Below are 144,179 nucleotides of genomic sequence, written 5' to 3' on the forward strand. Positions count from 1 at the left end.
AACGAGCCAAGAGCCAATTTCAAGTCAAGAGCCAATTTCTAAGTGTACTTTACTAATCCCCTTTGAACATACAGAAAAAGCAGTTCCTCTCCCATGGTACAGCTGAATCAATACCAGCATCATGAGCAATGGCCCTCCATAGCAGCAGCGCCTGTCAAGCAGCCCATAAAAATGCAGAAGTACTCTTTCCTCGGGAGGAATAGCGCCTCTGTACGAGGGCTCCAGACAAATGTCTCTCCTTGTGAAATATGCTGTTTTGGGCTTGGCATGCGTTTCTGATGGATGCCTGGACTTCACCTTGGTGTTTATTCAGCAGCAGGAGACCGGTATCCTGAGAAAACATTCTGTCCCTCTGACATTATCATTTAATTAACATTTCTTTTTGTTCCAGCCCTTCATGCACATGCCTCAGCATTAGTTCAGCATATCTACCTTTTAGTCTGGTACTGACTGCTTAATGCTTGGTGTTTAATTAAAGCTTGAGTTGCTTTGTTAATTAGTTACAAATACAATAATATTTCATTTTCATTTAAATTAACTTCTAATCATAAATTAAAAACATTTGCAGACTAGCTTCCTTATTTGTTGGATATGGTAAATTGTTTTTCATATACGCTCTGCCATTTATCATTCATATCTGAACTGTGACATCCACACTCCTCAAAACGGAAAGTTGACTTCACCATTAATTTTTTCACCCCAACAAAAACAAATGAAAGCATCTTCTCTGTGCTGGCTAGATGTGACATTAGTTGCTTTTGTTTCCCTCCTGTGCTACCGTGACTCAAGCTCTCCTTACCCACAGACTGATCCCCAACAGGCCTCTCAGGAGCACCTTTTTCTTTCTGCTTCAGTGGCAGAGATGTGCTTGCTCTCTAAGAGGCACCCTAAGAAAGTTCTCTGCACATTTAGACTAATAACTGTTCACTCTTGCTGAGTTTAAAATGTTAGAAATTAGAAAATATTGTTTATAAATCCTCTGCATTACTGGATGCATTTGGGCATTCTGTGATTGCAAATGCACAGTGCTGCCCCAGAGGATGAACAACCCAAGTGTGGAAACATTTACGCTTAGTTTCATTACTGCAATGAGTTTCATTGCTGTCAGTTACACTACTAAGTTTTTAAACAAATCACGTGGGGCATAATATTGTTGTTTGGTCTTATCTTTTTATATAGGAAGGTGACAACTTCCTCATGAAGTAGGCCTAAAACATGTACATGTACAACAATGACCCGTACTGGCTTTTTTTTACCATTCTCAGAGCTTTAGGTTCTGCCAGCAGAATTTTCGAGGCTGGTGGATTAGGAAACCTTACAGCATGGTTGAAAAAAACAGAGCAGAGTAACTAACATTTTTGGTTCACTCTCAAAAAGTTTGTTTAAGAAGATTTGGGTTTCAAGTGATATCACAATATTTAAAAGAAAATGGATTAAAAATAAAAGTTAGTCTAACCTGAAATTATTTAAAATATGTGTAAGTGAAATATGTTGATCTAAAATAAATAAATAAATAAATAAATAAATAAAAGACAAACCAACAGACTTTTAAATTAATATATATTGACAAAATGTACTGGAATACCCAAATCCATATTTTTTGCTGAAAGATATTTCCTTTAAGAGTTCTACTGAGTTCTAATCTTTGCTTTACAATTAAAAAAGCAAAGCAACATATGTAAGTCAGCAGAAACTATGAGAATATGACCAAAGTCATTCAGAATAAAGACACATACCTATAACAAGTAAAAAATAGTTACACACAGTACAGAACACAGCCTTCCTTTTTTTTTTTTCTTTGAATCCTTCAAAAATTAGGCCCCAAATGCATTGTAAAAGTGAGAAAATAGATTAATTACAGCCCAGCTTGTACAGTGTACTGATGCTATTTTCAGACTGATAGCTCTATTTTCCTGAGACAAAGGAAATGTTTTATCCTTATACAGTTCTCCTTGTGTTGAGACAAAGTGCGACTTGAATGGTTTTGACAACATTATGGATAACACTGGTGTCCTGTGGTAAGGGAGTTTATTAATTGCTGCATACTTGAAAGCACAGGCATATCGTTGTTATAATAAATAACCATCAGCCTATTAACTCTCAAGGTTGGCCTGTTTAATTTGCTCTTTGTCATCCAGGAGATCATTCATTTCATGCTGAAAATCACAAAAAAACACCTTTGGAAGGAGAGACTTCCTTTCGAAGATAAATACTTTTTTATAATGTGGCTCTAGATTGAAATTCACTCAGGTAATAACCCCAGCCTTCCACAGAACTCTTTGCAAGCTGTTCATATGATTGGACTCTTTGAAGTCCAGGGATCCACTTGTGTGGATCCATTTCAAGATGGGTCCCGAGCCCAGCATACTAGCAAAAAACTTATTTCAGTAAACAGAAGAATGTGTCTGAATAGCGTCCCATATGAAAAAAGCTGATTAGGTTTGCCAGTAATTGAATCTGGTTATTACATCTGTTCTTACAATTTGTTGCACATTCATTCCTTAGAAGAAAGACAGAATTTGGCAAACTACCTTGTTTTTTGAAGGGACAGTAAAAGCCCATCATCAGCTTCTCAACCTCCCATAAAACAGAAAATGCCTTTAGTTCTGATGTTTCATTGTGTTAGAATGACTAAAATTTGATGATTGTTGAAACATAAGTTGTTGGTTTTTTTTTTTTTTTTTTTTTTTTTTTTTTCATATTAATTAACTGGAATTGGAGACAGAAGTCAGTGATAGCAAATCCATAATAAGAAGAAAATTGGGTCTATGGATGCATGTAATGAATCTGCATGTAATGAATCCTTTGGGTCACCGAAGTATGATGCCAAATTAAGAGTCATTGCACCTTAAAGTGTTATTTTAACCTCTTACAAAGTGTCCAGGTCCTGCCTCTAACATTCAGAGTTGGAATAATGCAAGAGCTGGGATAATCTCAGTAGGTTTGATCAGGGCCCGACTCACACAGGCATGCTGCTCCTCTGTATGGAGGCAACTCAGCCACCTCCAAACTCTCGCCTCCATCTCGTCATGGCAGCGTGTAGAAAAAAGCAGTGTGCAAATCATCTCCTTGTGCTGTGGCTGTGAGACGCAAAATGTCCTTACTTTAAGGGGCAAGGCACCCTCAGGACAGAAGTAAGAGCCATATCACAGATAATTTGCTGTCAAACTATTTTGAGTTAAGTCTTTTGAAACAGGTGGCATAAAGAAATATGCTACAGATAAAATCAGGATGAAACACTTGTAAAGAACTATAAGGAAATGGGACTGCTTTTACATTGGGATGTAATTACTTTTTCTGAATTTTTTTTATTTTTAAATAAGAACTCATTAATTAAATTTTCTTTATAAATTCATCTGTTTTCCAATTGGAAAATGGTATTCTGAGAACCTGTGCTTTAATCTCTTTGATCCCAAGGGCTTTGATCTGCCATGTGATGACATGACTGAGATCAGGCATTTACTTCCACAGTGTGTAGAAAATGTGAAATTATTGATTCCTATAATCCAGCAGAGCAGGAAAAGGTCTGTGCTTTTTTTAGCTCAGAAACTGATAGTTTTCTTTCCTTATTGTTGCTCAGAACAGCTGGAAATGCAAGGCCTGAATGCTTCTTAAAGACATCATTATTCTTCTCGCATCCTTATCTTCACTGGTACTAGCCTGAGCCCTTCTCCCTTGCTGAATGGCATCTAACTGAAATCCTCAGCTTCTAAAACAATAGAGCATGATACCACTAGCCACCGCTTTGTACCTTCAGGGTCATGTAATTTTCAAAATGAGAAATACAGGCTATCACAACAGAATTCAGATGATACAAATCCCAGCAAAGGCTGGGATTATTCTAATCTTTGGGATTATTCCTAAAAGACTTCAGGTTGCCTTCTCAAATTCACTGCAGTGACTCAACCTAAAGCTTTAAACCAACTGCTGAAGGAAGCCAGGAGGCTCGATTTACTCTCATGCACTGTAAACATCTGCAAGTCAATATAAAAATGGAGAAAACTGTGTTTAATGCAATAAGGTGCTTTCCGGAGCAACAAGTTTTCAAAGTTATAATACGTTTGCAGGTCCCTTCAGAGGTGCAACCAGCTACTTAACAGGGTGAACACAAACAACTGAAACACAATGAATTTATGAAGAATCATTATATGTGTGTATTACATAGAAACAGAGATAACAGGAGTATTATGGGAACAAAGATAGACTAAATACACCCTGCTACAGTGCCAGTGTAAGAAACGCTTGTTGGAAAGTATCTAGGTCAGGGATCTTTGATAATATCTACACAGAGGAAGAGAAAATCAGAAAAAGATAGGCCTTTTCTGTTTTCCTCACCACCTCCTATCTCGCTGATGGTCAGAATTAAAACAAACCCAAACCACGTTTTCTAGCTGCCTTAGCAAACAACAAACAAACCTACAATAGCAACAACTAAACCCTCCCTTAGTGTTTAAGGAGGAATTAATTTCTGACTTTAATTCTGCAGGAAGTTACTTTGACAAAGACATGCTGATCACACAACCTGATAGCAATAAACCTGGCTCGTTTCTAACACTAATAGGCTGCTCATCAGTTGAAGTATGTCAATGACCAACAATTAGCACCCTTCTCATTTAGCTACTGTGATTACACCCATCCTTGTATTAGCACTGCATTAATTGCGGTTTATACCATCTTGATTTGTGGTGTGTGGTGATTAAATGTAGCAGCAGGGGGTAAGGACTTCTCTGACTCCCTCGACACCAGAAAAGCTGGGGAAAACCAGAGCAAAGCAGGGGCTGATTCAGCTCCCTGGCTACTGGCTTGCCCTGTGCTGTAGGCCTCCCATTCTGCTTCCCTACAGCTCTTCTCTCGCATCAGTGAAACTCTTGAGAGTATTTGAAGCTCTATCTCAAGCTTAACCATTAATTTGTTCTTACACAATAAGGAATTAATCACAAGGTGAGTTCTGTATGGTCATCTGCGTCTCTTCTAGTGCCTCAACAGAAGATCTTGATCTTTGTGAAATCCGTGTGTCCTTAGGCTACCAAGAGGTAGAGAAATTCTGTGATTCTGTGAAATCCCCTGTCTGAACGTGGTGGAGCCCTCAGGGATTTGTAGTTTCACATCTATGTAAAAAAGCCGTTACAGCCAAGCACAGTGAACCAAGACATGCAGACAAGTTTGCTGTCTTCCTGGCTGTCCCCATGTGAGAACAGAATCAGTCTTGCCTCTGAAACTGAGTCCTTCAGAAGTCGAACCAAAGCCTTTCACAGATGCTCTGTATTAACATGCTGTTTGGGGGTGCCTGAGGTTGGCATTCGGTTACAGGATTGGTTATGCATTCAATTAATGAGATAAAAATCTAAACATATTAATGTCAGAAATCCCTGAACAAGCCCCTATAACAAGCATTTCAAATGACTGAGACTTGTGAATTTTGCATCAGTGCCTCCATTGTCCATCAGTGTACACGCCTTATTAACGATGCTACTCCTGTAATTATGCCTACTGCAAGTTTTCTGGCTTGCAGGAACGTTGGGGAGATCAGTTCACTGGTGGTGGTTCTTGGGTGGTTGGATGTGACGGAAAAGGAAATTAATTATCTTTCTCCAGACCACATTTTGAATCATGGGCAGTAGATAAGGCTCCAGGGCATGTACTTCAATAATGAAGAGAAAACAAAATATCAAAGTATCAGCTCTTCTGTGCTCCTGAGTAGGGCAGGGGTTCTTTGGACAGGCCTATGTCCGTATACCAGCACCACCTGAACAGGTAAGTAAAAGCTAAATAAAGTCATACATGGGGAAAAAAAAAAAAAAAAAAAAAAAAAAAAAGCATGTTAATTCTGCCCAAATAGCCTGATTTGGGTAATTTGTACTTTTTCTATATTTTTTTTATTCCTAAATTTTAAGCATATTTGTGTTTGAACTTGTCTGTACGTTTTATAACAGCCTGTCCTCGGGCAAGCTGTTACTGGTTTATTTCGATGTTTGCATGACTAAACAGGGGGGTTTGGGAGGGTGGGGGAAGAACTAAGTTCTGTGTTTCCTCCCCAACCAATTAACCTCCTCACAAAACAGTATTTCCCTCTCCAGTGCAGGGATCATCCAGACTGGAAGCCATCCTCCACGTAAGCCCAGCCGAATTGCTGCAGTGTATCTGATTCCTTCAAACTGTCAAGACAGCTAAGCCTTTGCAGAGGCCCCTTTGTACTTCCAACTGTGTGTAACCTGATGGCCAAAGGCACAGCATCGGTCGTCCCTGATGACTTTTATTCTACTGTAGGTGCTCCAGTCGCGTGGCGCAATGCCCGTGTCCCGCAAGGACCACAGAGCCTTGTGGCACGTTTTGGGCATGAGGTGAGCTGGCAGATGTTTCAAGCTACAGCTAATTAGAAGCAGCCTCCCTAGTGAATAGTGAAGTTCAGAAGGAGAGGACTGTGAGTTATTCTAGCTGGGTGAGAAATAAGCCACACACAATATTTTCTCAGTCTGGTGCCCTCTCCTGGCAGTGCAATGTGCTTTGGGTTGTCCCTGTTTAATCTCTGAAGACTGAACAGTTTACCTATGTTCTTAGACAATCATTTTGCCTGCAGTTTGTATTCACAAAGACAGAAAGGATAGCTGGGAGGAGGGAAAGGAGGTGAAGATCAGTTCAATGTGGAGACAGAGCTTTGGACACCTGCTTTTCAATATCAGATATACGAGCTGTTGGTTCATTAATCAAAAACCAAATACTCATGCATTACAAGAAGGTTAGTTTCAGCAGTTTGCCAAGTAAATCTGTCCATTTGACTGCATTATTAAACTCAGTATCTAATATCCATTTATAATGGTGTAACTAAAATGCAATTAACGTAATTTATTATTGATGTAAGCTAGCACACTGGAGATTTGCTCTGTTATTAGGAAAAAGAGTAACACTAAGAGATGAAGAGTAAATGACAAATAGTAACAAAATACAACCACATAATGTATATGAACACATAATCAGCTTTAATCAATAGCCAAGTATATATTTGGGTCACCAGCCTGAACTAGAAGGCTTGCCTGATCCTTACCTGCTCATGCCCCACGTGTACAAAGCTAAGCAAGGCCCAAGCCTGCCCTTGGATACTTACTTATTTTATTTTTTCATTCAAATATGGAAAAAGTTAAAAACATATTGCTTGTCAAATCATTACAGTCCCTTCTGAAAGAAAAGTAGATTTATCTGGTTGAAAAGATAACTTTTGCCCCTTAGAAAGCTAAACAGTTTTTTTTCAAACCTTAGTCTGAACTGTACCAACCCAGTAGCAGCGGAATAGACTGCAGTCTGCAGCAGGACTCAGGACAGTATTGCGAAATGCCAAAGTAGCAAAAACTACTGCAAATGCAATCAAATGTGAATTCCAGTGAATTCCAGGTCATATATCTACTTCTCAGATATGCTTATTTCACAGATCTGGATCAATTTATACCAACAGATGCAATTTAAATATAACAATTCACTGGACTTGCAGTGTACAAAGATAAGTACATGCATAAATCTGCTGGGGGGCAGAGCGCCTGTAGTTATAATGATGCAATTTCTTGAAGAATTTGGGAAGTCGATAAAATAGTTCCTTTACAGATGGTTATTGCACGAAAGGAATATCTTGAGCTCTGTTGAATTGCTTTTAATTAAATTATGTCATTTACAAGAAGATCTAGGATTAAGGAAAGGGCACTGTTAAGAGACTGAGATATTGCTTAATATTTGAATTATGAAGCAAATGTTGTTATTTTTTGCAAATATAGTACTTGCACATGCACATAGTCCCGCAATATAACCAATCTATTTAGTTCACCATGAGACAAAACTCAGGCATAAATTGGTAGGAAAAAAATGGTTATGGAGCCTTCAGTGTAATTTTTTTCAGTAGATTAGCATTACAGTCATTAAAGCTAAGCAGATGCGGAATCACATATGAAAGAAAACTCCGTGAAGGTCAAACAAGATGTGTTCTGAACTCAGTAAAACTAAGTCCAGCATTTTACAAAGCTACGTAAATGTGTTTTTTTTTATTTGATTTTTAAATTTAAAAAAATGAGAGCTGTTCATTATTTATACAGAAAAATCTCATTTGTCTTCTGCTTTTCGCCAAGTGCTTTTCAATTTGAAAGGATCATTTCATTGTAATTTAGTGAAATGTGAGTGAATAATTTACTACTTTTCTCTGCCCTCCTGTCCTACTAATTAGTCAGAGCCCAAAAGTTCATACTTTCAAATAATAACAAATCTTTATTCAAATAATTGGCAATAATCAGAGACTCAAAGCCATTACAACAGTCAGTTTTGAACAAAGAAGGTTCTCTTTGTGAAAATGAAAACTAATAAAGGAAAAATATTTTTTTCTTCTACTTATGCATCTCTAAAAACCTATGGCTTCCTGTAACATACTGCTGGGAATCCATATGTGATTTCATTTGACAAACATGGAGCTAAAATTGGCATCCCTGTAACTAATTTACAATGCTATTGCATAAAAATATGGAGAGAAAATTTCACAAAGAGAAACCGCAAGCTGCAGAGTTGCTTTAAAACTTTTTTCCTCTATGAATTATGCCAGATACCTAGTTTTATAAGACAGCATGGCACTTCTGGGGCTCTTATCTGAGACACTCAAAGGATTTTTACAAATTTGAGGTAGAATACCACAATAGTAAAAGAAGTTAATATTCATATGTTTCACTCAAGGTGTTCCATGCCTTTTACATTAGGAATAAGAACGACATTGTTCCACAGTTACTAAAATGAGCCACAATTTAAAAATTGCGTGGAAACCTGTTGCTAAACACTTCTCTGGGGTCTGGGCTGTAATCACTGCTGCAAACGGCTGTCTGGCATTTCCACTGCAGAAAAATTTAAAAACTGCAGCATCAACCTGGAGCAGATTTCATCTTATAAAAACACCTTGTCTTGTAGCATTACTGTTGCTTATACTGTAGCTAACCTTGGCACTAACCTTAGAATGTGTAATGCTAATAAATAAGTTAATCTTCCTGTCTCATTATCACCTGATTAGTATGCTTGTTATGCAGACAGCTGATCTGAGGCAGCGAGAACTTGTTCAAAAGGAACCAAAACCAATAAGAAAAGGAAACGGGGGAAAACGGAGAATACAAATGTGTCACTGGAACCCCGAGAGGAAACGTTTATAAAGAACATAAACGGTGTCACCAAGGTGCCAGCTATTTAGGAGAAATAAAATGGAAGAGTGCTGATGTGCTCAGGGTGTTCATAAAGGAATAAAAGCTGACTGGCGACATTTGGTAAAAAGCAGATCACTTCTTGAAAAGGCAACAGAAGTCTGTTCAAGAGAGTATCACCAAATGGCACTGAGCTTGATAATCCAAAGCAAAGGAAGGCAAACTTTCTGCCAACGTTACCCAGCTTGTTGTAACAGTGGGCTTCCAGATTCTTGCATCAGAAACAAGAGACTTGAAGATGGATTCAGGGATTATTGAGACGTGGCCCTATTTTACCTAGTCTCAGGTGAGATGGAATGACCCTGCCTTATTGTGAAATTTAAAGTAAAACTGGAACTGATACTTTTCTACTGTGTTGTGGGGTTTTATGCTTTTTTATTATTATTTTATTTTATTTTATTTTGTATTAAAACAACTTATTTAGATTTTGTCTGCTTCTGAGCATTGAGAAGAATTTTTGAATTGTGCTGGCTGCTCTTTTTCCCTTTGGAGTTAGTGATAAGTTAGAAGAGGGCCATGCACACAAGCAGTTCAGATTTTTCATTCTAATGTGCACTAGCATACATTTGTCAATGTCTGATTGTCATCAACCATTATGCCACCAATTTGTCTAGTTCTGTTTCCATGAAGCTCATCACAGCTTCCTCTTATAAAGACTTATGCTAAATAATTTTGTCATCTGCAAATCCTGCTGACCTCATTTTTTTGTACTACCCCTCATTTCTGCCTTTCCAGATAATTAATGAATATATTAAGTACTAACTACAGCACAGATCCTTGGGACATACTAATATTAACCTCCTGCTGAATTGAAAACTGACAGCCTAATGAATTAAATTCTCCACATAAGAGCAGTGTTGACAGTAGAAATCAGGATGACTTGTGCTTCATTCCTAATCTGGAAAAAAAATCATAAAAAAGAAACTAACTTCTGCAAGTACAAGCACCTGCAATTTCTACAGCCTTTTATGGGACTTCTGAAAAAACAGGCTACTGAGCACACAGAGTTTTAGGGAATTCAATCTAACTGCTATTGCCTAGGCTTAAAGAAGCTGAAAATATCTCAAGTAAAGACTTACATTAAAAAAAAAAAAAAAAAAAAGTCTGATCTCTGTATACCAGCTTCACGTGGCTGTTTGAAGAATCATGAAGCTATTGAACAGTACCTTAAGCTTTTGTCACCTGTAAAATAGTTAAAAGAGCATTGGCATGACTATCCTTGCAACTCCAAAGCTTGCTTGGGTATTTCACGGAATGATGCAATCATAGTTCCGGAGACGACGACCTATAGAATTTAGAGTAGTTTGAACCAGATGGTGCAGTCAGACTTTGAAATCGGATCTGCATAGCAGATTTTAATGTGTACATGATGTATTATATTCTGTTGTATATTCCAACAGCTCATGCTTTTTCTTTTATCATTCCACGGCAATAACTTAAATCTCCTTTGGAAGGACTCGCCATCCAATAACAGAAATTTTTAGGTTTCTTCAAGGTCAGCAAGATGTCCTTATTTTTTGTACTTACATGATATTAGAATGGAAAATAAAATTTGTAATTGCGTTACAAATTGTAATTTGTAAAAACTTGAAATGTATTTTATGTACTGCTTGTAGGTATGGGGAAATACAGAAGTATGCTGCTGCATGGGTAAAGGGGACCTGCTGTGGTCTGGCCTCACCCCAAACCTGTGTGCAGCTGTGGGCTCTACCACATGGAAAGGCTGTGAAGGAACCTGAAAGCGACTGGAGCAAGAGCGGGAGGAAAGGAGGGCTGAGGTGTGTACTGCAAGGGAAGGCTGGGGCAGAACAGGCCGAGAGGCGGCTGGGCTGTGCCCTGCAGCTCCCTGAGGAGGGGAAGGGAGCGGGAGGTGCCAGGGGGGCTCAAGCCTGTCATGGAGAAATGTTTCTTCACCCCCAGGGTGGGCAAGCACTGGGACAGGCCTCTGGGAGGGTGCAGGTGCCCAAGGGGCACAGGACAGTGCCCTCATTTCCAGCACAGAGGAAAGGCAAAACTGTTTTGCAGGAGGAGAACGGGGAAATTGGAAAGATTCTGCGGTACAGCAACCGGTCTCATGCTGATGTTTAAAGCACAGAAAATAGCAAACCAATTCAGAGCAGTGTTAACATTTAAAAAGACTCAGAATTACTGTACCTGAATGCCTATTTAAAATTTCTGAGGTGTACATACCGGATTTGAAAGCAAGTAACCTTGAAAAGTTCATATTTCATTCTCCTTAGTACTATTACCTAAGTCATTAAACATATTCACTTGCCTATTTATACATTATATTAATTATTTTCAAGATTTAAGACCTCTGTGCTTTCCTAAATTTCCCTGATGTATTTAAGGGGAAACAAAGGTTGGCATTTTTGTTTGTTTGTCTCGTCTCTTTCTTGTGAATTCTCATCACTCACGCATTCATTCAGTTGTTCAGTGAATACCTCATTAATATGATTTCTATCTCTGTATAAAGGCACACGGCAAAAACACTATTATGTAACACTTTGAAAAGAGCTATAAATAGCCTACTTTAATAACCATGAATTTACATTAGAAAGGTAGAGAAACTCTGAAGTGAAAAACATTTATTTTTATCTGATGTTACTGTTTCATAATCTCAGTGTTATCAGACACATCCTGAATAATTTAGTAAGGTCTTGGGGTTTTATACCATCTGGGAAAGTCTTGCATATCAAATGGGTTTGTACAACAGGAAAAGAGGTTTTGAAAGAACTACATTTTTCTTTTGGGACTTGATCATGCTTACCTGGTACACGTAGAAAAACTACCAGTGACATCCATGGCAGATTAGAGAATGCAAAGAATGGCAGGTTTGGCTCTTAGTTTACGTTTTTGTCCTTGTTCTTTTTCTAAACACAAGTGGTTCTTTCTAAATAATTTGAAATAAATCAACTTTACTGGAACTTAAAATTTGCTTTCCTTACTACCGTTATCTGGCTGCCTTAATTATAGAAATTTACTGAATTTATGCCTTCGTTCGGCCAAACATCTTCTTGTGATGCATCTTGGAAGGAAAATACTGGCAAGCATAACCAAAGTGTTCGGTTTTATAGTTGTTATAAATCCATCATTGACTCTGTAGAGAATAGTTGTAAGGCTGAGGGGATGTTCTCATAAAATCTTCAATAGGCGTATGAAGACACAGAAAGTCTAATACAGTAAATTGAACATGATAACTCTACTAGCAAAGAAAGTGATAAAGAAATAATTGAAAAACGAATGTTGTTTTATATACTGTGTCTATGATACCTATTCTGAAGTAATGAAATGTAATGCCCGCTCTTGCAATTCAGTCTCTGCAGGCAGACAGGAGCAGCTGAACACAGACATAATGCAGAGGCAGCTACCTCCTGTCAGCAGGACCAATGCCAAGTCAATGCAATTTTTGCCAGTCAAGCTTTGCTGCGTGCATTTGTCCATAGGTAAGATAATCCATATAATTTTTAAGTAATGGCTGGTTATAACCAAACGCTCAAATACAAGGAACAGCTAATTCCCACCACCGTTTCCATATTAATGAGGGATCCCAGTTGTAGTATCTTATTCCTCTGTTGACTGTTTAAGTACATTCTTGCATGTAGGACTACTTTCCATACTTCTTCGACTGATGTTTTCTGATGGAGATAGTTTCCAGGGCGCTGCAGCTGTGCGGAGGGAAGCTGACAGCAAACTAAGCACAGCAATGAAAGTCATGGAGCTTGGGAAGGAGCTCCATGGCCAGGAAATACACGGAAATACTTTGAGAACACAGATGAGTAAACAGACACAGTGGGGGCAGCTCAAGTATCATCAGATGAGGCCTGATAAGGAGGAGAGAAACTGACCATTGTTCCCAGCTACTTCACAGGACAGAGTCTTACACTTCAACTTAAACAGTGAGAGCACCAGGAAAAAAGTCCCATCTCCATTATTCTTGCCTGAATTTACTATTAGTTGTCTTTCCCCAAGCCTGTTAGCTGCCCTTTTTGTTTCCTACTCAGTTTGCTGTAAGCTTCTTGGATTCCCAGCCAGAGCTTCATCCTTAACCGAACGGTCCTTTTGTTAGGTGTGCTACTATTACCTCTCTCTTTAGACTCTAAATCGCGGTAATTGATTTGGAATGTCCATGAGGGCAGCAGCAGAGAACATTTTGGTTGCTGCACTGCGTGAGCCCCGACTCCCCACGTGTAACTGGAGTGCCTGCACGGTTTGATGGCGTGTGGCGTGTTCACCTGTGCACAGGGGGTACGGGTTGAGTAGCTATAGAAAGTGTAGCTTATATTGTGTGTAACTACGATATGCAGCTTATATTGTGTGTAACTACGATATGCAGCAGTTATAGGGCATCTGTGTGTGGTGCGCTTCAGAATAACCTTCCCATTGCCCTGTCATTTTGCTGGCGTTTTTCCTCTCGATGTGCACTCGTTTGGCGTTGGTTTTGTTCGCTTGTTTTGCTGAGGGCAAAAGACTTCATTTCTGAAGACTTCACGTTATCGGGGCGTTTAACAACAGCGAGAGCCCGAAAATCCAGCCAGGTGCTCGGCGGCCACTTTCGCTTTCCGAGGGCGCCCTGGCAGCCCGGGCTCGCTGCGTGCCCAAACTTCGGCACAGCCGCGTGCGGGGCGCCCTCACCTCGCGGCTCCCTGCGGCCGGGGCAGGCCCGGCCCTTCCCCAGGGGCCCGACCCGACCCCGCGGGGCCCGGCCCGGCCCCTCCGCCCCCGGCCCTGCCCCGGCGCTGACGTCCCTCCGCCCGCGGCTCCCGGCCGCCCTTTCCCGCTCCCCGCCGGCGGCGGCGGCTCCCCGCGGCGGAGCATGGCCCCCCCCGCGCCCCGGGCGCTGCCGCTCCCAATGCTGCTGCTGCTGCTCGTCCTCCAGCGCCTCGCCGCCTCCCCCAGGCTCAACATCCCCAAGGTGCTGCTGCCCTTCACGCGCGGCACTCACGTCAACTTCACGCTGGAGGCCAGCGAGGGCTGCTACCGCTGGTGAGTGCGGGGCGGCGGGCAGGGAGCCCCCCGGGGGGCGGCCCCTTTCGGCGCGCCCGCTGCAGGGGGGCTGCGAGTGAAGGATGGGGCCGAAGGGGACCCTCAACACCCGCTAGCCCCGTACGTGCCCCCCCCGGCGGTCCTGCAGCCCTCAGTGCTGTGGCACCCTGCTGGGGTCCGGGCTGAGGGGCAGCAGGTGCCCGGCTGCAGCGCAAGGCTGAGGTGGGGCGGAGAGCCCGCTGCTGAGGCCCTGTGTCAGCTGGGCAGAGCGAGGTTGGGTGCCCCTGGCTCCTGGGGGCCTCCAGCACAGCACCCAGCGCCCTGGCGGGGAGGCCCACGTGGGAGCCGAACCTGGGTTGGGTCACGCACCCGGGGTTGGCGGCAAACGCCTCTGTGTGCACAGGTGTAGAAACCGTGTCACGGCCTGCACGTTAAGTGCACGTTACCTGCTCCGTACCCTTCCTTTAATGCGCCAGGATTGTAATTTGGATCAGTAATAGGCAGCAGGTCCCCGCCTGAAAAAGCTCTAGCAGTCAGGAGATGTTTGGGATGATGCTTCTGTACGTGCCAGATGCTGGTAACGCTTTTTAGTTGTTATTTTGTGGCTGTCAGTTACTAAAATAGGTTTTCTAGGGCTATTTGTTTGTGTGAGTTTTTTTGGCGGGCCTATGCTTCTCGTCCCTGAGCTAGTTACAGGCCTTTGATCTGTGCAACTTATGCATGTGAGGATGTTCCCGTGTACGAGAGCGGTAAGAAGAGCTGTGCCAAAGTTGACTGGGAGCAAGTTACTCAATAGAGCTGCATGTTGTCATGTAGTTTAATTTTATGGACCGTTTTAGCAACAAACTCATAAGTACAAGGCTTTTCTTACTGCAATCTGTAAAAACTGAGTCCTTTAAAGACTTTCCTGTGTGTAGTAAGGTACATTCTAGAAGGGTAGGAAACTTGCCAAAATGCTAGTAAAATCTGCAAGGTGTAGATCGTCATCCCCGTTATGCCAGTGCCCTGCTGGGGGATGGCTGCAGCCACTCATGCATGTGCCAGATGCTGTCTGTCAGAAGTCTGCAGGTGTTTGTAAATCTCCGGGACCTACAGATGAAAAGAGGTAGGAATGTGCTCCAGGGAAATGCCAGATTTGGTCCGCACACATCTCCGCTGAGGGTGTTTGTAGGCACTTCAGAGCATGGCACACTGGTGCTGTGTACCAGCTACAGGTCACAGCCCTTGTGCAGATGCTCTCCAGTCCGCTTTTCTATCCTCTCTTCTGTATGCCTTCAGAGATTCATTTTAGTTGAGAATTAAGGAAACTACACTGACTTCATACAGTGTGCCATTGTTTTCTCTACTGGGGTTGTAAATGTGTATTTCTTCACTTCTGCTTTGCAGGGGCTGGCAGGATGTGGGTGGTAGAACTCAACATGTGCTTACAGAATGAGCAGAGGAAGCAGTAGCTGGGGAGGGTTGAGCAGAAGCAGAAACACTGCAGTGCTCTGAGCACCTTTGTTAGGCTGCATCTGTGGCTCGTTCCCTCTCTATCCATGCCCTTGAAGGCCTTGAACTGTGGGGTATTGAGAAGAACCATACTTTGGAGGGGCAGGCTGCTCTGTATTGACTGGCTGACAAGTTTCCTGTACCTCCCTGAAAAAGTCGTTGGCGGTAGCTATTACTGGAAGAAGGCCGTTGAACTGAGCAAGTCCAGAAGTAGCAAGCGTAATGACTTCAGAAGTAGTGGCTGTGTCTGTAAGATGGGGGGTGGGCTCGCATACTTGAAATCAGGAATTCAGAGCGGAAATGATCAGACTGGGGCTGTGTCTGAGGAAGGGACTGAGGTGCTGCTGTAGTGTAACAGCTTTATATGCTGCCTCCTACCCCCCAACCACCCACGTCACACAACCTATCTGCAAATGGTGTCCCTTGAGTTTGTGAAGAACTGCATCAGTCATCCCAAGCATTCCGAATTCATACCTAATTTCTTGAAAAATCAGCCTATAACATGTTGTGACTTAGTTGCTTTCCAGTTTTCTCGTTGCTCTGGTACTTCAAGAGAAACCAAAACCTACATGCAGTGCTGATGTTGCAGTACTTGGCTGGCAAAGGGCATTTGCTAGCTCCTTATCTTGTGTTTCTGATACTGGTTTGTAGATAGGTCTTATCAGTCCATGGGATATACATGATGGCTTACAGTACCCCAAAAAAATATGTTACAGTTGCTGACCAAGGTCTGTAACTTGGCTTTGAGGCTGGCAATCTAATCTCTGATACTCTGTTTTTTTGTTGTTTTTCTCTGGGTGCCTGTTTTACCAGAGGCCTAAAAATCCATGTTCTCTGATTCTGACTGAAGAATGCCTAGTGTGAGGTACTGGCTGTCATTTACCATGTTACGAGGTGACTTGTTTTCCTGTGATTGTTAGCTCCTGCTAGCCTTGCTCCGTTCTTTGGTTCCCAGCTGTGCTGCATTTCCTCCTTTCAGGGCCGTGGCAGCAGGTAGCAAAACGCTCCCTTGTCTCGAGGAGGTGCCTGATTTCCCAATGCGTTTTCAAGCTCCTGCAGACAGCAGCAGGAGCTCAGACTCAGGCTGAGGTACCTGTGTTGGCTAAGTGACACAGGTCCTGCTGCTGTCCACATCACCTGCAGCTGGCTCCTGAGGATGTTGGCTTGAAACTGGAATGGGTGGCGTGAGTGCCTGGCATAGATCTTCTGCCAGAGCTGAAGAGGCACAAGAAATAGTTGTGGTTTTTCTCTTAACAAATGTGTCACCCTACAGCGTAGGTTTACTGCTGAGGAAACAACTTCTGAATCTGAGCATATCCTGCCTGGTAAGGAGGACGGGCACAGCAGGGACTCTTGTTTCTTAGTTTGGCAGCTTTTGCTGCTGAACACCTATGAAATGCTTTTTAGACTTTTGCTCTCTTCAGTCGTGGGTCTCATCTCAGTGGCCTAAGCATTAAGGGTGACTACATACACTGAGGTTTAAACAGACGGGATTATTTGAAATAATGCAAAAATGTGACATCTGTATTTTGGCATTAAACTGCCATTTTCCAGTTTATTTTCTAATTTAAAATCAGGCTAAGCTAATGTCAGGGCAACTTGTGCAGACCGACCTTTGTTTATTGTGTTCTCTTAGTTGCGTGTGTGTGTTTTTAAAACACGATGCTGAGTAGCAGCGGGGCAGCGCAGCCTGCTGCTTTCCTTCAGGCAGCTAGGCAAGGGACAGAGAGAAGCACTTACAGCGAAACGCCTTCGGCCACCTGTTGGCTTGACAAAGCATGCAAGTTGCAGCTGGGCTGGACTGCAAAAACTATCACTGCTGGCTTAATCTGCTTCCCCTGAAGCTAGCAGGCATGTCAGTTGATCACCATTACAAAATCTCACAAGTGCTTCATCCTTGGTTCGTTTTGTGGTGTGTGATGTTTCCATGTGCCTTTAAAGAAGAACCAAATTGAGGATTTATTTTTTTTTTTGCCGCTTTTTGTTTTCCTATTACAACGTGAGACATCCTGGGAGAGGACTGAGTGAACAACAGAGATAATCTCCCGCTGGGTAGTTGAAAATCCTTAAGATTTGAGGGAACTCTGCCAGGCTCCCTCTGTGCTGCTTTTGGAATGGATTCAGTTCCCATCCTTGCTTCTCTGGGAATCTACTTTTTATCATACGACTACAGTTGCTTTTAGTCTGAAGATCTGAAGAAGCAATGCTATGTGATGAAGCAATAAAAATTAGCAGAGTATTGCTACATCTAAGGAAAAATATTTGCCGAATTTTTAACCAGATGATAAACAAATTAAATATACTCCTTGAAGTATTCCTTCAAGGTGATATTGCAGAACAGTCCATGAAAAGTACAGGAATAGGGCCAGGTATATCTGTAAATTATAACCTTGGCATGCCGTTCTGTGTCCAAGGGAGGAAAACTCATGAATGAAACTGAAATCAGCAAGAGGGCTGGCTGTCTTTATTGCAAGTTTCGTCAATTCCTCTGCAAGTAGGATTTTATCCAGAAGGAAATAAATACTGGGGCTTCTCTTAGCCCCCCCTCTCCACCACCTCGCTCTTCTTTCTAGCTCCTCTTCCACTGCCCTGCTCTTTCTTCTATATGCTGGTATGGGATTGAGAGCTAGTGCCAGAAATGCTTCCCGTTGCTTGCTTCTCAGGATCTAATTTTGACCTCTGACAAGCTTAGCTTTCACTATCACACACTGACGTGTTGCTGAAGACCTGCTGTAAGTGGGAGATGATGCAAACTGCTGTCTTTGCTGTCATTTTAAAGCAGAAGTTTCTTGTCCATCTAGAGCACGGTAGTGATCCCTTCGTGTATGACAGCAGAGTAATGCCGCTGCAATACGCAGCCTTTTTGATTTATGCCGCATCCTTTGCGTATTTGGCCCTGGATTAGACATTGTTTGAAAACAGAATGTGTGTTTTTTTAATGTTGCTGAGTGGTATCGAGGGGTCATCAAATAGGTTACAGTGTTTAAAGAAAGAAAGAAAGACAGAAAGACCATTGCACAGACCATTTCATGAAATAAATCACAACAGGCCCCGCTTCACGTAACAAGTTCAGGCAGTTGCCTAAGATAAACAGACATCCTATTGGTAATAAAATTAAAAATGTATTTGTATTAGGGAAAAAAGAGTTATAAAATCAGCTGATATTCTACCGCTACCATGTAGCCCAAATAGTATCTAATCACTCCAGTGTCAACTGAGAGTTAACCCATAGCCGGCTGTAAAAGCTTAGAATTGGCTTTATAATTGGAGCATGTGTAAGTTTACAGCTAAAATTTCGTACAAACTTCTAGTTTTTCTTTGTTCCTGCCTTTTTCTAATCTGAAAAATATCCTGTAATTAGGTTTAGTTTCACAACAGTGCTGTTGGTGCTTACTGTAGTGGCTGTGTGCTGCGTTACATGATGATGTATTAAAAGAACAACCACAAAACACGGTGAAACCCCTGTTGCGTACTAAACACAATTTCAGAGTACAGAAAAGCAAAATATCAAGTTAGTTAATAAATCTCATAGCAGAGATTGTTCAACAACATGAAGAACTAAATAATAATAAAAGCCAATCCCATACATATATGCTTGTTTAAAAAAAAAAGCCTGCCTGCTTATGAAGGGAGATCTGCACCCTCAGCTTAAAAAGCCTACAAACCAAGTACAAAAAAAAACTGGCATGCTTGTGAATACCCATGTTGTTTAAAGAAACTTGCTAAATGTTGGGAAACTGCTTCATGCTTGCCTAGGTAGCCACAGAATAACAGGAAAATAACTAATTGGTCATTCTTTAATTAATCACTGTGTAGGAAATTCAAATGTACTAATAATACAGAAAGTCATTATTTTAGGAACAACGTAACCGGTATAAAAATGCTCATGTTTGTGTGCGTTGCTTTTAAGTAACTAGAATAGAACAAACAATTTTGAGGTTTAAGCTTTTGATTGGGGTTTAAATTGTCCATTGCTTCCTGCTGCGGGTTGTCATTCCCTTGATCAGATGAAATATTTTGAAATTTCTAGGTGAGCAATTGCTGCTGTTGTTACAAAACCCTTTAAAACTTGTCTTTCTGTGAGCAAAACGTTGGAAGCACACCAATGGGATGAATTAATAATTCATTGGAGTAATGGATCTTGCCCAAGATAAAAATATGATAATGCTCCGCAGTGCCTAATGAACCTGTGCGGCTCCATTAGCGTGCACAATTAAAAATGCTCTGACTACGCTGTGCCCTTGGATCACCCGCCTGGGGCCTTGCTGTACGGACGGGTGCGGTGCGATACGATCCAGCCCCACACGCAGGGAAGCAGAGAGGTGGCCACAGCTGATTTGCTTGGGCTGTAAGAAATGCTCTCTTCCTGTCTTAGTGACTGCCTGGAACAAAACGGGGTGGTAGTGTTTGGCTTGACTGGGCTCGAGGACCAAGTCGTGCTTTTTGTTACTTAGACCTGCAGACCCTGGTTTTACCTTACTGCAGGGATTGCAAGCCAAGTTCCTAGACTGCAATTGTTAACTCCAAGAAAACTGAGCGTGTTGTGATACCTTATTTTTTTTGAAATGGGAACATTTTCAGTCAACAAGAAACTTGTCTTCCCTGGGTTGTTCTGGCTGGCTCTGCCAGTAACAGCAGTGGGTACAGCTGGTGCCTGCCGAGAAGGGCCTGCACGCTGCTGCTGCTGCTGGCTCGACGCCCCCCGCCAGCCCCCTGCCAACTTAAAGGCTGTTTCCCGTAGCTCCCAGGTAGGTGGTTTTGAACCTCCTCCAAAGAAAAGCCTGAATCAAAGCAGCTCTACCACCTTTACTGGGTGGGATCCTGGTAAATGGTTTAGATTGCATCTGTCAGATAACTGGATGGCTTCATCAGAGCTGCTGCAGTCAGCTGGGAGAACAGCTCCTGGCTGGCTTTGTCCTCGGGGCGTGCTTCCACTGTTGTAGCCCTTCAAAGGAGCAGCAGTGATGGCTGCCAGGCACCACGATGCTCCTGATGGGTGGCATTTCTGTGACCTGTGTCCCTGTGGCAGCTCCTGCAGGGGCGGCACCAACAGATGGGATCTGCCCTGCTCCTGGGGCATGGGGGTGGCCTCCTGGTGACAGCTGTGGTCACGGCTGCTTTGAATACTGGCCTCAGCTGTACATTGGTACACTCAAATTTAATTTCAAGAAGCTTAGTTTTCTAATATTTACTTTAATTCCTCCCCTCACCCCGAAGTAAGAGCTGGGCTTCGTGTGAGCTTTCCTTGAGTTAATTTCTGGAGCAGTTATCTTCAGAAAAGCCATACAAGTCAGAGCATTAAGCAATAGATACATCAATTTTAGGTCAAAATTCCTTCCGTATGCGCTTAAATTTCACCAAAGATACGACTTTGGATGTTTTACAGCATCACATACTTTAACTAAACAGAGTAAATCAATACTTTTTAATTTCTTAATTAAAATAGTTTTCTCACTTGTTCAGGCACAGCAAGCGTGTGTAATTGTGATGTTCTGCCATCAGGAGCCCCCTGCCCCCCTTTTTTCCAGAAGGCCATCTCAAACACCTGGACACCAGTGACAAGTAGTGAATGGAACTTTTCTTAGGGCTGTTAGCTACAACTGTTTTACCTTCTGCTTCAGTCCTGTGTGCGTGTGGGTTTGCTCGTTGTTCCACACCTACTAAGCTAATAAATAGCCAGGCCAGAGGTTTCGTAACTCTGGAAATAGCTGGAGATGGCTCTTAGGCTGAATTGCATTTAGCGGTGAAGTTGCCACAGTAGAGGGAAATGTGCTTCTGTCTGTCTGGGCTCTGGTGGACCTCTGGTTTGTGCTTTTCCCCCTCTTCTAACCCAGGCTCGCTTCTGCTGAAGCCCCTGATGAGCTGTTGCACTCCATCTCCGGTGAAAGTCAAATTCTTACTATGTAGGACATCTAATGTAAATTATTTAGATGGTTTTTAAACCAGCCCTTTGACTTCTCTCTAGCAGCAGTTTAACTCCTGCTAAAGCAACTACATAATCTTGTAGGTCCTCCACCAGGCCAGAGGTTGCAAGCATAGAGCCAGCAGACCAGGGCGAGCTCCAGTGTTCGCGGAAGGCTGTTGTCCAGGCACGGTCCTCGCAGCCCACACGTCTGACAAGCATCATCTTTGCTGAAGATATAAGTAAGTTCTAACTTTTGTAAGCACATCATGCTTGTTTTTGGGCATCCTGGCATCATCTAGAAACAAAGTAGAGATTTAAAAGTGCATGAAACAACAAGTGTCCATTCAGATGCACAATCATGTTGCGCTTTCCATAGGCTGTTTTTTAAAGTTCTGTTTCTTAAAGGCCTGGAATCAGTATTGATGAAGCATCTAGAGAAGCAGGTAATTTTTTATTTTTTTTTATTTAAAAAAAAAAAAAAAGAAAGAGAAAAGAAAAGACAGTGATTGTGGAGGCTGAAAATACTTTGGCCTTTAGAAAGCTGGAAATTGCCTTTGTGTCTATCATACAATGTCGCTGGTTAGTTCATACAGTGACAGGTATGCAAAAGCAGATGGCTGAGTAAATATCGTGCAGTCACTAAATCAAGCAGGATATAGGGTTTTATGGTCTCTGGGTAGCAGTCATTAAGTTCTCTAGGACACAAGCTGTGTCTGACAGTTGTGCTGTACAAACTCTTAATATGCACTTAAAGTGTCTGTCACTGTTAGCGTAGTTGGAAATCACTTTTTTTTTTTTTTTTTTTAAGATTTATTCTGAAGCTCAGTGAGGAAGGGAACTGTGAGGAAGGGAACTACTTTTCTTGCTTGTTTGGCCACAGTTACCACTTGACCGAGAGTTTCTTAGTCAAGGTCATGACCTTCACTTCCTTCAATGTCAGTGTCTTGTGTCATCAGCTTAAATTTGGGGTGAATTTTGTCTTGCTAGTGCTATTGTTTGGATGCTGAGCACTTCCAGTGCTGCTGATTCATGTGCTCTTTTTAACATCTCTTCAAGCGACTGGACAAGTTCTTCGTTGTGATGCTATAGTTGATATAATTCATGGCATCCAAATTGTGTCCACAACAAGAGAACTTTATCTTGAGGATTCACCACTGAAGCTAAAAATTCAAGCTTTGGATTCTGAAGGTAAGCAATTTACTTGTACTGAAACTCTTCATTGTTTGGTATGTGCTCTGGTTTTATTTGCAATACAATTTGAATGTTAAGCCAAGCAGAGCAATTCAAAGGGAGTTCTCTGGATAATGCATTCAGTGAGCTATTGTTTTCCTTTAGGTATAAAACCTACATACCCAACTACCTGAATAGGAAAATCAAATGCTGCTTGATTTCTAATATCTTTTTCTTGTCTTTTTTCCTTACTTGCCCAGGACAACTAACTCTGGTGCTAAGAGTATTTTAAAAATCAGGTTTTAAAATCATTACAATGAAGATATCAGCTATTAGCAATCCTACCTTCAGGTCAGGAGCAAGAATGTAGTGGAAGAAGACGCAACACTTGTTCTGATGAAATGTCATGTCAGGATTTAACTAGACTGAGGAATATGAAGTCTTTTTTTTTTTTTTTCCTTTTGAGCTGAGATGTTCTAATGAATTTTGTGAAGGGACGTTTTGAGTCCAGTCAAGCATACAACAGGATATTCAGAGATGATATTAAGGACCAACCACCTGTTGGTTGGATCAATATTTTTGATTATTATAGAAGCACTTCTTATTGGGAGGTATAGTTTAGATTTAATCCATATCCAGCACATATGGATCAAATCTGTAGGAGCATAAAGCTTCTGCTTTTGATATTGTCTCTTGCATCAGAAGGAACTACGGTTCTGGTAAGAATTTCATGCTTTGTTTCAACAATCAATTTTTATGCACATGTGAACACTCACATGAACTAAACGATTTTTAGGACAGCTAGTGGAAAGGAAATGATATGGAAAACAGCTATAAAAGCTTGAATTGTTCATTTTGAATAGTTAATGAGCCCATCGTATGTTTGTGTAATTGTAAAACCACAAGTATCAGGTTATGTATGACAATAATGTTAATAATGAAAAGTGATTTTGTTTTCTTACGCTACATGTAAGACCAGATTCTTGGTTTGGTATTTTGACAACCTCTCAAGAATACTCAGTGGACAAATTTGCCTTGGAAGCCATCCAACTTTGAAGTTTGGACACAAGCAGTGGTTTAAACCCCAGGGTGAACTTTTAATCTAAATGATTGAAACAAAATGTTTGTTAAAAGCCTTAGGACTAAACATCCCAACATAAACTTAGGGGATTGGAATACATTTGAAAGCTTTGAAAATCAGTTCCTTTTCATCCAAGTAACTTGGGTGCCTGTGCTTCTGAATTCAAGGTGTGTGTTTTTTTTGTTTGTTTGGTTTTTTGTTTTTATACTTAAGAAATAGGAAAAACTCAAAATAAAATGTTTATTCAGTTCTATGAAAATCTGGAAAAATCCACTAAAATCCACCAGTTTTGCTGAGAACTTGCACACCACACAGAGACTGAGTACGTTGTATTAGTCTGTGTACTATGCAACCTAGGTTAAGAAGTTATGTACCAAGTGTGATGTGTTAGGGACAAATGGTGATCATTGCATCTTATATTGCCAGATTATTGCATCTGGTATGCATTAGATCATTTTATTGATATTGATGCTTCCACTCCTGTGAGTGCTGATATACCTTAAGGAATAGTTTTGTTCCTTACTCTTCTATACATATTTTCCAATTTTTCTTTTTTTCTTTTCTTTTTTTTTTTTTTTAATAAATATTTTTTACTTATAAAAAGACATACATAAAAGTCATAATTTTTTTTTTTACCTGTTGAGCTTTGCTGAAGTTATTTTATTATGAATTAACTAGAGAAGAGTTAAATAAGAGAGAGACTGGTGATTTCATTTTAAGATCTAAATAAGTTTGACGAATTGTCAGAATAAATTTGAGCTCTTCTATTCAGTTTCTTCAGTGGTACTGTCACATCTCCACATCTAGAAAGACTTTCATAAGCAAGAGTAATTTAATTCATGTGAATAAACCATTTTATTTATGGGAACTTAAAAAACCCCAAACCTTCTAGTAATCCTTTTAGGTATTTAGAAAGGGTAGAAATCCCTTAACTTGAACAGAGTTTGTCATGCCATAAGTACACTCATATGACAGACCTTCAGCTTGTTGAAACAGAAGCCTAACAAAATGATGATTGTCCTGAAATTTACAGCCGTGTTTGAAGAACTGCAGCTTTGTATTGCCTGGCTATTGTAACAGTGCATGGAGCTCATACTTTAGGGAGATTGGAATGTTTCCTAGTTTTCTGACTTTCTGCAAATTACATTTTGATTGTATGTCATAGTAAACTTGTAAAAATTATATATTTTTTTGGTTTTACATTTAAAATCTTTGTGTTGTACTTGCCCCAATTCTGTATGATGAACTAGCTGTAAAAAATCAGGTCAAAGGGATTTTCTGGAGTAGGAAAAAAATGTTGCTTTTAGTTGACTATAACACTGTTTTAATGTGAAAAAAACATTTTCTCTATCAATGTAGCTTTTTTTTTTTTTTTTTTTTTTTTTTTTTTTTTTTTTTAAGTATTTCAAGACATCTTCCAAAAGCATAAGATAGTCTGCTAAAATTATTGTGGATATTTTTTCAGTCTGGGAATGACAAGCAAATTTATCATAGGACAGTGATATAAAGGGAACTGAAATTGAATTAAAATGTGAAGTTACTGCTACGTAACTAGAATGCTTTGCAAGCATAATCTTTGTAAAACTGATTAAAGTAGTCTGGCATAGTCTTTGTGAAAGAATTGCTGGGGGCAGTTGGGGATCTGAAGTATAGTCAGTCTTCTGGAGAGATGATACAAAATAATTGTAGTTGTTTGATATTCAACTTGTTCTAAGAGCCCTGTGATACCACCACTAAAGGTCAGTAGGGCTTTTGTCTATGGATATCTGAAAGTCTCAATGGTTTCTCCTTGTTATTCTTACAGGGCTTTGAGGATGTTAGGAATACAAGTTAGTTCACTAAAAGTGCTTGTAATGCCATCTGTGAGGCATCTGGAAATCTACAGTGTTGTGAATTTTTTTCCCCCTCATCCCAATTCTTTCTTATTTGCTTCTAGAGTACCTTACCTAACTGCAGCTTTGACAGTAGTGACCACCTTTTTCTTTTTTTTCCTTTTTTTCTCTGTTCCTCTTCTTTTTCCCCTGTAGTAATAGTTGAACATCAGGTGGCAATTCCCTCCATACCTCTTCAGGAAAAATAAAAACCCTCCACATGTACAGTCCCCAGTTAGAGAGATCTACCCATAACTCTTGAGAGCAAATGGATTTTGAGTGGGTCATCAGCGATTTTCCCTTCATCCAAGGTGTACTTGGTCTTCTGTGACTTAAACTCAAGGAGACCCAGCAGCTCCTGCCTCTCCAACAAGTCTCGAATCTGCACTCGCTGTCTCTGTAACCTGATGACATAGGAAAGCTTTTTTACATCAGTAGTTGTATAAAGGCTGAATTATTTTCAGAGCACAGGTCTCAGCCAGCAGCGCCCTTTGAAGAGCCTGCGAGGGTGATGTGCTGGCTGGCCAGGGCGGCCTGTTTGGTACCCTTGTGATGCTGCAGAGGGGTAGGGACGCACTTGGCACCCATGGCAAGTGTTGTGTTACCTGTCTGCCTCCCTGGTGCTGCCTCTGGCAGGGTTAACCTGTGGCTTGCAGCTGCCATCCATGCTGTGGAGATCGCTGGTCCTGTCTTGAAGGAGTAGGACCCTGCATCACCTGGGGAATGCCCACCACAGGTTGTCTCTGACAACCTGAGTTTGCCTTTGTAGTGGGGGACCCCAACAGGAGCCACGGCATCCAGGCCCAATGAATGGCAAGTCCAAGTCTGTAAGGAAGCGTTTGTGCTTGTGGTACCACTTTGCTGCAGCATTGGCTGTGTCCAGGCATCGCTTCTCCATGGTGCCGTAACTTGCTTTGTGCTCCGCTGGCCCGCTTTATTTTCAATTGGAGCAAGAAAAAAAAGTGTAGTACAGCTTTGCAAAGCTAATGCATGTATCATTAAAGAAAGCTAGACTTGACTGGGTGTTAGATAACACAGTACCAATCAATTTTAATCATATTGCTATGTGCATTTTGAGTTTTTTGTTTGTAGTCCTATTTATTTGAGACTCAGATATTTGCAATAAGTTGTGTACAAGTTGGAAAGAGAACATAGGCTGTAAATTGTGTTGTCCTGTCTTAAAATATTCTTGCATCTTAAAGATGTAATTAACATTAAAGCATAAGAATTTGAGAATAAATTTGCTTTGATTCTTAGTTTTATGTAAACCTGAATGTCAAAGGGAAGAACACGATTGAAAATGTAGTTTAAAACATAGTAAATACTGGGATTTATTTGTCCCAGCTGACACTGCAAGACCCATCTTGAAGATGAGATGTGTGTATTCAGTTTTATTTTTGGAAGATGAAGTGGTATATGGCATTGCAAGCTTGACAGACAAGTGGTTGACAGAATGATACTGAGTTTGCACAGGTCAGTAAAGCAAACTAGATTGTGATTTTTGTAGTTAGATACTGGTAGTTCTCTTAGGGATAAGATAAAATTCCTAGGGAAAAAAAGCTTGTGTTCCAGGAAGACTTCACGGGTTGTTACTTGTTTTTGTTTTAATTTACTTCGTTGTTTCATAGGAAACACCTTCAGCACATTGGCAGGATTAGTCTTTGACTGGACAATAGTAAAAGACACGGATGCTGATGGCTTCTCAGATTCCCACAATGCCTTGCGGTAAGTTCATTTACATTGTCCTCAAAAAAAAAAAAAGCAAATCTCCTGTCCTTTAGGTTTGCAAATATTTCCCCACATCTAGGCAGTTAACTAAGCTGACCTCTAAAATAATACTTGTGTTGATTGTTTTGTGTCTATGTGTATGTCTTTTTGTTTCCTTTTTTTTTTTTTTTTTTTTTGTGCCTACTCAACTTTCTGGACGCTCTCATCCCCGTTTAATTTAAAAACTGATAGAATTAATGAGCAGCCCAGGTAGCTCTAATCCAATAATCCAATGAGTAGAGAACATTTGGTGCAAAGATTTAAAAACAAAACAAAAAAACACAACAGAAGTCAACAGAAAGGGACTTCCATTCCAGAAAGGAGTTCTGTTGGCTCATAGAGCTTCAGGTTTCAGTCAACACCCAGTTCTGGCACTGAAATAGCTTTCAGAGTAGCTAACATTTAAATCCGAATTGGCCAAGTGACTGCTTGCAAGCTAGATATAGCTCACAAGGCTAGATGGAATAATTCAGTGAAAGATATTCAATATAGTTCCTTTCAGACAAGCAATGAACGGAAAGCAGTTGCTTGATAAATAAGCCATGATGGTTGGTTCATTACCAGGTCTGACTCAAAGAATAAATTTACTGGAGTTTAGAAGTGCTGTGTTTTATGGAAACTGCTATCTGAAGACCTTAAAAGTGCTTTTCAACTCATTAATGAGTTCAGTGTTTTCCAGTGCTCTTGTATAACAGTTTCCCTCTGTTTAATGGAGGTGGACTTCTTGCTCAGAAGTCAAGGAGCTCATCTGTGGCAGGGGTAGGAAAAGAATCCAAACTGTACGGTTTTATTTGCTCCTACAGATATGTCACCAGACCATCTCTTGCTGCTGTTTTCTTTCTCTGTTTATTCACTGTCTTCTCTATGTCCTTTTTTTTGGTGTTGATTTTGTTGTTTCTGGTCTTCAGCTTAAAGTAATTGAACTTCAGTGGCTTCAAACAGAAATTTCAGTTTGCATCCTTACTAAACTACTGAAGGCTACTTACCATTATCGTGATGGAATATTTTTCAAGTCATACTCTGAGAGTTTTATCCTTACAGTGACACCAACATACTCAAAGTAAAATAGTCAACAGCACTGGGATCCTATTCTCTAGCAGTGTCGTGCTAGGATTCATTGTATTAAATGCCATACTGAATTTTGACATTGCTCAATGGGGATGTTAGCAAAAATACATCCCTGACACCCGTGAATCTGACCAGACTGCAAACACATGAAACATGGATTTTTCTCACAAAAAAGGTTACAGATGTTTCTCAAGTGCAACATTAATCAAAACTTCTTAACGTACAGTGATCTTGTAATATTAAATATTCAAACTCATTTGGCAGAGGCTTCAGCTACTTCAAAAACAGGTTCCAACAAAACGTAGATAGATTGTAGGGACATAGTAACATAGGAAACTGTCTTCTTTCAAAGAACCTGGCTTTATTCATAGGATGCTTGACTATGATGTAGGGAAATCAGCTCTCTAAGAGAATAAATGAGTATGGGGAAAAAAAAAAAAAAAAAAAAACAAAAACCACAATACCTAGTAAATGCATCCAAGCTTCTTCATATCGATCAAAGTTGTGTTCTGGTTCATTAAGCTGTTACTTTTATAAACATAAGCTGCTGGTCTTTCACATCTGCTGTTCCACAATAATCTAGAGAGCTTTTGCAGTCTACACATAGTGTAAAAACTGGAGGGATCATTGTAGACAACATGTGCAGTTTTCTGATATCATTTTAAGGCTGACAAACAAGCTTCAAACAAACTTTTATCAGTCACACAAATTAACTGCAGATATGTACAGGAATAAGTAAAATTTGGATATCTGGTCCCAGGCAGACATCTTAAATTTGCTTATGACATGGAAATTGGATGTGAATAGATGGCAGTGGTGTTTCTGTGTGTTTTTACAAAGATTGGTTTAAATTTTTCTGCTCATTTCTCATTTCACCTTTCAGTATACTCAAGTTTTCAGAATCCACTTATATTCCACCCTCTTATATACTGGAGATGGAAAAAGTTGCCAAGCAAGGAGATACCATTTTGGTGTCTGGAATGAAAACAGGGAGCTCTAAATTAAAAGCAACAATACAGGAAAACGTCTATAAGGTAAGAAACTTGCATGTGAAGTTCTATTTTTTATTTATTTTTTTAACATTGGACTATAAAACTAAATTATAGGAGTACTATAAGTTTGCCCTGCTGTATTGTTCCTTAAGACATCAGTTGCCACTGGGGATATCAGCGCTGCCTTAGCCTTATTGGATTGACTCTAGAGTCCATATCACAGAAGGTGACAGTATTAATTTTGATCTCCATGGGAGGGTTGGAGTTTGCAGTTGCCCTGATGCAGCTGCCTTACCCAGGACAGTGCATGTCCCAGACATTCTTTCTAAACCTGACTCTCTGACAAAGGCCCTGAAGCAGAAGAGTACGCTTCAAGTGCTTCTGTAAGATTTTATTACTCCTGATAGTCATTCCTATTACATATATAATTAGAATCATGCTGGGTAGTGCGTTGGCCCTTTAGGTTTGTTTGTTTTTAACTGGAACTCTTTAGTTCTTAGAATGAACAAGTAGCCAAAACAAGGATTGTTATCTTGTATATACCTTTATTTCCTGTTATGCTTGAAATAAATGTCATACAAATACTTGGTTAGTTTCTAATTCTACCTTATTAGGTCCTGGTTTCCCAGGAAGGTCTTTGGAATAAAAATGTCAATGCTACAGGAGTGCTAAACTGCAGTATTGGCAGTCTTCCCGGTTGTTATATAGAACTGTTTTTACTTTGTAACTTGAAGTGACTGAGTTTTTCAGTTCTCTCTGTTAACAGTATGGCTTTTTCTGTAATAGCAATTACACACACAACCATCTCAGTTGTTTGTAAATCCTGACTCCAATACTTGGCATTTTTCTAGTATCAGTTCAGTTTCATACCTAAAAAATCTCTTTGTATAAAGCGTGTTTTGTTTTGTTTTGTTTTCTGAGGTTCAGCTCATATCTGCAGTCTGGTTTTGCAGTTTTGTTTTATTACATGTTGTACTTAAGTCTGGCTTAAATAAAAACATTATCTTGGACTGTCAAACCTGCACCTGTAAAAAGTGTTCTGTGGAAATATTCTAAATCAGTGTAATACAGGTAATGTGGCAGAAATGGTAGGACATGTTGAGAAATGTGTTTTTGTTACAGGTTTAGCCCTGATAAATAGTTCAGATGAATATAGTTACTCTAAAATTATACAGTATTAGTCTGACTCAATACTTTTTCTTGAGTGCTTGTAGCTTGGTTGGTTTTCTGTTTTAACGTTTTTCTGAATTAGTTTTGAATGAATACTGTCAGTGCAATTGAAAAGATATTACTGCGTTTGCAGTTTTTTGGCTTGTGATTAATAGTTCATTTAAATCTTTCATTCTGCCAGACAACACATTTTCAGTGAACATCCCTTGAGCAACCACGATATAACTTACACAGTTTAAATTATAAAACTGTATGTTGTCTATTGTATTTCTAATGTAATAGACCAGTGAGTTTGATACAGATTCCTTAATGAAGTTTTAAAGGATCTCTTTTATGGAGCTGCCTTGTTTTACAGTAGGCAAAGAGAATTTCTGTATGTCTAAACAGTCGCCATGCATCTGTCTCAAGTATTCCTATATCATTCAGAAGACTAAACTAAAATGATGTCCAACACAGACATGTTTTTCTTCAGCCTTGCACGATACTACTGAACCATGCATAGATTGGAATTGCTTCTCCATTTTGGTTGCTGGGGAGACTGGCAGTAAAGAGAGAATAAAATCAAAGAAAGTTGTTTCTGGAATGTGTCCAGAAAACTTTCATTTCACTTTTCCTTTTGAACCATGTCCAGATTATTCCTCCTTTGCCTCCGTTTCTCACTTTGAAAATGGGTGGTGATAGTGAGTATTTGAAGTACAAGGCATGCTTCATTAACGTTTATGCTTTGGAGATCCATAGCTTCTAAATGGTACAGGGATCTAAGTCATCGCCAGGCTCCCCGATGCTAAAACAGGACTTAGGAAAAAGAGTGACTAAAGAAAGTTGTGCTTGAAATTGTGACAGTGGATGAACACAGCTAAGCTACTGCTGCGAAAGCAGCTGCATACTGCCATGCAGGATAGGCTTGCACAGCGGTATTAATGCAAGTGCTGGGAAGATACAGGAGCACGTTCAAGAGCAGCATGGCTGGCTTCTGTCAAGCACGTGGTGGGCATCGCTCTGCATGTGCCCGTCTGGGGCTGAAGGAAGATCCCTGGTCCCTTTGAGTGATGGGAAAGCTCTGACAACCTCCTGGCACACAGAGCATAATTTGAACAAGTTTTGTTGTCTCTTTTGGATTAACTTCTTTTTGGAGTTGATGCATAGAGCAGATCTACATACAGCTCATTGTCTTCTGCATTTCCCTGTCTTTGCAAAACTTGAGATGATAACAAAGAGCTACTTACAGGAAGTAATATCTTTCATTATAGATTCTAAGCTATTGCTGCATGTTATGTTTCAAACAAAGAAGTGAACTGCTTTTTCTTTTTTTTTTTTTTTTTTTTTTTTTTCTCAATCAATAGCATGTACATCCTGCAGAAGTCAGATTGCTTATTTTGGAAAACATCCTTTTAAATCCGGCATATGATGTTTATCTTCTGGTAGGAACATCAATTCAGTACAGAGTTCAGAAAATAAGACAAGGGAAGATTACAGGTTTGTCCTCTTATTTGTTTGTTTTTAACAAGTGTGTGAATTTTTCACTGCAGAGAAATTTTTAATTGGGTTTCGATAGGTTTGTTACTATATAACAATCAACAAAACAATGAAGGTTGTTTTTCTAAATCACAATGATACAGCCATTTAGGATTTCTCTCATAAAAATTATGACTATAAAGGATATAATCTCACAAATTTGTTGAGTACATGAAGGTAAAGGTAACTTAGAATAGGAGCGAGTGCTATCATAGAAAGAAGAAACTGTCTGATTTACTAATTAAATTTAGTTTAAGATTTTTTTATAACAGGGAATGTTTTATTGACAAATGGATTTGCTCCATTTCTACAAGTGTTGGTTAGCTGGCTCTACCTCCACTTAAAGCTGTGGAAGTTTGTAATTACATCCCTTGTTTACAAGGAGCCTGTGCTGTTGATAACTTTCCTTAAACAGAATGTAAACAGCTAGATGCAAAATATTTGACTAGGCACATCAGCAGCTTGTAGAGAAGAGTGAAGCAGCAGAAATCATCAGTAACTTGCAGAGAGTAACTTCACCACTTTGGAAGCTGGGAATGAATTGGATGTTAGGTCTGAACAGTGGGATGATACCAGTTGAAAACTGAAGCTTCAAAGAAATGAAAGTTAGGCAAAGTAGCTCATTTTGTGTGCATGTGTACTGAACACAGAAATGCTGTTTCGGTAAGACATTAAAAATACTGATTTAATGCACGCACTAGGCATCAATAAAAATTAATCAGCAATAATTAGCAGCATCCAAACACTGACACACTTGCTTTTATTGTTTCATATGTTGTCTTGTTTTATGTGCAGAATTAATGATGCCGTCTGATCAGTATGAGCTGCAGCTCCAGAACAACGTGCTTGGCCCTGAGGGAGATCTGTCTTGGCCGGTTGCCCAGTTGGACCAGGCAACATCAGTTGTAACTGCAGTGCAGCAGGGACAAACTAATCTCGTACTTGAGCACAAGAGTATCCTTCCTAGGTGATGCTTTTCCACCCAGATCCTTGTGGCAGGAGACAAACTTTCCACCATTGGCAGCGCAAAATGATAAAATTACTTATATTTGTACTGATAGCCTTGAAAATCAGGAGCACCTGATGGAGTATAGAGAGCAGCACTGCTGTGAATTCAGTCTTAAAAGCATTGCCCAATGCCTTGAAATATTCTAAGAAATCAGGTTGGAAAAGATCAGTTAAATCATGTCTGTTTTCCTCAGTCAATGTGGGAATGTGAAAGGGCTTTATTTAATTTTTGTATTCAGATCAGTATTCTCTGTTGGGATGTCTCCAAAATGCTCGGTGTCTTTGAGGATAGCGGGGGTAACATTTATCATTAATATACAATTAGCTCTATATATCTCAAGGGGCACCCCTAGAAACATGCTGATCTTGACTTTTGTCAAAACTTATATGTTCCTTTACTGAAACTTCAGGTATTCGCATGCAAGGGGTTTCCAGGTTACCAAACAGCACTATATATGTTGTAAATCCTGGTTATTTAGGTTGGTACTGGCTTAATTTTCCTGATTGCTTAATAGCGTTTCTTGTCTTTGTTCTTTTGTTGGTGTATTTCTGTGTGTATATATACCCTTTTAGTTCTTGTATGACTTATCTTAGAAAAGTCATTCATAAAGTTAACTCAATGTGAAATGGGTTTAGTAGTGAATAGTTATTTTCTTTCAACTCTTTAATCAGCAACTTAAAACAATTAAGGGACATCTTAAGAGCGTGGCCACCAGAATTCTAATGCTTTTATTCATTACAAAAAGAGGAACTGAACAGTCTGTGCCGTTCAATATTTTCTGTTTTGTAGGTTTTACGATTCATCCAGGTGACAGATGGGTCCTAGAAACAGGCAGACTTTATGAAATTACAATCGAAGTATATGATAAATCGAGCAATAAGGTGTATTTATCTGAGGTAAGTGAAATGTTGATATGCTTCTGAGTGTCTGTCTCCTAAATTCTGTCTGTATTTTAAATTAGTTGAGCGGTTTGTTTATGTAGAGCTATGACTTTCAAAGCTGCATGTTTTCTTTCCCCTGTGCTTTTTTTTTTTTTTTTTTTTTGTGGTAGTTCATGTGAAAGTGCCCCTTAGAGTGTAAATGCTGTAGAAAAACTGGAAGAAGTGTGCTTCACATGTGTAGCATAGGCCCTGCACTAGAAATTGCAATTGTGGAGAGGCAGTACTAATGTTGTACTTCATCCACTCCTCCACCTACCTCCCCCAGTATAATTTTGTTACCTGTAGAGGCAGTCTTTCCTATTGTAAAAGAACAAAGCATAAGATAGGCTTATTATACTCCTGAGAAGCTAGCTGATTCCTTTCAGTTGATTATGGGAAAAGCCTAGATGATTAGCTAGCATTAAAACACTTAATTGTTTGGGTAGTCAAATAAGATGAATTTTAGGTATTAGGTACCAAATATATTGTGTACTCCTTAAAAAAAAAAAAAAAAGATTTAAATAGTTCATTTGCAAGCAGAATAATTTTATTAAATGATTGCTGTTCAGAATATTGAGTTTCTGTGACTATTAATTTATTTGTACCTGCTTCTCGAGATATAGATTTGAGTTTCTGCCAAATCTCAGAAGATATGTGTTACTGTGGCAGTATAATCACATGTTCTTTCACTTTTGTGTTGAAGAATTAAAAAGTAAGAAATTATTGTAAAATCCGAATTTTTAGTGCTATATATATTGCTACTTCTGCACTAAATTACATCTTGTGGTTATCATAAAAAGTACATATTTTCTGTGGAGTTAATGATGTGTCTGAAAAGTATAGTCTTGTTGAAGGATGGAAACTTTCATAGGGTAACAGTTCTTACTCAGTTTCAGATGAGCTTCTTTGAACTTTGTTACTGTAGGATTTTCTCATTGATTTGTTGCTAATGTTTATGGCTGTCTACGGCATTAATGCTAATTATCTCTGGTGATGTTTATGTAACGTTTTGATTTTAGAATATCAGAATTAGTACAAAGTTCTCTGAAGAGTATTTTGAGATCCTGAAGTCGTCTATGAATGGATCATATCATTATGTGAGAGCAATAAAGAAGGGTCAGACCATTATTGATGCTGCACTGACATCAGTAGTAGATCAGGTATGTCTTTACAGAAAACTGTTCTGCTTTTACCATTAGGCTTAAAAATAATTTACTTACACAGTAGTGACTATAGTAGATGGCAGACCTTGTAAAAGGAAAGCTAAGAATTGCATGGATCTAAGCCATCGTTGTTTAAACAGATTAAGAAAGTCCTTACTTCAGGAAAACTGTCAATTAAGTCAACAGAGGATTTGCTTAAATAAAGTCTGTGGGATTTTGCTACTGAGTGTGTGGCAAATACCTATTAAACTAGTGGTGCACAGCACTTATGTTTTTTTTTATGGCAGATACCTTATGTGGGCACATACCATATCCTTGTGCAGGTGCAAAGGTCTCCTCACATTCTGAGTGAATTTTACAATTTATTGTGGTAGGATCATCAGTGTCATACCCTGGCCTTGTTCCGCATTCAGTTACATTTGGAAAGTTTTCTGTCATTTGGTAAGTGTTGTTAAATGCTGGAATGAAAATCTGCCAAACGTATCAGCCTAAAAATTTCCTCAAATTAATATTCATTAACTTTCTGCTAGTTGCGCAGGCTGCTGAACGTATGGCTAACTAGGACACGTGGTGTGAAAGTGATTTGCTTTTGCTTGAAACTTGGAAAGATTCAACACTTGAACCCATTTGCTCTGAAGTCTTTTTAGTTATTCCTTGAATAAGATTTGATAGGTCCTTGTGTATGATACACCATGCTCATTCTTTGTGTCAGAGAGGTATTCTTGAATGAAGTGAGGTCTGGTGAGAGCTGTTGAAGCTTTCTTTAGTAACACTAGCAAGAAACAGTATATTGTGCAGGTGGGTTATGGCATTAAAATTACAGCAAAGTTATAAAGGCCAGTGTTTCAGGATGGACTGAGAAATGGGTCTTTTAGGCAGAGATTCAGTTTTACCTCCTGCAGAGTAGAATGAGCAAGGAGTAAATGCATTCATGGAGTTATCAGATTAGTTCTCCAGATGAGAGTGTATTTCCTATTGCTGTTTGCCTTTAAATAAGCATGGACACTTGTATCTCCATAGTAATATTACTCACATAATTGAATAGCACACATCACTGCCATGAGCTTACTATTTGCTCACAAATAATGCTGTTCATAAGGGACGCTTAATTGCTTTCTTTTCTATATGAGATGTTTTCAACATCTTGTCTATATATGACTAAGCATTATTCGCAGGAAGTGCTATGATGTCACTTATAACACTGTACTGTTAATTTTTGTAGGATGGAGGAGTACACACATTCCCAGTTCCAGTGCGAAACCAGCAAGAAGTTGAAATTTATGTTCCAATAGTTCTTTCACCCAGCATTTTGACGTTTCCCTGGCAGCCAAAAGCAGGAGCCTACCAGTACACCATACAGGTATGCCAAAGATGTATCTAAATGCAGAAAGGATTGCTCAAGCAGATGCAGTGAGGCCTGTAACTACTTCAACTACTTACATAGAATTGACATCGAATAATTCAGGCACAGTGATATCCAAACTTTTATATGGAGGAATTTTGTTTTGGTTATATTTGTAGGAATTAATGTGTAGATAAATAAATAAACAGCCTTTTACTTTTTACTTTTCACCTGCTTCCAATTCCCTCATGAGCCACCTGTATGTGCACACAAAGAGTAGTTTGAAATTAGAGAAAACATCATATATATGAAATTCCGTGCTAATAATTAGAGACTGACACTTTCTGTAAAGGGATGGAAGTATGAAAATGGAGTATCAAGAAACTGCAAAAGGTGTGTCGAGGTGAATGAGCAGCACCCTGCCAACCTTTTCAGTCAGTATCCTTCACTCTTGTCTATCTCATGCTTGTAATAAAAAGTTACAGGAAAGGAAAGATAGTTTCACTGATGGTATTGCCTTTTAAAGGGACCTTGTTACATTTCTTATGCTCTGTTTGCTCCAGTGTTGTCAATCTTTCCCGTAGGTTTTGTAAAGCAAATGATCTGTCTTTTAGTATCTTGTGTATGTTCTACTGGAGAGAAGAACCTCCTGCTTTTTGAGCTGAGACTCTCACCTCAATGCAGTATCCTCAAGATCCTGTGCTCCATGCACAGTTCCTGCCTCTCCTTTTTAGCACGAAGAAGTGCTGAGTTTTGAGTTTATCATCTACTAGAGAGTATACAAAAACAGGCAGCAGGACACATGGTGTTTAAAGTAAATATATCAATCTTGTAAATATAAATTTGCATTCTCTAGTGCAAATGTGAAGTTATTTCCATTGAATTTGAAATTGTCATCTGCATTTTTACCTTTTGTGGGATTAGTTAGAATTCATTCATGCCATACCCAACCACACCAGCAGAGTGTGGTAAAAATTCTTAGTACAAATATGTATTTTCAGTACTTCATCATAATTTCTGCTAGAACCCAGTGAGGGAAAGTAAATGTTTTTTTTTTTTTTTTTTTTTTTTCCTGTTTTCCACCTCCTTTGTAATTCTATTCTTGTCTCGCCTTATTTCATATATATAATCAAATTTCTCATTAGAGAACACTCGTTCGTGTTACTCAAATAATCTGTATCAATTAGCTTCCTTTACTGCGATTTTTTAAAATAAAAAAGATCTTTTTTTGACACCCAATATTTAAATTAGCTTGTATTTACTGAAACTGGGATCACTTTGTCAATGCCCAGTCAACAATACTCATGGTTGTTTAGAGTGACACACAGCTTGACTATTGTTCCTTCTTGCACATTAGTTTTTTCCTTCTACTTGGTAGATCTTGAGTCAGGCTATACTAAATCAGTGAAGAGACCTGAAAATATGATGAAAGAGTTTTTTGGATCTAGCCAGATTCTGCTTATAGTTAAAGTAACTCCCTCCAGATGGTATCAGAACGACTTCTAGGTTTTACTTTCTCAGCTGTCTTTGTTGGTTCCTTTATTCATGTTTGTGCTAATAAGATGGCTTCTGCTGCAAACATTTAGTTAAAAATAAATAAATAGGATGAAGTTATTTCCTTACATGCACTAGAGAAGTGAAATGGCATTTTATGAAGTACATGGATTTCAAGCTAGAGGTTATTTTTTCTAGTGAGGGCGTCACCCTCAGTGGTAACAGTTTGTGAAGTTCAGCTTTGGATAACAACTAGGCTGAAGCAGAAGTTGGCTTATTCTCTCTTAGAGAAAACTGACTGCTTGAAAACAAAAGTATAGGAACACATTTTGTCTGTATGGCAGGGAGATGTGACGCTATAGTATTATCAAGAATTGGGCTATTATTATGTGTTCTGTGTTCTGCTCATTTCCCTGTTTTAATTGAAAATACAATTACAAAATGTTCTGAACATTTACATTCCTTAGCAAAACATTTCTTGCTGTATCTTATGCATCATCTTCTTAACTATTCATCCACTTGTCTTTGTTTGGTTCTCTTTGTGTAATCAGATTGTGAATGTGTTCATAGAAAGGAAAAAGGGAAATTATCCTTTTGATTTTTCTGGTAGAAGCTATTAGGTAAGCCACTGTATAATTTAGATTTATTTTCTATACTGTACTTCTAGTCAAGATTTATCTTGTCCATTTTTACATCAGTTTAATTATGAAACGGGCTAGAGCAAATGCTGAGGAAACTAAAGAAATTAAAAAAAAAAATCATGTTCACCTTTAAAACAAAATGTTCACCTTAGTTTTCACTCTGAGGCAATTTTGATATTTATTTTGGAGTGTGACAGTCACTTTTTTTAAACTTGCTTTAAAAATGCCTTCTCAATATACATTGACACAGTTTTATTAATGGACATTTCATCTAGCTTACAATGTTATCTAAAAGCTATATATTTTACAGCATTGTAATGATTTTCTATAGTAACTAGTGTGTAACTAGTGTTTAACATCAAGGAAGACAATTCTCTGCTTATGCTGGCTAACTGCTTTTTGGCCCTTGACTTTATGGAATACGAACCTGCAGCAGATACAACCCTGTGCTGTTTGCCAAGAGCTGTTTTTCAGTGTGTGTAATCATTTGTCTCTATTGGCATGGACCATAACCCCAAGTAACTAGTTCTTATCCTTCTGTGGAATAATTTTGGGTTTGTTGTTTTTTGTTTGTTTGTTTACATATGTGTTTTTGTGTGTGTGGTAGTGTTGTGCTTTTTTTTTTTTTTTTTCTTTTTTTATGGGAATCTGCATGATAAACCTGAGCTTATAAGTTTGGCAGTAAGTGACTCTTCCCTTGACGCTTTTGTGGGAGTGTAGCCTGTACATCTCGCAGACCCTCACAGTGCTCACCGCAAGCGTGGGCAGTTCCTATGCATATTAGCTGATTGGTTGCTGGATCAGCATGTTTGTCGAATGGCTGCAGGTAGATGTGCTTATTTGCAGCATAAAATCAAAGAAGTAATGCCAAGAAAATTTTTTGTTTGTTTGTTTTTTCTCCCGTTATCCCGTTCCCTCCCTGCCTGCCCTGCTTCTTTTCTTTTCCCTTCAGATAACAATTCTCATTGGCAGAAACTAGTCAGTACAGAGTATCAGGTTAGCAGCTCTGAGATCCAACATCATTAGATCTATGCTTTGGCTATCAGTAACTGAAAAATAGTGGGAGTTTTCAGATGTACAATAATCCCGTGTGCCAACTTGTGAAATCATATGCTGAGTCCAAACACTATCAGTTTCTGGGAGCGTCAGATTCCTGCAGCTGGGAGGTATATTTGGGTTAGTAGCACTGGTGAGTATGTAGGATATGGGCTTGAAGAAACCAGAAAATAAAATGAATGAAGAATGGTAATCTTCTCATTTTGTACTTGACCTTGTTTATTTGATAGTTCTGAGGTGTTATTTTACTTATATCCTCAATAATAGCATTGTTCATCAGTGTGTTCCTGGCTTCTCATGCAAAATCTTCAAAGCCTAATTTTTTTTCTCTGTATTCTAGGCACATGGTGGAAGTGGAAATTTCAGCTGGTCCTATTCTAACCAGGCAGTTGCTACGGTGACAGTCAAAGGAGTAATGACAACTGGAAGCGATATTGGCATCAGTATTATTCGGGCAAATGATGTTCAGAATCCATTGCATTATGGAGAAATGAAGGTAAAACTTGGTTTTCTCTGGCTGCTCTTAAATACAGCTTTTGGAAAATAGTAGAAGTTGAGAATCCCATAGGCCTTCTTCCACTTTCCAAGATTTTCCCAAGAGATTTTCCTGCCTGCCCTGGGGCAGGTTAAGTGATTGTTTTCAGAGTTTATGCTTCTTCAGAATCAATCTGTCTCTTCTGTATTAATTGTAGTCCCTTTTATGCCTCCCTCCTGATTTCCTTGGTAAGTCTCTTTTTTGTTGAAAGCTCTAAGCACAATAAGTGAACAGTTGTTCTCTGCTGGTCTAGCTATCTAAGCAGACAAGCCAAACTAAATATATTTTGCAGGGTAAGAGGTGAAAATTTTCCCTTGATATAAAATGACAGGTATCATCAAGATGTGCAAGGAAATTCCTGCCTGAAGAAGTGACTGGGATGTTATACAGTGCCACTTAACAATCTAGGTACTAAAACTGGACAAGGAAAAAATAATCCTTTAGAAGACTAAAAATGGAAAAACATACCTCCTGAGAGGGGGTGTGCCTTCTCTGTGTATATCATACCCTATTCCTAGCATTTTGTCGGGGTGGTAAGTGTGTGATGAAGAATAAAGAAAATACAGGAACAGTATATGTAATTACGCATAGGGCAGTGTGTGCAAGGATAGGTGAGGAAGCTGCTCTGTTCACTACTTCCTGTAAAACTACAATCTTAAATACTTCAGCATGTTATTGATTGGGAAATATTTTGTTGCATCCTTTGGATGCAAATCATTTTCATTAATGAAACTGTGTCAGTGCTGCCTGTCAAACTGTTTGGAGCTGCCAGACACTTAATGTGGTAGAATAAAAACAAAGTATTACTGTGTTTTGTAATTACTACTGTGAAGCAGTACTAAACTACTTTCACAAATTCAGATGCTTTAATCTATGCTTTAAATCTACACCTCTTGCAAAGACCTAAGCATTGGAATGGAAATGTGACTGAGAAGAGGAATTTTGCTCCTGACCTCTTTAAAACCGAGAGTATACTGAGCATGTGTGACTAACCTGAGAACCAGAAATAATTTGTCTAACTGCATGGTCATAAATGAAATAGGTTTGTTTGTGCCATGCAGATACTATTGAGGCTGGCAATCAACCTCTGTCTGGCCAAGGCTTTAAAATGATGATAGTCCTTGTTTCCGAGGGAGCACAACAATTGATTTAGGAATCATGTCTTGCAAGCCTTGGGGCAGTGCACCTTCCTTCCAGTATACATGCATGTAATTTAGCAGCTGGTGGGGAACAAGCTGATTGCCTTCCAAATACGTAAATTAGCTATACAAAATACCTCATAATTTTAAAGTATTGCCATGTGTAGCACTGCTGTTATTGTTAAATTGCACTTCTGTTTTACCAGAGTCCCACCTGACAAAAGTGTTAAAAAATATATATATAAAAAAAATATATATATGTATATACATGTGTATATACATATATATATATATGTATAAAATATATATGTACAGTTTTTGATCAAGACTCCCAAGTCTGTCCCAGAGTGAAGAGAGAGCTATGTAGGCACACATCTCTTTATTCAGATGTTTGTGTTGGAAAAGATACTTCTAACAAAGCTTCACTTGGAACTACTGCGTCTGCCAGTGTTGCTGCTGTTGGGTGTATCTTGTTGTTGTTTTGTTTGTTTCTTTTGGGGAAATTAGCTTGTGTTTTTTTCTTGCATGTGTGTGTGCTCAAATTGACTATATCAGTTCAACAAGATGGATTTGAGATAGGTACTACACTTCTGCACTTCATGCTTGGTCTTTAAATGTCTTTAGTCTTCATGACTGGTCATTAAAACTAGAGTTTAGTTTATGAACTTGCTCTGAAGTAGCTCCCCGCATGACCAGGTTTCAGCAGTGAAAAACAGTGACAGTTACTAGCAAGAGATGCAAGAATGAGGGCTTTCAGTTAAAACTTCTTATCCCCAAGCATAAGTCAAAGCCTGAAGACAGAAAAACGTACTTCTCTCTATGTGAGCTTTCAGAGCAGTGTATTGCATAATCCAAATTGGTTATTTTTGAATGCCTTTGTTCTTGTGCTAGGAGTTGCATAGAATATCTTTGAAGGATTCTAGTTACTGACCTCAGTGAGCAATAGGAATAGTCAGCTGTGTTCAACAAGGGTTACAATAGTAATTCTACCATATGTTTCAATATTCTGTCTTTCAAGATGTTTGCAGCTGGTTAGGAAACTAAGGTATTGCAAATGAAAAGCTTTGATCATAGTGATTGCTAGGAAATAGGCAGTCAATCTGTGGCAGTTTCTTTAACAGTAACGGGAAAAAATAGCAGCAGATTGCAATAATAAATAATATAGCTAAGGCTTGTTCATCAACATGTTATATACAAGAGCATGCAAGTTCAGTTTCTGCCAGTCTTACTTCAGGAAGTAACCCTTTTAATTTCAAGGTATCTCTCAGATAAGCATTACTTGTGGAAGCAGAAGGTTGTAAGATTAGGCATTAGAAATCTGGTTACTTATTTTAGATTTCTGACATTACTGGGGAGACCTTTGAGCCTTGGATGCCTTTGGAAATGTTTTGCCAATAGAAATGCACAAAAAAAAAAAAAAAGGCAGTCAAATAAGCTCATGTGAGAAAGGGCCATTAGTTCCCCCAGCTTCTGCAGACCTGCTGTGAGAGATCCAGGCTGGAGGCTGGGGATACTTGCTGACTATGTCAGGTCTAGCTCAAATATTTGCCTTGTAGAAGTCAAGCTTGGATGCTTGAGCTGGCCCAGTTGGTTATGGTACCTCCTGAAGATAACATGCACCTTAATCCTCGCTTTATGATTCATGCAGCAGAAGGGAGAGTTGTGCAAGTAGCAGTAGAAGGATCCCCAGGCTAATGAGAACTTGAACTCTTAAAGGACAGGAGCACTAACACAGTAAGAAGCTTTCCATGGCCTTTTTTGATACATTTCTGTGGTAGGTAAACACAAAAGCAAGTTTGAATATGAGAGAGAATACTTTAAGCCATCAAAGGGAATCAGCAACTGAGACATGACTACAAGAGGGCTAATTAAAATAAGGAGAGCATAGTGAAGTCTTCCATTTCACCTGGTGCCTTCCTGCAGATTTGATGCACCTCTGTCTTATGTTTCTTTCCTCCTTCAGGTGTTTGTAACTGAACCTAGTTGGATGGAGTTCACACCATGTCAAGTTGAAGCACGTGTTGGCCAAGTATTGGAGCTGCCCCTGAGAATTAACGGCCTAACCAATGTTGAAACAGGCGAGACAGTCCCACTGAGTGACTGCTCACACTTTGATCTAGTTGTGGAAGTAGAAAACCGTGGCGTGTTCGTGCCATTGCAAGGTGATTTAACCCCACCCCTCCCTATTTTGGAACGTAAATTAAAATGTTACTAGATCATATACCTCCTTTAAATCAGTGTTTCATCTGCTATGTAGAGTATTGCTAGAGATATGCTTTTAACTTAGAAGATGGGGATCAGAGTAGGTATGCAGTTTTATTTTGAGAATGTATTTACTTTTTTATGCAGAACTCCTTTGATATTTTTGATGTTTTATGGGACTCTGAAAGCATTTTGGCAACTAATTTGTTGGAAAAAGTGCAGTATGTCATGTCTCTACTGATACGGTGTTTTTAATATGCTTCTCTAACAAAGATGAATGTGTTTGAGGTAGGGCTGGAGGATTTGTAACACTAAGACTAAGAACTGCTTTGCCCTTCTTGCCCAGCAGTGCTTTCTGTTCTATAAGACGGTGTTTGCTTGCAAGGAACTAAGATGATCAGCTGATAAAATTTTGCCAAAGCTCTGTTGTTCTTAAAATCATTGCTTTAAGAAGTGTAGCAAGAACATGGAATCTGCATGTTATTTTCAGAAATTGCCATTAGTATTGCTTGGCTAAATGGATATTGAGCAGTGTGCTTGTTCCTGAGTCTGCTGAATTTAGTATGTTATTCAGATGTACTATTAATTTTTTCCCAGTTCCTCTTGTATGGAAGCTCTTTCCTGTGCTAGTAAGTCAGTAAAACCAGTCTGCATTGTGCCATCTGTTTGCCTGAGAGGCAGCTATTTTAAATGTCAGTGCATAATTTGCTCTTGTACTGTTTTACTTCCTTGTTGTTGATGTTTTTTCTGCAAAAAGAGGGGTGAGGGTAGATCCCCCAAACTCCAAAATGTTCTGAGTAAGCAGAAAAGTTGCACAAAAATACCTTAACTTCAACTAGAGAAAACAGAAACTGTAGGCAATGCAGCATGTTTGTGCAGGAAGGTTCGTCTGAACCATGCCACTTATTTGTGCTTAGTGATCCAGTTTCATCTTAAAACAGCAAGATCAAATTATTCCATTAAGAGAAAGAAAATCATATTAGTTTGTACCAGAGAAAAGACTCATGACCTGCTTTGGACAGGCTGAAAATAAAGAAGTTTGAGAGACATGAATCGTTCAATTGTTGGGTTTGAGATGAAAGACAGTAGTGAGTGTTCTACTTATTCAGATGGAGGGCGTGTCTGTAATTACTTCTGGTAGAAATGCTTCTGCTGAGAAAAGCTATGTAGAGCTAGCATTAAAGTGTCTAGGCATTTCTCTCCAAATATATATTTATATGTTTTTAATTTGTTTGATAGGAAGGCTTAAGCCAACTGCTGATTTTTGTAGTGGAGTCAAAGTGAAAGCTGAAACTCAAGGATACACTACACTTGTTGTTAGTTATACCCATGGCCATGTCCACCTCAGTGCCAGCATCACCATTGCTGCCTATCTACCATTAAAAGTAAGTGTTCTATTTGTTTGTAAAGCGATCTATACCTTAAAATGCCTTTAAGTGACAAATCACAACTTGATATTATGTAAGTAGTAGGGTTAAAAAAAAAAAGTTGGATGGTTGAATTGCAGGAAAAGTCTTATGCTTTGGTTTGGGTCATTGTGTTTTAATCGTCATCTATGGAGCATATATGTGTATATGTAAATGTTATATTTTTTATTATATATATAAAAATAACGTAGTGGAGTTTGTCTACATAGGTACCGTGTCTGCAACCCAGAAGTTAATTCAGTGGTGAACTAACAGATTCTTTCAACTTCTGAAGGGGAAAGTGAATTTGAAATCCTTGCCCATTTTTCAGATTTTTGGCAGAAGTCACAATTGCTTCATCTGAAGAAATACGCAGGACAGTTAATAGGAATAACCCTCATCTGAGTGAACTGCGGAGGAGTGGATATTTTGAGGGTGGAGGATAGCAAGCTTTATAGCACTGAGTTCCTCTTTCTGGTTAGTTTGCAGTTACCTGACTTCTACAAATTATTTTTCTTCTTTTTTTTTTTTTTTTTTTCTTTTCAATTTATTTTACTTTCATGTTCATCTTTTCATTGGAAGAGTAGTAAGAAATTCAGGGGTAGGGAGCAATACTGCCAGGTAAATTAAATGCATAAATTAAGTTGTTAAATAACCAAATTTGAGTATGTAAAATGCTGAAAAAGAACACTGTAGTACAACATCCAGACAATTCATTCATGAAACTGAATCCTTTAGAAATTGTGTATCTTTTTTTTTTAACAGCCTACTTCAATTAGTAAAATAACTGTTCAGTATACGCTAAATGGATTGAAAATGATGTGAGACTAATCTTTTTTCAACTGATCATTTTAAATAATTAACAATTGGATTAAGAAGGTAATAAGGGTGCAGTTACGATTCTGTGTACATAATAGTAAATAAAAGTAAACGTAGCTTATGATTTCTGCTGTAATAGTATATAAACTTTTTTTTTGCAAGAATGGAAAGCTGACATTCATATATGACAGTGAAAAGGAATGCTTTTTCCCTACAAATGAGAGAAATGTTGGATAGTTTATTAAAAAAACAGTAAGGAAAAAAACCTGAGGACAGGGTCAGTATTTGGAAATATAAAACAGTATACTTGTGCCTTCAGAGGTCAAGCACTGAATCTGCAAAACTGAATTTTAATAATTTGACCATGGCTTTTTTCCAAAATCTGGAATAAAAATTTGTGCAAATCATTCAGACTTGACTGTAATGATGATTTTAATTTTTAAAGATGCTTTTCTGACAAAAATCTTAAATTGCAGAGTATAATTCATTGAAGATGCTGAAACACCCTGAGCAGAGTGTGTAAGCTTTTCTGTTGTTAGCCGTATGAGACAGTCTCTTTAATCAGGATATTTTTCATATGTATGTCATCATTCACGTTTACTAGCAAACCCCTTAGGGCATTGTAACGCCACTTTCATCTATAAAGTAAAACGATTCCAGTGTACTTAACAGAGCCAAAATATACTGACATGGAGAATAGATTAAGTACACTTTTAAAAAATCTTTGCTTACGTATTCTGTGCTTAAAGAATAGAGATAATTTTTAAATCTGTGCTAAAATAAGCTTCACAGAGTGAAAAATTTTGCTTTAAAGTGTAGGATGGTCATTTCCATGTTCGTTTCCCTCCTTTCTATAGATAGAAATATTTATGATGCCCCAAAATGGAGGATGCATGCATTTTTCTGTCAGATGTCTATCATAAAACAATTTATAGTATAAAAAGTGAGGAAAAATAAACAGAAGTCAAAGGGCAGGCAGACACTCAAAACTAGATCTCTTGTTTTTCCCATTGGGCTTTACCTTTTCCCATTACCTTTTATATTACACGTATAACCAAGGAGTAACTGGGAGGAAAGAGGAACATTTATGCCAACTCTTCCCATGCCTTCTCTCTCTTCCTACGCAAAGGCACCTGTGGGAAGAATTGAACCATCTCTTGTTAGCTGTTATTTCTTTCTTACTAAACTCTAAGTCAAATGGGGTTGTGGAACGCACACTACAAATGGTTATTGTGTTTTAATATGTCAGGTTAATTTCTGTGATGATAAACAGCACAGTCTATCCCAGTGATGCACATCAATCTGAAATTTCTTGTAGAGGTTTGAAGTAAAACTTGTGTAAAAAAACAATTATGAGCACAGAACTGTGCTGGAGAGAGCACTGTAAAGTGAAAGGCATTTTGAAGAGTAAAACTGGATATTATTTCATTCATTAAAGTGCTGTAAATTTGAAAAAATGTATCTCTCTGTGCTCAGGAGAGTATATTCAGAGTCATTCTCCTGTGGTAGCTCTTCATGAAAGAGATGCAATTAGAACATAGTTAACTTTTCTCTGCATCCTTGGATTCTACTGAATAGAATCTGACCGGGTGGAATCGCTGTAGGTGATGCTAATCATTTTGGTACAACTCAGTTCTTAAATAATCAGATGTACAAACCACTGTAAGTAAAAAACATAGACCAATCAAAACAACAAATAGGATCTTCTAGGAAGTTTTTTTTGCAAAGAGCAGTCAAAGTATTTGTGAATAGAATCATTAATCCCTAACTGTCATTCATTCCAGACTGTTGATCCTCCATCTGTTGCTTTAGTGACTCTGGGTTCCTCTAAAGATATGTTATTTGAGGGAGGACCTAGACCATGGGTACAAGAGCCTTCCAAGTTCTTCAGGAACATCACTGCTGAGGATGAAGAAAGTATTGGCCTGTCTTTATTTGGACTTCCTACATCTCGGAATAACATCCAGCATTGGGTTAGAGTATCTTGCAAAAGCCTGGGAGAGCAAGTAAGTGCCAGAAGGTGTTTGTATTGTCCTCCATCAAATGCTGAGCTAAGACAATTGAGAACAGGCTTCAGATAGATTTATGATACCATATACCTTTTTAAATAATGAGTAGTTTTTATAATAAACCAGTAAAGAGCTCACATTAAGTACATTGTTTATGCACTTTCTTCATTGTGATGCTGGTACAGGTTTTAGAGAGTTATTTCATAATGTTATGTTATAAAGTGGTTTATGATGGGTTTATTGCAGTATAAAGCCAAGTCACACTAACCTTATGTTGTAGAATGCATTAGAACAGATAGATCCAAATAACTGCAGCTTGCTTCAGTTTACATAAACGGGAATGTAGCAGAAGGTTACTGCACTAGACTGACTCTTCAGTATGACCTGCTCCTCTGAACCAAGTTATCTGCCAGTGTAATTGTGTTTATTCAAACAAATAACAGTCATGTGAATGGCTGTAGTCATGTTCCACCTGGTCTTGTTTTCTCCAAAGTGCAGAAGTGATTTGTCCTGCTTTATCTACCTTGGTCAGTTTATGAAGCATTTAGCTTTGATTTCTTTTTTTTTTTTTTTTTTTTTCCTCCTGTAATTTTGTGAGGCCTAAGTGTTTCAATGTGGCTGCCAAATTGGTTAACTGGTTTTCTCAGCAGACATTGTACAAAGTATAGCTATTTTATACCTGAAGAAGGGCAACAAAGCCAGTGTGGGTCCGGAAAAGAATTTTTAAGAAGAGTTGCCGAAGGTACTGGGCTTGTTTAGCCTGTAGAAAAGGAGGCTCAGGGGAGACCTTATCTCACTCTACAATTACCGTAAAGGACACTATAGTGAGATGGGGGTCATCTCCCATGCACAAACTGATAAGGGGAAATGGCCTTAAGTTGCACCAGGGGAATTTTAGATTGGGTATCAAGAGAAATTTTTTACTGCAAGAGTTGTGCAGCATAGGAATAGGCTGCCCTGGGAAGTGGTTCAGTCACCATCCCTAGAGGTTTTCAAGAAAAGTATAGGTTTAGAACTTAGTAGTGTGGTTTAGTGGTGGACTTTAGTCCTAGGTTACAGGTTGGACTAGATGATCTTTAGTGGTCTTTTCCAACCTGAATGTTTCTGTGATTCTATTTCTGTAACTGGGGGTTGAGAAAGGACAAAATATATTTTTGTTGCCTGTGACTGTGAATGCATTGGCTGACTCTCCTCGTGTTGTCCAGAACAGATAGCATCTGTGCGTCTTTGGCTACATAAGGCAGATAACCAGATCTGCCACAGCCTGCTGGGATAATCTTCTCTGTGTTTATGTCCAACTTGTTTTGTTGAGGGCTTAAGAGGGCATGTAAAATAAAGCTCAAGATGTTTTGAACATCTTCAGCTGGCTATAAATATTGTCTTTGAGCTGTTCTGTTCTCACTCTGACAAGAAAAAAAAATCAGCCTGTTAGCTTTTTAAGTTATGAAAGGTTTGTTTGTGTCAAGCTAGATGGTAGTAAACATGAATACCTAGAAGAAGTTTCCAAGAATAATACTTTGATAATGGCATAGAACTTCTCTTGAAATGCATGTCCTTTTAAATCTTGTGTCTTCAATAGTGTTATAAATCCACAAGAAACATATTTTGCTTGTTTCTTTTGACAGAGGAGTATAACTGAGATGTGTGAAATAGAATGTGCCTGTACTGAATAGTCTTTTACTCTCTCCTCACTTTCCTGTTTTCATAATTTTATAGGCTATTGCCTTAACAGTTGGAAACAATCCCACAGTGACCAACCCTTTTCCAGCAGTTGAGCCTGCTGTGGTGAAGCTTATCTGTGCTGTCCCTTCACGACTCACTTTGACTCCTGTTTATGGAAGTCCTCAGCTTGATCTCTCCTGCCCTTTACTGCAACAAAACAAGCAAGTGGTAAGGCTGAGAAAAGAAACAGAAAAAAGTGTTATTTTAACATATAAATCAGTCTTTGGACCTCTACATAAGAAACAAAACAGTTGATTTGAAGATTGAGAGGGTAGCAGTAACTACAGGATTGTGGGCAGCACTTGTATCGTTAACTGCTTTTGCAGAGAACAGTCTAAATGTGAGTTTCCTGCAGTGGTCGTTTGAATACATTTATAAATAGATGTTATCAGAAAGCAGGAGTATATGCAAAAGCACACATATTGTGTCTTCTCACAAAAGAATCACTGTGAGGGTTCAGTGAACCTGACCTGTCTCAAAACTGGGGCTAAGCAGAAGGGGAGAAGCGAATGAAAGCAAGTTGAATTTTTACAACAGCAAAAAAAAGGCGGGGGGGAGGAGTATATATGTTTCCAGTGGTTGTTTTTAAGGATAATCTTTTTCCCTGTATCATTTCACTCTGATCGAAATACTCTATTGAGTATATATAGAGATATTTTAGTGTGCATTATTATTACAAGTGTACATTTGCATGTGCAGTGTGTATTGTTCAGTGACATCAGGTTTATTCAGTTTTGCAAATATGGGTGGTAGTGCATGAACAAATAAATATGTATAGATTAACAAGCATTAAAACTTTCTTCTGTATCCAAATGAATGCTGTCATACCTTGTCTGCCGAGTAAACTGTTTTGTTGTGTTCATATTGCTTAAGGATATTTGCAGGTCATCCTAGTTTCATAAAACTAAAATACATATGGAGTTGAGGAATCTTTCAATGTTATTTCTTTTACATAACAAGATAAGAAGTTTTTGCATATTATAAGTTATTTTAGACTTCACCTATATTTCTAGCTCTATACATGTATGTGTCAAGAGCTGGACTATGTCAGTGCACTGTTTTTGCTAGCACATTACACGAGATGAACATTACAATCTTGTGCTATATCTTCTGACTAATAGCAACATTTTTTATTTATTCGAATTCCAAATATGATATACTTGAGCAGTGTAGTTTGGTTTTGGTTTAGCGTAATTTACTGGTTTAAAACTAAGCAAAACCAACAGCAAAAACCCCTTGCAGTTGAAGTACACTTAATGACTTTGCATTGATGGCTTATTTTAATGAATATGACTCACGTGATGAATAAGTGTGACAGAACTCAAAATAATTTTTTTTTTTTTCATGATTAAAAATCCCCTTGCATCTTTTCAGTTCAAAATATTCATTCTTTTTCAGGTTCCTGTTTCAAATTATCGCAATCCAGTATTGGATTTGGCTGCTTATGACCAACAGGGAAGTAAATTTGATAACTTCAGTTCCCTGAGTGTTATCTGGGAATCAACAAAAATGTCTTTAGCTAATATTGAGCCTAATATGCCAATGGAACTGATTCTGAAAGAAGATGGAAGCAGTCAAAAGAAAATGCATGGTAAAAATTAGTTTAAATGAGCATTTCATTATTTGAAGAGTCCAGAATTAAATCTATATGGTAGTGTCTGATCTTGATTAAGAAAGTAATGTAATCTGCAGTCATATTTCAGCTTGTCCTAAGCTTGCATTTAAAGCCTGCATTATTAAACAAAAATAAACAAAAAGCCCATTTTTAGTGAGGAAAATCATTGTCGTCTTAGAATGAAAATGGAAGAGGTGAACAGTTTATACTTTGTCTTTTTCTGCCCCATAATCAGATTTATTTTGCTTTTGTTTGGTTCCAGGCTTACAAACTGTTTTAGTTCATCACAAGTCTGGAACAACTGCTATTTCTGCAACTGCAACAGGATACCAACAATCTCATCTCAAGGCAGCTAAAGTAAAAATACCGGTACTCAGAACTCTTTTTTTGTTGTTTTTTTTTTTTATTTTGGGGGGAGAGGCGAGGGGTTGGGTGGGCAGGGCAGGATGTGCAATTATTTCCTTGTGATGCTTAATGTGTAGTATTTCTATATATTTATTTTCCCAGTGCATAGTAACCTAAAAATAAGGCAACTCCATAACCAGTTCTGAAGAAAGATTCATACCACTAGATTTTCTTAATGTTTATGGCTCTTTTTTTTTTTTTTTTGTCTTCATCATTATTTTCTGCTATCCATATCGAATATGTCCTATTCTTTTCCCTTTACATCTTTCATTTAGTTTTCTTTCAATCCAGACTTCTTTAATGAACTGGTGAAGCTCAGCTACTTATCCTTCACCAAACAAACCATGAGTTTAATGCCGTTTTTGCACGGGAAGGCAAATGTATTATTTCCACTTGCAAAACAGGGTAGGGATGTTATAGGTAAGCAAAGCAAAAGCTGGCTGATACTGTCATATGAACTGTATGTAAAATCTGTGCTCCGACTAATGTTCTTGTTCTTTGATCTCCATTGGTCAGGGAGTAGAAGGGAGGGGATACTCATTGATACGGTGCTAGCCATATAAATGAGTTGTAATGACAGAAGTCAATAGCCATTCCTTACAATACTTAAATCTGTAGACATTTAACACATGGAAGAACAGCAGAGTAAAGTAGTGATGATAAGCACAGAAGGCAGATGTAAACAGTAGCTGCTTTTCTGTTGTTGTTGGTGGTGATGTTTTATTTTAACTAAATTTAAGGGCAAATTTCAGCCTGCGGAACACCCTAACATGCATAGTAACTAACTTAAAATATTGTGCTTCTCTAAATTCTGTTTCAATTTTGGTAAACAAGATTTAAGTAGTTCCTTGACTCTGTACAGTTCTGAATCATGTACCATAAATATAGAGTTGAGACAAAGTAAATTACGACGCTAGTGGTTACAGTATTTTTAATTAGTGGGTCACAAGTAGACATTCATAATGTGAAGTATCCTATGTCCCAGTTTTCTGTCAGTCAAATTCTGCCAAATCTTGGACTGACTATTACTTCAAGTTACTAGATTAGAGAGGTGGTTCTGTGCCACCTGAGATACTCGGTTCTGTATCTTTTTCTCTTGAGAAAATTGAGTTGTAATCAGGGTGCCTGGTGTTCTTCAATAATTCTGTAATTTTATGTGCTCTGCTTCATTGCATCAATATTCAATATTCTTTCTCACATCTAGGCATTAGAGTGAATTCTCTAAACTTCCTATCAAGTTGATAGAAGTTCATATTATTTCAGTATGTGATATATACATGCATAATGGTACTGAAGTTCTCATGTAGTCTTTGTGTTTGGGAGAAAGCTTTTCTGCTCAAGTGTAGTTGTAGGCATCACTTCTGCTACAGTTACATGGATTTATGTGTTGCTTGTGTAAATTAGATGATTCGCTTTTTTTTCAAATGCATTAGAAGAAGTCTGCTATATTCTGCTTTCAAAACTGTCCATACTTATTTTTTTCTAACAGACAAATAAAAATCTAATAGATGGTATATTAAGATGTCTTGATCACTGTTCCCTGTTTAAGTGGAACAGTCATTATGTCGTTAGGGAAAGATGACATCCTTTCTACATCAAGGAAATCACTCTACTCATTAGGTGAAATGGGCACATAATACTAACTTCCTCTGAAAACCATTTTCCCTTTTTAAGCTAATGTTGTTATGAATGAATGATTAGAGTTGCATCTGGTCCAGTGTTTATGTACTTACATTTCAGGAAAAATTTCTTTTGGTGGCCTGCTAGGAAGAATCCTAAAAAGACCTTGAAAGAGAAGAAAATCTCTTTCCACTTGCTTGTTCTGTATGAACTTAAAGCAAGTCTCTGAGTTAATATCCTATCTGTATGTCAGACGTGGTTAATTGATCCTGTGAAGTCTTGAGTGAATAGGCCTTTGTTCTTTAGCTTGGACAAAGATGCAGAATATGATAGCATGTCCTGTATCTGACCTTACATGAAGAGGAACACTAGCAGCTGAGAAGAATGCTAGCAGCTGAAACAATTGCTTGATCTTCTGGATGTTCTATTAATGGAAACTTCTCCAGATCTGGCTCTTTGTTCATCTGCTTTAAGAATTCTTTCCTGCATATAAAAGAGACTTGTATCATTTTCTAATGTTTAGTATTTGCTGTCACACCTGGTAAATGGAATTGTTTCTTTTAGTATGAACCTCTTCTACCTGTGTCTGCTGCTATTGAGCTGATTCTAGTGGAAGATGTAAAAGTCAGCCCTACTGATGTCTCCATTTACAATCACCCTGACATACAGGTAATGCATTATTTTGCTGATTATTCTAGAATATCAAGAATTATGACATGGGTAAGGATGCCAGTTTTAGCAAAGTACGAGCAAGATGCAATTTAATTTGGGGTGCTTTTTTGTTTTTGCAGGCAGAACTGTTCATCAAAGAAGGTTCTGGATACTTTTTCATTAATACCAGTGTTGCAAACATTGTCACTGTGAGTCATGAGGAAACTCAAGGTGTTGCTTTGGTGAGTGAAGTAACATAGTTTTATGTCTGTTTGGCAATCTGAATGTTATTGTGTGTGTGTGCGTGTGTGTGTTCCAAGTATTGGAAAGGGATTGGTATTGGATGGGATGACTGTTCTAAATTCAGTCTCATACTTTCAGAGTGTGCAACCTCTACCCCTAACAAAAAGGTTACAAGCATTGTGAACAGGATTACACATCTTCTAGAAAGCTAACAAAGCCTATCTGACACTTGTAGTAATATATTGGTTTCATTCTGTCATATTTACACTATTTTATTTTTATTCTTTTAGTGGAGATGTAAGAAATCCCTTTCACACTTAAGGAGAGAATGCATTATGTGTTTGGTTTTTTTTGTCTCCAATTTTTCTTAAGGGGAAAATATAATTAACTACAGTAAAATACTACAGTGGTGCAGTTGTGTACTCTAGAGCAGAAGGAAGTCTTGGCTAAGAAATGAACTAAAATATGTCCTCACACAATTAGCTTTTATCACAGCAATAAAGCTAGCTATATGATAGCCTTGCTGTGTTTCAGTGCGCTGGCAACCTACATAATCTTTCAAAGCTATTGGTCCAGATCAGCTGTCCTTGCTGCTCTATAAGCATATAAAATAAAGTTTGTGTGTCACACTTGCTTCTCCATTTTGTTTGGATGCATGTTAATGTATGCCCCCAGTGTATGCATCAGTAACCTCCTTGGGAATGGCTGTCATTCTGACAGATGATATTTATTAGGACTTTATTTTAATTTTGAGGCAAAAGTAAGAGCGGTGCCCTCAAAGAACAAAATGCCAACTGTTCCAACTCCTCTTATTGGTTACTCCTGTAGTGCTGCCAAGTAATGCTATGAATTTTATTAAATTCCTTTGAATTGGGAGGCCTGGTTGTCGGTCACCCTTTGTTTCAGAGAATTATTTTCCATGAGTATGTAAGAGTAGGACACCAAACATCTGTGCTGTCTCTGGCCAAAGTGAAGGCCCCTGTGGTGGAGAGAATAGTCAGGATTGTCCCTGGAGTGTGTGTAGCAAGGTCAGGCAAAACTGCAAGAGAACTGCAGAGGTAATGCAGACAAAAGGATGGAAGTGTGACCTTGAGGACATGTATGGAGAGAGGACTTTAGGATGGGTGCCTAGTTGTGAGAGCTTTTGCTTGTGAGCAAAGCTCTGTTTCTTTATCACTTGATTCTTGCTGTATGCTGGTGAGTGTAATGTAAGTTCTTTGTTTAAAAATAAAGAAAAAAATGTATCCAAGAAATACCTGACTAGTCAATTGTTCTCCCACTTGGAAAGATCTTCCACCAGCAATAACTGTAAAGAATCTCCTAGGAAGCAGTATTAATGCTTTACAGGCATAATATCTATCCTTATTTTTTTTTCCTAATAATTTTGTTTTTCTGTCCTCTAAGAAAAGTTTCATTGATACATTTTTGTTGTCTATTGTTATTCTGATGGCAAAAGGAGAATAACAAAATGTCACACTTGCTTCTAGATGAAGATTTTTTAATTCAGTTGCTGCCCAGGGCCATTTGCACTAGCTCAATACTATGATACTGTTTAACTGCATTTTACGGCTTTAATTTTGCTTCAGTGGAAGAATTATCTGTGTCTAAGGCTTGGAGACTTCTGCATCCGACTAATTCTGCCCTAGAAGGGAAACAAATTTTATCCTGTGAATGACAGACAAATGAAAATAAGAAATGCTATAGTAGAATTTTCTTTTGACATTGTAGGTGCATCCTCTGCTTCCAGGATCAGTGACTGTAATGATTCATGACTTGTGTTTGGCTTTCCCTGCACCAGCTAAAGCTGAAATTCATGTATCTGATATACAGGAACTGTACGTCCGAGTTGTTGACAAGGTTAGTAGCTTTGAACCAGTGTTAGTAGATGATCCAGATTGTCCTGATACCTTGTGCTGATTGTAAGCGTACACCTAAGACATGTACAGGGTGGTACTGTGTAGTGGTTAGGGCCCTCTGCTACAGCTCTATCACCGTAGAGAAAGTTTTACCTCCCTGTACCTGTTTCTCCCTCCCAAATTTATGTTAGGTCTTAATCGTTCAGAGTATCAAGTGTCTCCTACTATTCAGTGCAGCAGCAATCTCAACTTTTGTATTTACACATCAATGTTAATTCATAATTTATATGAACACACTAATTTACATTTCCTGTTGTTTGAAGTGCTTGAGAGCGATTCTTTTAGGAGCATGTTTTGCCCCAAGGTCGTTTTCCATATGTTATGCTTTAAAAATGAACACAAAAAATGTCCACCTCACTTTACTTACCAGCTTCAGTAAGTCTTATACAAAATAAGTGTTGATATTCCTAGATGTTTTAATTTCAGCTTGCCAGCTGAAAGACCTGAATTCATTTATTTAATTTGATACTAACTGTAGCTGGCAGGGATTATTCTTTAAAAGCAGTGCTAATCTATGCTTTGGGCCTTATCTCTAATACTCTACAAAAAGTGTAATATAAAATAAAAGAAAACATGTATGTCAATAAATAAGAATTATTTTTAAAATAGTTGAAAAATGACTGGATTTGACTGTATTTCAGGTGGAGATTGGAAAAACAGTTAAGGCTTATGTCAGAGTTTTGGATGACTCTAAGAAACCTTTTCTGGCTAAATACTTTACTGTCATGGATCTAAAACTAAGGGCGGCATCTCAAATTGTTTCACTTGTGTAAGTTCATGGATTTGTTTTTTTATTAATCTGCAAATGTTTATAGGCAGAATAAGAAAAATGAATAAAGATATTTGCTTGGGGGCACAGTGGTATACAATGAATGGTCTTTTGATAATGCATTTACTTCAAAAGTTGTGTTTCTAAAGTAGAGCTTCAAAGTTTTGATTACCTGTTAAATGTCCTCAAAAAGTTGCTTAACTTAACCCTCTAAGTCTCGTTGGCTGATTTATGAAACTTCCCATGTGCTGTAACATTTCATGGGGCCATCAGCATCTCGGAAGGCATGACTTTGCAAATAACATGAGGTGAAAAAATGTATTTGTGGAGACATGCTATCAAGCTCATTGGCTGCTTTTTATAAGCAGGTAGGTTAAATCCTTGTATTGTCTAGAAGCTTCCTATTTTCCAAGCTCTAAACACAATGATTAAAATCAGAGGTAAAAAACTTTCTGGACTGATTTTTATTATTGAAACAATGAATAATAAAAGCATTCGTCTTTGCACGGAGAAGTATGTGCTCGTTTGTGCATGCATCATGCAGTACTCTCTGGCTGTATCTATCCCACTTCATTAATTCGTGTTAAGGTGTGTACTTGAGGCCTGTCCCACAATTGCCTGTACCTGTGAAATTGTTACTGGATTCCCTGGCAGAGTTGTGGCCTGCACCAGCTAGCACTCTTGTTTCTATTTCATTTAAAAATGAAATACAGGCTACAAAGAGCCATTTCATTGTGTTTCATGTTGAGTTGTGGTATTTACGTAGTTACTTAATAGTTCTTATGATGAAACTGATATATACTAAATAAGTCCATTGCAGTTGTTATTCATGTACTTTATTCAATGAACTTACATATTTTACTGTATTTCCTCACTACAGCCCACTTGCTGAAGCTCTCGATGACCATACTGCAGCATTTTTAGTGCATGGGGTGGCCTTAGGTCAGACTAGTCTTATGGCAACTGTTACGGACAGAAGAGGACAAAGAATCAATTCAGCTCCACAACAGATTGAAGTAAATCATTTCAGATTAAATATGTGTGTAAACAAAATCTGTTATGATAACACAGGAATAGTATACTTTTGTTAATTTATAATCTGCCAGAATAATCTGTTTACTTTTTCTGCTCAGAATTTACCCAAATGTTAGTCTGTTTCAGATTTCAGTGTTTTTCAACTGCAAACGATGAGTTTAGTTTCTGCATGTTCAATTTACTGTAATTACACAAATAAAGCCCCAGTTTTACACTTGTACGTAATATATCTTGACATAATTTGTCTGATTAAAATGGCATGAAGACACGTATTCATATTTCCATTTTTAGGTCTTTCCCCCATTTAGACTACTGCCAAGGAAAGTGACCCTGATTATAGGGGCCATGATCCAGGTAAGGCATTTTCTAACATATTTTCTTTGTTTTGTAATTTCTCTTTTAAAATAAATGTGTACAACTTACTTTTAGGAGTAAATTTTCCATGTTAGCTCTGTTCTTACTGAATGTTCTTTCCACCAAGAGAGCAGTTTCATTCTTAAACCACCTTGCGTATGACTGTATTGCTGGATCAAAGGTTTTGTGTTTGTTGGCATTAAAGGGAGCATAAGCTTTTCCAGTGTAAAATACCAGGATAGCATTAATAAATCTGCCACCTGCATGAAGTTAAGCATGGTGAACTAGTTATACAAACAGGAACGCAGAGTTGTACCATGTGTGGTAAAGAGGAAGTGAGGTAATTATTTTTTTCTTGAACTATCTGGCCTAGACCTAGCACCAACTGTCATAGTGTACAAAGCACACAGTATGTTTCTGTGCTAGTTTAATGTACTTCCCAGTCCAGCATCATGGATGGACCAGCATGCAGGCAAAATAAGTTCTGAGACTGTCTGGAAAGGCTCAGACAGCTTTTTCTTACTGATTACATTATGGTGCTGAGCAGGGAAAGGTGTACACTGTGACATTAACAAGAACAAATACCTGATGAACAAATTCAGTTGTTCTGCGTGTTATTAATTACAGATCACTTCAGAAGGAGGCCCTCAACCTCAATCCAACATCATTTTCTCCATCAGCGAGGAAAAGATTGCATCAGTCAACAGCGCTGGACTCATCAGAGGAGTGGCAGTTGGGAATGGGACAGTAACAGGAGTGGTGCAAGCTGTTGATGCAGAGACAGGGAAGGTTGTTGTGGTGTCCCAGGTGATGTATTATGCTACTGTTTGGGGCTGACAGTCTCTAACAACTCATGAATTTGGATCAAATAGTCTTTTTGCATTAATATTGCCATCTTGTGTACTTGACTATTTTGTTTTTTTTTTTAATCTCCTTAAAGAAAGCAGAGGTTTTTCCTCTCTGTGAGCTCACGCGTTTGCTGACAAAGGAGATAACTTCAGTAGATAGCTAAGTGCTAAATCTTGCTGTATCTTAACACTAAGCTCTACTGATAATCCAAGGAGACTTTACGAACAGTCTGTTTGATATCTTTCAACTTGATTTTTAAATCTAGAAAAGCCTGTGTAAAGAAGCCTTTCTAAAACAGCAGAAGGTTAAGGCAACACAAGGAAGAAAAATACGGTTTAGCAGCATCTTATGTCAGTAGATGTCAGAAGGTAACTTGCCTAAGCAATCTGTTGTCTCTTAAGCTATAGGCAGGCCATGGAGAATAACATGGTCTTGTGCTGTGGTTTAAACCAGTCTGTGGAGTTCAAGCAATGAATCTCTGAATTCCACTGAAGTCTGTGTCCATATAACTTGCTACTAGCAGAGTGTGTGGAAGCTGTTGAGCAGGCCTACAGGGAGCACAGGTTCCTGGGACTTGCATGATGCTAAGAGCAGCATGTGCTGTGCCAGAGCTTATGGCTCTTCATTTGAGGTCAAGGGAGGAAGGCTGCAGCATACTACAGAGTTCTGCTGCTTGAAAGATGTCACTACAGTTCAAGAAGAAACTTAAGTAACTTAAAGAAAAAAAAAAGTGTCTGACTATATATATACCTGTACACAGACATCCACTCTGTAATGAGGGAGCAGCATCCTGCCCTGATGTTTGTCAGGAAGCAGAATAAACTTAAAGGTTCTACTGCCCAGTGAGGGCCAGATCGTGGAGGGACATTTCCTCCACGATCTACAATAGAAATAAAAATCTGTCAGGAATATAAGGATATTGTGAAGAGAAGACATCAGAGACATATATCATCCTTTTATTTTTGATTATCACCTTGGGTGTTTACTGTTTTTATTTCCTTTTAAATTATTTCAAAGTGTTTGTTGTTGTTTGTTAACTTTTGGGATTATTCATCTGTCTCCCAGCAAATCCTATGATCTAGTCCCTTGCTTTCTGTCATTTCTCAGCTCCATCATTCATCATGTCAGTAACCATGAGCAGAGTATGTGTGTGTTTTAATTTAGATGGCATCTTTAAATGCCCGTCAATTTACCAAAAAGGTAGTTCTTTTGTAATCTCTTAGTCTAATATTGACTTATATCCATCTGTATTTTTCTGTAGTAAGTCACGTGCAAATCACATGTCATTATCTAATCTCTATTGTCAAAATAGTGAATGGATCCCAAAAGTGAAATACAGTTCACAACAAATGTTTATAATGCCTGACCTTCTTCATTTTTAGGACAAAGTGGAAGTTGAAGTTGTACAGCTGACAGCTGTTAGAATTCACGCACCAATTACACGAATGAAAACCGGTACACAGGTCAGTTGATTTATGATTAGCTTTTATTGCCTTAAATTTTTGACCTGCATATTGTGATCACTCCTACTAGAAAATTTGATAATACCACCCCAGCCCTGAGTGGCCTCCTGTTCTGAGGGTTACCACTGCTGATGCAGGAATTTATGTGCTTTCAATGGCAAAGCTCCAGAGCTGAACGTGTTAAAAAAAATAAAATGGGACAAGTTTACCTTGTACACATGACCGATTTTCAGAAATCCAGGCCCTGCTGAAGAAGCATTATTTAATCAGTTAATCTGAAGAAGGCTTCTTTCATCTTCATTCTAATTGTAGTGGAGGCTTTCTTCCTTTGTATATTAAAAATCTGCAGTATATCTGCTGACATATTGCACAAATACTGTTCAAATTATTTTTAATAAGTTGTACTCAGACTCTGTATTTCTCCTAGAAGTTACTTATCCAAAAATAGCCAGAGATTTTAGGTCATTTTGGTGATTTAAAAAAAAAAAAAAAAAAAAAGTAAATCCCTGTTTTGTGTTTATATGCTATGTTGTCTTAATTTGGGGATATGGAAGAAGGTAATTGTCCTGAGCAAACAGTTAATCAGAGAGAGCATCTAGGCAAAGATGTAGAAAGCATGAGCATATAACTAAGATGAAGTGATTTGATACTACAAATGGAACAAATTAATTAATTAATCTTTTATGTTGGAAAACTGGTACTTGTTATTTTTTGTAGAGCATGTAGCAAATGAGAGAGGATCAAAATGTACTTTCTCACAAGATGGTGTGGTTTGTTGTTTGTTTGTTTGTTTGTTTGTTTTTTGAAGTCTTCTGCGTGGTGCATACTTGCAATGTATACAGCAGCCAAACTGTTTCCTTCATAAGTAGCATCTCTTGATCAATTAATTTTAAGTTTGTTTGCTGTGTGCAGGTTTAGTTATCATCCTTGAATTACCTAAGACAGTGGTTTCTCTCTTTCTAGATGCCAGTTTATGTAATGGGCATCACCAGTAGTCAGACACCTTTTTCGTTTGGCAATGCAGTGCCGGGGTTAACATTCCACTGGTCTGTCACAAAGAGGGATACTCTGGACATAAAGACAAGACACAACGAGGTAACACGTGTGTGTGTGCATGCTTGTATGTATGCGTATCTTGGGAAAAGGAAACTGCCATGTAATGGGAATTAAGAAAATATTGTTGCTTCCACTTGCTCAAAATCAAAGAGCCATTGTCAGTGTTGGGTGTGGCTATTCCTATACTATATCAGTACCAACTTTCCATGAGTAAAACTTTGATTGCTTTCTTCTGTTCAAGGCTTCTTTTCAGCTTCCTGCAAAATACAACTTTGCAATGGATGTTTATGGCAGAGTAAAGGGAAGAACAGGCCTGAAAGTTGTTGTGAAGGTCCTTGATCCTGCAGCTAACCAGTTTTACAACATGGCAAGAGAACTGTCTGATGAAATCCAAATTCAGGTATGATGATGTTGTGTAATTTTCTAATATTTCAGAGCTAAATTTAAGCCTGTATTTGAAGTCGGGAATTTTAAATGCAAAAATGTTGTTCTGACCTTGGCTCATCTTTGAGCCCTTACTGTTGTATAACGTTCCTGTATTTGGAAACCTGCAAGTTCCATCTGTTGGCAGGTTTTTGCACTGAATAGCTACGCACTGGTGTAATGCCTGAATTCAGGAGTTTAGGTTTGGTGTAGACCACCTGAAATTGAGGTGACTTTTACTTTTTGCAGGTAAGCAATGTTAGAGTTGTATGAAAACCTTGGTTCTGTAATATCTCCTTGCATGGAGGTACTTCTGAAGTTTTGAATACTTCTTGTATCTAGTGGTTATCTTGTATGTCTATGCAAGTGTGTCAGCTTGGATCAGGAATTAACTTTTGAAATAAATATCACATTGTTTCCACTTACCATGCTTTGAAGAACAGTTTCAAAGTATGTGAACTGGATTGCTTTATGTGGAACAAAAACTGGAAGATGTGTTTGAGGAATGCACCTCTGTGGATGTTCCATCCATAGGATCACACTAGGGGTTGTCTAAAATAATCTGGGACAACGTGGGGTCTCCAACACTGCTTCACTTGACAAATCTGCTTCTCTGTTCAAACTGCTTGGTAGTGTCAATATAGCCATAGAAATAAATGTTCTTCAGAATAATTTTTAAAAGATAGTGTGTATCACATTCTCAAATATTCATGTTTAATTTTCTGGCGTTTAACTTAAATAACATAAAATGTTATATATAAGATTATGTTTTTTTTGTTTTGTTTTGTTTTGAAGATAAAATAAATGGCTTGCTGTGCACAGCAGTAGGCTAAAGTGCCTTTTATTTTCCAGGTATATGAAAAACTTCATCTAGTCACTCCAGAAGTGGAAACAGAACAGATCTTAATGTCACCAAATTCCTTTATTAAACTTCAGACGAACAGGTTAGAGACTGTTTTTTCATACTCTGATTTGTGTCAACAGTTTATCAAAACTGTATCTTATCTCTACTCTTGGTTTCTTTCAAATCTTGTGTTGGTTAGATAATAGCTTGATAATTTATTTGATATTTGGAACTTTTAGATCCTTATTTTTGAAAGATGTAGAGCCAGTTAAAGCAGTTGCATGCTTCCACCAGAGTTTTTATAGGCAATGAAAGCTCTATAGAAAATAGTTCTCTGCATGTCTCACACAGAGGCTATGGCTAGATTTTGAGATTAAAATGTCCTTCCCAAATGAGATAACATTTTTATAGCCTGTTTGCAGGCTTGTTTTGGGCTTGATATTTGGTTGCTCTTCTAAGCAGTTTATTCTGATTATTTAGTGATTAATTTGCTATATAGCAATTTGTAAACTTTTTTTCCCAGTATCTTCACTATCTACTATTGCAGCCCCTATGTCTGAACTTTACCACCAAAAAAATTGCACTGTTGCCAGAAAAAGAGCTGCTAAAATACAGCTTGAATACGAGGCTTCTTAGAATAAAGTAGGCTATTTCTATCTGGATGGAGAAGCTTAGGAGGAAAAGAAAAACAGTTATAGTGTTTCGGAAGTTGTGGTAAGTGATACTTTAAAAGCAGCTAATGTCTCAGAATGCCAACTAATGAGTTTATGTATTTGCTCACTTGATTAATATGCAAATACCATGGTGAGAGTTACTCCGAAATTTAACCTTGTCTACAAAACCATTTCCTGGAAACTGATGAGATCCACTTAATCATGTCCCTGACTTTGTCTTTAATACCAGCATTGACCCTGGCAGAGTATCTGCCTCTAAATATCATTTACAGAAAATGACTACAGAAGCTGCATGTAGTAGTAGCCTTTCCCATTATTGTTTGGAATCAAGTTTACATCAAGAAATGATAACACTGATTGGCAATGGGCAACAACTAGGTTTTAGTAAATGCATAAACCCAGATGAGACTTTGTCTAAGTAAGCTTGCAACAGAACTGGATCTTTTCTTTTTTAGATTAGAACACATTCTTCTCAGTTTATATTGCAAAGATTTAGAAAAAAGCATACCAGGTTAGGGCTGTTCTATGATTCTGTCTTAGATTTGTATAATATATTGGTATAAATATGGTTTTACTTATTTACATGAGTTCCCTGTTTTTTTTTGTTTTTTTTTTTTTTTTTTTGTGTGTGTGTGTGTGGCTTTATTTGTTTGTTTTTTTCCTTAAGGGACCGAGTGGCTTCCCTGAGTTACCGTGTCCTGGATGGACCAGATAAAGTTCCTGTTGTAAAAATTGATGAAAGAGGTGTCCTTAATTCTGGGTCTTTGATAGGGTTATCAACAATTGAAGTAATTTCACAAGAATCGTTTGGGATTAACCAGACCATTGTAGCTGCTGTTAAGGTAATATTTTTCTCTTTCTCTTTAGTCGGAGTTATAACTGACGTAGTTTTCTGTTAGTAGGATATTTTTATTACTGCATCAGAGTCAGTTAAATGCATGTTATGAATTTCCTTTCTGAAAAATGTATAGGAATTAATAGCTTTGGGCTTTGAAAAAAAAGTTCAGTGTACAAGCTAGATACAGATTAAATCCCACCAAATTCTTAAATATGGTACATCTTACAAAAAGTCTTTGGGTGCACATACCTTTAAAAAAAATCCTAAACATTCTACAGAAGTTCAAATAAATAATAAAAAATATATTACTGTTATAAGCATGCAATAAGTGAAAAAATATATTACTGTTATAAGCATGCAATAAGTGAAAAAAGTAAATGTCATCTGCAGTAATGAACATAAATACCTTACTAGAGATGTTGTGTATGATACCTAGATTTTCTAGATACCAGTAGTAACTGTAGAGCCCCCAGATTTAATTTTCTATGCTGTTTCCTAACCATTTAGCTTTTACATAATGAGAGCCTCTGCATGAGAAGACATAAGCAGAAGCTATAAGCTCCCTGTGTTTGGTGAGCTGGCAAGGAGCACGTCCAAGGATGCTGTGTGCCTAAACTACACTGAAATAGGGATTCTTTAAGGAAATACAAATATGTAGCAAAACTTGACAGTTTGGTTTCAGGCCAACAAAATTTCTTTCTTTCCCCAAATATCATCTGTTAAACTAAATGCTGTTATATGAAGTATAATACATCTTATTGTTAGGGCACTTCATTTCTGTTCAGAAGTCCTTGTCCCAAGAACTTTCTTCATCTGGCAACATGAGCTTTGAGATACCCACTGCTCCACCTCTTCTAATCCTTTTTTACTCTGTCAGCATGTTTCCAGTATGTCCCAGATAAAAGAGAAACATATTTAATTCAAGTACTGACTTTAAATTATTTGTAGGTTTAATTATTGTAATCACTGAAATGGCTTGATTGTGTTTTTTCTTTCTCTCTCTCTCTCTTTTTTTTTTTTTTTTTTTTTTTACCATAACATTCAGTTTTGTCTCCTGGGAAGAGAATGAAAAAAGAGATTGTGGCTTAGTTTCACTAATGCCACTCCTGCTGCGAGGTGGTAGCAAGTAAATTCGTACAGCTCTGTTATAGATGACCTTGTTTCCTCCCTTCACTGCTGGATCTAGCTAGTGAAAGACATCTAATGACTTTGGAGTTGGCTCAAATGACATTTAGTCAGCATATAGTGGTACTGAAGTTAAATTCTCCCTTTGTGCATTCTTTCCGTACACAGTTACAATATCACGGAATTGTGGAGTCAGTGCACTGGTTTTAAGTCTGTGAAAGCTTTGTAGGAGGAACTGTCTCTGTTCAGAATCTCATACCACAGATTTATTTTCCTGTAGTTAATAAAACTATTCTACTTCTATGGAAATAACATTTTTAACTTCACAATAACCCCATGAGTTCAGAGCATACTTTCGTCTTCTGTTTATGCATGAAGGACAGAGAGGACTTGAGTGGTTTTGCTGAAGGTCACATGCAAAAACTTGCAATGGAACAGCGGATGAGCTTTAATCTTGTTGTGTCATTGTAAGGCAGAGTATTCTCCTTCATGCCATCCTTCCTTTCATAAGTTCTTGTTTTGTCTATTTACAACTGTGCACAATTAAAAACCAAGCTGCAGCAGCATCCCTTAATGCTTAGACCTTCAACTTTGCTCAAAAAAGACTATCTTATATAAGTCAAGGAGGACAGTGGAAGTAAGGAGTGATAGCAGTATGCCAAAGCTTAGCATGGAAGCAAACTAAGCATAGCTTAAAATAACAAATACTTTAAAAACTGAGATGCTTTAACAGTAAGTACTATTTTTCTCAATATTAAATTTAGCAGCTGTCCATGTAGGCCAGTTTTAAATGAAATTTTAAACTAAAGCAAGCCTGAAGATCTTTAAAGGAAATGTCATTTTTGCTAACTTGTTGCCTCAGCTAGTTGGACAAAACGTCTGTGCAGTGTATCAGCTTGTGGAGTAGCCAGTTACATGTACTGTTGTTTAGCTACTCTTTTTTTTCCAGATGCACCAAGATGCGATTTGCTTCAGGCCAAATTTGTTCTTTCCTTTTTATGTTTTGACATGTACATTTTCAGATTGCAGAGTTTTACATTTCAGCTGAGTCTCTTAGGTCAGAAAAAAAGGGAATTTCCTACAAGATAAGCTTGAGGGCTTCTTTTAAAATAGTTTTCTATATATGTCTGAAGTTTTTTTGCTTTCTCTACCCTTCCATTATTTATTTTTCAAAAGTTGTAACAGAAAGAGCAGATTTCTCTTTTATTGGGTAATTTTGCTAGTTAACTTAGGTAAGTTAAGCAAGAACAGTAATTTTTATTTTATTTTATTCTTTTTAAGTTGTGAAATCTTTATCTTCAGTCAAACTTCCTTTAGAGAAGTGATAATAGAAAACTTTGGGGGTGTGGACATGTGGACAGTCTGGCAGATTTCTCTAAAGAATTTGGAGCAGAATTTCATAACTTCCCTCTTAGTTGAGGAGGGGCAGTAAGGCAGTGAAATGTAGCCTGCTGACCGCTAAGAGTTGTCAGGTGCCAGACCAGAGCGCTTTTGTCTCTTGCACTTACCTTCTATCAGCCCAAGCCTCGGAGGATGGCCTGGCTGTAGCATCATACAACCAGCAGGGTCAAGGCAAGTGTGCCCAGGTCAGAAAAACCATAGCAGCACAGAACTTCAGGAGGGAAGGTGGTGAGTGGGTGGTATTCTTTGCCACCATGAAGCCCTGTTGTTAGACTGTTGTTAGACCAACGCAGGCCTGTTTGAGGGGCAGCAGTTTGTAGTCTCTGCAATATTATTTTGCAGGGATTACCAGGGAACACCTTTGCAGCTACTGTTCATGTTTCCTTCATTGAGCAAACCTTCTCCCAGAGCTAAGGCTGTTAGAAGCTGCCTGTATCATCTAACCTTTCTCACTTAGTGTAGGGGAGCTAGGGAAACAGCAACCATTTCACCTGCTTACACTCACAGTCATTGCAAGTTACTCCTGATCTGGTAAAGTGGGGAATAAATTGCATATTTCACTTCAGGAATTACTGGGAAGGAAGTCTAGGAAAAACTTCCAGGAAGTGAAAACTTCCTTCCAGGAAGGCTTACCAGTTCTACCTTATATGACAAGAATGTAGCTTCTGAGGCGTGTGATGTGGGTTTCTACATTGCTTCAATTCCCAGTGCTTTAAGAGAAAAATATGAAGAAATATCTGGTGGGAGGGTGGAAAGAAGACAGAGCTAGATTCTTCTCTGGTGGGCAGTGTCGGGGCAAGAGGGAATGCACACAAACTGAAATGTGAAATTCTGTGTGAAGGTAGCAAAGCACTGAGAGGGCTGCTGAGCAATGGTACAGGCTGCCCAGAGAGATTGTCGAGTCTGTCTTGGAGATGCTCAAAACCTGGCTGCACATGGTTCTGGGCGTCTGGTTGTAGGTAGCCCAGCCTGAGCAGGGTGGCTGGCCTGGGCAACATCCAGAGGCCCCTTTCAACCACAGCTGTTCTGTGATTCTGTAAAATACGGATTATCGTACGGATCATAAAAACTCCATGTCTCTGTACTGTTATATAGCTGAACATACAGAAAGTGATTTGTCAAGGAAGCTTTGTATATTTGCATATTAAGACCCCTTTTTAGATGACTGTTATAGAAGCAACAAAAAAGGCTATGTTGAATTTTTCACTCCTGATGTTTTACAGGTGTACCCCATCTCCTACCTCAGGATCTCCATGAGTCCTATTCTGCACACGCAAAACAAAGAGGCATTACTGGCTCTACCTCTGGGTGTGACACTGACGTTTACAGTACATTTTCATGATAACTCTGGAGATGCTTTCCATTCACATAATTCTGTGCTTAGCTTTGCAACAAACAGGTAGGTATCTATCACGGCTGTTAAGTATGGAGACCAAAAAGGCCAAGTACACGTAGGCCAGTTACAGCAAGGAACAAACACTGCCCCAAAGATATCAGTTGAAGATGTAACTTGGACTGGGATTAAAAAGGAGAGGATTTTCTCGGAGTCTGTCAGAGGCACTGTGGCAGAAAAAAGAGTTCCAGTTAGTAATCAATATTCTCTAGCAAATGGGAAGTTGCTCAGATAAGCATGATCCCTAGTGGGGCCTGCTGGGGTACGTTTCTGCTTTACGTGACTCTGAATCATCTGATTGCGTACATCAGTGGCCTATATAAACAATTGATCTTATTAACATTTGCCTTGTCTTGCCTCTCCTTTTCTCCTAGTGCTTTGTTACACTGACTCACTTACATCTTATGTAAGATGGTGAACTTTCAAGATCAGAGGCTGTCTCTTCAGATGTGCATGTATAGCCTTTGTACAGCAGAGCCAAACCTCAAAAGGACTTTTGCTCTCTGGTTCAAAGAATAATAAATATTACAAAACAACCCTCTTTGGTCATTAGTAAACAATCATTAATTCCATTACTTTAGCATAGTGTGTTTTCTGCAGAGCACTTTACAGTTACAACTTACTCATAATGATTAAAATGGGGGGAGGGAGGGACAGAGGGAGGGAAGGAGGTTAAATGCAAGATTTTCTATCTTTCTCCTACTTAAACGATCTACAGAAATTGCTGTAGCATACAGAGGTCCTTGAGATAACGCTACCCTAGCTTCCAGGCTAGACGTGGCATAGCTGCATCAGCATAGGGGTGATAATTAGCCTCAGACACAGAAGCACTGCTCATTAACCTCAGGTGCAGCACTCCACTGCCAGCTCTACCTACCCAGCCCTACTACTGTCAAGACTTTGCTGTCTTTGTGGGGTTGTGGTAGGATGGCAGCCTCTGTGCTGGGTACGCATAACTACTCTTTGTGTTAGTGCACCTGGGAATGCTAAATTTTGGTAACTACCAGAACTTGTAATCAAATGTGATTTAGCTTTGTAAAGTTAGGTCTGGAAAGCTGCATGTTGTTTTAATTTATTCTTAGCTACCAGAGAAGAAGAAAAAAGAAACCAATTATCTAATTTTTAAAATTCTACATTTCTTAAAATTAGGAAATAATTCTCATACCTAATTACGACCTCAGTATTTTTTCAGCATAACCATGTAAAAACTAAAATGTGGCTCAGTAACACCTGAATCATTTTCGTTTTTCCCATTTTATCATTCTTCATTAGAAAATAGCCATCACAGAAAACAAGAAGCCAAACATCTGTAGCCAGAGTTTGTACCTACTATTTATTGTAGAAAGGGAGACATTAGCAAACTTGACTTACTACAAAAGCCTATCTTTTTGTCTGCAGAGATGACTTTGTACAAATTGGGAAAGGACCCACCAACAACACATTTGTTATCCGGACTGTGAATGTAGGCTTGACCTTGCTTAAAGTTTGGGATGCCGAACACGGTGGAATTGCAGACTATGTCCCCCTTCCTGTGCAACATGCCATTTTTCCTGAACTCATAGATGTGGTGGTAGGTGATGTCCTCTGCCTGAGTACTTCACTGATAAACCATGAAGGTAAGCAGCACTTCAGTGACTGTTTATGCAGCCATATAATTTGACATCAGCCTGCCTTTCTCATTCTCAGGAAAACTAAATGCATAATTTATGATGTTTGTTCAGCATCAAATGTCACTGTTCTTGTTAATGATAAAAATAGGTTTGATCAACTCCTCTAATTTTAATTGTACCATGCAATATGTTGCTTGTATGGATTTCATGAGCATCAGACCTCAGACATTCCCATTCTCTTCGCTTGAGAGGGCTGGTTTTTGTTTGGTGGTTGTTGTTTTTGTGGGAATGGTGCAAAGAAATGATCAGGATGGTCTGACTTCACTCCCTGTTTTTAACTCGTAGTATTAATGTGTTTTTGTCAGAGTAACTGCAAGCCAGTTGGTGTGCGTGCATGACAGAAGTAAAACCCTGCTGCCCATTCAATGGGCAAATAAAAAAAGATACCAGTGTGCAAAACGAACTGCCTCAGCTAAATGAATTTGTTGCTCAATGTACAAATGACGTATCTTTACAGGCCTGCCAGGCATATGGAGCTCCTCGTTAAGTAGTGTCCTTCAAGTTGACTCCAAGACTGGTGTAGCTGTGGCAAGGGATTCTGGTGTTGCCACGGTCTATTATGAAATTCCTGGGTTACTTAAAACATACAGAGAGGTGAGGCACTGCTAAATCCTACCAGCACTGCTAAAGTTTGTTTGCTTCAGCAAAAGTATATTCTATGAGATTTTTAGTTAGAAATATTTAGATCCAAGTGTACATATATTTAAATAGTTTATTTATTTACATTAAACATAGATAAATATACAAATGTAAGTATAAGCACAGAAAGATAAATATAAGCACTCCTTTTTAAAGAAGAAACTATTTAAATGTATAAATAAGCATGTTCCTGCCTAATGGTTGGAAAGTGTACAATATGTGTCCAAACATGTCATTTAAAAAAAAAAAATTACTTGTGTTAAAGAGTATAGTTGAGACTAATGGTTTGTGCCTTTAGCCCATATGATTCCTACATTGTACATTTGGTTGCTTGGCTAAGGTGTTCCCAGGTGCTAAGTAATTTCTGAGTAAGGCTGCTTTTATGAATGGAGTTTCACTGTAGGACACAAACTCTTGGGGGTCTTATCTTTTATACATGTAAAGATACATACATGGCAGTCAATTCAATTTGGTTTGGCCTCAGTTTTTGTAAATTTTATGCAGATTTTGGTAACTGTGTACTTCATCCTTTATTTAGATAAGCGTTAATATACCTCAGAGGACTACAGCAATGCATGTGAGTGGAGTGAAAACCAGCTTAGAAGGAGTTGCAGCCTCAAAAGTAATAGTTCTGATTGGAGAAGGAAATAAAAATTTGAAAGGTATGATGAAAAAATTGTTTATGTTATATATTTATTGCTTAATATGTTTGTATATTCACAATAGGTGCTTCTTTGAATGGTCTTTGTAGCCAGTGTAGCAAGGTCTCCATGATCCCCTAATGCCTATTCAGTCCTAGATAACTGAAGTGTTGGTTGTGGTCATATCAAAAAACAGTTAACAGGCAATCAGCTAAACGCTTGTTTCTATACTTAATTGCACTTGCCTTCTCAGTAAGTTAAGCATGCTCAGTAAGAAAAAATATTGAAGTGGTTGCCATCCTTAATTTTTTTTCAGAAACTTTCATCAATTAGAAAGACGTAATACAGAGATAAAACATCATCTTGTGTCTGTTAATTAATAAGCTGTATTTTGCTTGATCATGGTCCCTTTTTGTTATTACCTCAATACTTAACATTTATTGAAATAATATTTTATTGTACCTTATATAAATTATTAGCCGACTAAAAAATTTCCTCCCAGATACTAAAATAAAAATCTAGACTCCCAGGATCATATAGGGTATTCAGCAGACATATCTGAGCTGACAGTTCTTTCTAGTTAATTCTTTTCTGTAAATAAATTATTCCTGTAAAAAAAAAAAAAATCTTTTAGTGTCTCTTTGGCGTTAGATTTGAGATAAGCCTGCTATCTGTTATTCCCAGCTATTTCAAGATTATCATAACCTTATGAAACTATTTTGGAAGGTAGTAGAATAACTTGATATCTTAAGCCGTGGTTTTGTTTTACAGGGGAGCCTTGTAATTCTTTTTTTTTTTTTTTTTTTCCTTCCCCTCAGGAGAGTGCTTGCCTGCTCAGATTGAAGCCATTGCTGAATTACAACCACAGTCCATTATCAGTTGCCATCTAAATTTTAACAGTGATACATTTGACTTCCCAGCACATGATATTTTCATAGCAGAACCTGGATTTGATGCAGTTTCAGGTAAGATTAGAGAAGATGCCGTGATGCTGGCAGACACTTTGAATTCTGCTGTGGTTTAGTCCAAACGCCCAAACAGATTTTCTGCTGAAGCCTCTGAGCTTTGCTGTGTAGGTTCTTAGGCTTCAGTGAGTTGCTAATGTGTACTCTACTTGTTTAAGTCAATCGTTTTCTGCAGTGATGTTTACTTGTTTACGGAGAAACTCAGAAATCAGGGGCAGCCCATTCCATATCTTTCTTCCTGACTTACTATTGTAACTCTGAAAAACTCTGCCCTATACAATACTGAAGTAGCTTCCCCCCCGCTAGGGCGGGGGGAGCAAACTTCAGTATGCTTTTTAATTACAGTGTCCACAAATTAGGTTGTAATTTTGCAAACTACTACACATGTATTTGTAATTACATAGACAGTCCAATGATATCTTTAGACAGAAGTGATGGTATTGCAGAACATAGGCATAATATATGGGTTGACACACTTTACAAAGCTAGCAGCTGTCCAGTTCTTACTCCAACTCAGCAGTTAAAACAAAACAAAAAGAAAAAAGCTACCTCGTGTATGATATGACATGCAAATACAGGGCCTGACATTCTTTTCTTAAACTATGGAACCAAAACATTTCCTTCTTCACCTGCTACAAATGAGCACTTGGGTGACAAATGTTCCAGAACTGGAAACATTTTCAAGAATAAACAGCCAGTAGCTAAACATACTTAGATGTTCTTTGGCTAGATATCAGTGCCTTTGTCATATACTTAAATGCAGTAGAAGTTAAGACTAGGGATAAAAGGAAAGAATTATGAATTTTAACATCTGGATACTAAGGATCGTTAAATTTCACTTAATTATCTGCTGCAGAGTAAAATATTCTTTGTGCTGGATGTTGGCCTTTTAAAAGCCCTGGCACCATAGTTATTGCAGTAAAACTAACCTTTACAAGTAAAATGAGGGAAGTAGCTTAAATGTGAAAGTCCGTAATATATTTGGAATTCTTTGGGTTCTATAATTCAAACATTTCTGGAATTTATCAAACTTCCAAATTTCTCTTTGCAACCTGAGTGCTGTATTTTTTATTTTTTTTTAATGAAAGCTAGAATTCCTACATACTCCCAAAACAACACAAGCTAGGACTTGAAAGGAGGGAAAATTACCAGATACTGAGGAAATTGAAATAAAATTGTGAAAGTTGTCTGCAACGTGTATTAGTGTTTTATAACCATAACATGACTTTAAAAAGAACAAAATACCATGGATTTTATGGAAATAACATGAATCATCTGCTGGGTTAGTCCCTGTACCTACTACGTAAAACTGTTACACCTTGTGTAACAGTGGCTGCCTCTGATACTTTGTTAGGAAAAGGAAGTAAGGGGAAAACATATATGTAGCCAAATTCTGCTTATTACTTATGCTTTGTATCATCCATACTGTAGGAGGGTTTTTTTCCAGCTATATTTATCACTAATTATAGACTAAGAGGTTCCATACAAGACTAGAAACATAGTGAATATCTAACTTTTAATGAAGCTCTTAAAAATAATTAACCATGCTTTCACAGAACTGATGATGGAGATGGTCATTGACCACTGGTCACTTTAACATTAGATGAAAGCATGATATATCATACTAAGTAACAGTAAAACATAAAGCCTTTCTATCAATATTAGCATAAATGAACATTCAAAGTGGAATTGAATCTCACTGCAGTTAGTATTAAATCTCACAGGGACTGAAAATTGTCACTTTATACTTTGTGTTGGATGGGCTTCTTTTTTTTTGGTTGGTTGGTTTTGTTTTTTGTTGTTGTTAATCATGATGCTTAGTTTGGGGCAAGAATTCTTTTGCTTTTGTAATGGGATTGTGATGCTTGAACGAGCTGATGCACCCTGTTCAATTTGTCATTTGCCCACCCACCCCTGAACTAGTTGTTCTGGATTTTAGCTTTTTTTTGGTTCTTCTCTGAAGTTGTCACAGTGATCTCATTCTGCATGGAGGGAAAAACAACAACAGTTAACAGTCAAAATCCTTTTGTTTTTGTAGGACATTACACCTGTTCCATCACAATGCACAGGCTCACTGACAAGCAGCTGAAGCATCTCAGCATGAGTAAAACTGTGCTCAGGGTTACAGCTTCAATCCAAGGCAGCCACATCTCCGCGGAGCAGATTGGCACTGAGGTGCCATTCAATCCCGGGTTTTATGCTGACCAAACAGAAATGCTTTTAAGTAACCATTACACGAGCTCTGATGTGAAAATTTTTGGCGCCACTGAAATACTTGATACCCTTGAGGTAAGTGTATTGCTGGAAAGCATTAAAGCACAGTTAAAAAGCATTTTGAGCTGTTACATGCAACTTCCTAACCAAATGGACTCTGTGCTACCTTTCCCATCTCAAGATTGAGATGGTTTGGAAATGCTTATTTTTAATGTATTACTCCCCAGTTTTTATTCTTGCTTCAAGGTAGAAGAAATGTGTCAGGCTCACCTGTGTGCTAGCTGGGATGTGTAAACTACCACATGTGCGGGAGCAGAAAAATTTGCTAGATCCCTAGTGGTAGGGGTAGGTATTTGCCCACTTATTTGTTTACCCACAGTTCACGTAGCGCAGTGAACTTTCATTTTATTGAAATGAAAAAGCTTTCATTTTATTCCCCTGTATGGGCTTGGCCCAGACCCCCAGAAGTAGTGATTAATAGGGCAACCTGAATAAACAGGGGTGAAGTGCTGAAGGTGTCAGGGTAAATGTACAACCAAGTTCAGCTCTTGCTGAGGGATGAGTTGGTCTAGGTTTGTGTGGAATATTATTTCTGAAGCATGGCCTGGAAGATGGATGTGTGTCTTGCTTTTCAAACAATCTATTTCAGGATTTTTTTTTCTTTTTTTCTTTGGCAGGTGAAATGTGGGTCACCAATGGTGAAGGCATTAGAGAAGGAGAAATCCTATGGGCTGCCTAGTTATGTGGTCTACACTGTCAGTCTGTCTGATCCAAGGGTTTCAAGCCAGGGAACATTATCAACTACTCTAACTGTCTCTAGTCCTATGACTGACCAGTCTATCACTATCCCAGTAACAGTGATTTACTTGACTGACAGAACCAGTGCACCAGTGAGGCGTAAGTTGATCTCTAGACTCTATATGTGCCAGAATAAACCCATTATTTACATTAATGTTTAAAGTTATAAAATTTGACATGTTAAAATCTGAGCTGGCAGTTCCCATTATCACTGACATTTAAGCTACTCACTATGACCAGAAGACTTAAATACTCATAATTGGTTGTAATTGCTTATTATGACTGAAGCTGAACATACATCCCTTTTGGGCCAGCCCAAAATACTCTGCTGAAATATCTAAATATCTCAGTGCTAAAGTGTCCAACAGTCTTTTTTAGCTTTGCTTTTATTTACTCTCTTGTTTTTTACGAAAATTGGTAAGCAGATCTGGGCTGAGGAAAATAAAGAACACTGCATATTAATGTCTTAAGATGCTCGTGGCAAATTTTGAAGATTGCATTGGAAATAGTCATTAGAATTGAAATCACGCTATGTAAGTTGAATAAATGTATTTAGTATAAATACTCAAATAGAAATAGCCAAAAGAAGTTAAAGAACAACTCCTACAGCAAATTGGAGGGATAAGGTGCTCTTTTAACTTAATGTCTCCTTTTAATCGGTTCTACAGATGGAGCAAGTCTATTCCAACACTTCCTTGATTCCTATCAAGTAATGTTCTTCACGCTTTTTGCACTATTAGCGGGGACAGCTGTTATGATCATAGGTAAGAGAGTGAAAGACTGCAGTAATACTTTTTCAATAACTTTATACATACTGTACATTAGTTGTGAGATATAAAGGAATTATTTCCAGGCTGAATGTTTTCTTGTTTTGTTTTTACAATGTCTTTCAGCCTATCATGCAGTGTTCTCACCAAAAGAACAGCACACACATCCAGCATTTACCCCAAGGACAACACCTCAATGCAGCCCTAACAGTAAGCAGCTGTTGCCCAGTTATGAATGAATTAGTCTTGATACTGCAATTTAGGAATGCACCTCCATTAGCCTATACACTGACTTAAATGATTATGAGCATTGTGCCAGTTTCTAGAAAATTTGTTGTGTCTCTCCTCCCCATTCCCCAACTTTATATTTCCACATCACTAGTTCTTTAGAAAATCTTGGCCATCTTCAGCAACACTGGAAATAGGGAGCATGTTAAAAGTCTGTGAATTCACGGAAATCATGAGATACATAGAGAGGAGGGAGAGATTCACAGCTTTGCTCCTACCAAGGACAACTAAAGCAGAAGTCCGTTGCTGATACAATGTGCTTTGCAGCAGCTGTCTGGTTGTTCAATTCACATGACATCAGATTAGCTGCAACATGTGCTGCATTTCTTGTGCAGTCGGCATGCTGTGAGGTACTGGGATCTGGATCTATCATAAGACGGGGAAGGGCAAATGTTAGGGGGACAAAGGACAAATCTGTTGCTAGACTGCTTTGATCCTGCAGTCATGGTTTGCTTTTATTGCTTGGTATGATACTTACTTCCTATTTTAATTTATTTGCAGTGTTGCAGAATCAAACTCTTTTTAAAAGCATGCAAAAAGCACCTATTAATTGTAAGGGTCTGTAATAAACTGTGGCAATTAAAATTCGCATTACTACAGATGTAATCAAGATACTGGTGGGCTTCTCTTCTGTTTGTAAATACATGTCTGATACTTCAGATAAAATAAACTCCACCTGAAAGTTACTTGCTAAGGTGAAATGTAATGTGCCCCCCTCGGAGGATTTAATTTTTTAATTCAAGTCCTTAATGAGAAGACCTATAAAACTTTTATATTTATAGGATGTCTCTTCAACAGGCAATAAGCTAAAGGAAGGTTACTTCACTCTAAATGGATTATTAGACTTGCTTACCAGATGTTCCAACAAATAATCAGGGGCAGTTAATTTTTTCCTTTTACCTCCACCATTCCTGAGTATGATTGTTTTTCTGATTTTCCCTGTGTTTTAGGTTTCCCTGCATCACCTGTGTTTTCCTTCAGTCCTCAGTCCTCAGGCAGGAGAACAAGCCCATCATCCCTACTCTGGAGCACCAGTTATGGTTCACGTTAGAGAAAACAGCACTCATCATCATGCACTAGGACTAAGGAAAAAAAAAAAAAAAAAGCAGTGCCTTTAATGATAAATTTCAGAACTGTTGCACTTTTGATGCAATTCTAGTCATCTCTTGAGTATAATTTCATATTTTTTCTTAATTTTTCATAATGATTTTAATATTTAGAGCTCTTTGCATTTTTTATGTCATTGCTTCAGTTCTCTTAAAACTTATTTTATCTGCTGTTTTATGCTCAGTTGATAAGGTTGAATGGACAAAAAAGTGTTCATGCTAAGCTAGCTTTCTTGCACTTCAAGCAGGTAGAAGTCTGAGTGATAGTGATCAAAGTTTTTATTTACTTTTGGAAAAATTAACTTTCTTTTTAATTAATTTTTTAAAAAAGGGAAATAGAAAAACAGGTGAAATATGAGCCAAAAATATGAAGGATTGTATATTTCAAATTAGTTTTTTATTTTGAGTTAGACTCAGGAATGTACTGCACTGATAAGTATTCTTATGTTTAGCCTTACAATGTGATCAGTGATTCATCAATATAATTTGCTGTTTAAACATTGGGAATGCTGGAACAACTGTGAATAGATGTGAAGGTGGTTTTTTTTTTCATTATTGTTATTTAATTTTTTTAACTAAAAAAAATAAAACTGTTTTAAATTTGGCTTCCTTTGGGTACAACTGCAGTATTCCCTTCTTGTTATTGTGTAAGCACTTTTTTTGGACTGTGAATGTTGAAAGCATGTGCCTTCTAAGAGGATCTTTCTTCTGATAGTAAATATTTTTAATTGAAGGCAGTTGTCTTACCTGTGTTCTGATCATAAATATAATACGTTTTACATACAGAAATACCTCAGTAGGAACTGAGCCTCCTTTTATTACCACTGGGCACATGATGCACTGGAAAGTAAGTGGCTTATTTCATAGTTACAGTGAGTGACTTTTTCAGTTGGTTCAGTGTTGCTAACCTCTGGTGTACTTGTGTACTTACTAATAGAGCCACACCCAGAATTTTGATCTAACCTATACAGTAAGATATTATTGGTATGACCAGACTTTGGAATACTTGTACTGTAATATCCTACTACTAAGTGCTTGTTGATCTGCTGAATACAATGTAGCATTTCACTGCATATGTATTACTGATTTTTTTTGATTGGTTTGTGACAGTTTTGTTTTTTCCCCTGAATAACTATGATACAGATATAAAACGCACAATTCAGAGTACGTTAGAAAGTACTCTGCTAAATCAGGCAGTTGATCACTATGTATACTCAGATGTGTTATGTTTTCTAAAAAAGATGGCAGTGAGGTACGCTGACTTGAACTTCTTTCTAAATAAATTTAATTTAAAACAGTTGGGGGGGAAGACACTGGTTACAATAGTTGGTAATATTCCCTAAGGATGGAAACTGCCAATGGCATATAGTTTGGATTTCATGCAGTAGTGCAAAAAAGCAAAATTGTTACATGTTATTCTAAGTTTTGTATAATTTATTTGCCTGTTTTGGAAAAATGTGTGCCTTACATGCTACTACTAAAAGTTGACAATTCAGGTGTAAATAAATAATCATTTCTACCTGTTTTATTTAATAAAGCTTTATAAAATTCCTTTAGTATACTGTTAATGAACTTTCTTGGGTTTTAGCTATTCACAATTTGGCTTTAGATTTTATTATTTGTACTTCACTTCCTACATTTCACAGGATCACAGAATTGTAGGGGTTGGAAGGGACCTCGAAAGATCTTTGTCTAACTTTTGTGGGTATACCTCACTTTCCACACCACCCCTGCCACAATAAGCCATTTTGTTGTGAAAGCATTCTTGATTCTGACTGTAGTTGGCTGAGTATTAAAATACATTCTTCCTCTCACTCCAGTAGTGCAAAAGCTTTTTAGCTGTGAACTCCAACTGCAAACAGTTGAAAGGGAAATGATGGGGGCAAATTAAGGTAAGGTAGCATAAGGTCTTTTTGCATTAGCCTGGAATCACTAAAAGTGTGTGTTTTAGTGTTGTGTTAATGCACTAATTGTGCTAATTAACACAATAGTAGTATTGTTAATATGCATTATTGTGACTGTCATATAAACAGTAGAAGTAAAATGCTTTCTATAGAACATAGCTGGAGAATGAATGAAGCAAAGCTGTCTTTTTTTAAAATATGATATAATACAATAATATTATAGTAATAATATACATAATATAGTATGGTTATATATAGTGTACTAGACATTTTATATATTAACGTGTGTTTATATATGTAAAATACACTTAGGAAGTGGCTGAGAACATTGTCTGAAGTAGGCATCCATGGTATATCAGATACATCATATCCTTATGCATGTCCTCAGTATTTGCAATCATGATTTTACATTTATTAATAATACAATGATTTTTAAATATTTTGACAAATTTTCATCTACTGTTTGTTGTCAGGAGTTTTTCCCAGTCTTCACTAAGTGTCATCAGCTCCCACTGAAGTCAGTGGTGGCTGAAGAGGCAGATCTTTAGTTTCCAGGTTTGTCCAAGCTTTCAACTTTATTTATTTATTAGGAAAAAATATCATCTTTCTCCACTTCTCTTTTAGAGCGAGATGAATGCATCTCAATGCTACTGTGATAAACGTTTCAGAAACGTTTATCTTCCACAGAAAAGTTTTACTTCTCTCTTTCTTCTATTCAGCCTACCAATCTGTCACTGAATGTCCTTTAATATGAACTGCTCCAAGTGGTGGGAATACTTCGGTAAATGTCCACTGTTCATTTCACCTCTTTAGGCAAGTAGTTGTAGTCTCCTGACATGTGTCTTGATGAATTCTGATTTGCCACAAACGAGTTAGAGGGAAGTTTAAAAAAGTGGGAAAAAAAAGTGTGAAATGGAGAGCTGGAGCCAACACGCTGCAAGAAGTAATGAGGTTTTTGCCTTGAGACCATTCAAGTCAGTCTGTTGGGCAAATCCTGTGGATAGGATTCAGGGATATAAATTTCTCTGACTATAATGAGATTTAGGTGTGTTTGTTTGATTGGGGGGTGGGGGAGGATGTTTTGCATCTAATGATGAGTTTATCCTCTGTTCACTTACTGCCTATTTCCAAGTGTTTGCTTGCCTGACTGGGAGAAGGGCTGCTGGAAATGCGTATACTGTAAGTTAAATGTCTTAGATGAGTTGACTTACTGTCTTGAATTCATCAGTTAACAAAAAATCATGATGCACTCAAACAGAAATTGTGGTCCCTTCCCATCGAGCAGGAGTTCCATGTACACTTTTGGTAGGAGTAGGATTTAGTGCATGCCAGCAATGCCATGCACATGTTTATCCCATGATGTTGGTTCTCAGGCAAAGTATTTCTTCTTAACGGGTTGAATAGAGTTTAATTAATGATGAAAAAAGCAGGTCCAACCTGTGAGCAGTGAGCAAAGCAAATGACTCGGACTGTCCTTGAAGCCTTCCTGTCTTTGCATATCCAGCCCAGAGGGCTCTGTGGCAGACATACCTACTGAAGCTGTGTTAGACTGATACCACAGGGAACAGGTTTTGACTTCACAATTGCAAATATGTACGTTGAAAGTCCCATTCCAAGACATTTATGTCAGAAAATGGAAGCAAACAGTGGTAATGACGATGTGGTCTGCAGTGTTCATGTGGCACAGCCGCTCCTGCTGCAGAGTGCAGGGGCTCAGAGGCCTTGGGCCTGCTGTGGAAGTGGTGCTTTTACTCCACGTGGGGCTGCATTGCTTTACTTTAGTTTATTATTTGCTAATAATTTATAACAAAATTTAGACTTCATCTATGCAAAGGTATTTCTGGTAATGCTATAGATTATACTTGGCCTGCATCTTAAGGGGGCTGGGGCACAGTGACGCAGGGCCCGAGCTCCTGAGGCCTGCATGCTGAGGCTGGTCCTGCCCTGCCTGTGCAGACAGACTTCCAGAGCCGCTGGGAGCCATTTTGCAGCCAGGTGTGTGCCTGTGGTAGGCAGAGTAGCATTAATTGTATAGGAACTCCCTCTCACCCCCATTTCAACTCTTTTCACTTTTTAAAAAAAAGCTCTAATGACGGGAGGAGATGAGGGCTTTCCACATACTTTATTTTTTAAATCCAAACTTGGCATGTTGCAAACTTGAATGAGAAAAGTCATCTAAAAGGTGACACGGCTGTGTCTGGTGATTAACATCCACAAGGATTAGGAAAGGGAGGAGCAAATTTTGATTGAAAGCAATTATCATGAAATCCCAGTCAAGTTGTGGTATCTGCATTGAGGGAATTCATTCCTGAAGGGGAAGAAAATGTCATGCTAACAAAACAGGCACTGTTCACTGAAATACGTTTGGCAGATGTTCAAGTACTCAGGAGGGAAGTGTTAGGAAAACATTCTAAATAATATAAGGATCATACTGAAATGCAGCAACAACAAAAGAATAATAAAGAGTACTCAGAATTAGAGTACAGTTACTGTTTCTGAAATACCTCTCTACTAATCAAAGTTAGCCCCAGGTCTCCTGTGCCTCTCTGAGGCAGAAATGCAGAGTGAAGGCCTACCACTCTAAGGCTTTTTTGTAAAGTGACTTAGATTACTGTCCTAGATACTGTCACCAGATCACAATTACTGGAAGATGTTTGCTTGTGGCAGCAGATATAAAATCCTCATGAAAAAGTGATTGGTACTAAATGATGTAATTACCTATGTGGGAGGGGGGGCCGCACGACACAGTGCAATGGTATCATCCATAAGTGTTTTGTTGAATCAGTCTCCAGAATCAGCAGGAATATGTCTGCATGCATTCTTGTATATAAGCTGAGTACTGCCACAAAACAAGTCAGCAAGGTACCTCAAATGGGTGAGGTATAAAGAGCCTATTTTCAGTTCAAAGTTCATCCAGAAAATTCCTGCCCATTGAACAGCCATGGTGCAAAGAATTGTTCAATTATCACTTTAATTATTATCTCCCCATTTCCCCCCCTTAAGAAGCACAGCCACATAATAAAATGTTGAACCAACCTTTTCTGCTGAAATTCTTCCTGGTAAGGAGCCAGGATTATTGTGTGGAACTTTAGGAGGTTTTTCTAGCAGCATGTTTGCTGACTTTTGTTCTCTATATGGAGTTAATTTTGTACAAGAAGCAAGATGCCTCTTCCTTCCAGTTCCCCCAGTTAGAGATACAGCTGGAGTAGAGCAGGGACCAGCTGGGGCATGTTGTTTAAGCTGTCCTCCCTGACAGAGGGTCTCCTAATGAGAAAGCAGTCAGGTAATATCCCTTGAAACCCCCCTTTAGTGCTCTAGACAGAATCAGTGTGGACCAATATTTTGGAATTTTCCTTAGCCAGCTTTTTTAATATATACGCATATTATTCAGGAAACTGGCCTAACATTGTCTTGTAGCAAGCTGAGCATATATGTTCTTGAACGAATGCAAGGGGAAGTCTTTAGGGGGAAAAATAAAAACACAAAACAAAACAAACAAAAAAATCGTGAAGGTGTTTTCTGTGTGGTTCTGATGAAGCAGTAACCGTACAGGAACACGGGCCCTTCTATTCCACAAATGCAACAGTCAGGTGTTTGTAGCTATTCATAGGTACTTACAACATCTAGGAACTTAATCGTTAGTTGTAACAGTAAGTGCACAGGTTGAACAAATGTATGTTGGTATTAGGTCTTTTGGTGAAGAAGATATTGCTCATGTCCTTACCTAAAAGCCGCTGGCCTATGGGTCTAGACTTAGATCCGCATGAATGTTGTACATAAATACTGCCTGCAGCTTGCACTGCTGGGGGGTACCAGGCAGTTCACTTCTGTGTAAGTAGGAAGAGGTGTGTACCAGAACACATTCCCCTAGTTTTCCTAAACACCCTGGTCTTTCCTTACAGGACATATACAGTGATCCTCTGCCAGCAATACACTTTCTGTATAGCTACCTACTCAAGGGACTTTGAAACTCTGATGTTCGCCGTCATCTTTCCTGGCCTTTTCTGCAACATGCTGCTTGCACCCCCATTGTGCTGCATCTCATCATTTCACTGTAATTGTACTGAAACAACTTAATGTAGCAACTGCAGGTGAAGAAGAAGTCGTAGAGATTGACAGGCAAGGTATGTGAATTCAAATTAATTCTTTTTTTTTTTTTTTTTTTTTTTTTTTTTAAGTGTTTTTCCTGGTAAGGCAACTACCCATTCTATTCGTATTTTTGTATAGCTATGTTAGTCTTTATAGCTATGTTAGTTGGTTTATTACCCCCACTTCAAAAACTTCTGCCTCATTTTTAGTTTGAAACAATCTGAGTTCACTTTTCAGATGTTAGCTTCAATGGGAAAACTGCTTGGTGTAACTGGGCACAAGATTTGGAGATACAGTTTCTAAGGTTCTCCTCATGAAGCTTGCAAAATTAAAACAAGAATGGGAAAGTAATTTTTCTCCTTGATTCATATTTATCATCACTGTATTTGAGCTGTGAATTTACCAACGGTAAGCTTAGTACCATTTTCTGTATTTTTCCTCATGCCACTTGTCCTTTCTATCTTCAGATCTATTTTTATCACAGGTACTGTGTTTACCACTGCAGGTGGCCAGCTCCAGAGCTTTTTGTATTAATAAACCATTTCCTGCAATGTATAATGTCTTCACAATTCAGCACAGCATCTTGTTTCTTTTAGTGTGCTAAACTCTCTCTATTTCAAAGCTTCAGGGTCTGTTTTACCATAATTACTAAACGGATTGCAAGATGCAGTTGTTATTTTCCATTTACAGCCATTGTGTACATGTTTATAATTCACCCAATCATCTGCTTTTGAGTTCCCTTCTTAGTTACTGTGTCGTATTTAAAGTGCTCTTTCCATTTTCCCTAGTCCAAAGGACTATCTTGTACCTCTTGTACCTCTCACTTTTGCATTTATCATCAATAAGTTTATTTGCAAGCTGTTGTGTTTATAGATGTCACTGTTGTGACATTTTATTTTTCTTCCATTTGTCATAAGGGAGTGGTTTCTTACTGAGTAAATATAAGGTAAGGCGAGTAAAAACTAAGATTTGAAGTTGTAGCCACAAACCTGCATCCTTTGTGTTAGAACTCTTGTTATTTCTAGGAGTTATTCTCATTGCTGTTCAGGTAAGAAAACAATTTTCCATTTAAGCAATGAAAAAAGTGTTAAACATCGTAATGTTACACAGCTTTATTTCTAAATATAGACTGCACCGATCCAGATGGCATAGTAGATAGGGTAGTTGCACAGTACTTATACATGTACGTATCTGCAATTGGAACTATTTAATGGCAAATGACTCTCCACACAGAGTTAAAAAGATACTGAGTTGCTTTTGGTTGTCTTCTTCTGGCAAAGCCTCCCGGTAAGTGGCTGCTTCACATGTACCAGATAACTTGATATCATCCTAAACAAAGGTCTAGGATTTGTACTGGGATTACTGTACCATCTCTCACAAAGGAAAAGAGACCTCAGCAGAGAAAATGTAGGATTTTTTGATTTGTGATACTGAGTTCCCATAACCCATGTTGTTCAGCAGGTGTTCAGTTTCTGCTACAGTGTCATCAGGCTGACTCAATTTTGAAACCTGACCCATAATATCCAAATGTGAAGTGGGGTTGGGGACAGCACTATGAATGTTAATGTCACTGTTAATGAGCAGTGCTTTGGATTTTTTAGGGAAAATGGCAGAAGGAAAGAAGGAAAAATCAAATAGTTCTAAAGTAGCATAAACAGAATATAGAAAACAAATCTCTAAATAAAAAATTAGTACACCTGCTTGAATTCTGACAGGTATTTCTGTTTCCGTTGAGGCTGAATTTTGACCCTGGAAGCGGGGGGGGGAACACATAAAAGCATGTTAAGGGAAAATGTAATGATGAAAAATCAAATGATGGAATTGACTCTATTCTCTATCAGAGGCTGGAAGTTTGATGTATTTAAGGAGAAAATCCTTTAAAGCAAGGATTATGATGGAAGAAGCAGAAAGAACAGCTCTCTGAATGTTGCTTTTGGCACAGAATCCATGTGAGAAAAGACAGCATGTGGCCTAGACACAGAATTCAGTTATGAAGTCTAAACTGCAGCAATTTCAAAAGGAACATTCCAGTGTGGAATATTTTTGAGCCAAGGAGCTGTTTATTTCCTTCCTAAAGGCCCTGATAGATGTCTAGGTGGCAATATTGGGTCAACTGATAATGTCTAAAAAAAAATGTGGAAAGGTGTCCTACTAGGGTCTACATGTATTTTATCCAAGAAAGGTCAGGATAACTCTATCTGCATTTATGATGACCACAGAATAAAAAATGATGCTGATTTGCGTCTTTTCTTCTTTCGGAAGATAAGTGGCTGTTCATTTGTGAGACATGCGCAGAGTCAGAATCTTATAAGAACAGGAAATATTAACCTGAGTTGGGAACACTGTTCTTTAGTATTAGGGAATCCACGTGTAGGCATCTTCTGAATGTTGTCATCATGGATGTTGTTACATGTAAGGACAATGATGCATAAGAAAGAGCTTACAGAGAGTTTCCTTGTGCAACTGTTATCACTCTTAACAGCAAATAACTAGTGAGGATGTCATCCAGTGGGTTGCACTAAGGGGACAAGGGGTGGCAGGGGCAGGGCTAAAGGGGAGATGGAGGGAGGGTGGAATACCATTTAATAAAAGAATGGTTCAGTGATGATCTGAACACCAAACTTAAATGGGCACCAGGCAGACAATACTGGGCCTCATTTGGGATAGTAATTGGAGAAATCATCAGAGTGCAACAGCTTCCTCACATGAAAGTCAGCTTGACTTTCAGGACTTACAGCATCAGTAAGCATATCTGCAATAACAGAATAATGTGACGTTACTACAGTTTGCATGGTAGTAGAGGAATTATTTAGATCCTTAGTTCTTTAGATCAATGTTGTTGATTTTATCATGGAAAAAAATGAAGTCCAGAGGTGGAAGGTAAAAAAATAAATAAATAAATAAATAAATCTGACAGACTGTTGGACTGTCTAAGCTATCAGGAAACAAAAAGCTTCACAGTGTTTTCTGACCCAGGAAATATTCCATTCCCTATTGTGCAAGCTAATTCCCACACGAGAACATCCTTTTTACATTTGGTATTGAAAGCATAATATAACATAACCAGAGAGACAGACCAGTAATCACTGTAAATGGGATTTGAGAGTTTGGCTGTAACGATGGTATCCATAGTAAGTCATTTTAAGCCAATGCAAAGTAATAGCTGTGACCACCTTTAAAGAAAGAAGCAGAATTGTCTAGACAAAATCCAGTGACTGAAAAACAGCTTGCTGATAAACAACCTCTGAAGTTCTGGAAATAGTTTTAAATAATTCTTTTTTTTTTTTTTTTTCTTTTTTTCCTCAAAGATGAATACATCTTTGAAAGAGACAAGAGGTGGGAGATACTTCTGTCTTTTGTGGCATATGTTTTACTTAGAAAATAGAATTCTGAGAACCTGGTAAGTAAGAAACTGCCCTTAGTGACAAAATAGTGAAAATTGTCATATTTTACCCAAAAGGAAGGGAAAAAAACTCATTTTCTAAAGTAATAGCTTGTAATTTGACAGCATGAGTCATTTGTGTTATTATGAGTGAGTCATAAATAGAAGAGGCACTAAAAGAGTTATTTTTCAAAGTGTATCAAGGTAACAAAGAAACTACCTCAAAAATGTTGCAAGTAAGATAACGGTCAATTGGGTAGTCTGTCAAAGCTTATTTGAAATGTTTAATGAAATGTGCTCATTACAAATGCTATTTTTATGAACTTCTGTTATTATTTTAAAAATGAGTGGTAAAAGCCGATTTTACTTATTTGTTTTCCTGTAAGAGTCAATTAAATGGCCTTTAATGGGAGTTGAATCAGATTTATAATAAAAATAGTAAGAGGCCTTGACTTTCAGTATTATGATCGATCTTCTACCAATGGGGATCAAGACTTGAACTGTTCTGCCACGTAGACTTTTAGTTCAAGTCACCATGAGCATTATCAGATCTATTAACAATAATTCGGCTTCATTTTCATGATAGTTTCTATGTACATTTGAGCTTTACCCAGATGTAGGGGTAAATTGCATCGGGGGAGGATGGAACTGGGAACTTCAGAATAATAGCAGGGGTATTTTTAGCCTGGATCCCTAAAGAAAGGAGGCGTTTTCAGCCACACTGTCCCTGTGTCTGTTTGCTGTAATTAAAACTTAGTGTTTTTAATTTTCAACCTGATTCCAACCAAATTAGATAATAGAATGGGCATCTAAATGATAATTAAGTCCTCATGAATTTTGCAGAACTTAATCCCTATGTTAAGGAAACTTTATAACTCTATTTTTAGTGCTGTGAGCCCATCCTTTGCTAGCTTCTAGACAACCCACAAAGATGCAGACCTTTACAATTTTAGTGAGAGTTCACAATCCTCCATGAGGATCAAATCTGTAAGAAACCAGGCATCAACAGAATTTCTTTTCATCCCAAACAGAGAATATAGGATTTGATTACAAGGAAGAAGTGCTATATAATAGAATTTTCTTAATGTTTGTGAACAGAAAATACACAGTGGAATAAAGCAGCAATATCCAGTGCAACAGCTAATTATGCAACATATAAATAGAATCAGTTGTAGAAAGCTGAAGATTTAATGTGAAAAAGAAAGCTTCATGAATGGTACAAGTTAAACCAACAAAGAATCAAGTCAGTAATTTACATCTTACAATTGCTCTGCATCGCTGAATGGAATTCATTGTTACCTCGAGTGTTTACTCATTGTTAATAATAAAATCTGCAACAATGGCAGGCACAAAACCAATATCAAGTGGGAAAGAATAAACTTGAATAAAAAAGGAGAACAAAGGGAAAAAGTAAGCTGAAAGCAAGTTTGAGCTAGAGGGGGAAAAAAAAGGCAATTCTTTCTGGAAGTAAACATGATGTTATTACACAGAAAAAGTCATTTGAATTAGTCTTGCTACTTAGTAGTGAATAATGCAAGATAGCACCTATCCTGCATTTCTAGACTTGGGAGTTCTTAGCTGTGTAGATTTTTCTATGTCCTTTCTCAAGCTTGCACATTTTTTTCAATGGAATTTCCTTGATTTTTGGACAACTAAAACCAGTAAATCAGCACACTCCCCTTGACTGCACTTAGAGAAGTCATTTGCAAACTTCTCTTTCCTAAGGATCTGGCACAGTAGAAGCAGTCTGACTGTAAACGATGAATGCGTGAAGGAACCAAAAGATTTGAGTACTATTTCAATCCTTATTACAGACTTCCAGGCCGAAGTATGCATCACCATGCAATTGTTTGCCCTCCTTTATTTAGCTAATGATTTGTCTGATGTGACTCCCATTTCTGTACACAACCTAGCAATGTGGAAGGTGGGAGGAGGATTGGGCTGGCATTTCCCATGGTACCAGGAGCCTTAGCATTTCCTTGGTTGTTTCTGAGTGTTCTTCAAAATTCACATGCAGACTAATCTAAAGTCCATGTAATTGTGGGGTGGTTGTTGTTGTTTTCTCTTCCAAAAGTTTTTTGAAATAATTAAATTGGGATATATTTTATTTTTTATTCATTCTCTCTTTATATTGCATGTATGTAGAAAATGTATGTATGCATGTATGTAGAAAATTAATCAATGATAGCAGAGAAATTATACAATTCTCTGAGTTTTTGTTTGGTATTATGCACTGTGCAGAAACATCAGATTAGCCTTAATTATCTAAGTAATTACCTAGCAGCTACATGACTACAGATATGTTCTGATAACCTTTATATCCAGCTATCTTGGCATAATCTGGGGAACTATCACAAGTAGACCATGTGTGGTTTTTCTGTTCTTTGCATTCTGGATGATAGAAGAAAAATTGGAAACTGCTGTCAGCTCCCTTAAACAAAGGAATTAAAATGTTAATCTGATCACAGTGAGGTAAAACTCAACAATTTAAGCTGTGACTATCTAGATAAACTCCATAACAATTACTAACTATTGTAATTGTAGTTATACATTTATATAAATATATAAAACACGCAAAAATCCTTACCTTTCAGCCTGCAAAAAAGACTGCAGTCTACCTATGGTACTAGAATTCACCATGTAATTTGAGTGACTGAATGCACTTTATTCTCTATGTAATTTTCTCTTTGTTCTCTACATAAATTCTCTCATACATTTCTCTCACACATTTTCATACATTTTATACCTCTCTGCCTTTCATCATCACTCAATAGTCATTTTTGGATTTGAAGTTCATGGCCAGGTCCTGGTATAATTTAGGGTTTCATTCATTTGCTAGATTAATTTTTCATTTTATGCTGGTTTAATATTTACCAGTGGAAATAAATGGCCTTGATTCTAGCATAGTAGGTATCTTCTAGGGAGAAAAAAAAGTAATAGTTGTCCTGAGCATCTGACCTCAGCTGGTTCTTTCTCACTGCCAACTGTTTCTTTCATGAGAGGAAAATGAATAAAGCTGCCAAACAAAAAAACATTTTCAGCAAGTATCCAAACATTTAAGGCTAAACATCCTGCTTGGAATGCCACAGTTTAATTCCTAATCAGAAATTGAACTGAAAGATTATTTTGGAAAGATTGTAGGAGTACTGATTTTATAGGGGTGTTTAAAGGTTAACTGGAGTGGCTTTTGTGATTTTTGGTATAATTTTTTTGCCACTGACTACTTAATTCTGCATGATGCTCTCTAACATGCTGGGGTTCATATTGTGTATGTTACGTAAATTATTAGCATTGTTATAGTTTCTATATTATACTGCTCCTTTAATGCAAAATTTGGATGTGGGCAGTTTTCTTGGCCTCACTGATACGAGATTCTTCTGCAGGAAGAGATAGATAAATGAGATATCCTAGAATCCTCGAATGGTTTGGGTTGGAAGGGACCTTAAAGATCATGTAACTCCAACCCCCCTAGCACGGGCAGGGACGCCACCCACTAGATCAGGCTGGCCAAGGCCCCATCCCACCTGGTTTTGAACACCTCCGGGGATGGGACATCCACAACTTTCTCTTGGCAACCTGTTCCAGTGCCTCTCTACCCTTGCAGTGAAGAATTTCCTCCCAATGTCTAGTCTAAATCTATCCTATTTTAGTTTAAAACCTTTCCCCCTTGTCCTATCACTGTCTACCTGAATAAAGAGTCCCTCTCCAGCCTTTTTATAAGACCTCTTCAAGCATTGAAAGGCTGCACTGAGGTCTCCCCCAGAGCCTTCTCTTCTCCAGGCTGAACGTTTTGTCTCTCCTCCTGCCATTTCACAGTTAACATCTCTTAAAGAGCTATTCTCTCTCATTTTAACAGTGCTGGGTGTTTATTTTTGCTGTCAAATATTTGATATTGCATGTCATTAATAATACAGGTTTGATCCTTTTCTGCAGATACTTCCTTCAGTTTGTTTGAAAGCTGTGTATGGTAAAACAAAAGTCTCAGGCTCTTCAAAGGTGGAAAGTTTATGGAGGTTTTGTTTATAGAATCATAGAATGGTTTGGGTTGGAAGTAGAATCTCAGTTCATCAGTTCCATCAGTGAGTCACAGTAGTAGTATGTATAGAAAGCACTGGACAGAGAAATTTTTCTCCTAAATATGGGGGCTGTGAAGGAAGGCAGGGTGTTTTGTTACTCAGAAAATTGCACTAAGCCATGAGCTTAACCGTGACTTTAGAACATCAGAGATCTGGAATCTGCGGACTTCAGACACATAACTGTAGATAAAAATTGTGCTATTTTGGGAAGCCTTTAAAGAGAAGTATTTTCCTTCAAATGCTGTTTTTCTGTATCTGTTATAACTATGTCTGGCCTCCTACCTGAAGACATCATCTTTGTATATGCAAATGTGCATCCTTTGCTTACTGCTCTTAATATGTCTGTCAGCAGCACTTTTCCCTCTGACTTAACTTGTGAATTGATCTAATGATATACAAGTACCAGATTCCCAACCCTGTAAATTCAGGGTTTCCTGGCAAATAACGTTTAATTTGGGTAATAATACTCTTACAGTCCAAGAGTGATGGCTTCACATTCTTTAGACCTATTCAAATACTAAGCAAACTTGTTCAACAACCACATCTTGTCATTTAGACACCAATGAATGAACATAACATTTTGTCAAAGATGTGTTCTGTATGATTTGGCTGTTGTCTTTCTGCTGATTCACCCAGTATGTTTAAGTGTCGTTATTTTGATATAGTTGGACTATGTACTGTGAGTACACGTATTTTCAGAAAATCTGTCAAATGTCATTTTCAAGTCATTAAATTTGCTCTGCAACAAAGGAGGCAGAATTACAGAGTGGTATTGCTTTCCAGAAGACTATTGTAAATGTGTCAGAATTCATTCTGGCTTTTGCATGTAGGCTTATCTTTGAACAGCATCCTGCTGTTATGATTAGTGATTGCTATCGTGAATAAAATCTCTTTGGTTTCAGCAATAAAATAAACCAGTTTATATATAGAAGCTACTGTTGAATAGGACCTTAAATATTTATTTCCTGCTCTTCTTGTGAAATGATCTTCAAGGTGAAGCCTTTCATCTAATGAAACAATTCCAGCAGTAAAGCCCAGGTCTTCAGACAGTTATGATTGTACAAATTAAAGTTGGTAGCAGAAAGCAAGCTATTAATGTTGCTTGTCTAATTAAAATAAATAAATAAATAAATAAAAGCTGCAATTCTGTGAGCTTAAAATTGTAAAACTGTGTCTTCCTATGATGAGGTTTGTGGTGATCCCAAAGCCTACCAGCATCGACTGCATTTCAGGCTACTTGGAGAAACCTTGTGGTAAATAGCTTGACATAATGTGTTACAAATGTACCGCCTCCTGTGCTTGCACATAAGTCTTGGGATTTTAAAAAGAGTTGTCTTGAGTTTGAAGTTTTGGTATTGGTGGACCAATAGCTTCTTCACAGGATTTGAGAAACCATTGTGTAAAACATGAAGGTCTCTAGTTGTACAGTTCAGTTTTACAAGTGGAAGTCAACATTGTTGTACCTCTGAAAGCAAAATACGTGAACAGCTTCTCAGAAGTAGCCTCATAAGCACAAAAGAGGATGTGTTGAACAAGGTATTGAAAGCAAATACAGAGAGGTAAGAGATGGCTTTTACTTTCTAGGTAGGTTTATACAACAGCATGAGACTAGTGAAGGAAATAAGATTAACAGTCTTCATCTCATTTTTATGAGAACCTGGATATGTGGAATAAAACTCAGGAGAAAAGAGCAAGGAGGGAGGGAAGGCTTCCTCTCAGTAGTTAAACTTAGAAATTGTGAGTTTTCTTAAATTCAGGGTCATTGTCATTTCGGGTGAACGTGGCATAACTTTGTGTGAGCAGTGCACATTTGCTTTGCTGCTGAATTTTGGACATAAAGTTTCTTTGACACCAAGTCTCACGTATTGCACTATTCAATTGTGATTTAGGACTTGTATTAAGTTATTATTATAAATTTTTCTTGTGCTATATGCATGAGGAGATGAGACTATAGAAAATCTGCTATTAATGTTTTAGGTTGTTTCACTCCAGATAGCTAAAATATTTTAAATGAGTATTTTTCCACTACCTGCAGCTACTCAGAAACACAACACAGTGTATGTAGCTGAATTCAAGCAGTAAGAACTGCTAACATAAAATATTTCAGAGCCACTGAGCTTTAGAAACTTTGTTCTCCGAGGTCAGATAATTTCTAAGTCACTGTTCGTTGCGTACTAAATGTTCTGTAATTTTGTACCCAGAGGTTCAGGCAATACTTTTAATGTAAAACAACAGTTTATTTAAAAAAAAAAAAAAAAAGAAGAAAGAAAAAAAAAAAGCAAACAAACAGAAAATTATTGTATTTTCAGATAACTTTGGCATTTCTCAACAATGACTCCTCAGATCTGCTCTTAGAATGAAACTAGAAGAGTCCTAGGTTGCTGGAGCATTCAGAATATGTTCAGAATATTCTGAATATATTCAGAATATATATTCTGTATAGTTTACTCTGTGATTATATTAAATCTGAAAATAAATGATAGAATCATAACATATCTCAAGTTGAGACCAACAAAAATTGAACTCCTGTCTCTGCACAGGACTACCCCAAAATCAGACCCTGTGTCTGAGAGCACTGTCCAAATGTTTCTTCAACTTCAGCAGCTCGGTGCAGTGCCCACATACCTGGGCAGCCTGTCTCAGTGCCCGACCACCTCTGGGTGCAGACCCTTTCCCTAACCCCCAGCCTGACCCTCCCCTGTCCCAGCTCCATGCCGTTCCCTCGATGTCCCCAGAGAGCAGAGCTCAGCGCCTGCCCCTCTGCTCCCCTCATGAGGGAGCTGCAGGCCGCCATGAGGCCTCCCCTCAGCCTGCTCTGCTCTGGGCTGAGCAAACCCAGGGACCCCAGCCACTCCTCACACGTCTTCCCCTCCAGAACTTTTCACCGTCTATGCGTAGCCCTCCTTTGGAAGCTCTATAAAGTTTTATATCCATCTTGTATTGTGGTGCCCAAAAGAACACTTCGTACTTGAGGTGAAGCCACGCTGGTGCAGAGTAGAGTGGGACAACTGTTTCCCTCAAGCAGCTAGCAATGCTGTGCTTGGTGCACCCCAGAAAGATATTCTAGCTGTCTACCAAGATAGTTGATTACTTTGCTTAAATCTCTTACGCTTTGTATTAATACCCAACCTTCTGTCCTAGAGTAATGACAGAAGTTCACAGTTTTCTCATGCAAGGAAATCTTCAAGATGGATTAATGCATTTCTTTGCATTTCTTTAAAAAGTGTGTGTGTGCATGGGGGGGAGGGGGTTGTTTGTTACAGGCAGATAACGGTGTGCATTGTACATTCTACTCATCTAACCTTTTCTGAGATAAACTCCTTCCAATGTAGTTATGCTGCTATGCAATTTCACTTTACATCGTTAGAAGACAGCAAGAGTTCAAAACTTGTGTCTTTCTGTTTTTGTTTTGTTGGTGAAGAATAATCTGATTTAGGCATGAACCAGTAAGTACAGGCATTCCTCGAACAGCAGAAGTAGTTTCATCTTGACTGTTTTCTGTATGTGAATCTGACTCGCTGAGTTTCTTTTTCCTCAGCATCTCTGTTTAGTTTCTTAGCAGTAGCATTTGAATTTATCCTCACTGAGAGGATCCACAACAGCTGGAAGTTACACAATTTTGCCAGACTGCTCTGGAGCTGATGGAAAATGACAAGTTATCAACCACCTTAGTGGGCATAGAAAGTCCACAAAATGAATTTCAAAGGGGAAGAAATGAAGAGGAGAGCTCCTTCCATAATGTGTAATTTTGGGTATGCCTGGAACATTTCTGGGACACTGGGAACTGTTCTTGAGAACTGTTCTTTTCTGGGAACTGTTCTTGAGAATATTTAATTACAAAAATTTCACAGTGTTTCACGGTAACCTGTTCCTAAGCTCATTTCTAGTTTTCCTGCCTTCCAACATGGTATCTAACCCCAAATCTATCATACAGCAAATTAAGATTTTTTTATTTTTATTTTTTTTTTATTTTATTTTGCTCTCCAAACCTTGGAGCAGAATCTCTATGTGTGCAGCAGCTTTATCACTGTATGACGTGCTGAAAGCTTACTTCTCTCACTCTTATTTTCCCCTCCTTGCCTCTTTCCAAGATCAAACAGCCAATGATTTTTCTTTTCATGACTTTGCTTTTTCTAATATATACTGTTTTGAATAATTAGTAATTCAATCTTATTTTCTTCTGAATACAAATTTCTTAGGTCTGTTTGTCTGCCACAGAATTCCACTGTAAGGAAGATTGTTGTCCCTCTAGTAAAAGATTGGGAATTAAGTCATGTGCATGAGCTCCTGCAAATTCAAAGAGCAAATTTGTAGTAGATCAAGAAAGAGAGCTGAAATCTCCTGAGTCTCAGTACAATGCTATAACTGGATTACATATGTTACTGCATTCTAAACAGTTTCCTCAGAATAATATAAAGTTCTCAAGTAGCTTTCTTTGAGCTGTCTATTCAGAAATCCAATTCATTTCCTGAGATGCTGAGCCCAAGACAAATTGAGTGTACAATTCCAAAACTCTCCTACTTCAAGCAAAGCTCCAGTCTCTTTTGAGAACTCTCCTAAATTAGAACCAAATGTCACTGCAAGTTAGTTGACTGTTTTTCTCTCACCCATTCTTTCCTAAAGTGGCAGTATAAATTGTGAAGTACTTTTTGCATATGACTAAACAACCACCTATTTACATGAATTAATTTGTCTGTCTGCTTGATTCATCCACTGCTCAAGTTTCTAATTCAGAATATCTTTCAATTGCCTTAATATCTGTAAATTTGGATAAGCTTTTAGCATAGTAATGTTGTACCTATATTGCTCAATCACTACTTGCTGTTCAAAGCTTTTAGCAGCAATTTCCCAGTGGTTTTTGAGCTGAGTTGGAGCTCCACTGTTACAGTCCAAAACTATTGCTCAAAGCACATCACATCTAGATATCTGTACTTTGTGTGTGATGGAATTAGGGGAAGTTCCATATCGAAAGTAGCTAAACTTGTAAACTTGTGGCTCCAACACAAGTGGAGAGGCCCCTCCCACAGATACTACATCCTGTAATTTTCTGTCTCTACAAATGCTCATATACAAATACTTGTGAATAACCATTTTAGTCATTTTTATCAGCATGTCTTAATTAGTATGACTATGCAAATCTGTGGATACCCTTTTGGTGAAAACGTTTCATTATATGGATTTGCATGTGCAAAAAGACAATCTTGTTCCTGGCATAGTGGTGCCTTGATTGCCTGCAGCTGCTGAATTTGCATGCGCCTTGGCTTGTGGGCATTTGTAAAAATGCAGAAGCATTTTTTCAAAGTTCATAAATAGCTTCCAGTTATCCATTTAATGGACAATGAATAGAACATGAAACTAGAAGAATTCATGTGATGAGTCTCTAAAGTGAGATGATATCTACATCTTGGGCATTGAAGTATGTTTCCTTTGTCTACAACATGGCTCTTGATATCCCTTCACTTGGCTCACCAAGCTTAGAAGGCCGTATATAATGCAATATTCCCTTTGATTAAGTTTGCAGTAGGACGTCCCCAAGGAGGAGATGAACTAGGTTTACATCATGATCCATCAGGGAACATTTTTTTTTCTCCTTCCCTTACCACTACGTTGCATGTTACACTTTACAGGCTGTGGGAAAGGAATTTGCAGGTGGCTCTGCGCTGTTTTACACGTCCCTGGGTTAGAGGTAATGAAGAAGCAAGTGGTAGAAGTAAAAACTTGAGCAAGATCAAGATAAAGAAAATTGGCTACAGCGTTAAAGACGAGGCGCATGTCTGAGGGTCTCTAACCAATTGCATGACGGATTCAGGTGTGTGGACAGCGCGTGGGGCTACGGGGAAACTATATGTGATAGTGAAAAAGGGCAATAAAGGGCTTCTGTTCAAGAGCCATCAGGAGACCGTGTCTTGCATCCCTTCAATGGGCCACCATTTCATTAATGTTTTCTACTAATATTTGCCCTCTGCTTAATGTAAATTTTAATGTTTTTATATCCTTTATGAAACGCTTGAACCTATAAAACTCTTCAACTGAGGATTGTTTGTATTTTTGTGTGGAGAAGGATAAGAGAGAGAAGGGAAAGAACTTTTGTTTCCAGAGCCCAAGGCACCATTTTAGTGCTTGATATAGAGCTGTAAGGTATTCAATTGCTGAGAATCCAAAATCCAGAATCATAAATCAGAATTATTAATCTCATCTCATCACTGGGAAAGCTGAAGTAAACAGAGCTGATTTGCCAAGGACCCTCTGAGGCCAGTGGCAGAGCCTGTGTTTGTGCTGAGGTTTTTGCTCAGTCTATGACCCTGTCACTCTGAAGAGAAAGTGTGAATGAAAATGCTAACATACAAACAGTGATGTGGTCTGAGTGACATACAGCTCGTCAGTTCCCAGGTATACATTGCTAGAAATAAGGTATGTTAGCTTTCTGTAGAAAATGACTTGCCTAAATGCTACAATACTAATGTTCGCTACAAGTCAGTGGTTAATAAACCAGTGCTTGTTCTAAATATTAAAGTAATGACAACTTCTGCTTTTTAGCACATCGGAACTTTTGAGTATATTTCAAAGAATCAGCCAATGGGCCCTTAACTAATGATTATGAGAGAAGTGCAGTGTAAGGCTCAGAAAAGAGGAGAAACAAGCTGTCTTTTTGACAATCTGCTTTGAAAAGCACGTGAATATATCTCTGCTAAGAATCTTGCAGATCAAGAATTGGTTAATGTAGCTAAGCCAGGCATACTTAGTAGGGAAATACCATAAGTCCAATGCTGAAGTTACTGAAGGTGACTTTTTGGAGTTAAGAATGGGAAACTGATGTTTTGAAAGAGATATTTTTATTTGCATATAATTTAGAAGTATCTTCCTATTAATACAATTTAGGTCATTACTCACATAAAGGGGGATCTTATTCCATTGCACACATCACATCAGCATTACATACTTGAGATGAAAATGTTTCTTTCATAAACTGGTATGTGACAATCTTGCCCAATGATATTTAAGTACTGAGCTATTTAAGTACCATAATTTGTTATCTGGGGTAGGTCTGGGATAAATTCCTGGTATGTGCATTTTCTTTCTGCTTTTTTTTTCTTCCCCATTTCTTTATATTTTTCTAGTGGAAAAAAAAAAAATGCTGTGCCTGATTCATCAAAGTGCTTAAATACATAACTAAAATCATGCCTGGTTAATCAGTTCCATTTAAGACTATTCTACTCAAATTCCTCAACTTTTTAGCATGCTAGTGTTATATGCTAGATCAGGGCTTTGAGCAGAGAAAGAGATACATATGGAAATTATTTAACTGCATAAAGTTCCAGGTTGTAATTCAAAAGTCTCTTGCTGTGTTCGAAGACAAACAACCAAACTCTTTAAAATAATTAGATGGTATTTACATACTCCTGAAGGACTTTAAGATGTTTAATCCAGCAGAAAAATTGCTGTTTAGTGGACAATGACAAAAAAGCATGACAAATTTGTACTGTTGTTATTTTTAAGGATGTTGGCAGTTAGAACTAGACAAGAATAAAGCAACATAGTTAACTAATGGCAGAAACTGATCTATTTTCTGACTTTCACTAGTGTGTAGCTAGTACAGATGTCATTACCTAGAGTATTTTTTCTGTTAGATTTAGGCAGTAAAAGAATTAGTTAAATAGTAATCTTATCACCTAATTTTTAATGTATTCTTACTGTAAGTTGTCGGTGAAATGGAATCACTTGATTATGAGGCAGTGGGCAAGTTTGTCAGGTTGGCAGGGATCTGTAAAGTGGGGCTGCAGCAGTTTCTTGGACTTGATCAGTATGTGCAGGAGTTCACTGCTAGTGCTGTTTCCCTGCCTGGGAAGAAGCCATCTAGAAGGTTCTAGCACAGACTCTGGGAGGGAATACTCCTAACTAACAAGTACATATTCTTGCCTGTACCATAATGCGTTCAGGCTGTGTCTCTGTGTATATGCATGCATCAGGAGAGTGAGGAAGCCTTCCAGATGGAGATTACTTCAGGCCACTATATGGCCCAGAAAATCAAAACGAGCACTGCAAAGCACTGCAGTTACGTAACAGTTCTTTGACCTAACATTATTTTATTGTTGCAGTGATCTAGAAAGGATGAGGTGTGTGGATTTTTGTTTTGTTTGTGGATTTTTCCCCTGTTTGGATGAAAGGACAACAAAAGAACATTAATAATAATTAATGTGTGTGTGTGTGTGTGTGTATATATATATATAAATCTAGGATCATTGCATCTAGGAATGCAACATAAAGATTTCAGGAGCACAGTCAGCAGAATGAAGTATCTCCCTGTTGTAGAGACAAAATGAATCTGAAGTGTCATGTGGGCTAGGTTTAATTCCACTACTACATTTAATAAGGATGTAATTGGAGAGTTCCCCCAATTTGACTGATTAAAAAAGGGATGCAGGTAAACTATTTACAGCTATTTAAAATGTAATAGTCAGGATAACTACAGGTTGTCTCACCTGTGAAGTGCAGCCTGATGCTGGAAGCACCCAGCTTTCCCTTCACAATGAAGGGAACAGTGGGAAAGAGTAAGAGAAATGGTTATGGAAATTTTTATTTGAATATACTCTGAGAAAGACATTGTTTACTACTGTATAGTGATTCCATGTTAGCTGCCCTTCAGTAAAATTCTTGTGGAGGTTAATCTGGTTACAGAGCTTAAATGGAAATGCAATATTCTTCCCAGAATAGGGCAAACACTTGTAGCCCTTTTCCCAATTTTTCAAGATTGATTGGTTATTCACTTTCTACCTGAACTACCGGCCAAAAGATAAATAAGAGCTGCTTGGTTAGATGTCCCTCCATGAGTGGGACATCTACCTACATGTATGTGTCTGTGGGACACTTGGTTCTGATCCATGAAATTGTATCTTTGAAGCTCCTGTAGTTCTCACTGACAAATCCTGAACAGAAATCTGTCTGTCTGATTGCACAGCACACTTGTATCAAGGTGACATGTTGGACTTCTCATTATCCTCCCCACACATAAATCTGTCTCATAAAAAGCAATCTGCAGGCAGCAGAAGACATCGTGGAAACATATGAGCAAAAACATGAGTTCTGAAGGATTTTCCCCTACAGATACTGTGAACAGTTCTTACCTGGAATTGTTATATTTCTGTTAACCTTGAAAATAATTCCAGCAGTGGGAGAACTGTTCAAAAAGATCCTGACAGAAGTGATTTGCTTCCAACATGGAAGTTGTAGATACACACACACAGATAATGTAACCTTAAATGAAGGGTAAAATTCTAGCTTATGGTAGATCAGTAATAAAATTTACAAGTTGAAATCTCACAAAATAAGCCTTTGAGCATTGGATAAAAATGATGCTATGAAGACAAAATAAAATACAATTTCTGGGGCTGTTAATGGGAAGTGTTGCAAAAGAAATTCCACAACCTTGAGATAAGAAAAGTTAAATATCTGATGTCCAAAATTGTTTTTAGAATGAAATGTTACAGCGTAGAAATATAGACAATGTCCTGTGTTCTAGAAGGTGTGACATTATTGTATATTGGATTTGGCAAATGGGTGAGGTGTAAGACTGCGTGATAGCAATTAAAGAATTTAATCGATGTGCATGTCAATGTAGATACTGCAGGCTTAGGCTGTAATGTGAAGGTATCTTATGAATCTTTCCTGTTTCCCTGTAAAATGATAGGGTAGCTGAGGTCCTCATTGCAAATTATGGCTAGAGATATCTTTTCTTCAGGCAACATGACCTTTTCACAATCCACGGGAAGATTTTTTTCCCCTATTCAATTCTGTTAGCAAGACAGCAAACAAATTAATAGTTTGTAAATAAATAATATTACCTGTGGAGCTGTTGAACTGCAATTAAACTTTACTTTTTTTTTTTTTTTTTTTTTTTCCTTCCCTCTGCTTGCAAATTGATGAGCCCTCTGGGTATAACTTGCCTTAGCTTTTTGGTAAGTTTTTTTGTGACAAGGAAATTTCCTGCAATGCCATTCAAATACACAATGCGTAAGGAAGCATTCATTATTGCTATGGTATGGCCCATAGCAATAAAATCTGATGCTTGGGTTAATCAGCTTTGCATATTACGCAGAAAGTATCCCCTGCCTCTTCCTGATTAGAGTTCAGATCAGCCATATAAACTGGCAAGGAACAAATCATCCTAATTACAAGGTATTTAGAAAGCTACGGAGATGGATTGGTATTTGCTTTTCTTTGACTTTAAAATTACTCTGATAATCAGTATATTGTGCCTCTTTTATTTTTTTATTTTTTAAGGTTAGAGGAAGTTCAGACTCCACAAATGCATCTGGAGAGCAAATATCTAGCCCACAGAGTGCCAATAACCTTAACGAGACTTCAGGTGACTCTACTAAATTCTTTAAAACCTGGTGAAGAGCACTATAAAAGAGCCAGCAGTTGTTTATTGCATGCGAATTCTATTTATATCTCTTTTCCTTACATTTGAGGAAGGGCTTGTGTCCTCTTGACAATGTTAAAGCCAAAGTATGTCAGCACATAGTGTGAGGACACGCTTTGTCCTCACAGTGCTGCTACATCACGGTCTCATTTTGAATGGCCTTTCCTCTACTTGTCTAGAATTAGTATAAAATAACCTTCATTATTTTTCCTGCTTGTGTCTATCTTCCTTTTCATGAATGATGAATTTCTGCAAAGGGTTCCAAAATCATGATTATAGATAAACTAGATGAGGTTATGTATAAAACTAGGATGAGTTTGAAGGGTGGCTCCCAGATGTTGCTTCACAAGCAGTGCTCTTGCTTGTTCCCATGTGTAGCACGCTGTAATGCATGCTGTGTGCCCATATAGGCAGCTGCACATACAGTGCTGCAGGTTTCCCTAAATCCTTGACATGTCCCTAGCTCTGCATACGTCATGGTTAGACAGGTGGGGGAAGAGTGTTCTCTGGTTTTGGAGGTTTTGTTGCCATTTAACTTACATTTTCTCTTCTACAATTTCAAGCTGATTTACTGTATTCTCTCCAGCTGCAATGTAGGACAATCAATATTGTCTTTTCTATAATGCTTGGAAAACTTTCTTTCTTGTTCTTCTCTTTTTCATAAACAAATATATTTGCTTTAGTTAAGATTGTAAGTGGTGATTTTTTTTTTCTACCACATTTATCTCTAATAAATTTATCTCTAATCTTTCAAAGCATTCAGTCCAAAACTAGATGTAGTACTCCAAATGACATCTGTCCTCTACAAAGTAAACGTGGAACAATTCCTTCCTATTTCTTGTTGAACGATGCCATTCTTCAATGCCAGATATTCTACTATTCTGTGAAAGAGTTTGGCTATCGGGCATCAAGCACTCCTGCTGCATGGTTCTCTGTCTCATGCAGGATAAAGATGGTGAGCCAGGCTGCTTTCATCTTCTATAAAATTCTGAAGTAGGTTGTGCATCCTGAGTGTCATCCTCTTGCATGGTCTTCCTTTCCTGTCATTTCCTTTAACTTGTGAGAGTCTGCTTGTTCTTAATATTACCATTTTTTATTCTACAAATCTCATTTCACTTAAATGTTCAGAAGCTGGTTCATTTGCACTAAATTTGCACTAAATTATTGCAAATGCATTTATATGCATTTATATGCATTTGCAAATATATATTGCAAATTATATGCACTCAGAGAAAGTTAATGTGATAGTTTCATATTTTTCAGTTATGATTCTAAGCCAGCCTCTCACAGATTAATGCAAAATAGCTTAATGAGATTAACTCACAATATCTTCAGGAGTGTTGTTTCTGGCTGGAGCAAACTCAAGCCGGTTTGCTGGTTTATATCCTTTTAGGAGGTTAACTTTGTAGCCATAAAATATGGAGGATTTTTTTTTGTGTTTGTTTTAAATATAAGCTTAGATTTCAGGCTACTTTTAATCAGCAGTTTTAAGGGGAAGACCACTTATGCAGCCATATAATCACATTACACTAGACACAGATCTTAAGATAATATATATTTAAAACAAAATTGGCAATTATTACTTTATGACTATAATTCATCTTAAAGTCCAACATCTGAGACTGCTACTACAGGAAGATGATTTTCATGTTCTAAAGGATCGTCCTTGCCAAACTGTTCTGAACTAAATTCTTCCTCCCCACCCCCTCAAGTGTCTTGGCTACCATTTTGATCTATATTTTTTAATTTTATATATCATGTTAAAAAGCACAGTGTTATCACTTGGGAAGTCCACATAAGCTAAATAAGTTAACATAATGTGAGACTTTGGGCTGCTAAGAGTTAGGTTCATAGTTGTGTCCTGAGGAGCTGACAATGTGAGGTTTATGTTTCAGACTTGCTCTCAAAACAGAAGTGGGCCAGTTCAGAAACATGCCTTGTCTTTCCAGCGTTATATGGCATTTGACTGTTTATGAGCCAACCTGGAGTCACTTCATGCAGCTTCTGAAGATGATGTTGGCCAACAATGACTCTCATTACTATAACGCTACCTTTTTAATATGGTTTATATTATTTTTTCTAACTTACCAGAATTTTCCTATATTTGGTTCATGCCTGGACTGCTTCTCCTTGCCCAAATTACAGCTTATGCCTAAGGGATTGCCTGTAGTTGCATTGTTATTAAAAACAATACTATACTTATCCTTTAAAAAGGCAGTTCCTCTAATAATATAAGTCAAGAAGTCATAGCAAGTCTAGAAACAAAAATGTCATTTCTATGGGATTTTTTTGAAATAGACAAACTTTAGAAGATTATACAGGTATACAGATGCTGTACGTTTCTTTTTATTTCACAAATAACAAGTGAAGTGACTTTGCTTGTGTGCTAAAGTTATCAGCAGTCTGTTGGATGATTTTTTGTTTCTACAGGTTTCAAGAACAGCCTATATTATAGTACAAAATCCCTAGGGCACTATGCCAGCTGATTTTTCTTCTCACTTAAAGGAAAAAAAAAGAAATTTATGGAGAATCTAGAAGATGTGTTTATATAATAAATGTGGAGCAAACTGAGAGTTAAATCCCAGTTCTGCTTCTTTTTTTCCATGAACTTGCACAGTGATATGTGGAAAGCTACAGAATGGTTGAGATGTTTGCCAGTATTTAGAATAGGAATTAAGATTTCCAGTTGCACTTTTTCTCTCTTCTTTTTTTTTTTTTTTTTTCTGAAATTTGTTAAGAGTAATTGGTGTCTTCATAACAGTGAGAAAATTAACAAGAATTGAGTCCTGAATGGCTTTTCTTAATACCCAGTTATTGATGTTATTACCTTTTCCGAATTTCGATTTGTTTGTTGTTTTTTTTTTTTTTCTCCTTACTGTCTTACTGTGCATCCCAACTGTTTTCCGTTGCTAATGAATCTTTTTGTTTATGGTTCCAGACTGCATCAGAAACCCTCTTCACATTATAATTTTATTATAATTTTGTAATTAATAACAGCACATCGCTGACATTTCCTTAACAGCAATGTCTTGACTTGTCACATAAAAAAAAAGCAGTGACTGTGTGAAAATCCTGGATGCCATGTTCTTTCAGGTAGAATAAACATAAACACTGGTCATGCACTGAGACATTTAATTTAAATTATTAAAATGTCATCTTTCTTACCTTTCTGTTTTGAGAGCATAATGTTTGCAAGCTTTGGAACAAAGAGTCTAGAATTATTATTATTATTATTTTTTTACAGTTTAGACTTTGAAAATAAGAGCCCCACTTTCTTGCTCAGCGTTGCCCCTTGGAGCTTGTTGCTGGCTGCAGACAGAATCAAGCTGTGGCTTTTCCAAAAGTGGAAAAAGAGACCATCACAGCCAAGAGTACTGAGAGGGAGTGACCTGGTTCACAAAGTGCAAACTTTTGCTCTCTGAACTGTCCTCAACACCTCTTATATCCCTACCTCTGGCCACGTGCCCACTTCCGTTTACTGACTCAAATTGCAGTTCTGTGCAATGACTTGAATTTTCTGCTCCCACAAGTTTGATGGCTGCTGTTCTAGATTATAGACCAATACTGAGAAATCAACTGTTAAGGTCCTCACTGAGCCTTTACTGAGGACTTGGAGTACACCACATTTCTAAGATGTATCCTGGCAATAAAATCAGTGCCATCAACCAGGTAATTAAGCCCCTTCTTAATTTAAAACCTATGAAGTAATTCCAGTGAAATGAGACCTCATTCAATTCTTTCAACTCTTTTCTAGTACTTGGGACATAGTAGAATAAAAGTTTTTCTGAGATGGAAGTGGGTTTCATGTTCTCATATTCACTCTGATATTGAATATATAAACCTCTATATTAATAATATACATGCAATACATAATTCTGTATGCTTCAGCACTGGGCTTAACCAATTGGCCTGAATTACCTGTACTCCTGCTCAAGGTTGCTGGAGTTCTAATACAATTCTCACTGAAATAAATGAAAAAGTATTCACTGATTCAGATTTAGTTACTCTGAACACAAGTATAATTCCTTCCATGCTCATTTGCAGATATTTATACAGACATTTCCTTGATATACTTTTCTGGAGAGTCTTATAATACCAGTGTTTTGTTTTGGGATGTAGATGTTATGTTCTTTGGTTTTGATCGTTTTTTGTGTGTCAGAATTGGAAATTTCTTGCTAATCTCATCTTCCTAATGATAAACACAGGAAGGAGACCAAAACAACACCATACAATTCAAAAGATATTACTTGTCTTGATAGCTGCATATCAGAGAATGTAAAGAATATAAAAAATTGCCACAATACTGTTCTTTTGCAAGTCAAACTAGTTACTGGGAAATAAATAGCCAAAAGGAATTTAAATAAAATTCTTCAATGTGGCAGTTAAGACAGAAAATATTGAGAGGAAGGGAAATCCATTCTGACTGGTAGAATCCTCCTTAATGAAAATTGCTGATTCACATTCAGCGAGCAGACATCTGTGAAGATTTAAGACATTAAATCTCACCAGCTGTAAATCACTCTTCAGCTGGCACTCATTGCCTGTGGAGTAGAGTTGGCACAATGCACTATATGCCTAGGCTTCAGAGACTCACAGGCCAACTTTTCAAATCAAATCCACTGTTGTCAGTGGTTTGGATGAATATTCAGTACTCAAATAAGTATAACTTTTAATCTTTTGGGAGCAATCAGCACTAGAAAAAGAGCAAAGGCAGATACGCAAGGCTCAGTAGTCTCTTAAAGCATGTGGCAGGATTAGTTAAACCTTGTTTCTCAAGTGGCTTCTATTTCTAAACTGAGGAACCTGAAGCTGCATCCCAAGACCGGCAGTGTTCCTCTGCCAGATCCCCACCGTAGTGTTGGTGATACTACCCAAGTACGCGTTATTTTTCACTTCTATTCTTGCACTCCTGCTGTAAATAGGGGAGAACACAGTTCTGGATGCCAAAATGGAACTTCTTTGTTCTCTAGCTCTTTGATTTGTTTTGGGCTTAAAATTCAACACAAACACTGCATAGAGACTTTCACTTATTGCCTTTTTATTTGTTCCCCTGAATCTTAGTTTTCTTTAGAAGCTTCTAAATAGGGGTAAAAGGGTCATGTTGAGTATTGAATCTCCAGTGAGAATCAGTCATACATTGAAGAAAAGACAATGAAATGATCAAGTAGTGTTTAGCAAGGACCAAAATATGCAGCTGTCATAAACTTTTGTACTTCAGTCGGTCTTTTTCAATGAAGCTATGCCTCTTGTTAGCTGATAATCTGTTTTCTTTCACAGCATAGCGACTTCACTTATAGGGTGAGCTTAGTGTTCATTCTAGTTAGCAAGCTGTACTAGGAAATGGCCATAATATTTGTTTTGCATCCTTCCTGAATTCAGTGAGACGTGATATAGCCCTACAGTGTAGAAAAGAAGATAGGCTTTTCAAAAGCACCAAACAGGACTGTGAGCCAAAGGTCAGTTTTTCAAACATGACTTACTAATGTTAGGAATAACCAAATCTAAAGAGCAACCATCAGTGAGTGTAGGGTCATGAGACTGAAAACATGGTGGCAAGCAGCATTCCTTCAAACTACTGTGAGCAGAAATAGAATAACTAGGAAAGGTGCTAAGTTGTTCTGTCTTCAAATAAGAGTTTGGTGGAAGTTTTAATAGAACAAGTTTACCATGAGACATTCAAGTTCTTCTTGAGGAACTGAATCTTCAAGAACAAATTTAAGAAAGGATTTCTGTTACAAAAGAGAATATACAGAGGAAGCTGTATTAGAGAGAAGTTGAGGATATAGCCTTTCTGACCTGCTCTGTTGTCCTGCTAACATCAGAAGGTCCGAGGATACTTGAAAATGATGGCATATGCTATAAATACACTACCTGATTCACTGAGTGTCCTTCTAAAATTGTAGTTCCTGTCTTGGGCTGCTCATTTGCTAGCTGCCTCAGAAAATTGGAGGTGGTAGCAACCACCAATCATTTGCCAAAAAGCATCTTGAATGGGGTAGGGACAACTTGTAAAAATGAGGACAAAATAGGGACCTACATTTTGATAAACATTGTCTCTGTTTGTTTGTGTGTGTGTCTATGACTATGAAACCTGGTTTGCAGTTTGGGAACTTTGCTGTGATGGAACAAGTCTGCCCATAATGAGGAAAAGAGGAAGAGTTCAGAGTTTTTCTTTTTTTCTTTTTTTTTCTTTTTTTTTTTTTTTTCTGAGAGAACTGGCATCTGGCCACACTGCTCTCTTACTGTAAAGAACCAAGACAGAAAGCTGAAACTGTGCCAGTTCTGTTTTTCTTTGTGTGTGTGTATTTTTTTTCCCTTTTGCAAGTGCTGCGCTAAGCTTACTGTGAGCTATCTTAGGTACTGCATTACAAATATGCTGGAGTTATGAAGATTATCCTGAACACCTGCTTCTGAACACCAGCTTTGAATATAGTTGTGTTTAACATAAAAAGATCCAAAACATTTTACAAGGTGGGAACCTTTCCCCAACCCCTCAATCACAGGAGCACTGGCTGTGGAACTTGTCCTCTCCGTTCCCTGAGACTTGCTCTGTGTTGCAGCTGGGACAAGTCTGACTTGAAAGGAATCACTTCAGACAAGCTCAACAAAAACTATCTACAGTGCAGCAAAAAGCCTGGCTCTGCTGCAGGCTAGCCCATGATGCTGTAATTATGACAGAGGAAGGAGATTAAGGTGGGCTGCAGTTTGTTTGTATTCAATGAGAACAAACATATGTTCATGTCAGATGCACTTGTACCCTATAAGAAAAAGGAAAAAATATTTAAGATGTGCCATCTTCATGCTCCTTGGCTTGCTTCAAAGTGAGACTTTCAGCTAGGGAGTGATTCAGTAATTTCTTATTATTGTAGGCCAAGTAGAAAACCCTGTTACGGAGGGTTTGGCCCTGTCTTGTTTGTGCTCCTACTATGAAAATATCACTAGTCTGTTTTCAGACAGCTGCACATGCAGGTATGAGCTCAGATTTGGGGTAAATATTGAAGTACCGTAGATGTAAATACATTTTGTATCCAGACATTATGTATTGGTCCTTTGAGGGAGTTGTGGCAAGGCAAACAGAGACTTAATATTCTGGGGATCAAACTGCAGAAGTTTTTTTGAACTTCATTGAGAATTGCTTCTGCAACCATTACTGCCTTAAATTTTTTTTTTAGAAATGTTCATACTTTTCAGGTAATCTGAAAACCATCCATCAAAGGGTTACAGAAGTGGAAAGTATGGAATAGGGACTTTGAATGATGTTATTTCATCTTTCAAATCTAGATTCTTGCAGAGGTTACAATGCCTATAACCAGTCTCCATTGCTCTGATGTGATTGTGAGCTTTGATAAAGTGGTGTTAGGGGAAAATTATTTTTAAAAAACTGTAAATGACAACAGGAGCTACAAATGGATCCTGGCATTGTGGTACTCAGTGTTACACTGTCAAATTGCTAGTTATTTTGCTCCACAAACCAAAATGTTGGCTTTTTGTTTCAGGTACAGGGAGAGCTGTGTCTCGCAGTAGATAGAATGGTGAGAGGGAAATGTCTTAGCTAAGCATCAGGATGTGGCAACGATGTTAAATCCTGCCTGTCATTAGGAGTTAGTGTCAGATTTTTCTGTGCCCATCCAGATTTCACAGACTTTCCTCTCTCAAAAAGAAAGAGGCCTGCTTATAACACAGTAGGCTGTAGGCAGATAAGAATTAGACAGACAGGGAAACTGGGATGGAAAGAGCCTCAGCAGGCCTCCTAGTCCAAAACAGAGAAAACAAACATTTGAGATAATTTCACCCCAATCCTTGAATGTCTTAATTTCTTTTTCTTATGAGAGTCTTTCTGAGACTCTCATTTTAGCTTACGCCCAGTGCTTGTCTTCCCGTGGTGTACAGCTGAAACGGGCCTGGCTTCATTCTCTCAATAACCTCCTTGTACGTATCAGAAAGCTGCTCCCAAGCTCCCCACAGCCATCTCTTCTTCAGGCTGGCCAAGTCCAGTTCCCTCAGCCTCTCCTCAGAAGGGGAAGTGCTTCAGCTCTCTCACTCACATTTTGAATGTCTTTCCTGAATTTGAGAAGAACTCAAATGAGTTCTTCTAAATGGGGTCTAACAAGTGGTGAGGAGAGGGAAATAATCACCTCCTTCAATCTACTGGCTTTGATCTTGCCGGTACAGCCCGTGATGCTGCCAGCCTCTTTTGCTGCCCGGGCACGCTGCTGCCGCCAGCTCAGCTTGCTGTCTGCACAGAGCCCCAGGGCCTCCTCAGCACAGCTGCTCCCCAGCCGGTTGGTCCCCAGCCTGTCTATTTCAGTGGCTTTTTCTTTTCCTGATGCAGAACTTCACATCTTTGCTTATTGAATTTCACAAGTTTCCTGAAGCCCATTCCTAAGTCCTTCTGACTGATAATTCTGCTCTTGAGCATATCAGCAGGATTCCCCAATTTGGTGTCACCTGAAAACCTAGTGAGAGCACAACTCATCACCTCTCCCATGTCTTGAAAAAGATCTTAAACAAGACAGGTCTTAACACAGAACACTAAGAAACTCCACTTGTAATGTGCCTCCAGGTAAAATCTGACCTGGTGACCACTATCCTCTTAGCCTGATCATCCAAATAGTTTTTTATTCATCTGGTTGGCTGCCCACCCAGTCCTTATTGTCCCAGCTTGGATATAAGAATATTGTGGGTGACAGTGTTGAAAGCCTTGCTAGAGTCTAGGTAAATGACAGCTACTACTATTCTCTTGTCCATTAAACACATTATTTAAGTAAACAAGCTTCTAAGGATTTTGCAGACTTGCAACTTTACTGTTTATAATTACGACGATTTTAATGAAACTCTGACAGTTCCTGACAGGCAGTTTTTGTTTACGCTTGTCAGTGGGCACTGAACAAGGAAAGGAAGAAAATGATCAAAAAATAATAAAATAAAATAGAGACAGTCATTTCATAGATGATCATTTAGTGTATTATGAATGACAGCACGAATAATACTGGCACGAAGCTCACACTTAATTTGAGAGACGCTAAGAGGCAGGAAAGTCCAAACCTGTGCATGGCTTCTATGTTAGAGGCTATCTGGAGATAAACTTTTAGCTCTGTCATCTCTTCATAGAAATGCCACTCTTCCATAAAGGAATTCAAGCTCAATGAGATAGAAAAGAGGACAATATTGAATCACTGGTGTAGGGATCAGGCCAGTAGCTTGTTTTCTGGTCCTTTGTTTAGGGACCGATTAAACAGTCATTGAATATAATGGGATGCTCGGTTTTTGTTTGCTGTGCCACAGATGTTTGAGTTGTACAGTACTGTCATATTGGGATATTTCTGGGTCTGCAGTGGAAGCAGAATTTTAGCCAATGTTACTGTCAAAAAGCAAAAGAATAGTTGCCTGGGTGAGAAAAAATATGAGGATCATATTCCTGGAATTATGCATTTAAATTGAACCTAAATTCTTTTTCTTTTCAGCCTTTGAGGCTTTGAGGCCTTTTGAGGCTTTAAAAAAGGCTTTGAGCCAAAGTTAATTCCAGAAACCATCATTCCTTTGGATTTTACCCAGAAATGGGAACAAGCAGAACTTTGACAAGAAATTACAGTGAGGAACCTGGATCTATAGAAGCAGTCTAATTGCGTATTGTTTTGTGGACCCTACAGAAAGTTAAGCCATATAAAGAGAATATAGAGAGAAACTGTTGTCATGTGTTTTGACTCAGTATGAAGGAGGAAAGACAGTAAAATGGAAATGAGAGACCAAAGAGCTTTGCCTGACACTCATGTTGGATTTGCACACAGCTGTCTCAATGTTGACCTTAAGCACACCTTTGGGTACTGTGATTTATTTTCTTTTTCCAGACTGAGTTTTGATGGCATAGCAACTCTGCTTGCTTTGTCTACCAAAATGTAATACAAATGGAAAGCAAGCTACCTTTTCATGTAGCCTTATGGTTACTTTTTAATGTTAATGATTACTGATTTTCTTTTCCTTCCTAATTTTAACAGAATCTTCACGCTGATGTGTAAAACCCTCTGCCTATCCTTTTCTCTGGTAGCTACTCCACAGTTCTTAAATAATTAACTATGAAACAGAGAACACAAGTAAACTCTCAGAAACTTGTCAACTCATCCACAACAGCAAGCTATAGTAACTCTATAGCAAAATATGTTCAGGATCTTTATTTTAAGAGTATAGGAGTCAGTCAGCATTCAGGATGTATAAGCACAAATAAGTTCATTCAGTATCAGTGATTATATGGGAAGTGGAAGATAGCTTAACTATTTTAAAATTCAGGATGTTGTTAAATAGAGGAAATGGAAAGTTCCCTCCTCTCTTTGGAATTTGTATTTTCTAAGGTGGGAGGACAACAGGTTTGATTTACACAGAATTTCTACTCAAGTGCTTTATGTTAAACTGAGTTGCATTTAGTAGCTTCAGGTGTATACAGAAATTTAAAATTTAAATGATACATTAATTTAATAGGCTTTCACTGTCTAGGGACATAAAAAGTGCAGAGGTTAATGTTATGAGAAACAAAGGTCTTCACATCCTGATTAAACCAAATCCTCTGTCTGTTTCCTGTTCTCCATGGAGCATCATCACTTTTACTGTGATCTGCCAAGGTTACATACTTTGTTTTTTATTGTGCATTGGGATAAAAATAATCTCTTGTTGTATATGCAAACCTTCTGTTAAATGTTTTGCAATGGTACACAAGCAGTGGAGGATTAAGGTTGCAGTCCTGGAAGTCACAGGTAGTGACACCTTGCTAGCATTTTTACCAGAGGAAATTGGCTGATATGTTACTATTACCTTTGTGATTGATCATTCATGCTGTTGTCATAATCCATTATAAAAATCTTTAGAAATAGAGGTGTACTGACTCATTTTGCCAAAATGAATCTCAAGATATGACGAATCTGAGTGCCTTTTCTGATTCCAGTTAGTGGGAGATTTTTATTATTATTTTTTTTTTTTTACTGTGTCCATTTGGACTTTAAACTGTAACCTTTGAATAACAGAGGCAGTTCCTACAATTCTCCTCACATTGGTACAACCTAAATAGAACTGATGGTATGATCTACTTGTATATCTTCCACTATTGCTTATGTTCAAGTCCTAATTTAGTTGTTCACCGCATCCTTTTAAAATACAAAATATCTGAGGCAGAATGTGTAGTGGTCTCATACCACAAACATAATACATTGCTAACAGCAGGCTAGGCACACAGGGAATTTAAAATGTTTTTTCTTTTTAATTAACGTAATGAAATAATTTTACTGTCTTTGAGGAGACTCTTCTTGACCACAGAAGCAAGGAAATTAGCCTACATGGTAAGAGAAAGACTTACTCAAGGATACACGTTAATTTCTTTATTGGCATTCTTACATGAATGAAGAGCAGATAACATAAGTAAGTGGCGGTAAAAATATATTCTGAGCCAGCTTCTTCTTTTCAGCTACAATTCATTAAATAAATGTAAAAATCTGAAGGCATCTCTTTTGTATTTTAAGAATGAATATCTACCAAATTCGATTCAGAAAGTGGTAGAAACTAAGGGTACTTTTATGAAGTAATAGATAGCATTTGTAGAGCACTTTCCATCAAAGAATTTGCAATTCCACGAGGAATTGAGTCAGAATTCTCAAGCATTAAATAAGAAATTCAAAGCATCTATTAGCATGTAATAGATAAGTGTACAACTAAAGATGATTGTTAATACACTGATCAGTTGTTAAAATGATCTTTTAACTATTACAGTTGATTATTCAAACGTATTTTATTAATCCTTTATAAACCGGGTATGAAATGCATCCTTCTTTAGAATTTCTTAAAGGAAAGAATCCCAGTTCTTTAAATATCCTTGGATTTCTGAAGTGCTTATCACTGTTATTGGTAATTCTTGTGCCTACCTCAGAGAAGGCCAGAATGCTGATAAGGGTTCATGCGCTGGAGAGCCAGAGGCATTGTGAGATAGTTCAGAATAAAGGGGTGCATGTTTGTCCTTTTGAAAGTGGTTCTAAATTAGTTTCCAATGCAGTGATGAATGAACTGAGGCAAGAACGCACTCTTAGTGCTTTTCTACATAGAAAATCAGTTGTCAGTTTTTCATTTTATGTATTGATTTTATGTATGAAGTGTAGAGACAGATACAAAACACAGCATATTGTTTCCACAAGATTACAGGCAGACAAAGAGAGTTACTTATTGGATCAAAGCATCCGCCGTGTCTGAAGTTACTTGACCCAAAAGAAAGGATTTGAGAAAACTTTACTACCCCTCCTCCCCCTTAGGTTTGCATCTCTCTTTAACTGTGTCTTTTTGGATGTTGCAATTCTATTCTCTGCCAGATTTCTTTCTAGAAGTCATCACTCTGTCTCTGTAGTTTTATTTAAGCTCACTGCAGTTCTACATGACAGACAGTTTTCATTCTGTACTATTTGTACAGCACAATGCACAATGGCATCTGGTCTGCAAGCTGGATTCATAGGCACATGGTAATACAAATAAGGAAAAATAACTGGTAGTAACGCTGCCTGTACTGAATAAAGATAGCTGACACTGCCCAGCTACTGGTCTCTGCCAGTAGCCTGGGATAAGACCTAAGGAATTCTACATTATTGTTGTTGTTATTTTACCACCTAACAGTAGTAAAAACAATGGCTTTTGACCAATTATACATGTCAAAACTTTTGGAAGGAGGAATAGTTCCCTACTGAGGGATTCATTGAATGTTAGTGACTATAGCCAGTTTAGCACAAGATATGTTTCTTATAGAATATGCTCCTCTCAACTGTGTGAGGGAGATTACAAAATGAAAAAATAAACAAAAAGTACATGCCAGGTGTGGTGATACAAAAGGCACTTAAACCTTCCATAAACTCCTGAATGAATTTATCATGTTAGTTGCAGGGTAAGGCCGTGTAAGAAGAGGGCAAATTTGCTTCTGCTCTTCAGGGTCCTGGAAAAGTTTCACAGCGGCTGGTGTAGTCATGCCTAGTCATCCCTGTCCTGCTCAGGGATCAACAGGTGATACAAGGCAGCAGGTCACAAAGCATGAAGTCAGCAGCACATACAACTAGGCAAATGTCTATGAAGCACTGCGCATAAATGCAAATAGACCTTTGTAAGGTTACCTCAAGGCTTTTCAGAATGGGAAGAAGATATACTGGGATGACAGGTGTCACAGGTGCTTGTTGCGAGTACAAGCTGGGGCAGCACTGAACAAGTGTAAAGAAAGCTGCAGGAGGATAAATCACTTCTTCATGCAATGTATTGGAACACATGAAGAGAGAGGGGTACTTTTGCTCAAGAAAGGGAAAGACAGATTTGTTCCACAGGCTTTTTCACCTGGAAAAAGTTTGCATTTTTCTTTGATAAAAAATAATAAACAGTGTAACAGAAAATCTGCCAACTGGGGCAGAGACCAGGAGTTATTACTAACATGGGTGGTTTGTTGGTGGCAAATTATGAAGAAAATTAAACAGAAGTACCATGGTCTGCTGCATAAGAACTTAAAGCTTGATAGACATCTAAAAACTACCTAATTCATAAAGATTGAAAGCTATGGATTAAAAAGAGCAACACAATTGATTAATTCTGGTCCCTATTGGAATGCACGGCACAAGCAAATGAACCAGAATGGAGCAGGTGCTAACAACCCAGGGGTATCATGTTTGTATTTTGTAAAAATATTTCACAGTGTTTGTCAATATGTCATTAGAGATATGCCTTATTTACATATTATGAAGAATAGCAGTGGACACCAGGTAAAGTGTTTGTGGGAAGGAAGCTAATGAAATGGGAAGAGCAAGAATTAGCACAAAGAAGTCCATTGCAAAGGAACGTACTTAGCTGAGGGGATGAGAAAAGCTAAATGTGGGGAAGTAGCTCAGTTGACAGAGCTTGGACCAAACCCTTTATTTCACAAAACACTTGCTCGTGAAAGTGAAGCACAGCTACTACTGTCTGTAAGAGTGCTAGGAAACCAGAGGAATCCTTGCATGTTACACAGCCAGTACATGAGTCTCCAGGATTAAGGTCTGGTGAATTGGCCAGGTATTGCCCCATAGCAGCAATGATAAAAATGTAAATGTATACAGATTTTGAATAGGAGCTATGTTTCATAGAGAAAATGCATAGAATGCTATTTGTTGTTGTCAGGTGCAAATTATTTTTTAGTTGTAGCTGTTTCATAAGAGTTACAGCTGGAACAGATTGGGAAATATAGGTCATAACCATAAGAGACATCTCATCAAACATGAAAGTGAGGATCCAAGGTTAGAAGGATGGGGAGTAAAATAGTAAAGGTGCCACAATAAAGGAATTTTAGAAGAATGTGTTAGGAATGTTGATTCCTATTTCTGTTTGTCCTTGTTGCTCCTAGGGAGCTACAGGTGGTAGGAGCCTAATTTGCCTCTGCCTATTGCCATCTATACAAGCAGCTTCAAGACTGTAATTGTTGTTTTAGCATACACATATTTGCACAGATTGTGCACAGTAATTGTTGCTGTTACTGAATATGATTATGTTGCATTTCAATAAAATTTCAGTAAGGCGGTGACTCTAATGACTTGCAGTGGGAGAAGGAACCTCTGATGGAGAGGAAGCAAATAATATGTATACTGGGATGAAAAGCTTCAGCAGCATTGCTTTTTGTAAGTTAGTAAGGCTAGATAGTAAGGCTAAGGTTCTAGGAAGAAGTTTCTTAAGCCTGAAGTCCAGCACTGGCAAAGGTGAATTTCTTGATGCTGCCTTGCAGTCAGTAGAGGAGTTTTATTTAATTATTGGTTTTAAAACCTAGCAGTGATATCAAAATGTGGATGCTGCACCAGACTCATTTATAGTGAGTCACTAGGCAGTTCTCTATGCTGGAAACAATTCAAAATTAATACTTACCTTGGCATTATCTGGAAACGTAATGTACTTTGCTCTTTTCCATTACCTGGCCAGGTGGTCAGTAATTGCACTAATAATGTTATCTTGGTTATTAAAGAGTGTTTCATCTAACTAATATTATTAATTTAGGTGCATCTGGTCTAATTTGTGCTTTCAAGATTTTTAATGATTATATGTATGATTTTGTCTTCCCTTTCATTTTTCTTGACTCCATAGGCAGAAAGTCTTCTTGGTGGGCAAAATGTGAGTTTTATCTCCAAGTTTAAATTGTTTCAGTGGTTTTTATCAACAATGGCCTGTTATGAATCTGACCAACAATGCAAGTCTGTCCAGTCTTGAATCTCCCACTGCTCTCTGCCAGCAAGAGTGAGGCTGTTCTAGCTGTAAAGCATCATTACACAGTGCTCCCAATCGCTCAATTCAGGCATATAAACCAGAAGCGGATTTCCTACAAGCATTTCTGACCTTTGTTAGAATCTTCATATTTTTTATTTTTTTTTAAATAAAAGAACAATTATGATAGCTTGTTATTAAACTGTTATTAAGGATCAAATCATAAATCTTGTGACATATACCAATGTCACTCTGAGGACAGTGTGCTATACATGTTACACTATTTTCTTATTAATTTTCCATGCTAGGAGCATGATTTTGAAGATCTTTCTATTATTTGGGTGTTCTACATGATAAAGGAGCAAATCTAATTTTTATTGAAAATAAATGATAGCAAGGAAGTGAAGATATCACTGGTAGGAAGTTAGGGATTTGTTTGTTCCAAAGCTAAACATGTCAAATGAAATTTGCTGGATTGTGCAGAACCAATTAGAGCTTTAAATTCAATATCTCCCAAACTCCTGGTAGCAGGAAAGAATACTACCTGTGTTGCTGATATTAAGCTGACAAAAGCAATGTTACACAGTGTGTATTTACACTCACAGCTAAAGAGAAATCTGATTTTAAAAGAGCGTTATGGTGATTATTCCTTTTTCCATCCCATCCTTTAAATCTGAAATCTCTCCCTGCCTACTTTCTCTTGGAGCTACAGCTGGAACCCATGGCAGGGGGGTTGGAACTAGGTGATCTGTAAGGTCCCTTCACCCAAACCATTCTATGGTTCTAAATACCACGACGTTCCTTGGGAATGCCCCCATTCCCTCCCACTGCATTCACCACAAAAATATTAGAAGTCTCAGTTTCTCCTGCTGTGAAAAAGAAAAGGATTTAAGACGTGTAGTGGATTTGAATCCCAGGTAGAAGGGACATTTGTCATCAGCTCTACACAAAATTCAGATAGCAGTCACCTCAGTAAAAAGTTTAGGTGACCTTTGGGGAAAGCCTGAGGCCAGTAATGGGTGAACAGGGCAGCAGGAATTACTGTAATGCTGTGTCCCATAGCTACACCAGCCACAGATCTGGTATGTCTTCAGGATTTCTTCTTGTGTCTTTGAATAATTGCTCTTTCTGTGTGGTGCTCCCCAGAGACGGCTAGCAGGCACATCATTCTTGTGCACTAGGGAGCATGACAGAGTCTGACAATATTGCAGCCACGGAGACATCACGAGGACTTGACCCTACCAGATGATCATTATTTAGCTATAGCTTCCACGTTTCCGAGAACCCCAGTCCAGAAAGGAAAAAACAATTTTATTCATTTACTCATCATTCAGGAAGCAGTGGAGACTTGAAACCAGGCACCCTGAGTCTCTAAACATCCTTCCTTTCCACAGAATGGAGTTCAAACATGGTGCCAAAGACAGCAAAGAAAGCAAAATTCCACTTTCTTTAGAAAACAGCAACAGTAAGATTCCCTACGTCATACTGTATGCTGCATATTTCTTGTCTTACTGGAAAGTGAATTAGCTTTTCTCTGTTGGTTTTACTTTCTCTTTTCAAATTACAGCTGGAAATCCTGGAAAGACAGACCTAAATCTTATAGGGAAAGAACAGATAAGCAGTTGGGTTTACTTTTAACAGATACGAGTAGTTTCGTTATTTCATGGGAAACTGATAGCCTATCAGTGGAAAATGTATGCTTTGGCAGCCTGGACATGATTTATCTTAATAGGGAGCCTGGCATGAATTTCCAAAACACTTTCAGTATATGATAACACCTTTTATTATTATTATTATTTTACTTCCTTCCATTGTTATATAGAAAGGACACCTGATGAGTGGCTACAAAACATTTCATTAAAAGTTCTCAGAAATAGCTTGTAGTTATGCACAGGTGAAAGAAAAATTAGGAGTTGCCTGATGTTCGACATACTCATTTTGCATACGCTCATATTCCTCAAATAAATTGCAGCATATCCCCAAACTCTGCGGAGTTCACTACAAGAATGAAGTGTACATGTTTTAGTGGTGCTTAGGAAGCAAAAATCATTAAGTGTTCTTTTCCTTCCTTGTTTAGACAGTTGAAGAGTTTTAAACATGAGAATAATAAAAGGTGAGGAATTAACTGATTAATTCAGTTTTACCTAATTCAAAGAACACTACCACATTAAAAAGCAACAAGAACCACAACACAACAAAACAAGTATGTGAATTCTCAGCATTTCAGTTGCCATAGGGAGGTTTATGATGACACAGAAGGACAGAGCAGTAGGGTATTCTTAAGAAATGCTTCCCATTTGCTATGTTGTTTCACAAGTGCAGAGACAAGTCCTCAGAAACCAACAAAAAGAAGTATACATTGATAGATATAAACAGCATTCTAGTGAAAAAAAAATATGTAATGCCTCATACTGAGTTCTTGGGTGTAAAGTAAAACTTCCCACATTTGCTACACTCAAAACTTCTTTTATTTACCTCACATTTTTTCAACCACCCATGAGAATTGGGATGACACAAGAAAATACAGTGTATGAGCAACCTGGAATCTGGACATTCTCTAAGGTAACAGCTGGGATGTTTTGACTGAAATGGACTGCAGATATCAGGACATGTCACTATCTCAGCAAAGGAAGTTGGTTTTGGCAGCAGTGCTTTAACTGTGTGGAGGCTGATGATGATATTCTGCACTTGAATAGGCTTAAAAACAAACAGAATCAGTAGGTTAAATGGCCATATTTCTGTTAACATGAAGGTTATAGAAATATCCCTGTTATAGAATTTCCACGGGACACATTTGTAATAAGGAAAAACAAAAGAAAACAAACAAACAAACAAAAAAACACTTTATAGTTAATACATAACAAGAGCTCAGAAAACAGCACCAGCTCTAGCATCTGACTCTGATAAACTATAAGAAATATGAAATCAAATCATTGAGTCCTATCTCAAGTGAAGTTCTTTTGGAATCCATGGGCATTGGTATTTGGTAATAATGGATAATTGTAGTGCCAGGTTCAATATCACTTGTTATATTATCTACTGCATTAAATCCCTGACAAATATTTAATGGGTTTAAACCTATCTTCTTCTCTAGATTTATATAGCAGCGTGAGGGTATAAACTTTACTAAAGCTCCATGTAATAGATATTTGAATCCTGATTTAAAAAAAAAAACAAAACAAAACAAAACAACAACAACAACAACAAACACCACATCAGTTTTGCATTCTGTATTTTTTTCCTATCTGATCATCACTTTCCAAAATATGATCCCATTTGTTTAATATTTTTACTCTGTTCCCTTAGCTTCAGCAACTTCTAGGCTACTCCTTTCAACAACTCTACACTCACACTCTAATCCCATGCTTCACACAGATTTTTACAGAAATTGTTCCATGTATAGCATGGTGTGTCCTCAACAACTCAACAGTGCAAAAGGGAGAATTCTCTTTCTTAGAGGCTCACATTCATATGCACAGCCTTCTGTCTGTGTATAGGTTAATGTATGGGTAAGTGTACACACAGATTTTCCTGTGGAAATTAAAAATGGGAAGGAAAACCTATCTCCACCCATTTTCTTCTTTAGTCAGCAAAACACAGTGTTCATTTATGAAAAGACAGAGGTTTTCCTTCTCTTTATGTTGTTCTGCAAAAAGCAGTGTACATCTACTGTGATTCTTGTCTAATTGCAGCCAGGCAAGGAATCTGCTCTCCCTTAGGCCGCTTTGTAGCTAAATGTACTTTGCAGGGTACAATATGATTGCATGGCCATTTGCAAACAGATGTTAACCTCTCTGCCCATGCTTCAAGCCAAAAAGAAATGAATTAGCTCAGTTTCAGAAGATGGATGTACATATTCAACCAATGTCTTAGAATCTGGGGGCCAAATTCACAGTTGAACACTTTGACCAAACACAAATGGTAAAATCAATGTAGAATTAATTGATTTTTTGACTCAAAACCTAAGTGCTGATCTGGATAGGCCACAGTTTTGCATTTTTATTTTATTTTATTTTTTTTTTTTTTTGCTACCAGCTGTGACACTAAATGGAAATGGTTTGGCATACAATAATATAGGTTATTTATAATTAGGTCAGATGCTGTATTGTGCACTTTTTTGTCTTGTGTACTTTTTTGGTGGACGGAATGTACACCTTCCCTGTAGATAGCATAAGCATAGTGGATACTTCAGAGATTACACTGAAATACTGTTCACATAGGAAAGTACTATATAACTGCTATATAATCTTATATAGTTTATATATAATATATATAATATTGCTCACTTCATCCCTGTTTCACAGACTCTTTTTTTCTTAATTTAAATTCAGAGCATAAGCTTCAAACACAGTGGGCTTCACAACATTTTTAATGCTGTCAGACAACCCTCTGAACTATGTTATGAACCGTGAGAACATTTTAATCTCTTGGTATTTTCTTAACAAAGACAATACTACTGCTGCCTGAAACAGAGGTGTTACATTAGCCACCTAACTGTGCACTGTATAAATTGGCCTCTGTATTTGTGGTTTGCATTACTGAAGTTTGCATTATGCATTGATGAATGAACTGGTGAGGATTTAGTTTAAACAGATTATCAGAATTTTTGAAAATGAATACCTTTCTAGAAAATTTCCTTTATGTTAAAAATATTTGAAAAAGCACATTACATGAGAAATATTAGTATATATCAACTCATAACATTATCATTGCCTGTCATAATAGAGCCATTGAAAAAAATCAAATGAAAAAACATAAACTGCTTAAGATTTTCTGCTTTGTTGAATTTTTTAAAAAGGCTGTTTAGATGAGAATATTTTTACCTTACGTATAAAACTGCTTAATGCAACATATTCTTTTGCTGTGACTGCATATGCCAGTGCAGGAGGTGGAGGAATTGTTCTGCAGAAAGTCAAAGTTTCACGCTTTTGAAAAGGTGCAAGAGCTCTTATATAAAAACTTAAAAATAAGACTTAAGAGCTAATTTAAAATACATTGCAAATGCTATGGACATAGCAATTCATCCACACAGCACATATTGGGGGAAGAAGGAGGATGGGGTCAGTTTTTAAGGTATTTATAGCAGTACTGAGAAGTTATATGTTGGGCTGTGACTCAAAAGATACTTTACAAAGGCAGCTGCAGCTTACAGAGCAACAATGGCAGCCTGAAGTGAAAAGACTGATGGCAAATTATTTTAATACCGATACAAATATATATATGTCTTGAAGGAACTACTGTGTGACAGGATCACTGAGTCTCTGGGACTCAACAGCTTCAGGGCTGAAGTTACGAGATCACAAAGTCATATTAAAAAGAAGCTCAGTTTCATTCCAGCAAGGATCAGTGTTGTTTTGTGAGGGCTTGAAGATATTAAGATACTGAAGATTAACAGAGGCAGCAGAAGGGAAAGTAGCTTGGATCCTTAAACTCTAATCAGTCTTAAATGTGCTCAGGAGGTGTCTAAACAGATGTGGTTGTTAAACTCTCTGTATCAACAGTTCCGCTCAGTAGTTAAAATACTCCCAGGGAACTACTTCAGAATTAATTGATGTGGTGTCCCTCCTAATGGCAGGCAAGAGCTGGAAAACAATAGCAAATGTGAATCCTCGTTCAGGTGCTGGAAGGAGACGCTTCCTTAGTTCCCTGCTCACAGGATCAGGACCGGGTTTAGGCTGCCCGTGTCTTGGTGCCCGGGCTCCATGGCACATGTAACCTTAGGCTCTCGGCATGCTTACCAAAGCCCTTTCCTCATGTTTCAGTGGTTGCTGCTAAAGAAACACAGGGGCAATTATTTACCTATAAGAAGCTCCAGAGCATGGTGTATAGACACAAGAATCCCACTTGTGTGCTTGTGTCTGAATGGGAAATGAGCACGGATGGAGCAGCCAGTGAACTCTTTCCAGACTTTTCCAGGTTTGAATCTCGGAGGTCTGCTAGGATGTCAGATCTGAAGCTCCTTATTCTTCCCTGAGGAATCGTCAAGTTTCTGCAGAAAATCTTGAAGGGACTGTGCTGAAATTTCCTCCTGATGTCCTAGGACTTGTATTTTATTCTTCTCCGTGGTGTGGGAATTTCACCCCCTACTGCTCTCTGTCCCTCAGTACTATTGCTCTTGTTTATTGTTCGTCAGCATCCTCATTAGCACAGTGTAAATACTCTTTTCCTGTTCGTACTGCAGCTTTTTCACTTTCTTAGCTGTAATGCTTAGAAAATCAGTACAACACTGCAAATGAACTATTGCTTTACCTCATTACTGCTTAACTGCAAAAACAATTTGTTGGAGAAAGGGAGAGCTAGATGAATGAATTGTTCCCTCCAGTTGTTGGTGGGTTTTCTCTCTCTCTCTCTCTCTCTTTTTTTTTTTTTTTTTTCTCTTATCTTCTCCTTTATTTAATTTCAGAATCTATATTTGGGTTCATTTTGTTAAGTATTTTGCAAAATGGTACTGACTGTGGTTTTATTTTATTGGTATCCTGCTTGGAGAACACGCTTGTTACTTTGACTGCCAGGGAGACATTTTGCAGCTACACAATTAGGAGCTGGCTGTCAGCTTTCTGCTCCTTGCCACTGTTTGCCTCTCACAGCACAACCAACTTTTCCAGTCAGACCCATACCATAGAAATAGACTGCAATGGGAGGCTTTGTGGCTGTTTCTTCATCCTACCAATGTGTAACACTGCTGTTCCACTTTTTAAATGCTTCCCTTTCAAACCCTTGCCACTCCTCTCCTTCACTCAGTGGCTGTGCAGAGCCTGCTGCCCTGTGCCACTGATGGCTCCTGGGTCACTGCCAGAACCACGGTGACACGCAGACAATTTTTACCATGCCCAAACCTGCTTCCCTGCCATTCTCCTCAGCCCCAGCCCCATAAGTGACCACACACGGCACAGTTATAAATCTACAGAAATGGTGGCACTGAGAGCTGAGTTGCTGAACCTGTAGCGAGGCACCAGGACAGTTAAAGCGTTGTAGGTGCAGCAGTTGGGGTGTGATGGACTGCACTGTTCTGCCCGCCACTTTTCCTCTCCCTGCCTGACTCAGACAGCATTTTCTGCGGTTACATGGTGGCCTTTGAGCGGATGGTTTTCCCCGTTTGACTACGTCAGTGGTACCAAGTGGCAATGAGTTGGGCTGGGCAGACCACTGGATGTTTTGTGTCCTTGTATTCTACAAGAAGACCCTCAAAACCAGCACTGCCGTGTGGCTGACTCACGTCCTTTTTGCTTGACAGTACCTGTTGACACTTACGTATATGAATGATTCAACTGAATGTGTTCTCCTCCCTCTCGTTTATCACTACATTCAAATTGGACATTCTGCATATGAAAATTACAGGTTACTGTGAGCTGCATTTGAGAGGGTGATTCACAGAAGAATGTAACAGGCAATTGTTGCTGGCATCTAGTGATGACTTCATCCCTTGCTGTTGTTTCAGCAACAGAACGAAGCTTTATCTAGGATGGGTTTCTGACCCTTCACATGGATTTTTTATCCTTTATTTTATACTTGTCCATGAGCAATCCTTTTCTAGTTGTTCTGAATCCACAAAAGTGTGAGAGTAAGAAACAAATTTGTTCCCTACCTTTGCACTGAATGCTACAGGTCACTTTTCTGGTACTCTGATATCCTCAGGCTAGCGATCAGGGTTCTGAGCCACTTCTGCAGGCACCTTTGTATCACCGTGTGTGAGGTCAGGAGATAATACCACCTAGGAATGAGGACAACCACACCGCTGAAAGAAAGGTACACAAGCTGTACATCATCTTAAGTAGTCGGCAACCAGAGAGAGGCAAACGGTGTTGTCAAATCCCATCACCGAGGGATGATTCTCTCTACTCTGGCACATTAGCAGAAGTTGTTTATTTACTCAGCAATCGAAACACGTGGTTTAAGAGCAGTAACCACTTGGCTTTTGCCCATATTCCATGCAAAGGCCGAAATGTTTCCAGCTGGAATGGGGCTTTTTCAGTTCAAAATCAAATTAACTTCCTGGTGGGGCATAATTAGTGACCTGAAGTTAGATATTTTGCAGAGATTATTTGTACAGGTATTTATGTATCAGCTGAGATTTTCATAGGCATTCAGGAGAATGAGAACTTTTGAGAACTTTAACCCAACACCAAACTCTGATTCTTAGTCAGCAACTGCGCCTCAAGAACTGACATCTAGAGGCAAGGAGAGAAAGCAAATCCACCTTATTATTCAGTTCTCTCTTCTCAGAAGGATTTTGTAACAGATGCAACACTGCTACACAGCATATGTCTTCTTGAGACTGAACATTTCCTTGCATACTAAGAAAAGAACATGGAGCTTGTGTTTAAGATCCATATGGGTGATACTGGCCAAAATATCACTGTAGAGAACTGTGTTTCCAGATATTCATATTCTTATCACAGGACAAAATATCCCAAGAAAACCTCCCCTAAAAACTCCTTAAATTTACCTGGAAAGCGTGAATCTCAAATAGTTCTCCCAAAGGATTTTCACCTTTTCATAAATGTCATAGTGTAAGAATAGTTGAAGCATGAGTTCTGTTAGAGACTTGGCTACCAAAGCTAAAGGCTTGGGGTAACTGTATTAAATCACGTTTTCCAAAATCAACTGTTAACAGAGGTGAATATCGCTTTGCAATGTGGAATTGTGTGTTTTCCCTTTAGTGAGATATTTCGCCCTGAAAGAAGGTAGTGAGAGTCTCTTGGTGAAAGACCCTGAATGGGGGCAGATAGTAACTCAGGTACATAACAGGAAGTGAAACAAGGTTTGGTTTGGTTTGCTTTTTTTTTTTTTTTTTTGTTTTAAGGTGAAACCAGGAATTATTGCAGTCTAATATGTGTACAAAGATGACTTTTATATTGCTATGGCGATCAGTCATGGACCAAGTTACATTTTAACTACAAATTGTGGGAATTTTTAAAACCTAGAGTGAAGCATATCCATGTTTTGTAATGCAGGCACAGTAGCACATATCTCCTAATGCAAATTACATAGTTAAATCCCTTTGTATTCCGCTGGAATTTTACCCCTTAATAATTCCATGCAATGTTTTGTGCAGATTTAATTTAGTTCTGCCACCAGATGGCACTGGCAGTGGGTTTACATTGAGAAAAGAAGTGCATTATCTACAGCGTTCCAAGGCAGGGCATTAAAATCAATTTAAGGCAGAACACTGCTTACAACCAAGGATTTTGCATAACAAGGGACTGGTTTCTCTGCCAGTTGGATTGTGTAAGAACTGATATGCAGAGTTTCACCCAGCAGCATGTTTACTTCCTTCTTTTTGGGAGGAATGATATGTTTGTCCAGACCTTGTCAAGAATTCTTCATTGTTTTGTAAAAAAAATAAGTGTAAGATGAAAAGCAGACTGTCTGAATTATAGTTCTGTTGACCTTGAGTTCACAATGTGGTGTTATAAATACTCTGAAATGGAATCTGGTTGATAAATAATGTCATCAGCACCTTTCTGAAGAAAACAAGGGAAAAAGGAGGAAAGAAGGGGAAAAAGGAAAAAGAGGGAAAAAATGGGAGAGAATGGAAGGAGGAAAAAAAAGGGGGGGGGGGAAGAAAATGAAGAAAAGGAAGAAAAAATCCCTTGTCAGATTACAGCTGTGGCTGCAGCAAGCAGAACAAGGGCTTTGTCTGTCTACTGCAGTTTTTGAGGTGGAATATTATAGAGATAAATCCCTTTTTGTCAGGCATTCCCTGAAATGATAACAAATAACAAAGCAAAGGCCTGCGTGATTTCACAGGCTAGGCTTTTGCTTTGGGTGGGACCTAGCTTCAAGGAGAATGTTTACATTAGGTAAATGCTCCGTGCTTGCCCTGCTAGCACGTACGGCAGATGTAGAGGCAGAATTTCTGGGAGCTTAAGGGAGAAAAAGAACCCTGACAGGCAACAACAGAAAATGTTCTGTGACAATGATACTGCTGCAAAGTAGGAGCAGTATCAAACCCACCTGGCATGGCATTCAGCTCTACGGAAATGCCATGCATTTTTTTATTGATGAAGAGCAATATACATTTGTTTCTATTAATATCAATTTAATCACTTTAGGGGAAATAGAGTATTGAGAACAAAGCCTTATAAGATAAAAGAGAGCAAAGAGATGGTAAAAATAAAAATATAAAGTCAGAGGGCCAAGACAGCCTTATCAGTACATTCACTTCTTTTACCTTTAAAGTGGGATGAAGAACATGACTTTTGATTGTTCCTTAAAGACACACAGAAGAAAAACACATTTTAGTGGGAAGGGAAGGGAAGGGAAGGGAAGGGAAGGGAAGGGAAGGGAAGGGAAGGGAAGGGAAGGGAAGGGAAGGGAAGGGAAGGGAAGGGAAGGGAAGGGAAGGGAAGGGACTCAGAGAAACTAAAAGGAGTAGGTTGGAACCTGTTCACAGTTATAGCTGCACTGTTGTGACAATATTAGATAGGTTTTCCCAAAGGCTGATCATTCTACATCAGAAATTACTGAAGACACATTTTAAACATCATTTTATAGTAAGCATCAAACAAAGAAATGACCAACAATGACTTTTTGACAATCATTTTTTGAAAAACCTTATCTGGAAAACAAATTGTTTGCAAAGTAAAAGAGAAAGGCAGAGCCTTCCCAGGCCAGATCATTAACATAGGTACACAAACACTGTTTGTCAACAGATCTGAGAGATATGAATACAACTATGTGACTTTTTTCTTTATATTGCTTTTTGGAAGATATCTTTTTAAGGTGAAAAGCAGACTCAAACATTAATAATGCATCTTTTCCTGTAGTAATTCAACAATGAAATGCAGTAAGAGACTTTTAAACGCCAGGATCACTGACAGGCGAAACAAAAGCTCAGAGCTTACAGTCCTCTCATGGTATTCCTCAAAGACAAGGTTTAGATCACTCACCCCAGAGTATTTGATTACTGCCACTTTTGTGCTCCAGTGAAGAGCTACTCACATGAATTAATCCAAGATACAGAGGACAGTTCTTGGTTACATGGGGCTGTGAAATACAATGCTCAGTGCATGTAAAAGCCTTACACAGAGATTTTTGCTTTTCCGTGTGGGGAAATGGGCCAGACTTATCACATACTTTGGGCTGTATCTTCTCTACCAAAAAGGTAGTAACATTTCCAAAGGTAGGAATTCACGTGTGAGTGCAGAGAAAGTAGATTCTCTCAAACATGCTGAGGATCAAAACACTTGAAGAAAATTGAGTTCATTGCCATGCCCATTCTAGAAGAGCAGGGCGGAGGTTTAAAAAGCTTGCACACTTCTCCAGTCCAAGTTCTTCCTTTGTGATTGAAACATTAGAGTGCACAACACCAAGGCAGATGAAGGGAAGAATCTACCACCCGTCAGATCATACAGATTTTGCTGGGGTTTGAACCCAGTTTCATACATAGACAAGATATCATTTTCTTCTTTCCAGTTATTTGGGTCTCTGTAAGCCTTTGTGTGACAAACAAAGTTCTGTTTTTGCAGTAGAGAATTACTTTTCTGTATTCCAAGGTAGTTGTGTAGTCATAATAAGGAGAAATGCTAAGTAGATAAGTGGACAGGAGAAGGCCTCACTGTTCCAAAATAAGGTAGAAGCTTGAGAAAAACAGGATGAGCAGTGTGAGAACAGTAAAACAAAGATCACAAGTTCTCAAAACATAAGAAAGGAGAAATTAAAGGGTTGAAAAAAAAAATAATTGTACAGACATGGTATAGAGGAGTGTCGAGTAGCTTGTGAGCCTGTGGTACTCAGCCAGTGAGGAAACAGGGGAGGTGATCAGGTGTCGGGTAATAGGGAATGAAAGGTTAGGATTTGTTTACTGAAATGCACTCCTGATTGACAGGACACCTGCCATTGCAATCGCGAATAAAATAGCTTCACAGAAGATCCTGTCTGAAGAAAATTATTTGAGATGTTTCTCACATTTGTAACCACATTAGCTCTTTTAGATTTTGTAAATAAACATTTTCCTATGTTCATAGCTTTTGTCTGACATTAAATCAGGGCAATTTCAAAGTGACTCACTGACACCAAGGAAGTAAGTAAGTCTAAGCATTCTTCTCATTATGTGTGGCATATTAGTAAATCTCTCCAAGCCTGCTGAAGAGCAAAAAGGAGGCACCTGCACTGTCCACATGCCTTGGAACCGGGTGGCTGAGGAGCCTGAGCACAGCAAGTTAACTTTGGCTGGTTGCTATTCTTTAGGAAATCTCACAAAATGAGTTACTTCCGAGGGTGTCTGAGTTCAGAAGAACCCAAAGGAGTTTGTTACAAGCTCCCGATTAGTCCATTCCATATTTTGAAGCTTAAGATCTCAATCCCTGCTGAGGAACTAGAAATACACTAAATTTGCCATTTGTACTAAAAACTTCTTTCTATTTGGCGTTTCTCCTTGTTTTCCAAGAGCCTGGCCAATGGGAAACCTCTGAACATCTGATTAACACTTTGCTGGAGATCTCAGAGATGATTCAAATGATTATTCTCCTCCTGATAAATTACCCAGTATAATTTTGACAAAGTAATATGCAAAAAGCAGACACGAAGAAAACAGTTGTTTTGTTGTTGTTGTTGTTTTTCAATTGCATTTCTTGAATTTACCTCTCCACAACAAATTCTTTATAGAAGCAGCACATTCCTCTTCTTGCTCTTCCTTTTGAGTAGAATTTCAGTTCATCTTTAGAGTGAGTCAAGTTACTTTTGCCTTCAAACTGTCATTGGCAGGGTCAGCTCTGGAAGTTCCTTTGCCTTAGAAAACCATTCTTTCTGCCAGTCTGTAATCCCCCACATAAGCGCTCACTGAACATTTTGCTGCCACAATATTTTGTCATTCCAAATGACAGATTTTCAGTCTTTGACAGAGTCTCCTCTTGAGAGATGGTTCAGATAGGAAAAAGACTCCCTTCCAAAAGAAAGTATATTTCTCTCTCGCTTTAAATTAAAGCTGGAAGGAACCTAGCTGGAAAAGCTTCCAGAAAATACTGCAGTTTTCTCAGATCTCTAAAAAGAGAGCGGGATCAATGCTTTTGAGGTGTACTGATTCAAATGAAGCCTTTACTCTGATAGTTCACACCCACTAGCATATAAAGAGCTCTGCTTGTGTGACCAGTGACTAAGAGACGCGGATGTACCAAGTTTATGTGAAGCATTTTAATTGGGAGTTGTTAATAGTAACAGGAAATGTACAGTAAAACCCATGTCCTCTGTAAAGGACAACATACCCTTGAGACTAGAGTCCCAAGAATTCCAGATGATTTGTAGCCCTTGCTTATGCAAGACTGGGTTCCAATTGCAAGAATAGAATAAAAGGAAACAATAGGAAAAGCTTCTTTGCCACTATTTGGCAATTATGAAACAGCAAATATATTTTTTCATGTTAGCTTTGACAGAAATAATTCCCTTATCTTTAAACCTCCATAGAGTTCAATAGAGCTTAACTACATTGCTCTAGGGCTTCTCAATGCAGTTGCAGTACAAATGCTCATAAAACGGAGAGAGGCCGACAAGTTACAAACACTGGTTTGAAGATCAAGTGATAAAATACTTTCCGAGGCTTCTAGGCTGAAATTGTAAATAATAGACTGTTACTAATGATACAGTCCAGCATCAACACAATCACCCGACTCCTATATACTCTGCAACAGTATGAAAGAGAAGGGATAAGAAAAGATTGATCCTGTCTGACCTTAGCATTTTGTTGTTCAGCTTTTCATTTCCTGATTTTGAATCTTTACCTAAGACATCTTGAGGTTTAGCACTGTATATTTGGGTAAAAAGCAGTTGAAAATGACTTGTCCATGTTGTGATGTATTATTATTTATTTTTTTGGGGGAAACAAGAATTTCCAGTCTGAATTTGCAAATCTATTTTAAAGTAGTGCTGCAAATAAAATGAAAGAACCTCAGTTTCTCAGCTGTTGTCAGCTGGGATGTGATTTTTACTCCTTGTTTATAAAATGAAAAGTTATTTCTCCTTCTCTTCACATACATATACTGTCTTTTTACCTGTTTCTTCACCAATCTCTTGGTCACCTTTCCATGTGGGGTAGGGAGAAAGGTAAGGTACACTGTGAATAAACACTGTAGTCAAAGTAAGTAAAATACCGCCACACTTCTGGAAATTTGACACTTCTCTTGCCTCCATTAATATTTAATGTTGAAAAGCTACCCCATATTTGCTATATTTTAGATTTTAAATAGACCTTTTTTTTTTTTTTTTTTTTCCCTAGTGTTTACACAGCTAATTTTTGTCATTGAAGCTCATGTTATGTCTCACTGTGCAGGACCATGCAGAGATCTGTGAACCAGCTGGGACTTAGCTTGATCCCAAGTTGTAAGCTGCCAACACGGTGCTGTACCTGAGCTAGTTAGCGGCACAGACTGCCGGGCTCTGCCTTGAGCAGAGGGCTCCACTGCTGCTGATACCTCACTTCTAGGACTGGAGCCAGTTCTCCACAGAGCATTTTGTTGTGAAAACATAAAGGCATTCTTTGGGATCTTTGCCTTGCACCATTCAGTTAGGGGAAAGACACCTGTAACCCCAAGATACTCCTCAGAGCATCTTGCACACATGATGCAGCCTCAGTTTTGCAGAGAGAAAGATGGAAACTTCTTGCTGTTATATGAGAATGTTGAGATTGACTTGAGATTAGTGGCATTAACATTGCCCATTTCTATCTGCTAATATACACTAAAGAACAAAACATCACACTTTTTATGTATGTTAGTTTTGACAGCAAATAGCATAGCTACCCTAAGAATGCTGTAGAATTAGAAAAAAACAGCTCAAGTGGTAAACAGCACTATTAAAATTGATCAGATGTAGATAGCTAAATATGAAAATGTGGTCTGGACTGTATGAAAAGATCATAAACCTAGGCCTTCGTGATTTCTATGTTGTTACAATTCACATGAAACAAGTTATTTAGTTTTTTTCTTCCAAGCCTGGAAGCTGTCATAAGCTTCCTTTTCAATCACATACCTGCTTCCTGACTGATCTATAGAGCTTTCTTCAAATACTAGTTGTTTTAAACTACTTATAGCAATAAAAATTTTCAAATTTTTATTTGAAAATAAAAAAGTGTGAGCATGTAGAGGATAGACAACTGGAGATACATGCTACCTAAAAGAACAGACAAGGGTGAATTTTTTAGCATTCAGAATTTATTAAATGCCAAAATAAGAATTATCCGTTAGTTTTGTTCTTATATACACATGTTATGGTATACAGTGTGTTCAAATTACTTGCAGCTATCCAGTGGATTCACAGAGAATGGACAGAATACATATTGAAAATACCATTTGATACTGATTTGTCAGGACATTGCCCCATTATTATTTTTTTTTAATTTTACTATTTCAACTTCTCTGTGAAGGCAGGATTACCTTCCTAATGTAAAAAACGTTACTGTTATCTAAGTGAATTTCTGTCCATAGCATCCTAGTGAGCAGCCTACTGTTGTGCCAAACACAGACATGAAATGAAAAAAAATAATTAATACAAATCATTAGGGTTTTCATCAACTTTAGGCATCTATTTTGAAATGCCTGTAACAAAGAAATACAAATTGCTGAGTACTTCATATTTTGTCACAGTTGTTTCTTTAAACTTTTCCTTAATTGCTTCCATGGATGGCTAAAAACTGAATATTAGCTAAATTCCATGTTTTCTCATAATCTTCTTCTGAAAAGTAGTATTTGCAGAAATTCTCCAAGATAATTAAGTCTGAGAAATAGTAAGCACAGAAAAATTTAATCCAATAAATTAAAGTACAGGAAAATATTACAATGGAAATCAAAATGGAATGCAACATCTTAAAATGGAAAGTTGTGTGCCAATTTAACTCTGGCAGAGTATGTATTATTCCTTAATGTAGAGATTTTTGTTTTTAAAAGGACTTCCATATGAGAAAGTATTGTTTATTAAGTTTTTATTATTTTTTTTTTATCCAGAGCAGACTTCAAGAAAAAGATTCTTATTATATTGAAATGTTTATATTCAGCATCATATATAGCATTTTATGGTTTTATATTCTTAGAAGAGAATCGTGTTGCAATGAAGTTGTATAATCACAATTTAACATTTGTTATTCCTGCTTTCAGCAAATCCATGAAGTTGTGATTTTTGGAGAGTTTTATTTACTTTCCTCTTTTAGCATTCAGCTTCCTAATCTGATGTTTAAGGTTTCTTGTCCATGCCAAAAAGCCTGTGCTTTTCATCTTTAATGTGAAGTATTTTCTTCTGGCACTTATCTGCTCTTGGCACTAGATATTTGATATTGTAGTATATATTTCTCTCCTTCCATCACAGTTTATCCTTCAACTTAAAATATTATGTTTTAATGAGAGGTGTCCTGATTCCAACTCTGACTTGGCTCAAATCTCAGCTTAAATACCTAGAAAATAATTTTCTGCACCATTTATAAAATAACTTGTTTAATTATTAGAGGAACTATTACATCTGCACTCTAAATCTCATTATATTTACTGCTAAATTTGAGTTATATGTTCCATTTCATCCCCTTTTTAAGATTACTTTGTACTTTCACAGCAAAATCCTTTCAGGATTGAAATCGTCTTGTTTCACTCTGAAAGATTAATTCACGCAGAAAGACTCATGAAACTACTCCAAAGCTGTTTTTAAGTACATTCTCAATTTGAACCATCATAAATTCAATTTTAAACAATCTTCTTTTGATCTTGTTTATCCTTGTAACAGGTCATGAACATCACTGTGATCTCTATAACCAGGAAGCTTAAGAAACTCAAAGTAAATTTATAGCCCATATACCATCAGGAAATCTAGCACAATTAGAAATCATGTTTGTCTGACCACATATCTGAACTAAATCTTTATTTGTAACTTCCTATCTCTCCCTGGCTTAACTGATAAGCATTCATCTATTGTCATAGTGGACACTGCAGTATTAGCTAATGACATTTCCATAGACATCTGGCAGACGTATACATGCTTTTTTCTTGCGGTGATTCTCTGCTACACTATTTCCAAAGGTCCTTAGGCTGCTGCTCCCCAAGACTTTATGAAGTAGTTTGCAGCTCCTCTACGGATAACATCAGGTGCTGCATTTGCAAGCACTCCTCATGATTTTATTTCCCTTACCCCTACCTTGCTAGAATACAGTATCTGTCCCACAACCTGGAGTATTAGCACACTTTTTCCCCAGCACAGCATGAGCCTTGCATTTGGTGTCACTGCCACATCATACTCTACAAGAAAAACCCAGTCATCTCTTTAAGTAGCACACTCTTTCCTTTAAAACCCACTGCCTTTTTGTCTTTTCCCAAACTAGCAAAATTTTCCTTGCCCAATCACTCTGCATGTTTATAATAGAGTTGTTTGATAGCTTACATTAACAGTTCTTTTATTTGACAGGACAGAAAGAAAGACAATCATTTCCCAAGGAGTTCGCATAACAGGAGACAATTTTTTATTTATTTTTTGACTAGCATTCCTTGATATCATTTCCAAAACCAAGCTGTATAAAGAGAACACATAGAAACCAACAAAAATACAACAGAAATACTTTAATACTTTCATGAAAGGCTCAAAAGAGTTAAAGACCTGGTTAAATTTAGGTACTGAAATGGATTAGCTCTGGACCAAACTCCACAGGCAGAGTTCAAAATAAGCTACATAACCCAGAAGAGCTAATTTAGCATTTCTCTTACAGGTAAATTAAAAGGCAATTCGTACAAACAGAAATGATTAGTACACACAGAACCGGAACTCAAAGTTAAAATTGAACTTTCTAATGTCTTGTATATATACCTTAAAATATCTTTAAAATACGATCTGCAACTTTATCATGCTTAGTTTGTCACATCTCAAATAATCTATAAGCTTTTCAGTATAAAAACATAGACTAATTGTTCAAGTGCCATGGAAGTTATACAAACACTACACGGTGATGCAAGCTGTATGCTAGAAGGAAGTGCAGAAAACTCCAGGGTTGACCTTATGGCTGTTGACAATTCTTCCTTTTTTAGAAGACAGGCTGAGTTAAATAAAAATGAGTCTCAATACATGCCATTTCTCTAAAGAAAAGTTAAAAGATAGTATGATCAGATTTTACAAGAGACCATTGCAAGAAATCTGTGTGATAGGAAAAGTCATAAGGAAGTTTAGTGCTTGGAAGAAGTCAGATACACTGCCAAAAAATAAGATGTCAGTTTTAAAAATGGGTTACGTGTAACCAGGGGAGGGGAGAACACAAGCCAGAAACACCATAGTTTTGGAATGACTTCAGGTCTTTAATGTTGCACTTTTTAATTTATTTATTTTTTTATTAGCTAAACAGAGTCAGATATCAGTATCATGGGTAGCATATGACCTACTGGGACAACAGCCCAGGTCGTCATTGTAATTTCTGTCACCTTCCTTCTGCAGGGAACATCAAAATCTTGCAGCAAACAGGCTACAAAAAATGTTGATTCTTCTCACATCACTCAGCTGATTCCCCACCATCAACCCACAGAACATGATCAGGTAATTCTGGGTGTATGGTGAGTACACAGTTATGTAATAAGGAACATCCATGCCATGTGTCATTAGATGACATGAAAGAGGGCACATGGTGGGAAAGAGGCGTGTACCAACATATAAACTAAGAGCACCATAAATTCTGATAACAGGATAACCTCAATCTCTAAACACAATGCAGCAAAACCAAGGAGACATGGAGGGAAGCAAAGGGACAGAGTAAAAGTGTGAGCAAGAAGTAAGTGGTTTCCAATAATTTTTTTTTTTTTTTTTTTTGAGATAAAATGTAGAATTAAGATTGAGTGTAAATAACTGCATGACTTCTGGGTCTATGTATTTTATATTACACTGACCTAATTAATTTTACATGGAAAATAGATGCTTTTCCCTGGAAATATATTTGAAAAAAATACTTCAGCTGTTTGTGTGTTTACTGATTACATTTTAGCCACACCAAACCACTTTTGAAAGAGTAACAATATCGATCAGTTTTAGCGCAGTACGATAAACCTGAAGCTGACAAAACATCCAAGTTAGGCACATAGCAAGTACCAACAAGAGCCAGGTTTTTGAGAAGTGGACAGGCAAACATTCCTGTTCTCTGTGGACACCTAACAACATACGTAGGCCAGGTTCCCTTTGAACCATGATTTGGAGCAGACCTTGGAACTCCTGCATTCACAAATGGTACTCTGCAGGGTATTGATTCACCAGAAAATAACTAGATCTGAGACAGTCTAAAATTAAGGCCACCTTAAGGATTCTCCAAAGTGAGTCAGATATTTTTTTATTGTTAGTAATAAATTAGCCACAGGATTGTACTTACTGGATGAATAACATTTCCTTTCATATTTAAATCTGCCTTGGCACTTTCCTTGGCAAGACTTAACCATGTACTGCTTAACTTACAAAAATGGATGGTCTAAGGTAAGATGTTAGCAAGTAATAAGAATGCTATTTTGGTTATTTTTGTATTAAAAAAGGTTAGGCTTGATGTCACTTAATTTTCTAACTGAGCAAATCTGAACAACCTGGATCTTCTTTTACAATCTGTCTCACACAGATAGAGATTGAATATATTATTGGTTTCACAAAGATGCTTATTTTCTAAGTTTACCTCTTGTTAATTTGTGGAGGGTGATGAAGCATACAGGTGTCTTGAAGCTCACAGAAACAATCCCCTCAGACACAAAGTGCTCCTTTCTGTTTTTCCAACAACATACAAAACCACACCATTAACATGACTGAGGAAAAAACAGGTCCCAACACAAGGACACCTGCAAAGTGACTGTATTTTTCAATCTAACCTATGGTTTCCTGGTGTCCTGGTTTCAGTCAGAACAGAGTTAAGAGCATTTCCAGTAGGTTTGATTTTTTTTCCATGTTATCTATGAGAAAGCACAAGTAGCTCAGGTACTTGCAACTGGCAGGTGAAATTCATTAACTTGTTAATGAACTCCTGAGAAGAGAAAAACCTAATGATATCCTCTCAAAAGGGCTCTCCAAAATCAACCAAGATATTCTAAAATGAACCAGAAAAAAAGACCCAAAAGGAAAAGCCAGCGCTCCACAAGCTCTTATTCCTCAGTTAGCTTGTCTAACAAGACTAAAAAGCCATTGAACAAGCCATAACTTTGCCATTCAGGAACAGAGGCATTCACTTTTATTCTGTAAAAGAAAGGAGGAGAGTAATAATTTAAAAAGGCTCATGCCTCTTCAGCAATGTTGCATGGGTCCCTTGAACGAGATCTTCAATACCTAAGAAGTCTTTCAAAGAGGTACCAGTTGTAACTGCTGCTGCTGCTCCACTTCAGCTATCCTTTCTGTGAAATGATTAATATGTTTTTTACTGTACATTAATAAGTTTTGAGTGTTTTCACGTTTTATTTTGTATATAAGCAAGTTCTCTTGGTCTCTTTATTGATTTACCGCCTGACAAGCATTCTGGCTTTCTCAAATAATGTTGTGTGGGTTGCATCAGTGCCATTTTGGGATAACCATTTCATGCCACAAAGAGTGAACTGTTCTTCAGCAGTTACATTTTGAACTCAGAGTATTTATAATATATATATATATTCAATAATTCTAATGAAAAATTCTGATCAGGTTGATGGAAAAGAAGCTTGTCTTCTTGAAAGAGCAGATAAAGATTTCTCTGTGAATTTGTGATCCCCAGGAGGACTGGGAATTAGTCCTTCATGCTTCAGTTACTTTGATAGTGACAACAGCCCTTTGTTGCACATATGTCCAAAGCAAAAGCAACAGTTTGGGGATAACTAATTTCTATCTTAAAATCAGAATGAATATGAAACTTGCCAGGTGAATCTTCCCCTCTAGTTTTATCCTCCCCTCATGCCCCTTTTTCTCCATATTCATAAGCAAGCCATAGGTGGGAACCTGTGACATACGCCCTCTGTTTTGGAAATCCATTCCAAAACTTTCAGCCCCTCAGTCCAAGGACAGCTGGGGGGAGCCCAGAGCCTCCAGCCTCCCTGGTAGGGATGCTGTTAGTCCCCCACTTCTTCAGCCTGCTGCATCAGCCACACTCCAAAGCAATGCATCCTGGCAAATGCTAAGAGCTGACTCCACCAGAAAGGGCCAGTACACTTGTGACAGCAGCAGGAACTACTGTAAGAAAATGTTACTAATTGCAACTTGCAAAGTTTAAAGGTGGAGAGGAAAAAAAGAAAAATATTAAAGAGATGAGGAGAGGAAGGGAGGAGAAAAACATTTCTCCACCTTCCTATCTTCTTCCTGCAGTATCTCCATTTCCCCTTCCTATTCCCCATTTCCATGAGCATTCCCAACATGTATTCACACTGGGATCATAGAGGAGCCAAATCTCAGCAACTTTTCATGGCCCGATGCAGCCGTAGCGGGAAGCAGAGTCTCACCAGCGGAGGTTTTAAATGTCAGGGCTGCTGCTGGCAAGGCAGAGGTCTCTGCTACACAGCAGTTAGCACGAGTCTGACTCCGGGCATGCTGCTGGAGAGCTCCCATCTCCAGGCAGCCAACACCCCGATGCTATTTCAACAATAAACAATCGCTCCCCAGACGTGCCAGGGAAAAATCCTCGCTCCTACAGCAGGTCTCGGAGCCCGGCTTCCCCACCCTCCCCGCACACCGCGCTTCTCCGGGCCCTCTCCGGCGAGCCCGGGGGGGCCGGGGCCGCCCCCGCAGAGCCGGGCAGAAGGACGGGGGGGTGCCGAGGCCTGCCCCGGCCCGGGGGCTGCCCCCCGCATCTCTCCGGGGGCGCTCCCCGGCGAGCGCCGCGCCCCGGCGGCGGGGTGCCGGGGGGATGCGCCGCTCCGCGGAGCCCCCTCCTCACCGGCCCCCCGGAGGAGGCAGCAGCCCCGGCTACTTAAAGCGCGGCCCCGGCTGCCGAGGCAGGAGAGCGGCGTGCTGCGGGCTCCCATGCCCGGCTGCGAGCCCGGCGGGGGCGCGGGCGCTGCCTGGCGAGGGGCTGAGCCGGCTGCGGCTCCGGCAGGGCGGGACAGCGCCCGTGCGCCAGCACCGGCGGGGCTCCGAGCGGCACCGGCGGCTCCCCCCGGCTCGGCGCCCGCAGTCCCCGCCGGCCCTGCCCTCGCTCGGCTGCGGGAAGCCGAGCATCAGCAATGGCGGCGGGGGCCGGCAGCCGCCGCGTACCGCTCCTCCGCTCGCCCGGGCAGCGGCTGCTCTAGGAGGGGAAGAGGAGAGCCGGCAGGGGGGCCGGTTTCCGGCGGGTTATTTATTTCTTCCCCTCTCGCTTAAGTTCCCAGCGGAGCGGGCTGGCTGGCACCTGCGCCCCCCACCTGCTTCCCGGAGGGTGAGAGGTGCGGGGAGGCCATGGAGAGCCCGGCGGAGAACCCCAGCAAGGCGGCGGAGTACCTGAAGGAGCTGAACAAGATTATTGAAACGCAGCAGGAGCTGCTGGAGAAGCAGAAGCGGAGGATAGACGAGCTGGAGCAGCAAGTGGCCAAGTTGTACCACGAAAACGCCTGTCTCCAGGATGAGCATCACCGGCACCTGGCCACATGCAGGCTCCAGCAGGGCGTCCCCCCCGCGTACCCGGGGGTGCTGAGCGCCATCCAGGAAAACGCAAAGCACGAAAAGTAAGCGCTGCCCGCGTTTCTTTGCCCTTTTCGAGGAGGGTCTCTCAGTAGCGGGGCTTTCCTCCTCTTTCGCCTCCTGCCTTCGGGTTCCTAAAGCCGCCCCGCGTACAAGCAAGCAGCGCAACTCCCCGCAGCGGGCGGCTCGCCGGGAAGGAGGGGGTCCTCGCCGAGCGGCGGAGGGGGCGGCCTCAGCCTCTATCGCCCCCAGCCCCTCGGGATGCCGGCGCTTCCCTGGGGCTCTAGCGGGGATGCTCGGGGGCTGAGCGCTGGCAGCGCCGGGGGCACCCCGGGCAGGCTTCTCCCCGCAGCCCCGGGGCACGCCACCCCCCGGGCAGAGCAGCAGCGGGACGAGCTCTGCCCTTCCTCTAGGGCTCGCTTCCCCCCGATCGTGCACCTCGGGCGGCCGCCCTGCCCGGGGGGAGCCCCCGGAGCTGCGACCCGGCGGGGTCAGCTCGGCACGGCGCAGCCCGCCCGGAGCTCGCCCCTTTCGGGGCACGGCTGCTGCCGGCCTCTGGCCCCTGGAATGAACCGGGCTCCGCTTTACAGCGCGCAGAGAGCCGCTGAATTAATTGCGCGCCGCGCTTAAGTACCAGCGATGGGAGAATAGCGATGGGAGCGAACCCGCGGCGCTTCCCCGGCCTCCGGCTACTCGCGGCGAAGTATTTGGGACTTAGTTTTACTTGGACGGAGTGGGAAAAGCATGCATCTTATTACGAGCCCACTCCGCCGCCCCGGTACAACACAAGGGGCTGCTTGTCAGCCGCTCGCCCCGCTCGGAGCCGCGCTCCCGGCACGGATCGGGCTCTCCTCCTGCCGCCGGCCCCCCCGGGCCGCCCCCGCTCCCCGGCACCGGCTGCGCCCCCTGCCGGGGCCGGGCGGGGCGCTGGGGGGCAGAGCCGCCCGGCTCGGGGTCTGCTGCGCCCCGGGGACCCCTGTGCCGGGGCTCGGCCACGGGTGGCTTCGTGGGGCCCCGCGGGGAGGCTGCAGCCGAGGGAGGCCGGGGAGCGGCCTCCTGGCCTCGGCCGCGTTGCTGCCTCCGTGCCCCCGCTCGGGGTGGCGGGGGAGGAAGCGTCGCTGCCTGCGGAGCCCCGAGCCCCAGGGTTTGCCTGGGATGTGCGAGGTGAAGGGGGGGGGGGGGCTGTATGGTCGTGGGTCATTCCCTGCCCCTTTGGCGTGCTCCTGTTCCCAAACGCGTCCCTGCTGCCCGGTGTGGCGGAGTGGGAAGGGAAGTAGCTCTGCCTCCCCTCCGGCTGTCAGCGTTAGCATTTAGGGGGTTTTCGCGATGCTGGAGTTAGCCATTTAGGCTTTTTTTTTTTTTTTTTTTTTTTTTTTTTTTTTTTTAAATGTCTCCAGGAGAGCTAGGCTAATAGCTCCCTAAACACCCTGGAGAGCATATGCTGTCATTTAACAACCACTCCTCTTGTAATAAGCAGAAAGTGCTATTTCCAGAAAGCATGGAACAGAAATTTACAGGAATACAAAAAGTATTTAGACAAATCCTACCCCGTGTGCTCATGTCTAGTACCCGAGGATTTCTTGTGTCTGTTCTAGTACAAGATGCCAACTCAGCTATCTTGTCCCATTTGTCTCTTGCAAACGACATTACTAAAAATTGTACAAATGGCTTGCCTTGTTTGATAACATTTCTCTTCTCCACCAGCCCAAGACTCATTTGCAGAGCCCTTTTTGGGCAGACAGCTCTGAGGACTTGGAGGCTTTTAAGTCTCTTAAGTGGATTTGATGCTAGGATCAGAATTAATCTGGGATATTTATGGCAGAGTTGTATCGCTTTGAGGCATAGCCTGCAGGGCTTAGTGTGGAAGCTGGGAGACAGCCCTCCATGAGTCTGGTCCTGGCTGGGCTTTCAGCCTCTGTGACTGTCTGTAGAGAGCCAGATTTCCAGGGCCACCTTCATGAGATGAATACTGCCCCCCACCCAAATTGTGACTTCCCCTCTTTATTTTGTGTGGAGCATGCCTGGTCCCTTCGCCAGGACAGCCGGCATCACTGTGTAGGTGAAGCACACTTGGGGTTCCCCAGCTGTGTGGGGTGGGGGCTGTGGCAGCAGCTGCTGGGGCTCCAGCTGCCGGGAGCAGGTGCAGCAAGCCAGCCACAGGACTGGTTTAATCTCTGCCTGGGTGAAGGAGATGGAGGAAGTCTTCAACTTGGAAAATAGAAAACACCCTTGTTTTAAAGCCTTGTTTTTAAAGCCCAGTCCTGCTGTTATCTTTGCTTTCTTAGAATGTAACCTGCAGGTTCTGGCTGGCTGTAGCTTCCTAATTAGAGAGGAAAAATCTCAGTTCCTCCAGAATTAAATGTCACGTGCAGCTGTCATCTTTTTGGTGCTTTGCTAAACTTCCATAACAGTGCAATAGCAAATGTGAATAATACGTGCTCTGAATATCCGTGATGCTAGGAGAGAGGTGGGAATCAAGGTGCCATGTCCTTGCTTCCTTCTGCCCATTGTGCGCACCCCCCCTGCCTTCCTCCTTCCCGAGGCAGCAGCACCGCTCTGTGCCCAGGTACCAGCAGTGCTCAGTGCTCGCTCTTATCCTTTGGTATTTCAAAACCAGAATGATGGGGATCCTTTTTAAAGGAAACTGGGATTTTCTTAGCCAAATACTTCACAAAATCAGTACTTCTAGGAAGTCATCTATGGAATTTGTGCCTTGAGATTTGAGCAGATTTTCTGAACAGCTTAGACTCAAGTTGCCAGAGGAGTTCAACCTGCGTAAAGCAGGTGTGGATCGCTGACACTGTAGTGTCAAGAGAGCTTCTTTGGTATTACCAAGTGGTGGTTAAAAAAGGAAGTGTAGAAATGTTAGACAAGTCCTGAGACTTTTCAGTTCTCTCAAAGGGAAGAATATAAAGTTGAAGACTGTTTAAATAACTTGGAGATGCTGCATATTTTTAGAAACTCTTTAGCTTGATCTGATGGAGTGAGGGAACTGTTGATGAGCACCACATTAGAGTTCTGTTAGAAAAAAATAAAAAAAAGGTAAAAATACTGTTGTGTTCCTCCAGAAAAGGACAAGAGTAAAATGGATATTTCTTTCGTGTAGGTTGCTATTTGAGGGAGGCAAGTGCACAGGGATGGGTGAACAGGTGCAGATGTGCTCCTTGTCTTGCAAGGAGGACAGAATAACAAAACAAAACAAAAAAAGTTTGAGTGCTCTTTCACTTAATTTTGTACTAATTTGCTGTGTGTGAATCACCCTTAAAATTTGCAAATGTAATTGAAGATAACTAGTTGATTGCAAGGCTTTCTTAAATGTAGTGAATCAGCATGTTAAGAAGTTAAGGATAACAATAGGTATTTAGCTAATTAAGTTGAATAAGCCTAACTTTTGGTTAATCCATTTCATTTAACGTTTGATAAAACACCAAGAACTTCCAAAACTCAGATCCTCAGTGTAAGGAAGACATGTTCAATATGTACACTTTGGTAATGCACCTTTTAGTGTAAATGTGTGGAAACAAACTTATTGCATCTTCTCAAATATGCAGAAGTTGATTTTTTTTTATTTTATTTTTTCCAGCTCTGAAAACTCAACACTGGCATGTTTCCAGTGTAGGGAGTGGTATTTGTAACCAAATTACATTCCTTTATTTATTTATTTATTTGATTGATTCACACAGCTCCTGGTGAGAGTTTGGGTGGGAGGTACAGAAAGAATTGCCTGTTACGGTGGAACAATCTTGTAGAGCTGTTATTTGCAACTCGGTCTAAGTTCTGTGCCTGGCCTGACTGATTTATTTTTAAATGAGGCTGGCTTTGTTCTCTGGGGACAAATAGTCACAATGCAGAGCTATAAGAAATCCTCATTGTTTAGAAGATGCTCTGTCTGAGCTGAGGTGTACTTAGTGCAATCTAGTAAGTGGGAATTGTCTTTGTGGTGCTAGTCCCATGTGAAGGCTGCTTTATGGCTTACACAAAATGAGCTTGGGACTCTGCATGCTGCTGTTGGCACTGAGTGATGCCCCTGCACACAGGCTCAGTGGGAAGCCAAAGATTGCAGCAGGGCAGAGACCAGCCTGACTTTTTTTTTGCCTACAGAGATGTTCTCTACTGAGACAGACTGTTCATGTGATGTAAATCACATTTCATTGCTTGTGCTGCTCTTGGACAGAAGCTTATTTTGGCTTGCTTTGATTAAAGTAGAGGTATCTAGCATCTATTAAAGCATGCTCATGTTTGGGCAAGATTTCACTTTCTCCACCTTTATGTCAGAAAGGATGTAGATGAGGTGCTTTCATTAGGTCCTCTTTCTCAATCAGCTGAGAAGGAAAGTGTGATTTGTGACTGATAGTCTTGCTGGAAGAAGCCTACAGTAGAAGTGCAATTACTAAAAATTGCACCTCTACTTATTTAGCTTATTTTGCTCACCAAGAATATCTTTAAGTGGAGATCACAGTTTGTATCCAAAGCAAACACTTTACTGTGACTACATACTACATATTCTTTCCGTCCTATCACAGATAAGGATGATGTAAATCTGGGATTGGACAGAATGTAAATTTGCACCTCCAAATAACCAAAACTGATTCTGTTCATTTTATTTTTGCTACGTAACTGGAACAGTGTGACTCCCGAGCTATGAGAATAAGGGTTTGACACTGAGGGGAGTGAGGGAGTGCTTTTGCTCTCGAAGCATGTGTTTCAACATTAGTGTAATTTGTACATCAGCAGATGAGTGAGCATCTCTTAAAACAGGCATTTGTTGTTCTGGCAGACAGTAGGAAATCAATACTGTGAAGACGTGTAATAAGACATGAACTTGCTAACTAAACTCAACTAAATTATTTTGGGTGTCTGTTGAAATATTGGCATACCCTCTTACTTAGCATCTGCTAAATGTTAAGCAAAATGATAATTCAGAAAGACAAATTAATTTCACGACTTATGCATACCATATGACTAATGAAACAAGTTTAAAATAAAAAGGGGGAGGAGGAGAGGAGGGCAAAGCACAGTGATGACAAAATGGTATGCCGGTATCAAGAAAATTCCTGAAAATCAGAGGAGGGAGAGGAAATATGGTATGTGAAGAAAACAGCAAAAATG

The 144,179-nt window shown here is 38.7% G+C and overlaps 1 protein-coding gene across 1 annotated transcript; it reads left to right on the forward strand.

The window, feature by feature from the left end:
- Positions 1-14,028: 14,028 nt before the first annotated feature.
- NUP210 (nucleoporin 210) lies at positions 14,029-78,961 on the forward strand (the record flags this gene model as incomplete). Its single annotated transcript, XM_084292701.1, has 40 exons — positions 14,029-14,198; positions 21,697-21,833; positions 22,651-22,782; positions 27,345-27,441; positions 29,435-29,585; positions 32,057-32,189; positions 33,024-33,182; positions 33,647-33,715; positions 34,027-34,133; positions 35,177-35,317; positions 36,543-36,680; positions 40,194-40,349; positions 43,491-43,689; positions 44,969-45,114; positions 47,739-47,960; positions 49,680-49,853; positions 51,084-51,276; positions 51,563-51,669; positions 53,890-53,994; positions 54,117-54,218; positions 55,948-56,076; positions 56,777-56,904; positions 57,785-57,920; positions 58,231-58,293; positions 58,921-59,100; positions 60,525-60,605; positions 61,569-61,700; positions 61,903-62,061; positions 62,937-63,028; positions 64,270-64,444; positions 68,190-68,365; positions 69,758-69,975; positions 70,487-70,623; positions 71,207-71,330; positions 72,128-72,274; positions 74,313-74,563; positions 75,166-75,385; positions 75,955-76,050; positions 76,180-76,263; positions 77,292-78,961. 40 exons carry the CDS (start codon positions 14,029-14,031, stop codon positions 77,390-77,392), a joined length of 5,667 nt encoding a protein of 1,888 aa, XP_084148827.1. The 3' UTR covers positions 77,393-78,961.
- Between the last annotated feature and the right edge of the window lie 65,218 nt (positions 78,962-144,179).

Source organism: Netta rufina (genome assembly GCF_964035555.1).
Source record: "Netta rufina genome assembly, chromosome: 10".
Lineage (NCBI taxonomy): Eukaryota > Metazoa > Chordata > Aves > Anseriformes > Anatidae > Netta > Netta rufina.